The sequence below is a fragment of the Oreochromis aureus genome, linkage group 7 (assembly GCF_013358895.1).
Source record: "Oreochromis aureus strain Israel breed Guangdong linkage group 7, ZZ_aureus, whole genome shotgun sequence".
NCBI classification, from domain to species: Eukaryota; Metazoa; Chordata; class Actinopteri; order Cichliformes; family Cichlidae; genus Oreochromis; species Oreochromis aureus.
This window is the reverse complement of record NC_052948.1, coordinates 19,529,490-19,653,716: the sequence shown is the minus strand read 5'-3', so window position 1 is coordinate 19,653,716 and position 124,227 is coordinate 19,529,490. Positions and strand designations below refer to the sequence as shown.

The following is a 124,227-nucleotide window of genomic DNA, read 5'->3' as shown; positions in this document are numbered from 1 at the left end:
GTTAATAGTGCCCCCACCCCCCCAGTTGTGACACTCAAAAGTCCCCAATATGGAGCCAAAATAACCCCCAAACAAACAAAAGAAAACAAATGTCTTTAAATATACATGCAGGAATATGAAAGGAGGATCGTGTCGAATGAAGCATTAGTGAGAACTGTCTTCTTGTGCACAGGAAGTTGGGGAGATTGGATTTCGTTTAGTTCTCAGACATCGGAGTTGTATCACTGACCGTGATCAGTAAGACCATTTGTTCCTGACATCCTTTCACAGGCACTGCTGCGTAATGCTGTTTAACATGGATGTGGAATTTTGAGCAAGGTCCTGCAGCCATTTCATCCGGATCTTTACGATTTTTTGTTGTTATTTAAACTTGTTCTTTTTACATGTTCAATTTTTATTGGTAAAATTTGTACTTTATAGTTCCTCAGTTAATCTACAGTAAATAAACACCTAGGATTATGTTTATGGAGCTGTAATTGCTGCTATAACCAATGTTATCCTTCCAACATGTCAATATTAGGATATTGCATACTTGATCACCTTTATGAAAGCATTTGGAACGCGCTCAGAAGATTTTTAAAGCGCTGTTGTGGGAATCTCACACTCTTGGGTCCTCTGCAGGAGCTGGAGGGCCATCTGGTCCCCACAGGCCAGCACCGCATCCTCCTCCAGTCAGGCCAGCTCGGATCTGGCACTCCACTCCTACTCTCCACACGTGTGTGCGTGTGTGGTCCAGATTGGATGACGACAATGATGACACAGTCATTCCTGTGGGTGGCTTGTTTTTCCAAGGTCACAGCACTCCCACCCCACCCATGGACAGATCTGAGGGAGATGCTGAGTGGGCTCGGAGTGCGATACTCATCTGTTGTAATAGAAGGTGATGCGTTACCTCGCTGCAGTGCCGCATGGGACAGTCGAGGGCACGGCCTTGAAAAACTCCTTTCGGAGGAGGATAAAGGTAGTAAATAACAGTTTTATTTATTAACCCAGCCCTTAAAAAAAGAGAAAAAAGTGCTGCCTTCCAAAAACGGCTGCATGTAATCAGTTTTTGTCAATGAAAGGCAAAAGGAGAGAGTTTTTGCTAAATATCAGTGTTTATTACTTCAACATTATACATTAAACAATATATTTATTATTTAAAAATAATTTTTTTTCAAACATGCTTCACAATCCATCTAATAATCATGCGAGCCTCCTACACACCAACACAGACAAGCTTTCAGAAACTGTTGATTTCAGTTATTTTTGAACACGTCTGCAAAGGTGCCAAACACTGTCACCTTCTTAAACGTGACAAACTGCTGGTTTTCTCAGTCTTTAAGTCCCCCCCCCCCCATTTACAATCATGCAGAGGGATCTGATAACGCAAAGGACACGCAAGGGTTGACTGTCCTGTCGGTGCACAAAGGTGTACCGCTTCATCTGTGCAGCTGTGATACCCATCTGAGCTGGCAGACTTTCCACAAAGGGGACTGTAATTTACTGCTTTAGGGCTTCGGCTGCCTGAAGTATGATTTATCTGCAGCCCAGCTCAAATGAGAGCTTCAGCATAAGATGGATGAGAAGGACACACTGTAGGCTGCCTCTGTGTTGCTCAGTGATCCATAGACCGGCTCCCTTTACAGTCAGGATATGATAAATGGTGTTTGGTTTTGCCCTCCAGGCTGGATTACTTGCATTTCTTACATGGGGGAGTTATTTGAATATATGCAACGCAAGCCTGTAGGACCTCTGCTCCACGGGCCTGATAACTACACCTCTCCACTGTGCTCCATTTACCAGTCAGAGGCTTTTGCAAACACAAGGCGCTCCTACTTTACAACCTACGTGTGTGTACGGCGAGTAGCCGGCGTAGAATTTATTGTGTAATGTCAGCACAGATGCTAGTGGGCAGAACTGTGGCCCAGGAAGAACATAACTCTATCATAACACACGATCCAGCGTGAACTCATAAATATTTCATGGGGAGTCTTCTTGGAAGGTCAAAGCAGAATTCAATCTTCAAGTCAGACAGTCGACTGAATGAGTGGCTCGCTCTCATCTCAGGATGTGTAGGGAGGGTGGTGGGGTGGGGGTTAATCGACCCAGGCTCCAAGCCAATCAAAGCTCATTACCCATTCTGGTCCACACCCCAATCACGAGACCCCTGACGGCTCGTAGTGATGTGTTACAGAGCAGAGCCAGATGCTGCTGGGCAGCTGAGGGAGGATTTCAAAGGTTAACTCGCAAGGCATGGCTGACATCCGCGAGGACACCGCTGCTCAACTGACTGTGTGGGGGGGGGGGTGGGGGGTCCGGATCATGTGGTGTGACTGTATGTGGACACCACAGAGGTTCACCATTCAGATTTAGCACGATAGGCAGAATACATGGAGAACACAGTGCACGTTTATGCCCTGCTTTTATATAGGAGAGATGTTCATGTACAGGAGAAGCACACACAGCCTTGATGGTATGCATTCTTATTAACAAAGAAGTCTGGGGAGAGCAATAAAGCCAGCTTGTGTGCATCAGAGCAGATGTACTGTAGGACACCTCTGTGGGCAGCAGCAGCCACGTCACTGCTCTCCTCATAGCAACAGTACTGTTGACCTACATGCTTCCTACATAGCCCACTCCGCCCGAGGTGGCGGAAAACTCTGCAAATCTATAGCATACACACTTCCTCGTGCATCTTAAAAAAAAGGAAAGAAAGAAAAAAAGGTGCATTTCTTTTTTTAAACTTGCTAATTATATTACTACACATGCCAGCTTTCTCACCCATTCTCCAAAAAATAATTCAAATCTCACACAATAAAAATTAAAAATACATCGACAAAAGTGCTCCCCCCTCCCCACAGTCATTGACTATTTTATTAGAAGAAGAAAAAAAACATGATACAGTAATTAAACTGCTTCAGCTTAGAAATCAACGGTAAGCAGATGTCCTTGTTTAAATTACAGCTTCAAATACACCACGAGAGGCTAGCCTGCATAGCTAGGTGTGCATTACCTGGAAAAACCGTCTAACAGCGCTGGGAGCTGGGCTTTTTTCCTCTCCCTCTCTCTCCTTCGGCTGGAGTGGAGGCACCAGCACTAGCAAGGCAGTAGCTTGCGCAGTCATCTCCATAGCGGGCAGTGTCTCAACCCAACCAACAGCACAAACTACTACCTCAGCCAGTACGTGGTAATGAGACGAAAACGAGGACAGAAACAGTACAAAAAATACCGTAAAGGGACAGAAATGCCCCGCTTCGCCGACGAAAGCAACATTCCCACGCAGCCGAAGACGCTCCGTCCTCTCTCCCGCTTCGCTCTTCTTCTGAATCTGTGCAGACTTGAAATAAGAGGGAAACCCCGCCCAAGCAGACTTACTCCCCTTTGCTCTCCTCCTCCTCCTTCCTCCGCCTGTTCAGTGCAAACCACAAAAAGGTCCTTTCCCCTCATATGACCCACTGCATAATCCCAAGCTAGGGCTCGAGGACCCCCAGGAGCACGTTGAGAGACAGCAGTGCGGCCCATCTTTAATGTAATGGTGGTTTGATTTGTAAAATCGTGGGTGACTGAAACTGTTTTAATATTTTTGTGTCTAAGACGCCTCTGCAAAAAACTATAACCCCACCTGTTGTACAGAATACACACATCACGACTCTCAATGCTCAAAAAGAAAAAAACATCTATTTAAAGCATTTGTAACGATATGTAAAATAATAAGTACAATCACTGTAAAAGATGTTATAATGGGATGGTGTAAAGAATTATGTGTTAACAAAAGGTTAATAATAGATACTTAAATAAAGACGTGTTGACCATATTGCAATATGACAGTCAAACTGCTCATTATTTTTCTCCTAATTTTGTCTAATTGTCAGGTGATAGAGAAAAATAGTTCAGGGTCTCAGTTTCAAATGTGAGCTTTTCTCCTGAAACCAGTAATTTATTTAGTTAAACAAGCTTGTTCCCTACATGCCAGGCTGTTATTTGGCTATCATCAGATGAGTTCTATATACGTATAAGGTCGCCACAGACTGTATATAAAAGATGGATATAGTCACAGGTCTGAAAACTGTGGCTTATGGATTCTTTCTAATAGCCAGCAGAGGGCAACTCTACATTTAAAAGAAACCCAAATGCTTCTCTTATATTTGCTTAACTTGATTTATGAGTTATGAGTAAAGATTTTATCTTGTTATTCTGTGATATTCATTGCTAGCTTCACACAATTTATGCAAATTATGTTCCAATTTAAAACACACTGTAAAACAGAGCACCAATGCAGGTCATAGAGGTGTAGATGTAACTGGCAGGTCACCACCTCGTAAGCGCGCTGCATCACTGGTTTCAGTCAGATCCACGTCTCACCTGTCGTGTCTCATTTCAAAAAACTTCCAAATTTCACTTTGCAAACTACAGTGGCTGTCTTCTTTTATATACAGTCTTTGACAGAGGGCTACAAGACAACAACACAGCAGGCCTTTAGACATCAACACTATCCACTTACAGGCCAAAGGTCTCAAACAATGTCAAGCCAGGATGACTCAGAAATATCATTTGTGTACAAAGTGGGATATCTGGGCTTAAAATGCATTTCCATCACATGCACTGTAATTGAGCACACTCAGAGCTGCTTGTAGAATTGTCCCATTTATTTTATACAGACACATACATCCCTTCTCCGATGGCTGGCTAAAGATGACATGGAATGTTACAGTAAGATTTGTTTTCTTGCATAAAATCCTCACTGTTGAAAATGTTGCAAAAGATTAAATGTTCATTTCTTTTTAAGATCAGTAAAGCCCCAGTTTTTTGTTGTTGTTTTTTTTTTTTTTTTGCATTTTTCTCTTAATAACATCATTAACACTTTCACCACACACTGTACACTGATGCAGTCTCTTCAGGAGAACAAAAACTAAACCCAGAGGCAACACTGCTGTTGTTTTTTTGTTTTTGTTTTTAATTCTCTGTAGCTAACAGGCAAGTGCAGCCAGTCTATATGAGTGTGAAAGCGGGGGGTTGGGGGCTGGCCCATTATCAGCTCACATGAAAAGCATATGAAAATGTGCATGAAGTTCGGGGTCAATGGTGCGGTCTGAGGCAGCCTCGATATCGCTGTTCACCGTGGGTTGCTTCATGTCACCGTAGAGTTCACATCCGTGCACTTGTGAAGTGCATGAGTCGAGTCGAGAAGACACCTTCGAGATTTCTTCATTTAGAAAGAAGACCAAAAAAACTAAACAAAAAAATGCCGGGTTGCGAGCGCGCCTGGTCAGGACTCTCCGTTCTGGACTTTGGAGATGGGTGGCTGCATAAAGTCTTTAAAGGGCCCCAGGGCCTCCTTCAGGGCTGAGCTCACCTCAGACGATGAGCACGTAATGCACTCGACCAGTGTGGGGTACAGGGCGATCACCTGAGCCCACGTGTTGCCATCCACTGCAGGAAGTAAACAAGAGAATATCAGAAAAGGAGGAGGGAAGAAGGAAGGGAATATGAGTTGTGAAAAGAAAGCAATCAAAGAAGCAATTTGCTCGATAAAATTCCTACAGGCACAGGGAAACAAGTTTTGTTCTGAATAAAGGCCGATGTAATGCAAATATGTGGAAGGGCACTTCACAAACACCATTTCACCATGTCTTACTTCAATCTGCTGCAGTTATAATAAATTGTATTTTCCCTTCTAACTGACCTTGCCAGAAACACAACCAACACTACAAAGAATGGGCAGAAAATGCATCTGAAACAGTCCCGACTGTACTCTGATACATTTATCTCAAATGACTGAATGACAGATATGGTGGCATTTTTGCATTTTTTTCCTTTATTATCTTTCCAAGACTTATTTATCCATTTTTATTGTTTGATACTCACCATTCTCTGGCTGTGTTTTTTTCAGGGAGTCCATCAAAGTGCTGATAGCTTTCAAGACAAAGATAATCTCTGTCACTTGTTGCCTAAAATGAAAAACAACAAAGGCCTTGCTTAGCTACAAAGGCACAGGAGTGAAAGAGGCAAACGGCGAGGGCGAGAGTCAATAACATATAGATAACACTATTTATTACATATCTACTTTTTACAGTGGTTTGTATATTTGTGCATTTTATATATTTTTTGTCTGTTAATACTGTTCATATGTATAAAGTGCTGCAGAACTGTGATTGTTGGTCAGTGAGCGACAGTTCTCTGGGTGAAAATGCAAAGGGTGAGAGGAGAATGGCTACACTGCTTAAACCTGATAAGAAAGAACCAGTAACTCTAAACAAAAATATTTTTAATTTTAAAATATAATTATTGTTGTTCTCCATGAATCTTCAAACTTTAGTTTTACAGCAAAAGAAGAAAAACATGGTAAAGTACATCGTTATTTTTAATTAAGATGTCATATTACAATTATTTACTTACTTAGTGGCTGAATGTTACGCTTGATTAATTTCTGACTTTTCAAGGTTCGTCCAGCGTGCCGGCTCAAAATTGAAAAAAATTAATTCAGGAATTTTTGGTTTTAAATAAGTGTTAGACAGATTTCTGAGATATTTGTGTTTTGCTGTTTTAATAGATGCTCTAATAGATTTGTTAAGCTCTGCATGTACTGTTTTATTGCAGGCCCTTTTTATTTAACCAACGTTGTATTTATACAGTAGACATAAGAATATAGTTTACTTCTCCCCTCTCTCCCTTTGTTATTTTCTCTGCTTGTGGTGCAGTTTACCCATGGGCATCTTTAACTTCCACAGAGTCTTGGAGAAATGTGGTAGAAGTATGGCGGTTTTACATTGTTTAGAAAGGGAAATAAGAGATAAATGAAGCCAGGGCTGGTCTTGGTTTTGCATTTGCTAAATCTCCCAGTGGTTAAAGTGTAGCATTACAGTCATCAGAATTGATGGCCTCTTGGAAAACATATAAAACAACACACACTAACAAAAGCACACACAAATAGATGCCCATGGTGGCTGGGTACCTTGGTAATGGGCAGCGTCCACTCAACCTCTCGTCCTCTACGTATCGTCGGAGAACATCCTGGGACCTCTTGAGGAGCACGGAGAGTGCCATACGAGAGATGTAACCCTCCTGCGGGGTGGAAACCTTGTTGCTGAAGGAAAACTGCAGCAGTGTCTCAAAACACACTTTGGAAAACTCCTCTCTCATCCGCACATCTATCTCTGCCTCTGTTGGAGGAAATATTTTCGATTGACAGTGAGAGGACTGACAGAGTTTGGCTGTACTGCTCAACACATGCACAGTTGTTACTGATAAGCCGCAAGAAAGACTCTGGCAACAAAACAAGGACCTAAATTATGATTCCAACACTTGGCCAGCATGCTGTTGCGCTAGTTTCAGGAATACACAACTGCTAAAACCAAAGCAACTTAGCTGCCAGAGCCACATATTACCTGTGAATGAGGGGGACTGTGAGTGAATGGATCCTTTATTCAGCATGGCCATAATCTGGCCAACAAAGTCTTTGGGGATGAAATTGGCAAATGGTAAGATTTCTGTGCTGATCAGCTGGACCACCTAAAATGAAGAGGGAACGATGATGCAAACTTGGGGAAAACTCACAAACTATTTGGAGATATATTATCAGAGTCTAGAAACAAGCACGTACCTCTACATCGATGGCTTCATTCTTCTGAAATTCCTGGATAGACACGTTATCTGGAGGAGTACTGTAACAGAACAACAGTTTTCTGCTTAGAACCTCTGAAAGTTGCACAATAAGCATGTGGGTGGGGGAAATCTCTACCTTTTGGTAAAAAGAAAGTCTTCAAAGGCATTAGCCAACTCTGGCCACATAGTGTCAAACTTCCCGGATGAGGCATGCTGCCGTGCCACAGGTAGTCCAATGGACAGCACCTTGAGCAGAGACGACACAGCGAGCTTCCAGGTGCTCTCTGACGGACAGGCGTACTTCAGACTCAAGGGCATTCTTAAAGTCTTGATAGCAAAAAACAAAAAAAGAAAGCTCATGAGATTGAAACACAAAGGAACACTTAAAATTAATCTCTACAGCGGTGCACGAAAACCTTTCACCCCTCTTCCTTTTAGACAAAAACAGACAGAGTTTATATAAGTGGAGAATGTAAAGACGCCTCATCAACCTCCAGAGAAAGTCAGCCACCGTCATTTTAACAAAGTCATCTTTTTTCCAAGAGCAGCTTGGCGCTCCTTACAATGACATTTCACAAATACCAGTGCCTTGCTTCTTGAGCATCTCTCTGGTAAACTGACTCATTTCAGTTTTGGGTTTCTAATAAATTCACTGAGAAGAAAAGAGCAGTTAAACACAGGTGTCAGAAGTAGGGGGGAAAAGGAAGACTGGCAGATTTGAGATAAGTTGGGGCTTTTTGATAGCTTACACTGACAGTATCCTTCAGTGTTTGATGGACTGAATTTGGAAAATTTTGAAAATACTGGGAACACTTTGCATCTGCCTGCTGATGTACAGTATGAACCCAATATTATGATCAATACAGTGAGGTCAAAGGGCAATCGAGTAAAATCTGCCCAGAGGCTGGAGGTCTCTCAGAATTAACAAACGATTTCAAAACTGAAGAGGCGTATTGCATAGTACTAAAGTTATGTTCCTCCACCCATTTTTGTAAACTGAATTTTCCAAATTTTCACACCAACTTGTTTGCCAGTTTAAAATCCTAAAAAGGTTGAGCAGGTCTGTAGGTCTAATAAAGAAAACTGTTTCAGTTTCAGGTCCCAATCAGCCCAAATAGCAAAGAGAAATTTAAAATGCATGCCATGAAAGAGTTCGGGTCTTAGGAGGTTAAAATGAAAGAAGCATTCTCGTGATATTCCACACTGGATGAATATGCAGGGTTCAAACATAATTGGGTGGTCAGCAGAAAGCAGCTCAACAGTAAATTTCGCTGCACTAAACAGGAACAGTGATAAAACACATCAAACATTTACTCTCTCACCATCACCAACAGCGAGTACACCACCCAGGGATAAATACCTTAATGATATTCTGCAGAACTTTTTCATTGATGACAGCTTTGTGGCAGGCTGTTTTATGGTACAGGTCCACCACCACCTCCAAGGAGCGCTCAGCAAAGGGCACATAGTTTAAGGCAACCCATTCTGCCTGTAGGGGTAAAGAAGATTTAACAAAAGAAAACCAAACAAAACAGGAATGGGCATTATGCTCGCCTTCTGGCAGTGCCACGGTGAAAGCATTTGTTTCCCAAAAAAAAAAAAAAAGACACACTTTGCATAAGTACGCAAGTAACACGCCATTTTATTTTTAAACTGCAGTCGCTATTAGTTGGCTTCAAGCTTTGTTAGGTTTACAGTACCACAACTGAAACGTTACAGCCAAACTAAAGATTTTATTCTACAAAGTGTGTCTTTAGGAAATAGAAAACAGAGCCACAAGTATGCATATGAACAAAAAAACAAAACAAAAAAAAAAAAACATCAAAAGTCACAAAATCAACTGAAAATGAACTCCACAGAGGGAGGTGGGGCTGTGCACACAGAGGCAAAACCACCAGTTAGTGACAGGCAGAGAAAGAGGGGAGCATGGAGTGAGTGAGAGACGCAGATGAGACGCGAGAGCCTACCATGCGGAGTGATATCTCATCTACCGCAGAGGGTAGGTCATCACCATTCAGCACAGCTTAGTACAATTACAGAGAGGGGGAGGGGGGGTGAGAGAGATGATGAAACTCACCGGCGCAAACAGCTGGATCTAAAATGGTTATCCAGTGAGTAGTTCGAAGAAACAGAATGAGACAAGATTGAAATTAAACCGATGTTTTATAGTTGTATCAAATCTAAAGTGCGTCTCTCAGCTACGCGAGATCCCAAAATCTGGGCCGAGGGAAAAGAGGGGAAAACAAAACAAAACAACCTCCCAGCAGCACTGAGGACATTTGAGGCAATCTGACATCAGGACTGAATAAAAGCCAAGAAGGCAATAAAAAGACCACCCATAATGGTGTTTGGCTGGGTGAGAATTTTGTTTGACCATCTAACTTAAACAATTTAAACAGATTCAGATCAACACAAATGTCCAGTTTACTGTACCTCGAATGCAAGACGGACACACGGCCAAGATTTAAAACAGGCAGGGTCAGGATTTAGACCGACTCCATCAGTCGTTCAGTATTTGATCGAGATGCAGGAATAATACTTGACGAGCTACGCTTTTCCAGAACTTCCAGGTTTCCAGAACAGCAAGGATTAAGACGACTCTGACGTCAGACTCATTTAAAAATACTCTGTTTTTGTCACTTCAATAGTCTTGCTCAACATTACTGGGTGCCTTGGAAACACTTCCTTTTTTTCCTTTTTTAAATGACTATGAACTGTGCTGGACTGAAGCATTTCTCTGGCAACCTCCCAGCAAAATGAATCATGAGGGAAGGAATTTGAGGAAGGAATGGTTTGGGGCTTCTAATGGGGGTCTAGAACAATCTGTCAATCTCGTGAAGAGGCGTGACAGAAGCCTTATAAAGACAAGACTGACGGCAGAGGGAGTGGAAGGGGGACTTCACGAGCATCAAAGAATAGATATGATCTTATTTAGAATGGCTGAAGAGAGGCGGGTGAATAACAATGTGCGTCATCCAACAGTCTAATGAAACAAACTGTAAAAGCAAATAAACTGCAATGAAAACCAAATATTTAGGTGTCCGTTTTTCATTTCCTACCTGGTTGTATTTGGCATTGGCCACGTGTTTGGTTTCCATCCTGCCGTACTGAGGCGGCTTGCAGGAGAACTCCACAAAAAGGAGCAGCTGTTCGAAGATGGCCGGGTACATGACCTGCAGGTTCTCCGTGCCCACACAGATGGCCTGCAGCAGGGAGGGAAGGGAGGAACAAACACTGCTGACTTCCACCACAGGACTGCATATTGCACAATTTAGCAGACTGACACTTTCTTTTCTTTCCTGGGCTGAATAGAAACGAATTGGGAGGAATTAACTTTAAGCTGAAAGGGCCTATGTTTGGTAGGCACGCTGAAAAAATTAAAGTAATTAATAAGGAAAGAACGAGATGCAACATGGGACCTTCTGCTGGATTTTAACATAGGATGGTTACATGGCACACATTTTACACTACTATGTTAACATGACCCCGCTCTTATCTTGATGCTACACTGTAGCACAAACCACCTCACATCAAACTGCTAAAAGCTTCACCGGTGGCAATATTCCTTCTCCCACCTTCTGCAAAACATCCAGAGCGGTGAGCACGGCTTCCTGCAGGTTGGTGAGCACTGCCTCAGTATATGAGGGGAGGATAAAGGGTGAGGCATCGCTGCTGATAGGCACGGAAACAGCCCCATGAAGGATGACCCCTAGCTTTTTTAGATCCTCCATACTAAAGTTGGCTTTGATGTGCTGGTAGAGTGCTGGAAAAATCTGGATCAATGCTGTGAGGAAGGGCTGGCTGGGGATAAAAGAGAGCTTCTCTGTTGGGCCACTAGGTGGCCTCGTGCTGTCCGTTCCCATTCGATACCACGTGTTCCATGCAGACCACCACAGTGCCGAGTCCTCCAAGGCCGACTCCTCCCCTGGCGGGGGCGCCTGCAGCTCGGCTCCGTTGTACCGTGTCAACCGTTCCAGTAGTGAATCTGAACGGACCAGGGGTCTGCCAGGACCGGACGCTGACAGCGGGTCAATGAGCACTGGAGGGACGCCCATTGCAGCAAGTGCGTCGCCCGCTTTGTCCGAGTCTTTAACAGGTGTAACGATCTGAAGGATTTCCTGAAAGCTCTTCAGGGCAGCCAGGGAGACCTCGTTGTTTTTGCTGAGGGCAGCTGACTGAATATGGTTCAGCAGCACCTCCCAGGCCTCAAAAAAATCACCTGCAGATACACAGCAGAAGATGGCAGCATGGAAACATTAGCCCTCTGATATTTGACACCATTTTCAAAGACGTCCTGAGCATTAATGGCTCAGAACATATTGACAGGTGTTGAAGCAGAAATGCACCAACTGCAATCTGCTGAATGTCACAGAGCATCACGTGTGGGCTCACCTAGCTGCTGAAGGAGATACCGCCTTGTGTTGAAAATGCGCGCCACGCCCGCTAGCGTCAGCACCCACGTCTCCGCCCACTGTTTCTCGGCTGTGTCGCGCGAGTGATGGATAAGGATGTTCCCACCGCCTGACTCGATCTTCTCCTTGTCTGCTGTGGTGGAGGACGTTCTCACACAGTCGAGCAGCTGGAACAGGACCTGGAGGTGACGAGTGACAAAACAATCACGTACTGTCAATTTTACATTTTTTCGTGTTTTTCTTTTTCCATCTTATATGGAGACGTTTCTGGGATTGTACCTTCCACACCACAATGTGCCACGTTGGCTGCTGGAGCAGGGTTCCGTGGGCAGCAATAGTGGAGAACAACGTCTGGCCGGCGCTCTTACGCACAGCAGGCCGCGGGTCCACGCACAGCTCCCCAAGCTTGGCATACAGACACAGCCACAGGCAGTCAAAGGGAGGGGCAGGGTGGAACGGCCTGTTGAGGGTCTCTCCTTTCTCCTGGGCCTGTTTCTGCAGCGCTTCCTCCTCCCTCTCTAGCTCCTGTGTGATGGCTTCTCCCCTTTGGAAGAAGTAGTCTGAAATGTTCCACTGTGGGTAAGAAAAAAAGAAAAAAAAGAAAAAAAAAGAAGGAAGTGGGGGTATAAATTAGAGAGAGAAAGCAGTAAGATGCTTCTGATAGTTCTGCTATCCATTACCATAAAGTAATCTCACAGGAACTGGCACACTCCAAGAGAAATAATCCGGCAAACCACAGATCAATAACAGGTTTTGTATGTCCTGAATCCTGCATAAAGCATCTATCTAATGTTATTAGAAGACTGTTGAGTTAGAAGAAAATAATACGACAAAAAATAAATAAATAAATAAATAAGAAGGTGGGGAACTGCAATTGTTTGATCATATAAAAAAAAAAAAAAAAAAAGGGGTTTCTATTTGAAAACTAGTGTTTGAAGAGTAAAGCCGTGGGCCACCTGTCACTCCTTCGCAAGCAAGAGTCGTCCTGCTTCTCCTTCACAGTTACAATCGCACTTGCTAATTCACCAGTTACATCACATTACTCTGCTAGTGGACTCTCAAAAAGCTTACTTGATTGTTTAATTACAGGTGCCATCTGACAGCAAAGCATGAAAAAAAAGTCTTGACTGATAATCCTTTATAATAACTACCACAGCTGTACACATCTGTAATCGTACCAGTAAGCCGATGGACGTGAGGCTGATGTTGAGCTCTTGGTTCTGAAGGCCAAAGCTGCCAGCTACATCCACTACAATCTGGAGGCACGTGCAAGGCATGGTGGGAAGGAAGTCTGTCACCACCAACTGCAGGCACTGGAAGGCGGTTCGGATCAATGACTCACTAATGACGGAACAAGACATGCGGCACCCATTAGTTTCATTAACTATGCTCAGAGTAACTGTGGACATAAAATCACTTTAAAATTCTTTTTTAATGATTTATTTTCACCAAGGCAGCTTGCTCTCTGGGCATCATTTACTTTTCAGGGAATAGCACTGCATAATATGAATAGTATTATTCCTTTGCATAGAATTTTTTATATAGATAAAGATATACAGCATTTTGTCATAACAAAGACAGCAGAATCTTAAGCATAGCTTTAAAGATAAAAGACATTTTATGAAAGTTTGACCTTGGTGAGGTTAGAGGTCAAATGCAACATAATGTTTTCTATATGTGGATAATAAACATCACACTGTTAAAAAAAATCACAGTTTTTTAGTTTTAAGACTTTTGGTCAATTTTGGACCAATACATCATTAAGCTGACCATAAAGACCTTGGTGGAAGGAAGACAAATTTTAATGGACTGCTGACACGACCACGCTCTACATCCCAACACATTTTTATCAAAATGCATTCAAAACTTTTCGAGCTATTGGGTTTACATACAGAATCACATGCACACATGTACACGCTACCGCCTCCTTGGTGGAGACAACAATCTCCCCCTCTATTACGCTCTTACCCTTGATCATTGCGAATGGCTCCTATAACACCCAATACGAGGGGCCATCCAGGCCCCAGGCTGTCGCCCTGACTCTGCAGGATCTGCAGGACACACTCGAGCTGTTTCTGCCGGATGTCTGCGTGCAGCACGTTGGACAACTCCTTCAGGGGGTTCAGCAACAGAAGCTGCAGCCGCTTAGGAATCAAGAAAAAGGAGATAGTGATTGACTTACCTCTAAAGTTTTCTATTCATAAATCTGTATTTTAAAAATTTAAAAGAGCAGAATTGTAAAGCTACATATAACATTCATATTGGAAGGGTAAACTAAAGGGTGAAGTACAAACTGTTTAAAGAAAGATGTGTTTGGACATTTTTTTCCTAATTGGCATTAAACTTTTTAACTCTGCATGTTTGAAAATGAAAAGATTAAGACTTACTGAATTTCCAAACGCAGTGTTTTGATGATGAGTCATTATGGTTAGTAATTTGTTTGGCAATAACAACATGAAGTAGTAAAAGCTTGTCCACATGCAAGGAAATGCTTTAAAAATATTGTTTCATTGGCTGTCATTTTTATTATTCATATAACCTCCACACATCCTCTTTTAGATAAGGCTTGTTATCAGTCTCACCAAGGTTAAGGTCACAGATTGTGTTTATTAATGACAAGATAAAGTGACTGTGACCTTTCTATCTTTCTGTCGTGGCTTACAGGATGAACATCAGCATCATATACAGGCAAGTATTGTGTTATTCATACACATTCTGCAGTATGTCGATCAGGCATAACATTAAGACCATCCGCCCAAATATTGTGTTGGTCCCCCTTTTCCTGGCAAAACAGCCCTGACCATTGAGATATAGACTCCACTAGACCCCTGAAGGTGTGCTTTGGTATCTGGCACCAAGATGTTAGTAACATATCCCTTACACATAGTAGTGTAAAAAGTCCTGATTGGACTTGTTTGTCTAGGACATCCAACAAATGCTCGACTTGACTGAGATCGACAGAACTTGGAGGTCAAGTAAACACCTGAAACCTGTTCTTTTCAAACCATTCCTGAACCTTTTTTGCTTTGTGGCAGGGAAGATTATCCTCCTGAAAGAGGCCACAGCTATCAGGGAATACTGTTTCCTATGAAAGGATGTGCATGGTCTGCATGATTTTTTGGTAGGTTTTATATGTCAAAGTAACATCCACATGGATGGCAGGACCCAAGGTTTCCCAACAGAACATTGCCCAAAGCATCACACTGCCTCCGCAGGCTTGCCTTCTTCCATGGTGCCAGGAGTTCCCCAGGTAGGCGACGCTCAGACGCCCAGCCATCCATGTGATATAAAAGAAAACAGGATTCATCAGACCGGGCCACCTTCTTCCACTGCTCCATGGGCCAGTTCTGATGCTCATGTGCCCATTGTTGGTGCTTTCAGTGGTGGACGGGGTCCGCATGGGCACCCAGACTGGTCTGCAGCTATGCAACCCCACACACAAACTGTAATGCTCCTTGTATTCTGACACCTTTCTACCAGAACCAGCATTAACTTTTTTTGACCAATTTGAGCTACAGTAGCTCGTCTGTCAGATCTGACCTAATGGGCCAGCCTTCACTCCCCACAGTGAGTCTTGGCCGCCCGAGACCCTGGTGCTGGTTCACCACTATTCCTTCATTGAAACACTTTTGATAGATACTGACCACAGCAGACTGGGAACAGCCCACAGGAGCTCCATTTTTGCAGATGCTCTGACCCAGTCATCTAGCCATCACAGTTTGGCCCTTTTGAAACTCACTCACATTCTCATGCTTGCCCATTTTTCCTGCTTCTAATGAGTCAACTTTGAGGACAAAATGTTCATTTGCTCCTTGATACATCCCACCCACTAACAGGTGCCAGGCTGAAAAGATAATCAGCATTATTCACTTCTATCAATGGTTGTAATCTTATGTCTGATCCGTGCACATCTGCTGTCATCTTTGTTTTTTTTCTTCTAAATAATAACCCATCGTGTCGTTGCCTACCTGATTTTGGGCCAGTGGAGGATCATGTTTGTAGGCAAGCCCAGCTTTGATAAGTGCCGTCAGTGCCTCGGCTCCCCATTCTCTCATTCTGGAGTTTGGATGCTGGCAGACCTGCAGGACACAACATTTACGGACAAATGCAGACACAAACAGGCGCAATGACAGATCTGATGCACAGGCGGTTCAGAACAGCGTTTCCCAGCAGTTTTCACAGTGGGTGGGTGTGAAACAAGTCGGTGAAATAAACCACAGACTGTGTGATAGAGACTGGGATCCCCCTGTGACAACAGATTATGCTGTGCTAGACAGTGTAATCATGAAAGCATAGATACACATGGAGAGACCAGGCTGAGCAAAGAAAAGTACACTATGTGGTACAAAACCTGAAGAATCTGAGAGAAAACATTTCCGTGTTTTCTGTGTTCCAAATCAGTCATCTTTGTTTATCTTTGTCAAACAAATCTTCTACTTTTATGGCATCAGACTTCTCGATTCTCAAGATTTACTGCTTCAAAACCCAGATGATCCATGTGCACCCTTTTGTATACTGTGCGGCTTTAAGTATCTACTTGAAGCCGCACATTTTTCATTATTATCGTTATCTGTATGAATAGTAGACAAAGTCGCAAAGAAAGATATTCAGCATTTTATCTAAGCACGTTTTTGCCAGTTTGCAGCTTTGGATTCTACATTGAGACAAATCAGGACTTCACATTGAAAAAGCTTTGCAAAATAACGTAGGATCAAACACTGATAACAGCACAAACATGTTGTGGACACTGTGGCATAGCGGCCTCTCAACTCCAGCATGTTTATGTCTGATTGAGAGGAGCAAAAAAACCAAAAAAAAAACAGATTGGAACCAAGAGGCAGAGAGGGAAGGAGAGATGGAAAAGTCAATGTTTACTGAGGAGAGGAGCTGAGCTTACCTTCTGCAAAACAAACGGGTGTGCAAAAGAAAAAGGAGATAGATAGAGAAAATGTGAAGAAAACCTCAAAACACAGATGTTTACAGATACATAGCAGGGATTTTCTGATGACAGCTGAAGAAATTACTAAAAGAAATGCAGTTTATCGCTCATATCGGTCCCTATATTGCATTACTGCTTTTGAAATGATAGGTCAACTTGCTGGTTGATATGACTTATGTGCTGCATTATTTACTACAACATACAGGTTTTACTCTGGGTATATAACACTAAGGAATAGTAGGCAGTATAGTGGAAATTTGGTGGTATTAAGACAAATACGTACTGGAAAAACAAACCTAATACCACCATTCACTGCGATTAAATCCTGTATAGTTTATTTAACAAAAAAAAAAAAAAGCCATTTTTTGGTCTAAGCTACTACATGAACTCATGTCTATATAATTAATCTACATTTCCAAAGACAAAGACTTTACCTTGAGTACCAATTTAACAGGTAAATTTATTTATTAAGCTAAAATGATGCAATATTTGATCAAAGAGGTACAGAAAAAATAGACTGTACCTCATTTAATATGAAATGTACGTGTAGGCTTCTGTTCTAAGTAGTCATTACCTCCAATAAGTGGCCTGTCAGGGGTCTCCACAGGATCTCTATGCGATCCATGTTGACCAAGCCGGTTTCAAGCAGCTTGGCGACTGCAAACAGAGACGGCTCCTGAAAAAAATAACACAAAACAGAAGGTGTAAAAAACCCAAAATAAAACACTGGATACGTTTCACAGGAGCACAAGTTCCTTATAAGATTTGAATCAAACTCAAATCTCTTCTTAAACATCAGTCAACTAGAGAAACAGTTTACCTTGTTGTTTCCATAAGCCATTTCCATCGCTTCCAGGGAGAGGGAACAGAGAGCATTGATCAGGTGATGCAGGGACACATCGTCCAGGTACCTAGATGACAGAAAAATACTTATTTCAGATAACATGTGCCTATTCTGCTTAGCATTAATAACTTAAAATTCTGATTTTGCAACAGGCAACACTACCCTGTCTGGCTAAGAAAATACTGTGCTCCTTCCCAGTCATATTTACTAACAAATGTTTATTGTACATATCCATTTTAAGATCATCAGGTAAGTAAGTAAAGTGTCTACATATGCTTAGACACACTGATCCTTACTGAGAGCTCTCGAACAGTCTGGACAGGATGTTGGAGATGACAGGCAGGTCTGTCATCACTGCTGTGGTCAGCACCTGTTTAGGTTGGAGACATACAATTAGCATGTAAGCCCATCACCTTCAACAATGAACTGGGAAACATAATGTGTATTACAAGTTCAATACAAAGGTTATGAAAAAAAACCAAAAACAAAACACTGACCGTACTGGGGCCCTCCACTGCTCGACCGGGCTTCAAGGCACCACCCACGCCTGGCTTAAGCCCGAGGATCCATACTAAGTGCTGGGAGAAAAAAGAAGGTTAAGGAGAGTTGAAAAAAAGAAGTTTATATCAGGTCTTGAAAAAGTACACCAACATGCTGAAAGACATTTATTTTTATGTAAATGTGCTAAGAATGATTCCACTTTCTCTCTGAGAGGTGCATAAAGCAGCACAATGCAGACAGTGCAAGAACAGGTTTGTGCATTTCTACATGCAATGGCTTTGTATGTGACGTCTAATTAGATGAGTGTGCACATACGTGTGTGGTTGCAAGTAAGTAAGTAAGCGTGTGGCTGTAGGTGGTTGTAGTACCTGGAGGGTAGCCAGTACCAGCTGCCAGGAGGTGCCCAGCACGGCTCCGTGGCAGTGAGCCAGGTTGAGCAGCGTTCGCATACACTGGATGTTTTTGGCAGTCAGCTGAAAGAGGGAGAGAGTAACGTTACAGTCAATTCTAAAGCACACTGTATATTACCAAGTGAGTCGCCTCTATAGAACAAATTATTATGACAGTATTCCATCTTACCACAGGCGATGAGAAGTGTGTTAACAAAAAGAAGGCGGCGGAAACATAGTGTAAAAGCAAAGGAAATAAAAACAATATGCTAACATTACTATAGGGAAAACTTTAAACTCTGCATGATTATTCCAGGTCAGGATCGAGGTCACTGTGCAGGTACGTTCAAATCTTTTTGCCCTCAAGAAACATTTCAGCGCACAAACATCGATGTCCCGCATCTATTAAGAACTACCAACCTGAACGAGGCCCTGACAAAGAAAAGCATCTTATTTCACATAGTCAATATTGGTGGAATATAATCTACTATGCACATTGATACTGGCGAGAAATATAATTAAGCAGTATTACCTGTTTTTGAGCTTTTTTTAAAAATTGATTCTGAACATATAATTCATATTTACCGAAAGTAACAACAAATTAAAACCATTTACTTTTACTTCACTCATAGTTCAGTGTTAGATGTATCAAACTTTATTTTTTGATCTTGATTGTTTAGGGCCCATTTGGACTCATCAAACTGCTGCTATTTGTTTATTTATTTATTTATTGTGGAAAAGCGGTTTTCCTGCCTTATCTGGATTTAACCCGCCCAACAGCAAGAGCTCCACTGCTATTGTCTCCATTATGGAAGATTATTGTTAATCTAACCTGTTTTGATAAAGAACACTTGTGAGCTTTGTTTTGGGAAAACTCCTACACAAATTAAAATGTGCAAATCTGTTACATTTATCGAGTATGTAACCACCAAGTCTTCCAAATGTGTGTGTCCTTACCACGACAGTGCCCTGGGGCTGGGCAGTTAGTGGCTGCCCCACAGCCACCACCTGCTGATGAGATTCACTGGAGGGGCTGATAATCTGCACATTCTGGCCCTGGATTGAATAAGCTGTGGAGAAAACGCACACACACAAACATATTGATACACACGCGCACATGTACAGGAGTCAAGGTTTTTGAGGGGATTTTGTAGCAAGCTTACAACATGCAAGAAAAGCTCTCTTAATTAACTCCAAGACAAACATCCCATCGTTGAGTCAAGACCCAATTTGCCGGCTTTATCTCTACAAGCTGATATGCAAATAGTGAGAGTCTGAGCGGCTGGCTTGAGAGCAGCTGTGTGTGGACGCCTACGTTCCCCAGGCACATTCTCCTTGGTGTGTCTAATTAGAAGCCACAGTGAAAACTTATGGATTAATGCAACAAGAGCAGGAGAACAGGGACAGGCAGAGTGCCAACAGTTTACATGTTGAGCACATCTTACCCATGTGGGAGATTAGACCTGCTCATTAAACACATGTGACCAGAGGCCATCCCTCAGGGCTTTACATGGGGACTTTTAATGGTTTGCAGTATAAAACATGTATTTTCTCTTGCATTTCTTGGTGTGTACAAGTGAATAACTACATGCCTGACATACTTGTACAACAAAAATAGAGGTTATATGAAACTTGAGTTCCCTTGAAAATGTGTTTTGTATTTATCTTTAGATGGCATTCTCAGTCACCCACCTTTGCTGGAGAGGGTGGCAGCGTTGCTGCTGAGGACAGTTAGGGCGTAGTGTGGGGGCAGAGAGGCCTTGCAGATGGCCGTTATAAAGGCATCACGAGGTGTCACCAGGCCGAGACGACCACACAGCGAGGCCATGGTCAGCTCTGCTTTCAAGATGTTCTCAGTCGCCGTCTCATCAGTGCTGAACACGCAAGACGTGAGAAAAGGAAGAAAGAGGACAGAAAAGTGAAACATAACACACTGCAGATTGTATTCCTTATTGTCTAATTTAATATTTATATCCTAGGAAATGCTGCCAAGGCTATATCAGACCTTTATTCATTATTAGAAGATGATAGGATATACACAGATAAAGGCAAAATTATTAAACCCAGCAATGAAATTTGAATTTCTTTCGAAGTCCTTTTATGACCATGTGAAGAATTTTCAACATAGCATGTCTAAACAGATTAGTCTTCTTTACAAACCATCAATTATTTCTGTTTGCACACAATAATAAAAATGAGCAGAGTCGCTGTTATTAGCAGCTGAAAAGCTGACCTTTTTATTGAGCCAAAGCGCAAATTGCTGCTTTGCAATGATGCATTTTAACTTTGTAATGCTCAAAACTTGTAAACTCAAGTTAAAACTAAGGGTTTTCTTCCAACTGACACACTGTTTGAGCTGTCACTTGAGAAAGCATCATGTCAAAAACAAGAAATCTCTTTAGACTTGAGAAAAAGAATTGCTAATGCTCACAAAGCAGGAGGTGGATATAGAAAGCTATCACAGCATCTCCAAGTGTCAAGAACTGTAGTGAGAAGTATCATTAAGAAATTCAAAGAGACCCACAGAGCCTGACAGAGGCAGGAAGCAAAATATTTCAAAGGCTGGAAAGAAAACTAGTGACAAATGTGTCTAAAGTCACAACTGCTAGTTACTTATTGAATCACTAGAATCCTGCACAGGAATGGGCTGAGAGGTTGCAGACCAAGAAAAACACAGGAAGAACAGACAGTGAAGTATGCTGAGGACAACCTGGACTGGAAGTGCGTCCTTTGATCAGGTGAGATAAAACTAGAGCTCTTTGGCCACAGAGACGCTGCTTATGTTTGGAGAAAGAAGGGAGAAACCTACAACCACAAGAACTCCATCCCCACAGTGAAACACAGGGCTAGGAATATTATGCTGTGGGGACCAGCAAAAAATGATGTTGGCATCAGGGGGGCTAATAATTCTGGGGTGCAACGATTCACATAATTTGATTATTGAAAATTCTCAACACGAATGCTTCTATACTTTGTTTAATGCACGGCTGTGTAGCGGGCTGTTGTGTTAAAAGATGTACACCCACATTTGCAACTTAAAACAGACCTGCACTACAAACGTATTTAGGAGCAGCGTATGAATAAAAAAGTCTGACAACCCTAAGTCCAGGCAGCCTCCAGTTTTTCACCAAAAACCCTGATAACACAACAGAAGCAGTGATGGTGACGCTGGCAAAGTTTAATGTGGAGCCGGAGTCTACGGCGTTTACACGCTGTGAACAGTAAATAGGCAGAGCCATTACTGAGACGGCGAACTCAGAGTAAAAGAAAACATGTTTCTAGCATCCAAAACAGCAGCACCAAAACATCTGATCACCATTAAAACCTTAACTGGGAAAAAGTGAGCGGGAGTCCTGTATCAGACCACCTGATCAACAAACTCAACAAACTGTGAAGAAAAGCAAACTCTGTAGCTGCTCCATCCACCGCTGTTTGTTTTACACCGAGAAAAATGTGCACAAGTTGTATTAAAATATGCAGATGAACAGTTAACTTAGTCTGACACCAGATACCAGACTGTTTAAATTATACAGCTCCGTGAAGGCTGAGGGCAGCCGTCCTATTTAACACGGGAGCGATACCTGCAGCTAACAGAGAAGTCTAAAGGGGAACATGACCGCATTAGAGACCATAATATGGTCACGCCATATTAATTTCAAGGCTTCTGTACCATTTTCCAGACTGTAAGTGAAATCATATAAAATATTGTTTTAATTAAATTGCATGACTACTTAAAAATATAAAAACACAGGCCAATAAAAGTATACATGGGCCATTAAACTCCAAGCCACTGACCTGAGGGTTGCTATGCTGGACACAAAGCTATTATTAATATTAATTAATAACTACAACATCATAATGTCTGTATTCAGCAGCACAAAAACTCACCCCCTATTAATGTCAGAAAGCCTTCCAAGAAGACAGTTCCATTCAAAATGTAACACAGGAAACAGCTCAAGTGCTATTTAACAAACACTTGAGCGGGAAATAAAATGTGTATTCATCTGTTAAGCATACATCGTGCATTTAAAGTGATCTTTAATGCGGTGCAATTTACAAATGACTAAAGCTTTAAAACGTTCCTGTCTGAATCACTGCTGTAAATATATAACATGTCTGCTGACTCCAGAATCCGTACCTGGCATCCAGCAGCAGAGACAGTGCAGCCAAGAGACCGCACCAGCAGGCGTTGACCATCTCCTCCCACACCAGGTGAGCCCCTGAGACAAACAAAACATTACAGGGTTTATTCCTAAATGGTATCACATCAGTCTGGACAGTCTCATGTTGGGGAAAAAGAAAAGAAATTGATCATCTCTATTTTTTTTCCACTTCTTATTTGAAATTATAAAGAGGTTCAGTTATAATTGTGGCCACTAGAGTTTGTTCAAGTGCTACCACCCAGAATCATGACAGGCTAGACCATTATACACACCCCTCCTCCTGCTTCCCCATTTCCAAATGTCTGCTTTCATATATTTTCAACTGATTAATATCCTTCTTGTCAGGGTGCATCATGAGAATAAAACACTCCAAAGAACATTTTTTCCTTCTGTACATTCTCACCAGGTTGCGGCTTCCACTCCTGGTCAGGGTGAGCTTCTCTAAATTCAGCAGCTGCCGCCTCCTCCGCGGCCAGTTCTCTTTCAATCATGGTGGTGATGCCCCTCACCAGGTCGAGCAGAGCACTGAAGGCCACTGACATGGCGTAGCCCTCTGGGATGGATGGGGGCTCAACCTTGTCCAGCATCTCTAAGCTGGGAGAGAGAGGGAAAAAGCGAAATGAGGTGAAGTACGTGAACTGAAGTTTCTGTCTGCAAGTTTGACGTATAAGCGCTGCCTCCTTTTCCAACGATCATTAACATGTTAGGCAGCCATTTCTTTTCAGCAAATAACTTTTGATCTGCTGTATCATTAACGTCAGACACAACATCTTTCAGAGAGTTTAGGGGGAAAAATAAATAAAAAAAATTACAAGCTTGTCTATATTTATGCCACTTTGCAGCACAAAGCTAGCCAGTCCTGGAACTGTTTACTTTCTGCATCTGTGACTGGAATTACATCCTTATAAACACACGAAGGAAAATAAATAAGGGGAGATTATTCAGTATGTACAAAAGAAATTCTTACTAGGTGGCCTTGGCGCTTCCCTGGACACTAACAGTCATAAGGGGGATCCAGGTACCACGGTATTCAAATGCAGCCTGGGTAGTCAGGGCGCCGCTGACCCCTCCTGTGCCTGGACCGCCTTGTGCTGTGCCTTGAGCACCTGAACCTGACCCACCTACAACAAAAGCCGGAGAGGAATGAGGTAAGGGGGTATAAGTGCAGTAAATCTGAATTTCAGGCCCATTCGAACACATCTCCTGTACATCAATAGAAATTCTAAATAAGGACAACTCAGTCAACTTACCAGCTGGCACGCCGACAGCAGCCACGTTTCCCGCATTGGGAACGATGAAGAGGGACTGGATGAAGGATCCCAGGGCATTGACAATGTCTCTGAACACTTTAGTGGAGTGCTGCTTCATGTCATAAGACTGGCAGAACGAACTGAAAAAGAGGAGCAGAGTGAGATTACAGCAGTGTGGGGTTGTATTAGGAAAAAAAAAAGAAAAAAGGACGCTTTAGACTTTGCCAAGTTTCATTAGGCCAAACTGCACTCTGAGACACAGTTAAACAACCTTAGGCACAAAAGGGTTTAATGAATGTAATTGCACAGAATCAGCTATATTTTTTTAAACTAAAGTAGGAAAAAAAACTTTAGTTTTCAGACCCTGTAACTAAAAATCTGTGTTGTTTTTAAAAGCTGCTTACCGTAACAAATGAGGCTGCACACACAGTCTGTGGACTGATTCCACAGCCACTGCTCTGAGCCACTGAGGCTTCTCCCCATCCAGAAATTTCACCAACAGAGACAAGAAGATCTCACACTCAGTCACCTGCAAACCAAGCACACACATATCAGACTGAAAGTGATGCAAAACCTTTGAATACCTTCTGGCTTTGTGGAAGTGGAACGCCTTTTTGATCAATTTGAGCAAAAAGAAAAAAATTAATTCCATCTCAAAAATTGAATAAATGCCACTGAATAAAAACAGCTGGAATGCTGAGTTATTCGATTGTAGTTAAGCTCATTAAAGTGCTTGGAGGAGAACTAAGACAAAACTACTGCTTGGGTAAGCCAATGCTAATCTGACTGGATCAATTAAGTGCATCAGCTCTGTGCTTAAGAAAATCCCTTAGACATAAAAAACAACCATCAGGCAACTGTTTTGATCACCAAACCATCGCAACAAATCGGTTACTTACCAGTAAGCTGTAGAAGTGCTTGATGAGGACGGAGACCACACGCAGCAACCTCATGCAGATGGGGAAGTAAGGTTTCTCAACAGGAGCTGGTGAAGCAGCGCTGCTGCTGCCCTGCCGGAACTTGATGTTAGGGGAGAAGAGCTTGATGACGAGGGGACAAACTCTTTCTTTTAGCAGGAAACTGAACTCCTGATGCTGGGTAGGAAACAAAGGGAGACCAAAACATCCTGTGAATTAATTTATTTTATTGTAGAATGTTTCATTAAGAATTTTATTTAAAGGAAAAGATGGATCAGATGGATCTAAACCTTTTAAAATAAAAAAGTTGGAACCTAACAATGAGCAGACTTTTCTCTTTTTTGCCACTTCTGGTCTGACACCTTTTTTTTGGTCTAGATGTTCACAAACTCGCTCTTTTTTCTCTCTTTACCTGCAGGAATACACCAGGGAAATCATTAAGAACAGACTCCAGCAGCTCAAGGCCAAATGTCCGCGTCATCTCTGTCATCCCCACCAGCCAGTAGGGGGCGTCAGCATTCACCAGCTGGCACAAGTCCTGCAGGAAGGTGAACAACAGCCTTCAAAACAATGCAGTGTTGTCCTACCCACATCACAGTGGCTGAAACAGGGCTTTGACTGAGCTCTGCCTGAAGAACAATCATCGTCACATGAAAGTGTAATGTGGGTGAAAGACTTCAAGACAACCGAATCGCTCTAAAAAAAATTCCCTTCATTTCAGAGATGAAAAGAAATATTTCTGAATTAGTTTTACTGGACCTCAATTTGAGGTTATAAGAAAGATCTCAAAATCAGCGTCTAACCAACTCTGACAAGAGAGCAGGACGGTCGATAGAAGGCTACCGCCCCCTGGTGGACAAACCTGAAACAGCATGTATGCATCCTTTGCACTGGGTCTCAGAGTGCTAACAGACCGACGGTTGGTGTTTCCCTGGACAGGAGGGGGCTGCTCCACAATGCCTTGAGATTAAATACAAAATATATTACAGAGTAAATTAGCTTGCAATTAAAAAGCATTTTATCTATTTTCTATTAAAATAGCTTAAGGTGTAAAGATGTACTTTTCAGTTTTTCACACATCTCCATAATATTAAGCATCTCAGAATTTTACTGCATCATCTTCCTACTTTCAGAACCAATGAACTCTAACCTTTAAAGCGCTCGTCCTCGGCCACCATCCTCTCAAACACCACGGTGACAACCTGTCTGACGGTGGCAGCCGCTGTGTTGTTGGTGATGTTGTCCTTGGTAAAGTGTAGACGAAAACACAGCACAATAGCCTGGGCACAGGGCAAAAAAACAAACTACTGCTACTATACTGTTCATCCTTAGACACACACAGTTTGTATGTATTATATGTTTTTACCTTGGATAGCACTTCATCATGTACAACTGTGTTGGTGGTCAACAGGACGAGGACTGTCTGTAAAAGTTTCAGCTCTTCCAAACCATTTTCCATCAGCTGCCACAACATGTTGATGATGTTCCCTGCTGCTGCCTGTTACACACAAACACACACAAAACTAAACCACTGATCTTTGTGAGAAATTCGTGCATACGCCTGCATCTGTGCACAAACGTACACAGCTGTACACAGCCACACTCGTAGCTGAATTTAGAAGGCAGTATCAGAGTTCCTAGCTGATAACAGGCCTTTGGCTTGCCCAAGGTAACAGCCATAAATAACAGACATGCACAAAAACACACTCTTGTGGGAGCAGATGGTTGTGCCTGCTTGGGGTTACATCACCCAGTTCAATAACACCAGATCTCACTGTCAGTTTCTGCTGATGCTGATAGTAAGTGACACTGCACGTCCTTTCTCGGGTCAAGCTATCCAAAATAAATCTACATGCATCCCCCTAACAGCTGCTTTTATGTGTAACTGGCTCAATTCACAAGATAACAAACAAACTCAATTTTCAAATATGAACGCGTTTTATGCTCTGCCACAGCCCTGCCTGAAGGCACTGCTTTGGAGTCGTCTCCTCTCCTCAATGCAATATCTCAGCAATGCCTCAAGGAACTTCTGCAAATTTGGCACAAATGTCCAGGTGGATTCAAGAATGAAATGATATGAATTTATTGCTGAGATCACCGTGAAAAGACAAGACATGCTTTTGGCCATAGCTCCGGGCCTCTGGAACAGGAGGGGAGATAGATGGGAACTAAATCTCAGCTGGTTTGGAGATGCCTGTACTTCTTCACCATCCTGTCTTTCTCCTATGTCCCGCCTACTTGGTGTGGTTCACCTGTCCTCTGCTCCTGCCTGCTTTTGTTAGAGACCACCGTTTTAGGGGAGCTACTCCTGCATTGTTTTGTTGTTTTGGGCATGGAGGTCAAGAAGTTTAGGATTTCTTTTTCTTTCTTTTTATGAAACAAAACAGCACAGGTTAGAAGCTGCTTTCTATTTTATTGGATTGACCTGCATCAACCTGTTCTCCTTGCTGTGCTGTTTTTGTGTGCAACCTTTTTGGTATTTGTAAAATAAAATACTAAATGCTTAAACTCTCAGTCTGTTTAACTAACATTACTACCCGTCTACTACTGGTGAGTGGGGGAAGTAATAACAAGGAATCTCAATTATTAAAAATGTATGATTTTTTTTAATTCACAGTTAAAATTCGCAGCTATTGTCAAGGATACAGCTTTAAGAAACAGCCTTTTTTCCTCTAGTCAGCAACAAGGGTTTAAATTCAGTTAACTGCCTTCTTGGATGTCCTGGGATTCAGAACATTTCAGTGTTTGAGGTAAACTGCTGCTTGGAAAGAGAGAGACAGAGCGTGAGAGCGAGATCTGTGACAAAAATAGTTGATCAGAATTAGCGCTAAGTAACCCGGCGTGACCAGTTCTGACAAAGAATTTTCTCAGGGAATGCCGAGCCCATCTTTTCTCCCACCAAAGGAAAAAAAAGAAAACAAACAAAAACAAACAGAGCTTTGAAATCTATTTTAGTGTAATCCATCAAATGATGATTAAAATGAAGAAAGCATGCTTTGCAGTGTGCTAACAGCTCTGGGGTAACATCTTGGAAATCGCTCCCATCTCAGGTCTTCCTTAAGCTGCGTTATTTAAAAGGTCGAAAACCCCTTCACCCATCTCACAGGCTACCATTAAACGACGCTTTCAATTTGGAAGTTATTACAGCTTCCCATTTCTTGAGATCGGTACCTTATTCCACTCAGTTCTTCTGAGTTGTTTAACTGCCACTGCACATAAAGATGATGTTAAACTGTTAGAGTAATAGATTTTCTAGGCCAACGGGTTTCACGAAAATGAGCAGTGGAAGTGGTAAAAGTGGTCGGTGCCTTTCAGATGTAACCACCAGTGACAGGAACAAGGTCAAATTAAATTTACACTGCCTGATTGGGTATTGATGTGTAGCAGTGCTTGCAGTATTGACCCAACTGGATATCAATCAAACCTTAATTTGTCCATGCATACACACTGAAGCTGAGCATAAAACATTGAGGTTTAAAACAGTCTTCACTTACTTCCGGGTAATCAAACAAAAATCAACAGAAGGCTACAACCCGAAAGATCCAAATAATGCTAAAAAAGAAAAACCAGCATCTACTTTCCGTTGTTTTTAATGAGTCGTTCGATCACAAACTCGAAAGATGTGTTTTCCATGGCTGTGTTCTCTATAAAAGAGTTTTCTTCACTTGGGAACAACCTTCCGACAAGGACGCACGCACCGACTTGGCACTCTTTGAGATAACAATCACATTTTACCATTTGTGAAGCTCAATGTCACACAGCGAATCAGCAAAGGCCTCTTACTGAGTGCACCTGCCAAAAGCAACTCACCAATGAGTGCATTAGTCTCACAGCCTGATGATTATTATTGCATTTATTGTGATGTGTGTAAATTAACATGTATCAAAGTGTCCTCAATTCGGCACTGCTTGTTACCACGCTGTGGTTTTATTTGGCCTTCCACACACTAAATTCCCTTCTTGTGTACACATCTGCAGATCATACATATGCACATATAAATATCCTATTTTCAAATACAAGGCTAGCTTATAGCCCTCACCTCAGATACGACCTCATGGGACATGAGTCTCTGGATGGCAGCCAAACACAGCTGTGTGATCTTTGGCTCTTTGGTGCCACAGCCCATCAGGAAAGGCTGCACAACCTCTGAGCTGTTCTCCTTTAGGGCTGCAGGAAAAAGGGACACAAAGGGAAAAAAGTCCTGTAAGAGATTTTTTTTAAAGATGTCATCATGCAATTTACTTCTAACAAAACGCCTTAAAGTAAAAAAATATATATACATATGTGTTTGCTTTTGATTGGCTTCTGATTTCATGAAGTTTGGTACTGCAGAACAAAAATTTGGACAGTAAATGAAAAGAATAAATTCAGGTACCAATTTATAATAACAATTATTCTCGAGTGTGAATCATGCAACACTACTCTAACAATAAAAAAAAGGTTCCCATTTTGCACTGAGGTTTTTATCATCTCATTTTAAACAGCAGTTAAAAGTGAAAAGTGCATTATTTCCTTTTCCATTAAACTGAATTTAGGTTCACCAGTTATTTACACCTACACAACAGGTTTCACAGTTAATCCCCATAAAGTTGATGTGTCAAGTAAACTTATAGTTGAAACAGTGAATAGTGAGCTCTGTAGCTCTAGTTCACAGCTACAGAGGGGCAGCAGGTTGTGGACAGTCATCAGTGGAACTCAGGAAATGTCAACTATGTGTCAACTCTGCAAACGCTACCAAAAAGCTGGACTTGTTTACAGAGACAGCGCTAGAACCAATTTTCTATACGAGTGCTGACAGACCAGCCCCATTTGAAAATACTTCAATAATTCAGAGCAACAAGCTAGAAAGAGTCAGAAAAAGACTGCAAACAAAGCTCAGAGAGGAGGGTTAATAAAAGACTCATTTATCTTATAACCTAATACAACACAATGACTGTTTTTTGTTTGGTTTTTTTGGGGTGGAGTCAAAGACCGTTTGTACATGACTTGCCTTTGGCTGAATGCATGCATTATGAAAGGAAAATATATGAAAGCACAGTGAGTATTTCAGTCTGTCACTTGAATGCAGGATGCAGTTGTGTGTGAACAGAAAATCGTGAATACTGCCGTCTCCCTGTACATTTGAATATGAGCTTGTTGCAGTTTAAAGCACTAGCTCTGCACACATAGCCAATTGAAGAACAACAAAGTACTTCTATTACCACTCACCTGCTAGTATGTCTGTGTTCCTGGCTGCTATCGTCTTAATCTTCACTATACCAGACTCTGCAGCCTAGAGAGGAAAGAGGGCAGACATTTAGGTAACCGTTTGATGTGACATCAAATTGAAAGATGCTGACAATGCAGCATACATGCACCGCTGGTGGTAGACATGGCTACTTGTAATGGTGGGTGTAGCGGAAAATAGGAAGGCCCAGTTGTAGAAAAACATCTTCACCTTATGAGGAACACCCAGTGAGGTATTCCTCTAAGCTTGAGATATTCAGAACAGTTGTAAGGAGGACTGTCAAGAATGGGGAAGGGTAAAAGGAGAAGAATGGCGTGTGGGGACGGAGAGGCCGCTCTTATCTTTCTTCAACAACTGCATGCCACGGCAAGCCTGTCAAGATGTTTTCTTTCCCATCTTTGTTTCCCATCAATACTCCATTCACCATTCCTACGTGGTCTCAATTTTAACTGTAATCTCACTTCTTGCCCCAGTTGTTTCACATACAAAAACACCTGTTTAGACATGTTTTAAAAAACTGTTTAAAAGTTATTATGAGCAGTTCTTCTAAACCAAAGGCCATCTGCAGGGCCAGTACTGCCATCTGTCTTGCTTTTTTTTTTTTTTTTTTCTTAAATACTATTTAGTATTTGCCATTGTAGGTATTCTGCTGCAAAACAGGCTTTCATTACCGCAGTTTTTTAATTAATTCTCCTCACGAAAACAACATAATGCTTTAACCTTTGTGGCTACAGAAGTACAGTGTGTGCACTTCTTTCTTTAAAAGGCTGGTATAATTTTAATAGATGGTTAAAGAAAGACATTTTTAAAAAGGCACACCTCTTTGGATTAGGCACCACTGACAGGATAAATACTGTAACAACATGATTACACTACACCAACATGTCACAAAAGTCAAGACACTTTGGAGGTTCGCAATTCACAAATTACTAAACGGCTGGTAGCAACCCCTGGTTAATGGCTAAGCTTTTTCAGAAAATCTTTTACCATACAGCTCCCTTAAAGTTAATCTCTTAAAAAAAACAACAAAAAAAAACAAAAATGCTGCTCTCCCTCTTCTCCTTTTGTTTCAGAAACTGAGCCATAACGGCTTGCAGGAAAATGAGGGGAGTGCAGAGAGCTTTTTTTAGTCTGAAATAATTGCAACCTTCCTGTTGCTACTTTTGATATTTCCATCAGCAGAGACGAGTGAAGAGTCCAGCGTCAGAACAGTAAATTCTGGCTTTGCATTAGCTGTGACAGAAAGAGTTTAAAGACTGCAACAATTAGTTACGACATAGTTTATTCAATCATCAGAAAATTAATATTAAATAATTCTGATAATGAGTAACTGTTAGCAATGACAGACATTTGGCACAATTATACAGCATATCAAATATGAGCATTTGCTGTTAACTGCAGGCCAGGATGGATTGTGGCATCTTCGCAACTGTGAACCCCTTAAAACAATACAATATATACTGTTTAACTGCTCGTTAACATAAATATGTAATCAACCAATCACATGGCTGCAACATATTGCATTTAAGCATGTAGATATGATCAAGACCTACTGAAGTTCAAAGTGAGTATCAGAATGGAAAAGAAATGTGATTTAAGTGACTGTGAACATAGATGTTGGTGCGAGACAGGCAGGTATGAGGATTTGCAAAAAACTGATGATCTACAGGCATTTTCTGCACAGCCATCTCTAGACTTTACAGAGAACAGCGTCAGTTCTTTGGGTGAAAACGCCTCATTGATGTCAGAGGTCAGAGAAGCATGGCTACACTGCTTTGAGCTGACTGAAACATAACCACTTGTTACAACCAAGGTGTTTTTCAGGAGAGCATCTCTAAATCAAACACATTGAACCTTGAAGCAGATGGGCTTCAGCAGCAGAAGACCGCACCAGGTTCCACCAGGTTTAATACACTGCAACCTACAGAGTATTCATGCTGAACGTTTCCATCCCTTTATGGCCTCAGTTGAACCATTTTCTGAGGACTCCTTCCAACAGGATAACGCACCAAGTCACAAATCTCAAATTATCTCAAACTGGTTTCCTGACAGCGAGTTCAGTGCATCTAAATGACCTCCAGTCACCAGATCTCAATCCAATAGGGCACCTTTGAGATGTGGTGGAACGGGACACTGGTATAATGGAAATGCAGCTGAAAAATTTGCAGCAACGGCGTGATGCTGTCATGTCAATATGGACCAAAAAAAAATCTCTGATGAATGTTTCCAGCACCTTGTTGAATTTGCATCATGAAGATTAAAGCAGTTCTGAAGGGAAACGTGGGTCCAACCTGTTACTAGCAAGATGTAATAAATGAAGTGGCCAGTGAGTGTATTTGCAACCTGTGCAACAACAACTATCTATTCAACTCAAAAGAGTGCACTAAAAATATTGCAGCATGCAGACAAAGTCATGGGAAATATGTGCACACTTTGTTAAGTCAAAGTTTTTGACATTGTGATGAGAGAATGGATTGTACTGTTTAAAAGGCTTGCCTTTGCCGAAGTAGCCATATCTGTTAATAACCACAGTGACTACTCTATAAAAATAAAAGGAGAACTAAAGGCATATATGAACTGCCAATCTGTGTGTCAGTTGAACAGAGACAAGCAAGTTCTCTAATTAGAAACAGATTGTGTTTCCTTTATTCAGCCTCCAACTGAAACCTCCCATATGAAAAAAATGCCAGTGAGTTTTCACAAAACCATTAAAACTTTTCACAATAAAAATATTTTCACATTAGCCTACTAATTGTTGGAGTCTGTGGTTGACAGGAAGTTGCAACATTTCTCTCAAAGCAGACAAACTCATCTTCCTCTCTGCTTCCTTATAGAAAGTGCTGTTTAAGCTTTCTAGTGTAAAAACTATCCCCTCCACTTGTCTCTGGAAAACTGTCAGCATTAAAAAGCCCCCACACTGTTGAGGAAAATGCCACTGGCCTGATGATGCCATTGCAACAGAGAGAGGCACCAGAAACTGTCTATGTTAATGCACGAGTTCTTTTATTGGTGTATCTGAAAGTCTATTCAAAGGTAACTGCAGGTGTTACTCTAGTGAAAATTACCAGTTAAAAACCTTGACCTCTTATCCAAGTCATAAAGTCAACTATTCTGGTATCACTGAACAGATATATCATCAGTCACATTAAGCAGCATGCTGCAGAGAATCCCTGGCTGAGAATTAATTCTTTGACTTTGTATCCATCTTCAAAAACACTTGGTATGTGTTCACTTTAACAGCTTTCAAAGCAGATTATTTAGGCCATCACTAAACAAAATTTTGAATGTGCTCAACACAAGGAAAAAGTCAAAAGGATACTGCTTTTCAGAATAGACATCATTTATCTGGTAATCTGATACCAGCCACCAGTATATTATTTTCTGACGATCGTGGCTCAAGAGTTGGGAGTTCGCCTTGTAATCGGAAGGTTGCCGGTTCGAGCCCCGGCTCGGACAGTCTCGGTCGTTGTGTCCTTGGGCAAGACACTTCACCCGTTGCCTACTGGTGGTGGTCAGAGGGCCCGGTGGCGCCAGTGTCCGGCAGCCTCGCCTCTGTCAGTGCGCCCCAGGGTGGCTGTGGCTACAATGTAGCTTGCCATCACCAGTGTGTGTGAATGGGTGGATGACTGGATATGTAAAGCGCTTTGGGGTCCTTAGGGACTAGTAAAGCGCTATATAAATACAGGCCATTTACCATTTTATTATCAGTATCATGCAAAACACTGTGTAAACATGACCACATATGGGATTCGAGGACATTACATAAAGAAAGAGATGCTAAGTTTGAAATCTCAGGACTTGACTGGGAGTACACAAACAGAAAAACAAAAAAAGTCATTTAGTACTTCTTACTCTTGAGTTTCTTGAGACGTGGCCGAAGTCAAACTGACCCTGATCTACAAACCAGCTCGTGTCTTCTAAAAACAACATTAGCGAAACTCACAGATTTACTTCCTTAAACATGCTGTGCTGTGAGACTAAACTGAGTAACTTTCTGGAAGTCGCTTGCTGAAAGGCCTTTTTCAATGTAACAGTGAGAGTTGTGTCTGCCTGGTATTTTGTGTCTGTATAGTATATATGGCAGATCTAGCAAGTGAGTTGCTAACCATACAAGGGTTGCTGATAAGTCCCTTATTAACTCTGGAGGTTACCAAGACAAGCAGGTACTCTGAACTACATACTGTTGGGAGCACCTGACTAATCTACAGATAGCCAAAGGCTGGCTGGAAATAATTAGTTGACACTCTTATAGGATTGCTCACTTACATTCTCTAATTTTTAATTGTAATTTTATTTTAATTGATAGAGGGAGAAAATATCAACAAAAACCTACAAAATACACATTACATAAAAGTTATAAACAGTTTTCAATGTCATTGAGTGGAATAAGTATTTGAGCCCCAGTGAAAACATGGCTTAGTATTTGGAGAAACCCTAGTTGGCAAGCACAGTAGGAAGACATTTCTTGTAGTTGGTCACCAGGTTTGAAACATCTGAGGAGGGAATTTAGCCCACTCCTCTTTACAGAAACTCTAAATCCTTTAGGTTTCTTGGGTGTCACTTGGCGACTGAAACTTCAGCTCACTCCACAGATTTTCTATAGGAATGAGGTCTGGAGACTTGCTATGGTCACTTCATTACCTTAATGTGCTGCTTCTTTGTTGCCTTAGTGATATGTTTTGGGTAATTGTCATGCTGAAAGACTCATCCAAGACCCATCTTGTTTTCTAGTCAAGGGAGAGGAGGCTGTTGATATATGGCCCAATCCATTAGCCCTTTAGTTTGGTGAAGTCCTGTACCATGCAGCAAGCTCTTGTCTCCAGACAGAGGGTGACTGATGGTCATTTCCAAATAACCACATTGACAGTTTTCACCTTCTCACCAAGCTTCTTGCTGATGGCTGTGTGCAGCTCTACAGCCTTGTCCTTGACATTTTTTGGCACCTGTTTGGTCTCACACATGGTGGTGGAAAGGTTGGATTGGAAGAAACTGATTCTGTGGACAGGTATGCTTTAGACACATAATGAGTTGAGGTCAGAAGTATCTGTAATCTAATCAATCAATCAATCAATCAATCAATCAATCAATCAATCAATCAATGGGTTAGGGGTAGGCTTAGGCCAGATTCTTTCTGAATTGTAGCTTAACCTTTTTTTTTTTTTTTTTTCACCCAATGACAATTAATTTGTAACTTTTATACAGTGGATTTTTTCTAAATCTTTGGTTGATATAATGTTTCTCTCCATTAAAATTATATACCATAAAAATTAGAGACTGTTCATTTGTTTGGAAGTGAACACAAAAATTCAAGTGATCAAATAGTTATTTCCATTTCATTCATTATTTAATTAAAATGTATATAATAATTTGGTTGTAGAATAAAAGGCTATTCTATTCTATTACATGCGTCGTGCTGTTTTTGTAAGACAGGCTATGAGTGATTGGGGGAGAAGAAAAAAGAAAAAAAAAATCAATGTGATTCGTTCTCTTCCATGTAGTGTCACTGTGGGAGATGGACTGAGAAACAGGAGAGGAAATGGAGTGAAGACTGCCTGGGAAAAAGCACATTTTGTTCTTCGGTAGTAAAGCTGCAAGGATCTGAGATTTTAGTTCTACAATTAAATTACAGACATAAGTCCCTTAGGAGTCCCTAGAAAAGTTCTCTAAAACTTAGACGCTAAGGAAGAGAAGGAAAAAAAATGGCCACATTAGCATGGTGAAAAAGCTGCACAAATCAATTCAAAGAGCAACCACAGAACCCTGATTGTTTCTCGCATGACAACATCGCCGCAAATTTAACCATGACAGTTTTGATTGGAAAACGTTGTTTCAATCACAACACCATTGATCAGAGCAGGAGGTAGCTCAGGTTGTGAGGAACATCAAAAGGGATCTCTTCACTACTCTGATTCCTCGGGGAAAAAAGGCTGATAAGGATGGGAAAACCTCACTGATGATAAATCAATATTTGAAGCAACTTCATAAGACCCCTTAGGCAAGGGCCAGAAATCAGTTCAACACGTAAGATCAGTCGCATGCCATGTCTTTTGATGGCCATACCACTCATTTTGAAACATCAACCACTGAAGTCAATGGACTAAATCTGTAGTGAGTGAAACATAAAGGAAATGGAAGCCCTTGCTGAGCTATTTCCCCTTTTTTTTCTCCATGTGAATGTTGCTTCTATCCAAGGTGAACCCTGAGGGGAAACAAACTAAGCTGCCATGGCGTGATATGAATTGCTCTGCTGAGCTGGCTGACGAGTACTGCTGTGGTCACAAAAGCCTCACATAAAGACGTCAGCCTCGACTACCAGCGGTTGTTCCAATATGAATACTGATGAGTTACAAGTGTTGCCGACATTGTTGTCTATGCCCCCACATATGCCTGCTGCACAGTTAAACTCGACATTTTATCATGCTACTACTGCTTACATTTCTAAGTGAAACGTTCAAGTGTACTTCTTTTGTATGCGGCCTTGTATTGTTTTTCCAGTCATTGAGTAATCAGAAATGTCACCAACAGAACAGTGCCACGCAACAAAGCCAGTGTGAAGGCCTTAATAATACAGTAAGTCATTCAAACAACAATATGTGTGTGAAATCACTTGGCTGTGTCAGTACTAGCAAGCCTGTTGAAACCAACTCTCAGTGTCAGGACAGGTTAACAGAGGCCGAGTATCACCAAAGCCCCTAAAAACAAAGACTTTTTACTTTAAAAAATAAAGATAAATTGGAATAAAGGTTTTAAAGGCCTGTTCCCTTATATCATGAGAATAACTCCCTGTCAAATGATATCTGTGGCATCCATGCTCATATCGCATCTGGTTTTAAAAATGACTACGTTTCCCATATATCTTTGATTTCTACAGCCACCCACCTGCATGGACTCTGAGTCTGAGTTAATACAGTTTTGTATTTTCTGATTACTTTTTATTTCATTTTTAATTTTTCTTTTTCATTCAGTTAAGTTTCAGTGAGTAGCTGGTTGACTGGCTTAACTTTAGTTTTTATTCATTTCAGTGTTGGTTTTAGATTTTAGAAAAATCTGTAGATATTAAAAAATAAACAGAACCTTTTGAAATCAGCTGACTCAGTCTTGAAGACATCAAAAGCCTCAAAAAAACATGATTATAAAAGCCTCATCAGGCAGTTTGTGATAGCAAATTTTAACAAATTAACCGATAAGAAACTAAGTATATTTCATCTATAATACATTTTATTTTAGTTTGTTTTTCCCATTCACAAAATTGCTTCTGGTTCTAGGTGGTCTAGTTTTTATTTTTATTTTAGCTAACTAAAAAGTTTTCTCATCTTTTAGTTTTACTTATAACTTTGATGTGAACCCCATGCAAGGTGGGTGACAGTGGTCCAACCACTCTTGCCCAAAGATGCGAGCATCAAATAAAATAATATAAAATAAAATACATTTACATTGCTTGGCTTTTATAGTAAGTTCACCCCATCCCCAAAATACACGTTTTCTCACTTTTAGTTGCCTTTTCATAGCCACTCAAAATTTTACTTCAGTGTTTACGCCTTTGACATAAGTTACAGCTAACAAAGATACTTAAAGTGTAGCTACGTAAACAAGTTTAGCTCAGTGTTTTTGTGAATCTGCTTCTGTTTAAACACATTACACCAAACATATTAAGGGTAGGGAGGCCCAGCAGCTGATACAACTTATGAGAAGTACAGTATGGGAACAAATCAAAGGCCCCACGGTTGCTGTGACAGAACGAGCTCATACATTTTTTAATGTAAAACCTAATAAAAACATTAAACCAGCTTCACAAACGGGGGCAAACTGCTAAAGACCGGGGCTCGGTGAAGCTAACTAGCAGGCTAACCTCTTTGACAGGGGGGAATTTCTTCTTGCACTCCATGGAGAGAGACCGCAGATCCGTCTGCATGTTCTCCAGTAATTTCTTCACCGCCTCGGGACTGCTGGTCGACATCTTTGACGGCGCCTTTCGATAGAAAACCTCAGAAATACTTTAAACGTTGAAAGGAATGTGGGAGCGCGGTCGCCCCCCCACCACCCATCCACCGTGGGGGGATATAATCCGTCACTACTTTATTCGCCTCCCTCGGAAAAGAAAATAAAAACGCTGCGGTCCATTGACACAGGATCCCACTTCTGTGCTTCGAGCGCCCGTGCGCAGGTGAGCAGCGATGACACCGACATACGTCCGCCCTCCTCACAGCCAGCTGACATTAGCTTCGAGGAGTCGCATCGTTAGCGTAAATTTCTGCTTGTTACGGCTGCTTACTAGTCGAAGATATCTGCTAAATTGAACAGTCTGCCATCAGCGGCCGTGTCAGCTCCACTTTCTTTCCCACAATGCTTCGCTGGACACTGACACGTCACTCGGACTTCCGTAAACAGTGGCGTATGCAGGTGACTGCAGCGACCCCTGCAGGAAGAGGTCGGCACAGACAGATAGCCACGAAGCACACAGGAGTCCGATCTGGACCACGGTCTCAGCGCTTCTGCTCGGTTACCTGTCCACAGACACCACCTATTGGCCCGGAAAGAGGCTGCAGGAGGCTGTCTAGAAATGTCTTTGCAGTGCTTACAAAAACAAGTAAAAAAAACGATTATTGGCAATATCAACAATTTTATTATTTTATGAAATACGTTTAACTGACTAATTAAGCTTCAATTTAACTGAATATAACGTAAAATGTTTCACTTGTTTGTGCATTAATTCAGCAATTAAATAGACATGCATTTCTGAGTAGTTTGTCTTGACATCAATATAGTCACTGCATTTACTTAAATAAAGAAGCCATCGGTTCACGAATGGCACTTTTTAAACATAAATGTGCCTCCCAGTTAATTGTTATCATAAGATATGATGCATGAAAATGAATTATGAGCATTATTCAGCGTGTCTATTGTTTGTGAGATTGAAAAATATATCTACAGTCTACAGTCACCCAGAACAGATTGTAATTTTCCACTTAAAGCAGCACCAAGTTTCTGATTTTCTTTTCATCCAGGTTCAGATTTTTTTTTTTTCAAAATAAATATGTTAATTTTGGTCTTTGTTCTGCATCTCACATGGATCCCTTCACCGGCTGCTTTCAGTGCTGCCTTGCTAAGGAATGAGCTTTTGTCTTTAGGGAGGTGGAGTGCAAACTTTCACACCTTAGACTCTTTTAACTGCCATGAAAAGAGTGGAAAAACAACCCCGATATTATCAGCGGCACAGCAACAATCCTTTTACAGTTGGAGTGGAATTATTACTTTTGAACATGTTGGTTCTGTTAAACCAGTCATCAACCAGATTAATTCAATGTTTTCTGTATCAAAACAGCTATAGAACACATTTACCTGGTGTTACACTAAGTAATTGACACCAAATAGCTTGGTGCTGCACTCTAGCCAGTACCTCACCTTTTGTAGTAACTTACACTTCTGACACTAAATGTCAAATTGTGACATTTTACTTCAGGACCACATGCTGAATCCTGTCAAAACACTAGAAGAGAATACCCCAAGCAATTCCCTAATATTTCTGAGGATTTTCAACACTTTGAAGAAACGACAGAGGAAGTGTTTGTGTTAGTCATACCATCTCCTCGGGGTCACTGCCTATAAATACTTTATTGTACAAGAGATTCTGATGTTTTGTTTTTGAATTTGTTAAATGCCTGTCATACTTTATACTGATGTAAGACAATGTCTGCTACTTTGAAGATCCAAGGGCTTGGGGAAGTAAATTCACAAACCTCTACATTTTTATGCATGTAATATAAGACAGAAAATGATTAGAAACTAAAACCGGGAGTGCATATGCATCTGCCTGGAATACCTGGTATGATGGCTGATACTGCCTAACATTTCGGTGTTGTACATATATACATCAATTTCTCATGCTGATGATGTGTAGCGGCATATGACATCTACAGTCATGGTAAAGAGAAAGTGCGCCCTTTTCAGTTCTAAGGTTCAAATACCAGGAGATTTAAAAATAAAATATCGTCAGACCTCTCCAGCCTTAAAATGAGGTAAATACCACCTGACATCAACAAAACATGATATATCACATGGTGTCATTATTTATTGATGAAAAACTAAGCCAAAATACAGACACACAGTCATGTGAAAATTTAAGCACGCCTTAATGGCTTCCATAGGAATTAAGAGGCCATGCCAATCAAACCTGTAGAAGTATGAATATGTCCAGAAGACAGGGCAGTGGAGTTTTTGACTAGATAGTTTAACACAGTGTTGGAGAGTGAGCGGATGTCTAGGGAAAGGATAAGCATGGTCAAATTTTCAAAAAGAAGGGTGATGTGCAGTGCTGAGATAAAGCTGATGAGTCACACCATTACAATATGGGAAAGAATTGTTAAATCTAGGTTTAGAAGAGAGGCGACGATCAGTTAGGAGCATATGTATATGAGGGTGGCACTGTATGAGAATAGTGAGACAGTGGTGAGGTGTGTGGTAGGAGTGACAGATCGGTTCATGGGTTAGTGAAGGGAGGTGAGCTAAATGACTTCCAAAGCAAAACACAGTGCACAAGAGAGGTGAAGAAGAGAGTGCAGGCAAGGTGGAGTGGGCATAGATAGGTGTCAGGGGTGATTTTTAGAAGCAGAAGTAGTGTCATATGTGTCATATGTAAATAATAATATTAATAATACAGAAATACAGTTTATACTGAGACTCACTTCACACAGCAGTCATAGAGACATTCTGATATGACAAATAGCATAAAGTTATAAAAATCTAATGAGGTAAAAATAAATAAAATGAGTAAATAAAAAAAAATGTCCAAGAAATTCACAGAGAAAGTACAAGTAATAAATGTGCAAACAGTGAAATGAGTCAGAGACCTGAGGCTTTTTTTTAAACAAAAGCCTGATTTTTGTTTATGATTGTGCGAGTTTGCAAAGAGATCTGTACTGATTAGTGTGATAGCAGACAATAATAAATACAACATAATAATACAGTTGCAGTCTATAGTTGTGATGAGGCAAGAGAGGGACTGTGTAAATTGTTTTATTCAGGAGTCTAATGACCTGTGGGAGGAAGCTGTTTGAGTCTTTTAGTCCTCGATTTCAGACTCCTGTAGCATTTGCCCGAGGGCAGAGGTGTGAACAAGTGATGTTGTGGGTGTTTACTGACCTTCATGTTGTTTTGTAAGTACGATTAAGTACACTTTAAGTGGTCAAAACATAAAATACAGCATTTATTTTTTACCTATAGCGTAGACGTTCTGGTTGGGTTGTGTGATTTGAATGTAAAATTCTACATAAATGTTGATAACTGGAAATGAGGCATCACATACACAGTTGCTAAAATGTAAAACATTTATTTGTAATCAAGGCCAACACAAATTCACTGAAGATGTCCCACAAAATATACACATGTAGTAGAAATATATGTTCCAAATGAAGGTATTTTTATTCATTCATTTAAAAAAAGTGTTTTAGCGTATAAAATTTTATAACAAAAAGTGTTCTTGCTCCATAATCAGTGATCATATATTCATTTCAACATGTAAAGAAAAAGAAACACAGGCTGAAGTTCATTGTGATACAGCAGAAAGAGATAACAAGCTTCTTCTTCTTCTTCTTCTTCTTTTTTTTGGAATGAATCTCCTGCATTGGAACTCACTTCTGATATAATCTAAGTGGATCAACTGTCCCTTTGCTTTGGGTACATTCTATCTTAGTTTCATACATTCCCAGAATTAGACATAAGGCACATTAAAACAAGACTAAATTAAATCCATGTCAAGAATCTGAACATTTAACATAAACATTTAATACAAAACATCAATACAAATCTGCAGCGCCCAAAGCAGACCAAAATTATACAGAGAAGCCTTTAAAATGGTACAAACAGTATTAAGATAAAAAATAAACAAACATTAGAGTTTAAGTGGGTTGATTTGTAGAAATTTAACCAGTCTTTGTATCCTGAAGCATTGGTTACTAAAACACCTTGTGTAGTAATGTTTTTTATGACTTTTTTTAACCACTCCTGAGAGAACATCTCAACTCTTGGTGGATAAACAATGTGGTTCTCCTCTGTATACATTAAGCAGATTAATTTAAGCCCAGAGGGGTTTGTGAGCTGTGCGATCATGTGACACTTTCCTGCACTCAGTCTGCAGCAGACCGCTGTTAAATTTAATGAAGCAGCCAGAATGAGATTTACTGAACATTAGAGATGTCCACAACAGAAGAAAATGCTTCCTTAGAAAGCAGACGCAGTCAAATGTAAATTCTTTGCCACTGTGTAACAGCAGTGTTTACATTGTCACGTTACTCTGCCACAGGCAAATGAGATGTCAACCAACTTTCAAATAAAGGAAGTAAATCTTTGCGTAATGTTGCTGTTGCCATCATACGGTACAGTACTGTGCAAAAGTCTTGAGTCACCCCATCATTTCTTTAGAGTGTTGATTGTTTAAGCGGTTGATCTCCAGGCTTTCTGAAGATGGTTTGCTTTTTCATTCATTCATCCAAATTCTTATACCTGACTATTTTGAAGGAATGTTTTTTTTTATATATGACTTGTTTAACACTGACCTGTGAATTATTTGCAAAAACCTAAGTAGCCCAACTCCAGGCATTAACCAGTGTTGTGTCTACACACAACAGACAACTTAGCAAAAAACTCACTTTAAATTGTATCTTTAGGCACTTTACTAGCTGCCTGTTGCAAAAACAGTATTGTCATAGAAAGAGTATTTTTGCACCAACAAGGTGATTTCTACAAAACCTATTACACGAAAACTTGGCATAGCTTAGAATGGTGTGCAATGTGTAGTTAAAAAATTTGAGGAAACAGAACAAGTGGCCAAAAAAGAAAGAGCATGGTATGGGTCTGTATTTCAACCATCGGTACTGGGAATCTTGTCAAAAATGATGGAATTATGAAAGCAAAAAAGTACCATCAAATTTTCACCCACCATGTAATACAATCTAGAAAATGTCTGATTGGTAGTAATCCCAAACACACTGTCAATACAGTGAAAATGCACCTGGACAGAAAAACACACAGTGGAACACTAATAGTCAAGGACTGGCCTCCCCATAGCCAACATTACTGAGGCAGTGTGGGATCATCTTAACAGAGAATGGAACAAAAGACAATATCCAATATCCAAAGAACATCTAAATGTCCTTCAGGAAGCCTGGAGAACTATTCCCAAAGGTTACTTGTTGCCTCACATACTCTATTACCATGTATGGTTGCATGTTTCAGTAGATTACTGCACCTATTTCACATTTTGCTAGCAAAATATAAAGAAATGAGGGGCAGCTCAGGATTTTTGCACAACACTGTATACTGAAGGCATCATGCAAAGAAGAAGGTTCCAGCAGCCAATAGCAGGTGAGCAGACTGTTAAAGTCTCCAAACATGTCTGTTTTCACCAGCTTATCTTGTGAGGTAATACAGAGAGAACAGTGATGGGGCCAGTCACTGAGAGCCTCACAGTGACATCTGACCTCTAAATAGACTCCGATTCCAACCCTCAAACTTCTAGCAATGAGACTCCTTTTCGCCAACAGGGAAGTAGCCATCTCGAGAAGGAGGTGCTTTCTGATGGAGGCTTTCACCATCTGCTGCAAAGATGGTATGGAGTGCCTCCTGCTCCTGCTTTGTCTTTGGTAAATCAGTGGAAGGAGTGCTTAGAAGAACAAAACGCTGTGAACAGAAAATTGATTAAAAAACAAAGCATGTCAGTGATATGATGTCTGACAAACTGATAAATTGTTCTTCAATTTCTAATAAACATTTTTTTAACTTAAAGACTTTCATTATGATTTTGAAACTCCGCGTGTCTTGTTTCTCTCCCTCTCTCTCTGTGCCATCATTTCATTTCACCCAGTTATTTGGATTTTCCGTATTATCACCTCTTTGGATTCATCTTGTTGCCTACTGGAATGATCTCAGTTGGATTTGCGATGGATTCATATTATCTCTGCCTTGCAGGACTATCTGTCATTTATCTGGAAACTCATTAAAAGGTACTCTTGCTCATTTACCTGCTTGCTTGTGTCTGCATTTCGGACACGTTTTTTAACTAAACCTAAAAATGGCATTAAAACAGGGAGGTGGGGGCATGGTAAGCTACAGTGTTTTTCTGCTGAAAACCTGGAACAATATTCTTATTTGGTGAATAACTTAAAGAACAGAAGATAGAAGTTCCCTTTATTCACTCAAGATAATGGTGTATATGAATAAATATATTCATGTGATGAATTCTATGGCAGCTGGCAATTTCAGGCTCTTGAAATAGTGAATGGATGATCCAGAACTTTTTCAAAGTAAAGCAAAAAGGAAATGCTGATTCTTGAGATATGTATACATACTTCTATAACAAATTATTTCAGCAAAAAAAGAACTATTGTTCATTCAAAAATACTGAATTATGAAGAATCTGACTGGTTTTGTTTCTGTGGTTCAATCTTTAAGGTGCCAGTTTTTTCATTTGCACAGAAAAATCCACACAGTTTTAGACTTACTTCTCTCAGTGTTCCTGGGGTATTGTACAGTTTGAATGCCATACAGAGGGGTATGCAAAGCATGGAGGACAGAGCCAGGATCCAGCCGATCCCATCCGCCCACCATGGGTACACATAATCATTGTTGTACTTCAAAGGTGAGTACTTGATTAAGGCAAAGGCAAAGGTTCCCTGTGAGAAAGTATGATAACATGATAAATAACTGACATTCAATACACCAGTGAATACTTTGACTCTATAATTTTGGTATCATCTTATGATATTAGCTCAGTTTTATTGAAATGTATTTCTAATTTTGGCCAGCAGGGGTTGCTCTACTTTCAGAAGAGAACTGTAAAAGTATGTGCACAATAAAGCAAAACTCACAAAGCATGTTGCAGGAGTGAAGAAAAGCCAGCAGTATTTAATGGCAGGGCTGGGGCGATAGCCAATCATATCCTCAATGTTATCATAGAAGCGATCTGCACCTGTGGTCAGAGGAAAGTTCGATCAGTGTCAAGATTCACCCTGACCAGTAGAGAGGTTAAAAAAACCCATCACATTATTATTGTAATAAAACAAGTTGCAGTTATTTTCAACTAGTAATGATCATTTCTTTAATTCCTTTGAACTCAAACTATCAATCTATGCCTTTAATTTTGTGTATGGTCTCTATTAGCAAATTAAGCAGTGAGCATTTTTAAGTTCCAACAGCCTTAAATAACAAACTCACCATAAACCCAACCGATGCAAACTGTTTGAAAAATGGCTACGAAGAGCAGGCACATCCCACTGGCTGCATAGTAGTCAAAGAGTTGGAAGACATACATGCCTCCCTGTGGTAGAGACAGACAGATGGACATGAGTTGACAAGTGTAAGGTAAAACAAATGAAAGACAACCTGCATGATGCAAAATATTGCTTTCAGGTCATTTATCCATTATGTGCTTGGATTTTACTAAAGTGGAAACAGTTTGCCAACAACAAAAGTTATTCACAGTTGGCTGTGTCACAGCATGATTTGTGCCAAGTGACTGGATATGAAGGAATTTTAATAGGTTGCTAAAGAGAAGCTACAGTAGGTGAATTCAGGCACTTTAAATGAGTTTGGCAGACTGCTTGGCGACAGTCTGACTTAGAAAAAAAAAATCATAAAAATCCCCCAAACAAAATGCCTGAGTAAGTACTTCACTTAAATTCACAAGGCCATGGATTGGTAATATTTATGCTCAGTTTCACTTTGAAATCAAAGTTATTGAATCAAATGTGATAAAATGCTTATTATGTATGTATTAAAATTGAAAAAATTGCACAAACTAACCTCTGTCAGCATGATGAGGCCCAGGAAGAAGGATACTATTGCTACTGCCAGGATGAAGAGTTCCCTGCGGTTTTTACGGCGGAAGACGGAAGGATACATATCCACCACGGCTGTGACCAGGCTCTCCACACATACAAACTAATCAGGAAAAAAGCCAGAGTTATGAGATGTGTGTACTTTTTGATGTTGTGTACTGCATTTGTGTATGCATGTGCACAGACCAGCTTTTAATAAAGAGGCACTGAGCAACTAAAGAAAAAAAACAGAGCTGTACAAAAGCTATTAGTTGGGATTATGTTCATATGACTATTATTTGAATTTTCTTTTTGTATGTGTTCTTGTGTGGGTTATTTGGCTACATGCTGGCCTCACCTGGCTGTCCAGTCCTAGAAATACAATCATAATGAAGAAGAAGCAGGCCCACAGAGGGGAAAAAGGCATCATGGTCACAGCTCGAGGATAGGCAATGAAGGCTAAACCTGGACCTGTTGTACACAGAAATCCCACTGAAGTTAGAATTTGTGTTTTTCTTCTCAATCAAGCACATATTTTGATATAATACTGACATGTTCAGTTCAACTGTCTGCGCTTTAGAAAATGGTATTCTGCCATGCATTGATTCACACCCAATAAACATCCTGCAGTACAGATCAATGCACCATATCTTTATATATACATCTATATAGATACATGAAAGTTCCCTTTCAGCCCAGTGGGTGGTATCTGTGTGTTCTTCAAACTCAGGCCCTCTACAAACGGCCTGGGAGTTGGAGGTTCTGCACAGTATCTAAGCTTTTCCTAGGACTTTGCTCTTCTGGACAGAGACCCTCTGATGTTGAGCCTGTTGATTACCACTATATCTGGTTGGTTGCCAGCAGCTGGAACTCAAAGGCTGGAACGCAGGACCTTTTATCTTTGGTAGTGTCTCCTATCGGGACTTGGGGACATCTAGTCTATATGCAGCACAGATGTTCCTGTACACTATCCCAGCTGGGATATACTGCATCAACTTGCATCTTACATCCTGCTATTATATGTTGGATAGTCTTCACGACACCTTTGTACAGTCTGCAACTTGGGTCCTGTTGTCTATGGTGGACTCCTGCCTCTTTGGATCTGATGGTATCTGTCAAAGGTACAGGCCAAATTGGGGCTTGGTGCTCCATGACGGTTCCTCTTCCTGTACCAATTACTGTCTGTCTTCAGCTGCCTCAGGCATTCTTGGAGACGCTCATCTCGACAGAGGCGGGGGATGGGGCATGTTCATCTTGATCCTGCACTGTGACTCTGACACAGTGCAGGATGAAGCGCCCCTTCCTCTATTCACTGCCAGACCTCAGTGCATTGTGAGCAGTTTTTGTGTCTTGACATCAGAGGCATTTATCTCCTCCTGTGGCCAACTTATTATTCGAGAATTGAAATCAATTATGTCAATAATGCTCAATACACCTCCCACTGTGCTATAGGCTCTGGATCTTAACCTTTAACTGCTACAAATGCTATTGCACTCTCATGTGTTGCATATGACCTCTCTCAGTTGGACTAGTAGCTATCTATCTACCTACCTATCTATCTACCTACCTATCTATCTATCTACCTATACAATATAAGAACTACAAACCAGATTCAGCCACTTCTGAGATGGGAACGTTTTGCTCGTAGGACATGAAGCCCAGGATGGAAAAGATGGCAAAGCCCGCAACAAAACTGGTACCACTGTTAAGGAAACAGAGGGCCACACAATCCCTGCAAACAGCACAACAAGAATATAATCACTGCAAATAAATTGGTGAAAATTACCAACCTTACATGGAACAAAATTACTTGATATGCTCACTATATAGATATATATATATATATATATGAGTGTAAAGCATCTTTTGTCACTGGACAAAAGACAAAAGAGGGAGGGAGAGAGAGAGAATCATTACCTGTAGCAGTTGTTGTTATATTTGTTGTAGCTTCCTAGGGCAGTGAGGCAGCCAAGACAGATGGCAAATGAGAAAAAGATCTGAGTTCCAGCATCCATCCATACCTTTGAACAGAAATGAAACCAGATGAGGAAAGAAATACATTTTTGAAAACTCTTTAAAAAAATTAATGATAAACTCAGACAGAAAAAGAAAAAACTGTTTATCAGCTTTCTACAGTGTTGTGAAAAATATTTTTCCCCTTCATGATTGCTTTCCTGTTTTTGATTTTAATATTTGTCATATTTTCATGTTTCAGACGATCAAATACAGTTTAATATTACAAAACGCAGTTTTCAAATGATGATTTAATTTATTAAGGAAAAAACCTAACCAAACCTACCCTGTATGAAAAAAAATGGCATGACCTTAAGAGAATATATTTGCAACAGAATCATCAGATGTCCTTGACAACCAAAGAAAATACAGACAAGTTTACACATTATTTTGGTTTGCATATTTTTATGTTCCCGAAAGACTCAGTCCAGTTTGAATATTTGGAAACAGACTTCAATCCATAACATTAAGCAAGAACTACATTTGCTGTTAAGTTGTTTCTTTCTACTGCTTTGAGTTAAAAGAAACCTATCTTTAACACCCACCCATAAAATTTTCTTTACCCTCCAGTTTGCCGGAGCAGTTGACACTGGACAAAAGGCCAGATACAGCCCCACCAGATTACTGTGTGTAAGAGAACAAGATTGTTTTGCACCACGGCAGCACCACACCCACAAATGCAAATAGTGAACTCAGTCTTCAAAACCTCCCATGTGGCTTTTAACTTTTGAAAAAAGTCTACAAAAGTACTACTACTGTCTATCTCCAAACTTCTCACCCCACAACCCTGACATGAGCTTCCTAGTAAAGCCATTTCCACATCTAAGGCACAAAGCAGAGCACTCTTGGAACACTCACTCACACTTCAAAATGTAAATGAGATTTCTCTTTCTTCATGCGTTTCTGGTAAAATGCTCCCACTGCACTGGGGCATTTGTCAAGGTAGCTGTCAGCCAGGACTGAAGATCTGACTGACAGTATGTTCAACTAACTGCTCAACTCTGGACACAGCATTACAACCACAGGCAGGTATTTTGAACTCTTAAACGTTTAACACTCAGCCTTGTCTAGGACTGCATACATGTGGCTTGTGTTCATTCCCTAAAGGTCAATGAAAGAGGGGTGGGGCGAGTGTTTGGAATTGTATCCAAAAGCAAGCACAAAAGAAACTGCAAGTGTTCTTGTTACCACCCCTATTCCCAACCCGCTCTCATGTGATTGTTAAAACTGTTTAAAGCAACCAGTTTTTTAGTTAGTTTAAAGGCAGAAAGTAAGAGACAGGATTCAGTTCCTCATCATAAACCTACAATAACTGGCTGGTTTTCTTGTTTGGAGGCAAAAGAACTTTATCTTTTAGCTGTTCAATGCTCCTCCAGCTAATCCTTAAGTGTGTCAGTCTTCTGCGTGAAGCTAAAAAGGGAAACTTTTAACAATTTGGTAATGTCTCAATGCCAAGAGAAACATATTTTCAATCTCTTTTTTCAGATAAACAGGATGATGGATGGAGTAATTGTGTTAGCATTAGGTGGATGGATGAGTACATAAAGCCAAATTATAAAAATAGAATACAAATTTGCCGATTCAGTAACACCATCAAAGCTTTATTGTTTTAATTGTGTTGTTCAATACTGAGCTTGTTGCAATGTTCCTTTTTGCTTTTTTTGAGCAACCACCCCAATGTGGTTAGTGACTTTATGAGGCCATAAAAGTGAACAACACAAAGTAACAGCGCACTCAATTCAAAATCTTAAGTGCTGTATCCGGTGTTTGCTTTTGACAAATATGAAAAGTAACAGGAAACCAGCACTCACTGGTTTAGTAAGAATTCGTCCCTTGTGCAGATCAAGTCAGCAAATATGACATGCTACATACAGTGCTGATTTACTGTTGCTTTTCTTAAGAGCAAAAAAGTAAAGCAGTAAAAATCTATCGGAACCTCAAATCACATCTTTGCCTATGGGATGGATCAAGCAGTCATGCTGACAATTTCTCATAAACAGTGGTGACTTTCCAAGAAATTACAAATGTACAATACAACAAAAATGTTTAAAGACGATTCAATACATATGTTTAGAAATTTTTTGTGCTAAAAGCTGCCAGTCTTACAGTGAACCATTAAGTACATGATCAGGCCAACCCACTACGAAAGGTCTGGGAGTTGGAGGTTCTGCACAATATCTTAGCTCTTCCTAGGACTTTGCTCTTCTAGACAGAGACCCTCTGATGTTGAGCCTGGAATCTGTTGAAGCTGTTCTTCCAGTTTTGGGGTTACAGCTCTTAATGTTCCTGTTACTACTGGAAATGCTTTGGGCTTATATTCTATATCTGTTCCAGTTGTTCCTTCAGGCTCTGGTACTTCTCTGTTTTCTCATGTTTGTTCTTCCTGATGTTGCTGTACGCTGGAATTGTCACGTCTATCACAACTACATTTTATGCTTCTTGTTAACCATCTCTATATCTGGTTGGTTGCCAGCAGCTGGAACTCAAAGTCTCACAGGACCTTTTAGCCCTGTTGTTCCCAACCACCTTTGGTAGTGGTTCCCATCAGGACTTGGGGATGACTTCTAGTCTATATGCAGCACAGGTGTTCCTGTACACTATACCAATTACTTATGCAGTAGCTGGAATACACTGGATCAATTTGCATCTTACATCCTGCTATTATATGTTGGATAGTCTTCACCACATCTTTACACAGTCTGCAACTTGGATCTTGTTGTCTGTGGTGGACTCCTGCGTCTTTGGATCTGATGCTTAAGGCCTGTTGTGCTGCCATAATCAGAGCCTCTAAGCTGCCCTTTAGGCTGGCCTTTTTTTAGCAATTGGTGGGATTTCTTGATGTCAGCCACTTTGTTTATCTGTCAGCGGTACAGGCCATGTTGGGACTTGGTCGTCCATGAAGGTTCCTCTTCCTGTTACAGTCACTTTCTGTCTTCAGGTGCCTGAGGCATTCTTGGAGCACCTCATCTCAGCGGGGGCGGGGGGTGGGGCATCTTCTTAATACATTCGCAGATACTCTGTTGCTTTATCCTGCATTGTGGCTCTGATACTCACTAATCCTCGCCCTACCTCTTTTTGTTTTTCATAGAGTCTTAGGATGCTGGACTTTGATTCGGGACCTCTGCATTGTGAGCAGTTTTTAAGCCTGTTTATATCAAGTTTCTCTCCTCGACCCAAATTTTATGAGCTTGTATCTCAGATGCCAAAATTAACCGATGGATCAGTCAGTACTTGTCTAGTGGAATAGATGAAAGGCTGTGTTCCCCAGATTTGATCTGCATGCCTGGACATATGTTTTTCTGACAATGTGAACCACTGTTCACCACCTCAGCACAAGTGTATTGGTTTTTAACTTACTTGGGGGTCAGACAGTCGATTGATGTCGGGGTAAAGGTAGAAGTGTATTCCAATGGAGGCACCTGGCAGTGTTACTCCTCTGATCAGGAGAACCAGGAGCATTACATACGGAAAAGTAGCTGTGAAGTAAACTACCTGGAAGGAAACAACATTTTCTTGTGATTCTAACATCTTTTACAACAATTTCTACCATTCAAGGAGCTTTTGAGTTCAATTAAATGCATTATTTTCTCTTTTTTTTTTTCTAAAATGTAACTTCTTTCGTCCGCAAAAATTTCAAATATAAAAAAAAGTAGAATATCTTTGGTAGCACTAAGCAGTGCAGATTTTCATTATATGAATTAGGTGAAAGGCAAATCTTTGTTTTTAATTTATTACAAACAACAAAAGACTGCCGAAAGATTGGTATTTAATGGTGTACATCAATAACAAAACACAGATCCTGTTCTAACCGTGAATGTTTAGTGCGGGAGGGATTATTATTATTTATTTTATTTTTTTTACCTTGCCCGTGGATTTCACTCCCTTCCATACACAGAAGTAACAGATTACCCATGCAAAGGCAAGACACAGAGCCAGATCCCAGTTCAGAGAACCAATGTGGTCAATACCTGAAGATATTCTCAGTACTCTGCGCCTGAAGCGAACACATACGCACAGGAGAAAAACAAATTATTATACCTAATGTACTGATACAAACCCTTAGGAACCAGAAGCTAAGAGTTAAAAAGCGGAGAGAAACAAAAATAAGACAACTTTGAACAAGTAGTATGAGCTAATTTAATCCAAACCTCTAGAAGAATTTTTTTGTTTAGTAAATCTGTTGGTATGTAAGGTCATTGGAGGACATGGTCAAACAAAAGGACACTTACTCCCAGAACTCAATGACAGGCGAGGTGGTGTTCTCATGGTGATTGATGGAGCTATTCCCCTTCTGAAATGGCATACAGGAATCTTGAATGAAGGACAGACAAAAAGACATTCAATCCTGTGAAGAAATCCAAGTGTTCTCCGAGGTTTCCAAGTTACACACAGGCAAGACAAACAAGTGCTGAAACTGAGACAGACAGAAACAGTTTTCCTGCAGCATTCACTCCCTTTATTCAAAAATATACAAAGAAAAAATCATAAAAGGACGTTTTATCTGCATGCCTAAAAAAATAGTCTTTAGAGACCTTTAGAGATGCTGACCTAGGTATCCTTGATTAAAGATTATACCAATAGTATGTGCAGCACCGTGCAAAGGTTTTCGGCACTTCACATGTTAAAATTCTTAAACATCATAATCCACTTGGCAGTGACTCCAAACATACAGCTATAGATGTCAAAGAACTGTCAGTGACAAGAAAAACAAGGAGTCTGCCCCTTCCACTCCTCCTATGGTTTACATGGATATTAACTGTTGTGAAATGTTGCATATTATGTATGACATGTTGCACCTCTAAAGCTGCTCTGTTAAATCCTGCACCGGGGCAACCCTGCATGTTTGATTTTTATTGATTTTTCTGCTTTTATTGATTTTTTTTATTCACATCTTTTTGCACACAAACTCTGATCTAATTAGTGGGATTGCTGCAAAGCAGGAATCTCAGTATATGTTATTGTCTTCAGCCATTATTTTTCTTCGCCTGCTAACTGGTCTCACACTTTTCGTCGTAGACAGACCTTTCATGCCCCAAAATTCCTGCTTCTATTTAGTTTTTCAAAATTTCGTACTGTTTATGAAATATTCCACTTGTTCTGGTGGACTTTGAGTGGAGAGCAGTAGTAGAGTTACCACTTCTTCATCTCTCCCTTGTATGTTGAAGGTCATGAGTTGTACAACACAGGACTTTATTATTTTTGGTCCATATTTTTTATCCACACACTTTTCAGAATTTTTTTTCACCTTATAATCTTATACAGAAAGCCTTAAACCCTTTCCTGTATACAAAATTATTCCATATTGCAGACAAACAGATTTACTACAACAAGGTAAATGTCCCTGAACAGTGAGGGTGTCTACACTTTGAATACAAAAACTTGTATGACAGAAATTATGACCAATCACAGAAATTCCATGAGGTATTATGATTGGCTGTTTTCTATGGACTTAACCAACTTAAAAAAGATCAGCATCCCTTTTTCTCAGTTTATTGTATCACAATTGTGTTCATTTACATATGTATTTATAGACAGCCTACAGAGAGGGAATTTCAACTGATCCAAACTGCCCCACATGGATGACACTGTGTGTAGGTCGCGTGCTGATTGGCTGATACCCAGGCTGGAAGAGGACAGGGAATGCCAGAGTTCAGCAGGAATGGGAGAAGCGCAAAACACAGTAGACACTATTTGGTTTCACTTCAGCTCTATGCAGGTTATAACTTGGCTTGTCTGTACAGTTGGCTGATGAACCAACAATAGCACAAGCAAGAGTAGCCCACAGACCGGGAGTCCTGTATTTACTTAACAATGCCCCCATCCTACAATGGACCCTCTCTGCAGACAGACAGTCGGTAGCTGCCAACACACTGTCACTGAACCATAATATCCCCATAACCTGCTTCCGTCATATCAAAGGTCTGGTCTCCTTAAGTATTTCAGTAATGGATACATATGGTCACATTTTCTGCTATTGTCTATTTAAAAAAAATGAAGAAGATGCTTTTCCATTATTGTTCATAGTGACAGTGTAAGATACTTGAATATTGTATTTAAGTATTGTGTTGGAATATGGCCCTCAAAGAAATTTACCCCATGCGGACAGCAAAGTTGTACACACCAATAAGAATTTTCTTAGTAATATATGATAAACAGAGGGACAAAATCTTTATGTCTTACTTGTGTTCCAGCTGTTGTTGCAGGATGCCCAGGGCAGATCCCAGGTGAAGGAGTTGAACAGAAAGAAGACGGCCCAGGCTAACACAATAATGTAGTAGATGTTCAGCAGAGCAACAATTACCTGGCTGCCATAACCCAGGCCTGAAACAGAAAACACGCTTTTGGTGATAAGCAATTAAATACCACTATTACCAATCCAGGTCATTATTTTCCCACAGTACCTTTCACTGAACCAACATACAGTCAGGTAACTGTGCAATGTAAGTATTATTTATTTAGTTCCACAGAGGCGTACTTTTAATATTGTTAGTCTTTTTCATTCTTGTGACATGTACTAGTCGAAGCACAGCTGGAGATGTACTGAATCTGTTTTTGTCACTTGTTAACAGCAGCCTGTAAACACTAAAGCTCCACTGAAGCTAATTGTGCTGTGTCTGATGTGATCCACCCAAAGTTTTCAGTTCATGTAAGGGGAGAGTTTCAGTTACATGACTCGACCCTGCACAGCTTCCTGTGTCTTGTTATCATGGCTATATCCATTTACTTTGTACTGTATCTTTTTTCAGTGTTGTTCTACATGTTTGTTAGGAATACTCTGTAGTTCACAAGCAGTTGCTACAGACAATCACTTATTTACATTTAACACATAAATCAGACAAATGTATCCATGTATGGTACTGTTAAACCATAAAATATCCATAAAATGATTTCTTGGGAAAACAAGTTGATTACCTTCAAACAAGGGGCAGATTTTCCTCCAGCAGGTAATGCCTCCCTCACTGGTGTACTGACCCAAAGCTGTCTCCAGGAAGAAGACAGGGATCCCACAAGCAAACAGGAAGATGAGGTATGGTATAAAAAAGGCACCTGAACACAGAGATTGAATGAAAAGTTGACTAAGTTGTTTTCAACATGTCCTTGAGCAATGTAGTGCGTTAGGAATGCTGGATCTTGAAGTTATTGTACAAATAGTGCAAGGTAAGGTTGCAAAAAAGTTTCTAGTTAAAACATCCTGCTCCAGAGGTATTTTGCTAGAAGTTAAGCATGAGTTGGTTAATTCATATTTTTAAAGGATCTAACAAGCCTGGCCTACTCATTCACTATTTTATTGATTATTAGTTGTTTGTCTTGGAATTTCTCGCATGTTAGCTCATGTATTTTTTTTTTCAAAGCTAATGCTAACGATAGTAATTATAATAATTAAAACATTTTAATTAATCCAACTTTCAAGCAAAGCACTTGCAGTTTATCGGTTTAAATTGCAATTTAGGTAGACTACTGTTTCCAAAGGAAAGGAAATGATGCATAAAAAGTCTACTACATCTACTAATCTGAAGTATCTCATGGCTGTAATCTTGCCACCAGACCCCGATGCAGTGCATGACTGTGTAAATGCAAAAATAAACAAAAGATATCTCAAGATAACAAGGTAACAAGCAAAAAACATTCATTGGCGGCACTCACCTCCTCCATTCTTATAACAAAGGTAAGGAAAACGCCAGACATTCCCAAGGCCAATAATTTCTCCTGCCACAGACAGAATAAACTCAACCTTGTTGCCCCATTGTCCCCTTTCTGTCATCTTCTCCTCTGTACTCGGTACAATGTCCAGCGGCCTGCTGTGCCCATTAGAAGCTTCCACCTTGGACGTGTTTTCCATATCGTTTGATTGACCTAAAAGATTGAACATAACATAGTGTCAGGATTTGTTTTAAAGGCAAACCCAAATGTGGACCAGAACACAGAGTTGAACAGAGCATAAAAAACAAACAAACAACCCCCCCACCCCCAAAAATGACCAAAACTAGCACAAAGTCCAAGGATCACAATGAAAAGTCACACAAGGGACAAAGTAGAGACGCTGAAAGATAAAGGGAAATGCTTTAGTTTGGTTTAGCTTAGTTTACTTTAGTAAGATCTCCCTTAAGCTGCAGAAAAGCAGCAGCTATTATTCCTGGTATCGCACACCATGGAACAAAAACTTCAATGAAAAACTTACAAATACTAAACAGTAACAGAATCCTAAATATAATGGGGTTTTTTTATGTTTATGATTGGGTTTGGATGTAAATGGTGAATTTTGGATTCAAACATACCACTGTTTTTTTTTTTCCATCCAAAATGAAATAAATAGATACAGTTGTGGTCCACACGGGGTCATAATTATATCCCCGCCCTAATATTGGTTATATATTTGGTTAAATGTCCCTTACTAAGTTGCACCTTGGCCAGACAAGCTAAACAAGCTTCTGCGATATGGACCCAGCTTTTAATCCACAAAGAGTAAATAGGGTTGAGATCAGGGCTTTGGAAAGGCCACTTCAGAACGTAATGTTGGCCTGCTTTATCCATTCCAAAACCAGTTCTGAAGTGTGTTCGGGATCATTATCTTGTTGGAACAGCCAGTTGTGTCCAATGTTCAACCACTGAGCTGCTGATTTTAGGCAAAGATGAAGAATTTGGAAGTCGTCCACCTCCTTCATGTTTCCACTTTGTGCAGTGTACCTGCATCGCTGGCAGCAAAACAGACCCAGAACATGATGCTACCACCACCATGCTTGAAAGCATGAAAACTGGTAGTCTTAAGACTAAAAGCCTCATGTTTACTCCTCGAAGCTCATCACTGAGGCCAAATTGCTCAATCATTGTTTTGCGTGACAATAAAGCTTTCATTCAGAAGGCATTTATGGCTTGTCCAATTTCTTAAAGGTGTCCATTTTGGAGCACGGACTTCTATCTTGGTTGGCACCAACTTCAAACTTGTGCATCCAGTTCTTGTTTTTAAAATCATCACTCCACCGTGTAAAAAGAAATCATTAAAAGCCCCAAATTTCCATAGAATTCATGCCTATGATGATTGCATGTAAACTTCTGAACACCGCTGTAGATTGCTGCAAATCTTCACACATTATTTGTCCCAATCACTCTCATTTCACTTCAACAATGACAGCAGTTTGTACAGACAGAACTTTTTTGTCTATAAAATTAACACGTTTGATTGCTTCATAAAAAGTGTTTCCATACATTTGTGATGATATGCAGCTGCAACAATTCTGACTGAGATTTGCTTCTGCATTTTTATCCATGAAAATGTTTGCATTCAGGATAATGCACCAACAACCTCAACAGGAGATTAAGCAATTTCAGGACCTTGGGTAGTTCTTGGTGAACATTTATATGACGTGCCATCTATTATTGTATTTATTTACAAAAGCCAAAATGTATGCCATCTTTTTGTGTGTTGAATGAGGTCAGCAATTACTTGAGGTTATGTGACCACATTAGAAGTTGGTCAGGACCTCTGCCAAACCCTGTTTTGGGGCCAGCACTACTGAAAGAATTTCTCTCTGTGGAGGAAACAGACAGCTCACTGACTGTGCTCACTCCTGTCAGGTTGCATTAACAGGCTTCTCACAGTCCATCTGTTACCCGTTTTTCCTCACTCTGGAACACATTATGGTCACTGCTGCAGTCCAAATTAAAGCAAATTTAGTCATCCTTCTGCAGGAAACACGCTCACACTAATCCGATTACAAAAATGTACCAATTCTTTTCCCCTTCCTTTTTTCCCCCCAAACATCCACACAAACACAAGTTACATGTAGTGTGACCTAGTTTAACAGGAATAGTTTCTCCATGTTTTCTATGTTTACTTGTGAAAACAGCACAGGGGATAGAAGGTTCATTTATCACAAAGCCTCGTGTGAAGCCATCTTCAGGAATTCGCTCCTGCTGATAAAGGGCAGAGGTGGAGCACAAAAGTGACTTTGTATGTGATGTGTACATAGGGATGGAGGTTAGAACCACTTCAGGAGCCAAAATCTCAGCGGCAGAGCCAAATTGTGGCCGAGGTAAAAAATAGAGCTCTTGTTTTCGGAAGCTACTTGGTGGGAATGAAGGCTCAGTTCAACAAAAGTGGAGTGGCCTTGCAGCCAGATCACAGTTTACCTCCCTTTTTCACAGTTTCTTTGTGGGCCAAGTGCCTCACTTCAAAAAGCATAATTTTAATAGGCTCTAAAAGATCGAACTTACAATAGCCTTTCCTTGCTGAAATAGTAGGTATTCACACACATTCAATACAGGACATCAGAGAAGAGGCACACTGTGAGAAAATGTGCCAAAACTGGGAACAAGCTCATGGAGGCAAAACGGACCTTCTTCCTAGGAAACGGAGCCAACATTTCCTCTTTCTGAAACATAATGGGCTGACTGAACCACTGAGTGACTGACAAACTGAGCTACTGAATGACTGGCCGACTGACTGAAGGTTAGGCTGACTTTGTGGTCCAGTACTGTATTGTAAATACATCAAAGTGGGTAAATAATTCTTGTAAACTAAAATTTTAGTATTCAAAATGTTGCCTGATAAGTAGAGCTATATTATAAGATCTGGGTTTTGTGTCCTTATAATAGGATCCTGAACTGAGTCAAAAATATTCACATATAGGTGAATTCACAGGGCTATTATTTTAAAATCCAAAATCAGACTGACTTAATTTTGAGTGGGTAAAACTGCAAACGTAAATACTGTAAATCTATAATGAAATTAGCCTGTGGAAAGAAGTAAAAGAGTTTACTTGTAATGGTTGTGCACAACTTGATCATTAATGTGCAAATTGTCATGACCACTGATCAACAACTATTGATCAAAGACCATTGATCAGTGGCCTAGTTTCAGTCATTGTGCAAATGTACTGTTTATAAGGTTGTGAAAACCTGCAGTCAGCTGAGACTGAAGAAGTCACTTGGATGAGTGACGAAACGTTTCTCCCACTGAAAACACTACGTTCAGATGAACAGAATCAGCCTTTTGGGACTTTGATCTTAAGTGGGCTCAAAGAGTGAAACTCCACTTTCCACATTTAATCCCTGAGATTTCTTAATATAAGATAAAGACATTTTTACAATTTACAATTACAGTTTTAGCAGCACACCTCAGATTCTCTACATGATAAATGTGCAAAAAAGGTTCCAGTAGCTCACTGCCCAGACTGTCCCATATTTATAAAACTGAGGTTTCTATAGTAGACAGTGAAATATAGCAATTTTTCTGTCATTTAATTGTTTATCTATTACTGAACTGAACTTTGGTGCATAATGAATGGCTTTAGGCTAGGTCTTTATCAGCAGTGAAAACTGTAAAAACTTTTTTTAAAAGTTAAAAGTCCAATATTTATACCTTCTTTAATATTTTGTAAAGCCGTTCAGCAGGCAGGATTGGAGTCTTGCCGATCGATTCTGGCTCCCGGGCATTATGTTTGACACCCCCTGCTCTAAGTTCAGTGGGTACTGTAAACAGTAATGTATTTAAAAAAATCTGTTATCAGATGGGCTGGAAGAAAACTCAACAACTTGGTCTACGGCAAAGTTATTTCACAATCCACGGCTTAGTACATTTTTCCTCCCTCTAAAGCTTAGTTAGGTTGTGTTTTACAAGACTAAAACAGTTCAGTGATGTACTCAGAAAGGTGTAGTTTTGGTTCCAGCACTTCCGTCGATGTCCAACAATCAGACTAAGTTTACACAGTCGCGATTATCCTGTAGTTAGGCAACACGTCCTCGGGTTGATGAAATAATCAATTTCAACACCACGTGAGCACACAGAATGTATCGTTTTCTGCTGCAACCCACAAACTGAACGGTTATGTAACCACACTCATCTTTCACTTTTTCACTAAACTAAAGCATATCTGTTTCCACGCCTGCTTGGTTGGAATGGTAGAAGAGTCAATTGGATCCGCGCTCCCTGCCCAGTGCGCGCTCCCGACGCATTGGAAACAAACTGAGTCGGGGATAACTACTTTGGCACGACACCTGCCATAACCTGTTCTCAGAAGAGATCCTTTACGAAATAACCACACACTGCTGTTAGCTAACGGTCGGAGCCTCATTATGTGCAACTTGCTCTGAGTGCACGTGTTACGAAGAGGAGCCCCGGTCATTATTTGACTGTAATATGCCAAAAAACAACAGCACGGAGATTTCTCTAGGCTATTTTCCATCCTCACACTTTGGTTTCATAGTCACGTTTTAATACTGAACACCACGCTGTCGGTCAGCTGTGTATATTTCCCATCGTCACTATATCAAATCCTCTCACGCCATCTACTCTAAAATCACACGTTGTAAGCTGCATTGCTTGTATGTGGACACTGGATTTATCGGCCCGGATAAACAACACAGTATGTTCAGTTAAATACTGCACGAGAAGTCGTCTCAGAGATAAATGAATAAGCTTAACTTTTGAGCTAATCAATCTCTTTTTCTGACATTTTGTAATGTTTGGTGTTACATCTAAGACAAAAAAATGAATGCTTTATAGACACAATGCAATGAAAAGCACAGCTAATTAATAAGAACTGCATTTTAATCAAAAGCTCTTGCTTTAGATGAGAAGTGCATTTAATCAGGTTTTGCAGGCTTTCTTTTTACTGAACAGAAATAATAACTGCAGACAATGAAGGAAACAGCTTGCTGAGAAAATGTTAGTATGGTTTTTTTGTTGTTGTTTTTTTACACAGCAGCACTTCATGGACAAATAAGGAAGCATTGCAGATCCATTGCAGAGATCAGGTTAATAAACTAAGTGTCCCAGGAGCTTTCACTAAGCTTCTGTGCCACATAAGTTTGAAGCTTTCTGGAGCAATGACTTCACTTATTTTTTTCATCTGTGACCCCAGAACAATATAATGTGTTTAATAATCAAAGCTACTCACCTTTCATAGTGTTAAAGTGTGACAGTTTCCAGGAGAGAGCAGACCATATGGAGCTCTGCTGCCGCTTCAGGTTTCACTATATAACACCCTTGTTATATAGTGAAGGGGGCGGAGAACTGAGAAATTGGAAACTTTGGTGAAGCTGAGTGATTTTCCCTCTGCTTTGCCCCATAAGCGCGCGTGCGCACACACACACACACGCGCGCACACACATTCTCTGCCATCCATTTCTATTCAGACACCCCCACACTGAAATGCACACACACCAACTCCCCACTGCACACTAGAGGTCTGTGCTGTCTCACCGTGGTGGGATAATTACGTAACCTTTTGACACGCACATTCTCCCAGGGTCTGTTCTGAGAGCAACTACAAAGTACGGTGGAGACACTGGTTGGACTATCTGGACCATCAGCACACATGTTCAGTCATGTTTGTTACTGGGGCTGGTATGCAGAAATGCATCATGCTTAGAATGTGCAACTTTGAATCACCTGCTCACACGTATCGTTCTAATTGTTTCTGCTGTCTCTCTTCAGTATTTTCCTACTCCTGGGAATTAAAATATCCATCCTGCTTCATGAAGTCCCGGCTCCAAAAACGCCATTAATTCAGACCACGAAAAAGGAGGCTTTATTCCCTCAATCCTTCTTCACAGTCCCAGAAGCCCATTCAGATTTTTTTTTTCCCACCACAGGGGTCCAGATGGGTCTAGTTCAAGGCATTTGTTATAAGGTCACAATGCAGAGGATCTGTGTGGAGGTGGGGACAGATTTAAGGACAGAGTTAAGATGTTCTTAACTCCACCCCCCCACCAACTCACTCAACTCCATCTCCTTTGTTCCCCCCACTGTTCCATCGTTTTAAAACGTATGCATTATCCATACAAATGAAGCCATCCGTGATTCCCTTCAGTTTCCTCTAGTGTAACAAACTGAACACACAGGGGATCTGAAAAGTTCCAGATATGAGCATGGCAATGTAAGTAAAGTTTTTTCAAAGTTACATCGAAAAAGACAAATACAGAGTATGTAAAGTAGTCAGACAAACAGAGGAAAATACAGAAGAGAAACTTAGAATGAAGTGCAAAAACTAGTCTAAAAAACCCCACTATAACCGCTGTTAACACATGTACAAACAGGTATCAGTGGTCTCTAAGCTTTTTTCGCCCCCACAGGGCCCCTTTTCATAGATAAAAATGCAACTCTGACCTTCACCAAGGTGGAACCACTGCTTTAAATTATTACAGCTACTTCATACACTTCTGTAGCAACATCTGTAGACAAACAAAACCAGGTAAAAGACACTGGAGAGCTCAGCAATGGGCTGCGTTTCCTTGTCTTTTTCTGCTGCTCCCTTAAGTGTGCAGCCACTCTGTGCCAGAGTTCTTACAGCTTGGAATTCTATAATTAGGCTTTATTTTTATTTCATTTTAAAAAATAAAGAAAAACAAATAATCAACAAATGAAATATCCTCTGTATATTTTAAATTTAATTTTAGTTTTGTTCATTTTTCATATCACAAAGTCATTTCAGTTAGTTTTCTTTTTTCAAAAGTGTAACTTTAATATATATTTTCATTAATTGAAAATGTTTTTTTATACAAAGTTTTAGTTTTTAGTTTAGTTTTAGTTACCTGCAACAAGCTTGCTCTGTGCATTCTCCAGGGTCCATCTGGTCTCCATAGATCAAACAGAAGTGTGCTGGTTAAACCATATGTGTAAACACATCTTGTTTAATGCTTGTTGAGACTAGAGGTTAAAATCTAATCCACAGCAGTTTGACTGGATTGGGTGACCTTAAAATGTGTCATTTAAGGTTACAAAAAAGATGTTATATAGCTATTTACAAAAACTTTTTTTTCCAAGAAGCATTAGGCCAGTGATAAAATACCCACAACTGTAATTCTGATTGATCCAAATGAACTCATTTCCCCTCTCTAAAGCAACAAGACAGACATTATTAGGCAATTCACATCAATGTTTGACAGACAACTCTTGCCTCATCCATGATTTTAATGGTGAATAAAGGTGAAAGCGAAGATAAAAGTGGCTGCAGCGGAGCATCATAAGGGAGCAAACATAGCAGTTGGTGACTTCCATGTGTTTTAAAATAATGATTTTTATCAAAGTATAAAAAAAACAACAACAAAATACCTCATCATATATTGAAATTATATTATTTTGTCCCACTAGTTTTAAACCTTAAATGAGTGAATAGGTTTAAAATGGTTTTAAGTTTTTTGGATAACCCATTTATCATTGTCCAAAACACTACATCAGAACCTTCAACATGAACATGTGTTAGTTTGTTAACTTGCAGAGGAGGAACTGCAACAAGAAAATTATAATCTTATAGACAACAGTGTTCTTTCCTCAGGAGCTGTACAGTTCCCCCCATTCATGGATAAAAATGATCTTGGTCTTTGTATCACACTTACTTGATATCTTTTTAGTTAAATTAAAATACTGCTATATTTTGGTTTTTCTGGAGTATGATAAGGACACAAGTAACACAACAACTGAAAACATCAAATTTAGGAAAACATGTTGGCATAGTGGCCTGACATGTTATTCCCTAATTTCCTTCGGGATTAATAAAGTATTCTGATTCTGATTCTGAACACAAAGGATTTTACTGAGTAAAAACGTGACGCGATAAAAACCTGTGCAGACATGGCCTGAAATATGCCTCAGGTTCTTTTGTATATTCTTTAATTGTAAATAACCGTTGAAGGGAAAATACCCACAAGTGGGAAAAGCCCCGCCCAAGCATAATTTCTGATGTAAGTTATTTTTTTTAATCAGGCCTCCTTGAGTCGCATACACCCTACAAGAAGGCCTGCCTAAGAAGAATTGAGCTACTCCTCAGCCTATCCATCTTCAATCTGTTGTATAAAGTGTACTAGTGTACTGTGAAAATGTCTTGAGCCACCCCTTTTCTTAAAATACTTTCCTGCAAAATTGTTGCAGAGACTTGTTGAAACTTGCAAACATACATGCAAAAGCAGTACATAAGGTCACGGAACTTAACAGACTTTGTACAATTCTAACAAGCTTGAAAGTCAATATTGGGAATGATCACCTTTAGGCACACTTTCCTGCAAAAGTAGTCTGCAGGAATACTTCTTTAGGCATCTTGAGGGGCATTAAAAGATCTTCTTTGGTTGTGGGCTTATTCTGTTCTCTGTCAATATCTCATGATCTCATGCTGTTTCAATAATTCAACAAATTTCCCACGTGTGGGACTAATAAAGGTTATCTTATCTTATCTTATCTTAATTGAGGGCTTTGGGGAGGCCAATCTATGTATGTACTATTTCTTAAGATGTCATAGTGTGTGTTTTTCTATCCAAATATACTTTTAGTGCACTGACACTCATTTTGACAAGCTCCCTAACACCAGTTCTGAAATGCACCTCAAAACCATGACAGAACGTCCACGATGTAATACAGATGACTGCACACGCTCACTGTTGTATCTCTCTAATGACCTCCTGTGTACATGTTTACAATGATTTAAATAGTACTGACAGGGACTAGAAAGAGAGAACAGATTTCTCCTATATTGGCTTTTCTTCATTGGCTCCCTGGTAAATCCAGAATAGAATTCAAAATCCTGCTCCTCGCATACAAGGTCTTAAATAATCAGGCCCCATCTTATCTTAATGACCTTATAGTACCATATCACCCTATTAGAGCACTTCGCTCTCGCACTGCAGGCTTACTTGTTGTTCCTAGAGTATTTTAAAGTAGAATGGGAGGGAGAGCCTTCAGTTTTTTTCTGTGGAACCAGCTTCCAGTTCGGATTCGGGAGACAGACACTATCTCTACTTTTAAGATTAGGCTTAAAACTTTCCTTTTTGCTAAAGCATATAGTTAGAGCTGGATCGGGTGACCCTGAATCCTCCCTTAGTTATGCTGCAATAGGTGTAGGCTGCTGGGGGATTCCCATGATGCATTGAGTATTTCTTCTTCAGTCACCTTTCTCACTCGCTATGTGTTAATAGACCTCTCTGCATTGAATCATACTTGTTATTAATCTCTGGCTCTCTTCCACAGCATGTCTTTATCCTGTCTTCCTTCTCTCTCCCCAACTGGTCACGGCAGACAGCCGCCCCTCCTTGAGCCAAAGTACTCGTTCAAAGGGGGTCGTATGATTGTTGGGTTTTTCTCTCTATGTGTTATTTAGGTTCTACCTTACAATATAAAGTGTATTCTTCACTGTATAGTAAATGTTGCCACTGATTTTCAGTTAATGGTCATTGGATTGGTTCTTATAGTGCTTTTCTACTTGAACACTCAAAGCACTTTATACAGCATGGCTCACTCACACAACCACCACAATCATATAGTTGGTTCTGTTTCATTTATAATCACCTCTGTCAATTCTTGATATTTATTATGTAAAATATTGTATTGTTACATAGTCTAGTCTAGTCTAGTCTAGTTTCTGTTACTGTACTGGAGCAACTGTAACCCACATAATTTCCTTAGGGATTAATAAAGTATGCTAATTCTGATTCTGATTAATAAGAATGGCTTCTTGACAGCCACTCTTCCACTGAGAACATTTTTGATCAGACTTGATAAAAACTGAAGGGCCAGATGTATCTCTCAGGTCTATATTTTCCTAATCATGAAGATATGACTTTTAGACAGATTTTTGCTGTCAATAGTTTTTTTAGGCCTTGTTTTTCTTTTGTCCTCTCCTCACCCAGTTTCCTCAGATTTTCTAAGGACACAGCACACGGCATGCTGAGGTATGCCAAATGTTTTGCCAATAGCTCTTTGGCTATCATTGTATTGGTGCAAAATAGTATTTCATCTTTTGTCGTTAGTACTATTGTATCGTGCTATCACTGGACACAAACAAATCATGAATTTTTGTGACAGGCTACTAGTAACAAAGTGCCGAAAGATACATTCCTGTGAAAATGGTACTGGACTAAAAATGATTTTAAATTATCCAATGTCTAAAGAAAAACTTTGAAAGACCTGCAGAAAGTTTGGAGAACTATTGCTCGAGACCACTTTAAAAAATTTGAAAAAAAAGTCTGGCTCCTTGATTGCAAATCTAAAGAAATAAAGGGTGGCTCAAGGTGTTAGTCTTAAATGTTCATTTGATTTAGTGTCAGCTTCTGTTTATGCTGGTGGAATTAACAATGAATTATGGGCCTGTTAGACTTCTTTTAATCCACTGTGAGCTAGAGACCTCTAGTGTTTAGAGTGGAAAATGTACCAAACTGGTAGCAAACTAAACTAAGCTGATGTCAACAAAAGTGTCAACTTTTATTTCTCTGTTATTTATTCCATCTTTCTTAAAAATCAAGTACATCACGTAAAAGTTACAAAGGTCAGTATTCATCATGAAAGGGGTACTCTGGATGATCACTCCACCTGAGTTAAAAAAAAAGAGTTTACTACCATTAATATATAGGATTTGGTTCATGCATTATACAACAAATCTTTTTTTAGATATTTGTCCGTCAAAGCTTGTACTTACATCAGCAACTCAACAAACCGAATATTTTTGTTCAGTGCTTCAATGGCTTTCATTTCTTCCTCAGTCAGTGAAAAATCAAATATCTGAAAAAAAAATTTGCTTCTGTTTAAATTCATCCATTCATTCATTCAACTGTTTAACCACACACAACTATTATGCACAATCTCCTGCCCTGATTTACTTTAGACATGAAAATAATAGCAATAACGATTTCATGAGATTTTATGAAAGGTGAAAATGGCAAAACCATTCTGGAACTGGTTGGATTTATTGTATAACCATGTATAATCACTACAAACATTAAATGCTGTCCTCATGTCTTTGTGAATTCAATATTATTTTACCTCTCCGTGAATCGCTACCTTATCGTGGTGGAGGGGTTTGTGTGTCACAGGGATCCCAGGGGCTATGTTGTCTGGGGGCTTTTGCTCCCTGGTAGGGTCTCCCATGGCAAATTGGTCCTGGGTGAGGGACCAGACAAAGAGCGATTCAGAAGACCCGTATGAAAAGAACATCGAGGGAACAGTTTACCCTGCCCGGGATAGGGTTACGGGCCCCGCCCTGGAGCCAGGCCCGGGAGGGTGCCCGAGGGCGTCCTGGTGGCCGGGCCTTAGTCCATGGGGCCCGGCCGGGCACAGCCCGAAGAGGAGACATGGGCCCATCCTCCCGCAGGCCCACCACCCGCAGGAGGCGCCATAGGGGTCGGGTGCAATGTGTGTCGGGCGGCGGCCAGGAGGCGGAGGCCCTGGCGGACCGATCCCGGCTGCCAAGACTGGCAATAGGGACATGGAATGTCACCTCTCTGGTGGGGAAGGAGCCTGAGTTAGTGCGTGAGGTTGAGAAGTACCGGCTAGATATAGTCGGGCTCACCTCACGCATGGCTTGGGCTCTGGAACTAGTCTCCTGGAGAGGGGCTGGACTCTGTCTCAGTCTGGAGTTGCCCCTGGTGAGGCGCGGCGGGCTGGGGTGGGTATTCTAATATCCCCGGCTTGCTGCCGGCACGCGTTGGGGTTTTTCCCAGTGGATGAGAGGGTTTGTTCCCTGCGCCTCAGGGTCGGGGAACGGGTCCTGACTGTCATCTGCGCTTATGCGCCGAGTAGCAGTTCAGAGTACCCAGCCTTCTTAGAGTCCCTGGGGGGCTGCTGGAAGGTGCCCCACCTGGAGACTCTGTTGTCCTACTGGGAGACTTCAATGCTCACGTGGTAACGACAGCGAGACCTGGAGGGGCGTGATTGGGAGGAACGGCCTCCTGATCTGAACCCGAGTGGTGTTTTGTTATTGGACTTCTGTACAAATCACAGTTTGGCCATAACGAACACCTTGTTCGAACATAAGAGTGTCCATAAGTGCACGTGGCACCAGGATGCTCTAGGGCCGCAGGTCGATGATCGATTTTGTAATCGTATCACCAGACTTGCGACCATATGTTCTGGACACTCGGGTAAAGAGAGGGGCTGAGCTGTCAACTGATCACCACCTGGTGGTGAGTTGGATCAGGTGGCGGGGAGGACGCTGGACAGACCCGGTGCACCTAAACGCGTGAGTGAGGGTGTGCTGGGAACGTCTAGCAGAGGCCCCAGTCCGCGAGATCTTCAACGCACACCTCCGGCAGAGCTTCAACAACATTCCGAGGGAGACGGGGACATTGAGTCCGAATGGACCATGTTCAGCGTCTCCATTGCCGAAGCTGCTGCATTGAGCTGCGGCCGCAGGGTGGTTGGTGCCTGCCGTGGTGGTAATCCCCAACCAAATGGTGGACACCAGAGGTGAAGGGAGCCACCAGGCTGAAGAAGGAGTCCTATCGGGCTTGGTTAGCCTGTGGGACTCCAGAGGCAGCTGACAGGTATCGACAGGCCAAGCGGAATGCGGCTCGGGCAGTGGCTGAAGCAAAAACTTCGGGTGTGGGAGGAGTTCGGAGGCCATGGAAAGACTTTCGGACTGCCTCGAAGAGATTCTGGCAAACCGTCAGGCGTCTCAGGAGGGGAAAGCGGTGCTCTACCTGCACTGTGTATAGTGCTGGCGGTGCGCTGCTGACGTCGACTGAGAAAATTGTCAGGCGGTGGAAGGAATACTGAGGACCTCCTTAATCCCACTGACACGTCTTCCGAGGAGGAAGCAGAGTCTGGGGATGAGGGAATGACCCGCCAATTTCTGGGGTCGAGGTCACTGAGGCAGTTAAACAACTCCTCGGTGGCAGAGCCCCTGGTGTTGATGAGGTCCGCCCGAGTTCCTGAAGGCTCTGGACGTTGTAGGGCTGTCCTGGTTGACACGCCTCTACAATGTTGCGTGGAGATCAGGGCAGTACCCTGGACTGGCAGACCGGGGTGGTGGTCCCCATCTTTAAGAGGGGAGACCGGAGGGTGTGTTCCAACTACAGGGATCACACTCCTCAGCCTCCTGGGAAAGTCTATGCCAGGGTGCTGGAAAGGAGAGTTCGTCCGTTAGTCGAACCTCGGATACAGGAGGAACAATGCGGTTTTCGTCCCTGGTCGCGGAACACTGGACCAGCTCTTTATCCTCTCGAGGATACTTGAGGGTGCATGGGAGTTTGCCCAACCAGTCTACATGTGTTTTGTGGACTTGGAGAAGGCATTCGACCGTGTCCTCGGGGTGTCCTGTGGGAGGTGTTGCGGGAGTATGGGGTGTCTGGCCCACTGCTACGGGCCATTCGATCCCTATACAACCGTTGTAAGAGTTTGGTTCGCATTGCCGGCAATAAGTCGGACTTGTTTCCGGTGAGTGATGGGCTCCGCCAGGGCTGCCCTTTATCACCGATTCTGTTCATAATTTTATGGACAGGATTTCTAGGCGCAGCCAAGTGGCGGAGGGCTTCCACTGGTGGCCTCAGAATCTCATCTCTGCTTTTTGCGGATGATGTGGTTCTGATGGCTTCATCGGTGGGGGCCTCCAGCTCACTGACTGAACGGTTCGCAGCCGAGTGTGAAGCAGCAGGAATGAGGATCAGCACCTCCAAATCTGAGGCCATGGTTCTCAGCCGGAAAAGGGTGGAGTGCCCACTCCGGGTCGGGATGAGTTCCTGCCCCAAGTGGAGGAGTTCAAGTATCTCGGGGTCTTGTTCGCGAGTGATGGGAGAAGGGCGGAGATCGACAGGCGGATTGGTGCTGCGGCTGCAGTGATGCGGACGCTGCACCGGTCCGTCGTGGTGAAGAGGGAGCTGAGTGTAAAAGCGAAGCTCTCAATTTACCGGTCGATCTACGTCCCGACCCTCACCTATGGCCACGAGCTGTGGGTAGTGACCGAAAGAACGAGATCGCGGATACAAGCGGCAGAAATGAGCTTCCTCCTCGGGTGGCTGGCCTCTCCCTTAGAGATAGGGTGAGAAGTTCGGCCATCCGGGAGGGGCTCAGAGTAGAGCCGCTGCTCCTCCACATCGAAAGGAGCCAGTTGAGGTGGTTCGGGCATCTGACAAGGATGCCCCTGGGCGCCTCCTGGGTGAGGTGTTCGGACATGTCCCACGGGAGGAGGCCCAGGGCAGACCCAGGGCGCGCTGGAGAGATTATATCTCTCGGCTGGCCTGGGAACGCCTTGGTGTTCCCCGGATGAGCTGGAGGAGGTGGCTGGGGAGAGGGAGGTCTGGGCTTCTCTGCTTAGGCTGCTGCCCCATGACCCGACTTCGGATAAAGCGGATGAGGATGGATGGATGGATGGAATATTATTTTAAACTTAGAGTAAAAAAGTTATTGCAAAATAGTCTGAGCATTCAAAGCATTGCCTGTGCAGCATTTCAGCGTTTCTTATATTCACTGAAATGGCAGATCAGGTGACTTTATAATCTTATGACCTCTGATCCCTCTTTTGATCCCTGTTTCAATCTCTTTTTAATTTCACTTAGCTCAGACTACATGGGTCCTAATTAGTTTATTGTTAGATTCTTTTCTTACATAAAGCTTACTTTTGTTTACAGGTGCGAAGCACAAGCACCAGTCATGTAGGCTAATAATGTAATTGCACTTATAACTAAACTTGTTGCAAAACCTACGGATATTTGTGTTTGGTGGATTATTTGTTTGTTGTAACAATGCTTCTTGGCAATAAATCTCACACTGTTGTAAGGCCTGTTTATTTCCCCTTGAATGTGCCACATGTGTAAGGAAAATGCATTTGGGAGTTAAACAGCAGAGTTTAGGATGTGGGTTGCGCATCAGCCTACAAAAATTTGTAGCACCTGTTCAAAAGTATAACATTTTAAAATAGTTTAAATTTTTGTATATTTTGGATCATTTTAGGGAACATCATCAAATTTCAGGCCAGAAAGGTGGCATTTTTGGGTATATTTACTGTTCTCCAATGTCAAAATGGTCAAATTTAACCAAAAATGCATGTAAGAGTTAAAACCTGGCAGCAATGGTACCATAACTTTGACTTTACGTGCACATAGAGTTGAAAATGTTGGTACAGTACCTGGAAGTTATGTTTGATCCGCTCAGGGTTGAAGCTCTTTGGGATCACTACAACTCCTCTCTGTATGTTGAAGCGCAGGGCCACCTGGGCACTACTTTTGTTGTATTTTTTCCCAATGGATACAAGCACCTCATCGTCCAGCAGAGGAGGACATTTCAAATTCACCCTAAAAAAGAGACACAGCTAAATACGCACCATGTCATTTACCAAATGAATTCTGCTTAGGGTCATGTTAAGGGTTTGGTAACAACAATAATTTGTTTTTATTGTTGCAGTCTCACATTAATACAGTAATAGGGGTGATAAAATTACAATAACCTCACACCAGCCTACATAAGTGTATATATTTTCAAACCTACCAAGATGCATCTCTGGAGGAGCCAATTGGGCAATAGCCAACAATCACGATGTCATGCTGACGACAGTACTCTAGAAGTTTTGGTTGTGTGAAATATGGGTGGCATTCGACCTAAAGGTAAATAAGAAGAAGGTAAAAAATGACAGGGCTCAGTCTTACAAGTAGGAAGGAAACTGGATGGGAATCAAAAGTAAAATCTATTCCATTTAATCTAGATTAATGAAAGAAAATGTATTTCAGCACAGTGTTTGACTATTTTTTGGCAGAGAGTCTACTTTAGAAATGCCTTCTTATTAAAAACCCAGAATACTAATGTATACTGTACAGTACTATTTTACTTTGTAGACTACCCTCATTGTGATGTCATTAGGGGTCAGGAAACAAACTGGGATCACCTGGTTGGATACAGGTTTGTGTTTGAGACCCGGTTTATTCAGAAGCAGCTCCAGCTGCCTGCGATTGAAGTTGGAGACTCCCAGGGACTTAACCAGTCCAGCATCTTTGCAAGCCTCTAAAGCCTGAAAGAAGAATATTAATACCTTATCAAAGACTGATAGCAGTAACCTTTACAGGCTAACTGAGATAGCCAAGACAAGCTAAGACACAAGGAAAATAAACTGTTTATGACACAGTCCTTGAGAGTAATGTGCTGCAGAAAAAAATACTCTGACCAGTATTAACATGTAAGAACACTTGAATAAGATAAAACAATGCCTACCTAATATTTTATTGGATGCATACAGTACAAATGCAAGTGCAAAAGTCGTGAGCCATCTCCCTTTTTAAAAAATATTTTGCAAAATGGGAAATAGGTGCAGACTAACCAAAATATAAAATTATACATATAACAAAACAGAGTTTTTAGAATTTTAACAAGCTTGAAAGTTTATTAGACATGCTCAATTTTATTCTTTAACACAGCCTGCAATGTCTTTAAGTAGTCTTCAAGAATAGTTCTCCAGGCTGCTAGAAGGATATTCAAAGCTCTTCTTTCAGTGTTGACTGCCTTTTGTTCCATTCTGTCAAGATGATCCAACACTGCTTCAATAACATTGTGATCTGGGGTCACGGAAGTTCCAATCAATGAGTGATAGCCATTCGGTTCTACATTCCACTTTTTGACAGAATCACCAACAAACAGAGCTCACCTCCCATGTTGCACAGAGATCTGTGTGGTGGTAGATGTAGTTTCCATCTTGGTCCTTTGGATAAAAGGCATTTCCAGGCTAAAATATATGCATAATTAAATACTTTGCATTAAAAGTGGTTATTTAAGCATGTGATTTATGGTGACCAAAGGTGGCACAATGCAGTCATGGTCAAAACGCTTAATAAAGAAACATCCTGATTCCAGGTACCCAATCTTAACCAAACACCTGTCTACATAATCTTATCTGATTCTAATGTGTGTAATGTGGCAAGGGCCAGTATTTGCTATGCAGCTCCTGTGTTTTAACCCCTATTATCTAATTCTGTATTTAATAGTTAAAAATACTTAATTGTAAAAATTTGTAAGAAGATTTTTTAGAAACCTTGAAGGCCATTGGAAGCTCAATGATGTAGAGATCCACATAGTCAAGTTTTAAGGCTTTCAATGTCCTCTCTAAGGCTGGTCTCACCAACTCTGGTGGATGGAAGGTATTCCAGAGCTGAGAAAAAAAACATTGCTAAATTTAAAAAAGAATTGAAACAACCTGAACATTCAAATATCCGGGCAGCAGACCATTGCAATAACATGATTAGTTCTTAAAGGTTTGTAGGAATGAAAGTTGATTAAACAAAAGCTAAAAAATATTACCTTTCCGCAGTAAAAGATGTCCTCTCTTCTAACGGTTCCATCAGCTATCTTCTCCCTAATGGCCTGACCCACTTCATGCTCATTGAAATATACCAATGCCCCATCAAAGTGCCTGTAGCCCACATCTATGGCCAACTTGACACAGTCATGTGCAGTGCCTTTGGGTGTCTTTAAAAAATTCACAGAAAATATACATTTTTTTTTTTAATTTTTTTAAGCTACACCCACAGTGTGTACTTCTCAGTGATCCTGTTTAACTGATGAAAATCAAATCACTAAAGGTAAATAAGCCTCACATAAAATGTGAATTAAACACAGCAATCTAAATCTAGAAACACAGAGACTACATGATATTTTTCTCACCGTTCGAGGGTCCCCATAGGTGCCCAGTCCCAGGAGTGGAATACTGTTACCATCACTCAAAGGGATTCTGTGGCTTTCTGCTGTTAGATTCATGTTTGTGTCCAAAATGTGCACAATTGAACTGCAGCGCACTTCTCTCAAGGCTAACCCATAGGTTGGCCATGAACCTTGAACCATGAAGACATTATCTTCCACTCAATTGCGCAAGTGCCTTTAATCTGAACCAGAGTAGTTTGTCCAGTTTTAAAACAATTCTTCACCAGCTTTTCAGAATACCATTTAACTTGAAAACAAAAACACTCTTATAATCATAATCATATGTGAATATGACACCAGCACTTTGAGTATCTTTTCAGCAAACAGTGTTACAACGTTACAAAAAAAAATGTCCATATGCCTTGCTGAAGCCTGAAGCCAACAAAACCTAATACATTTGAATTTCACACAGCCTATCATAAAGGTCTTGTAGTGCCATAAATAAATAAAGTAACACGGTACTATTGTACTGAATTGAACCCTGTGCAAACTTTCACAGTAACAAGAATCAGACAAACATTCTCTCCTGCTGCTCGGTGGAGTTTGTCCTCCTGACAGCACAGAGGACACAGCAGCCAGCGGCTCTGGTATCAAGATTTTGACCCCGCCCCACCCTTACCTCAACGAGCGCGTGCGCTCTAATTTGACCAACAACATCTGGGGCACGCGAGCATGCGACACAGGTGCTTTTTTTTCTTTCGTGCTTCCTGTTTGTTGCAACAGTCCAAAAATTCTTTTCCCCCAAATATCACACGTAGACAGTAATACACTCGACGCTTACAAATGCTGAGCTGGTAGAGAGCGCGCGGAGGACAACGCAGGTAGGAAGAAGGCGCTCTCTTCGGCTACAGAGCAATGAGATATAGCCTACGCTTCAGACTACCCTCCCTGTACGTGTCGTTGAATCAGAGTAAACTAGACTTGAAGAACAGAAACTGTTTCCGATGGATGCGATGGAAAAACTGGAGTCGGGACATACTGCTGTCCTGTCAGGCGAGAACGAAGCAGAGAGCACGCGAGAGGACCGGTCCGGTGCACTCGACCAACATGACCTGGACACGTGCCCCGTTTGTCATCTAAGCTTCCACAGCAAGGAGCCCAAACTTCTGCCGTGCCTGCACACTTTCTGCGAGAGGTGCTTGCCTTTACCCTCGAGGAATCTGGACGTGACGGAACCGTCCGTCTCCCAGAGCGACAACGGCGCGACCAAACCACGTGAGTCACTTTGTTTACAAACACAGATCAAGGACCGATTAATGCCTGTCAACCTTTTCTACAACCAGAGCAGCTGCACGTACAACTGCATACATTTTACGAATGCTTGTAGCTACCTCTAACCATAATCACCAAATGTCTAAATGTCATAAAAAAAATACAATCTGATGGTAAATAATACCAGAAATGTACAGTTTTACTGATTTACACCAACACCTATGCTCCTGCTTGATTCCAGTAAACGTGATCCGCTGTCCGGTGTGCAGGCAGGAATGTATGGCGGCAGATGTGTTGGATAATATGTTCGTGAAGGAGTCATTCGAGGCTCCCAGCAGCACAGTGGAGAGAGCAGTCCAGGTTGGTAACAAATTAATTAATATCAATATGGGGACAGGCTGGGTTTTTGAGGGTAATTATCAAAATATAACTACATAAGTTTTACTTGTATTCTTTATTTCATTGGCCATGCAGAAAAAAACATTGCTCTTGTAAGAACCAGAATAAGGCACTAGATTATTTCCATTTGCAGTGATTTACTGGGCAGGTGCACACTGTATTAAAGGGGATATCTGTATAAAAACAAAGCTACCTTGTCTTCTGTTGGTTTGTAGCTCTGAAATCTGGGCAGCAGAAGCAATACTTTTCAGTAGAAACAGCACACTTGGATACTTCACTGATATCAACTTAGCAGATAAGGTTCATCATTGCATTCCCTTGATTGAACAAGAAATGGTAAAACCTGTCATCTCCACATCATGTTTCCAAATATTTAATAACTTTTGATGCTTGACTCCTCTTTCTATAGCTCTGTATGACCTGCGATGACAACACCGAAGCTGCTGGGTTTTGTGTTGAGTGTGTGGAGTACTTGTGTACTACCTGTGTGGAGGCCCACCAAAGAGTCAAATTCACCAAAGACCATATGATCAGACAGAAGTCGGAAGTATCACAAGGTACTCAAACCTACTGCTCATTTAGCTGTTTTAAAAAAATTAAATGCCTGTGCTGACGTATCATGTGATTCTTGCTACTGCAATATTTTAATGGGCAAAATGATAACTATACATCAGTATGCACTGCATGCTTTTTATACTGTAAGAATTTGTTTAAAAATAACTATGGTGAGCCTTTTGCTGTTTTCCAGACGTTTGTGTTGTGTCGAATCAGAGGCCGATGTTCTGTCATATCCACAAACAAGAGCCACTGAAACTCTTTTGTGAGACATGTGACCTGCTTACCTGTCGGGACTGCCAACTCACCAAGCATAAAGACCACAGGTACCTCATTGTTTCAGTAATATTGACTGACAGAGGTGGGAATCACCAGGCACCCCTCGAAATGATATCACAATGATATCACATTACATTATTATTGCAATTTTTTTTCACCACTGTTCATTGATTGATTTGATTGATACTGTGGCCTCTCCATGTGATGCATTTGAGGTGGAGAAAAAAATTTCACTGAGAGATTAAGTTAACACCCCCCCCCCCAGTTCATTATGCATATTTCAGACCTCTTTTTTTGTTAACCTGTCTGTATTAACTCACTAATGTTTTTGAATTAGTTATCAGTTCCTTGAAGATGCTTATAAAAACCACAAAGAGCACATGGAGCGTATGACTCATCAGCTACAGGAGAAAAAGAAACTGATAGAAGAGGTATCAGACTCCATAAATAGTGGGTATGTATTTCATTTTTCCTTAAAGATGTCTAGTTAAAAAAAAAAGTCACTTCTTCCATATTAATAAATGCATATTTTGTTCCTAGTCACACTTTAAATGTATGTTTTTCAGACTTCTTCTGGTGGAACAGAACCATACTTCTGTTCGTGATGAAATAAAGAAATCTGTCAGCAATTTAATCCTCGAGATAAACAAAAAGGGCAAAATTCTACTTGATCAACTTGAGGTATGACAAAGACGATTACAAGCAGCAAAACAATATTGTGCAGTAAAACTACCATGCAGTAGTTTAGTTTTTTTTTTTGCCTGTCCTGTTTGGTTCTTTTGCAATCAGAATTTTTTTCTGAAGGCCAAGAAAGTTGTAGTGCAGTAGTTTTACTCTGTAGTCCTGTAGCTTGCTGTGGTGTTGTTTCTAGAAGAATATTACTTGTATGGTGAGTTTCGTGTGGCCTTGAGGCTCAGAGTGCCGCCGTTCAAGCTGCTTTACACTGCACTCCTCTTTTTCTTTTTCTTTTTTTCAGGCTGTTACAAAAGATCATGAGAGTCTCTTGCGTAAACAACAGAAAGACATTGGCTATCTGTCCCAACACCTGGATCATGTCATCGACTTCATCAAATGGGCCACAGCCAAAAATGGGGGCACAGCCCTATTGTACTGTAAACGTTTGGTGAGGCCTCTGTAATCAATTAGCCATAAAGCAGTATCTCGTCACAGTCTTGTTTTCCTGATCTCAGCTCGTCTCTAAGCCTTGTATGTCTCGGATGTGATGAAGCACAAGCATATGGCTTTTGTAGCATGCATGTTCCTCCTCTGAAAATGACTGATAACATTCCTTCTGTTTGCAGATTCTGTTTCAGATCGAAAACCTCCTTCAGGCAAAATGCAGTGCTTCATTCGTACCGCAGAGCACCATACGCTTCCAGTGCCGAGCCTCTTACTGGGCCTCAAATGTTGATTTGGGTAAGAGATTAACAAATGATGTGATCCACAGCCCTGAGAATGAATGGATTATTTGTTTTCTGGTCCAGTAAAGTTGTATACCTTGAAACTTTATTTAAATTTTAATTAATAATTTTAGGGGCATTCTTCTTCCATAAGATTGTATCCGTGGTGGTGGTCTAAATGAGACTTGCACAGTATTAATAAACAGGCATGAGGAGAGTCAGATGGTCACGGGGAGTTAGCTGGGGGCCAGTAAAACTTGGATGATGAATCCTATTATTTATTAATGCCTTTGCACTTCTCTCTCACACAATGTCAGTTTTACTCTGACTGTTTTGAACTACCTTCATTTTTACTGTTATTTGGGTTTTTTTATCACTGTTGTAAATATATATATGAATTCCTGGATTATCTCATACTATATGCCCCTTACTAGGCACCTGTGGCATTTTATTTAATTGTGTTGTTTATATGTTGTGTATTGTAGACTGTACTGTTTTTACTCTTTATCATGCTGCTGTAACACAAAGATTACCCTTGTAGGATCAATAACGTATCTATCTATCTATCTATCCATCTATCCATCTATCTATCTATCTATCTATCTATCTATCTATCTATCTATCTATCTATCTATCTATCTAACTATCTGATTGGGAGCAGAGCTCAACATTGAATGAAAATCATTGTCTAGCTGTTTATATTCATCTGAGCCTGACAATCATAATGAAATGCAACATTAGTCTAATTTAGTCAACAGATTGGCCCCAAAATTGACGGGTTTGCTCATTAAGTGTCTGAGGAAAGCAGAATTGCTTTATCTGGTATTGTTTTTTGGTTTCCATAATTGTAAACTGGATACTTAGCATTCTGACATATAAAAACAAGCGAACTAATGCCATCACATTTGGATTTTTCACAGTTTAAATAGTAACTGATTAAATGGAACAAATTAATTGAATTTGTTATCTTTTGTTGCTTATATCCAATTATAACCCAAGTTAGCAGAGTTTTACTTACTACCTGCCTCGAGTTTTACATATATCTCCCTACAGTTCTCTGGAATTTTCTTTCTGTACTGTATATATTTCATCACTCCTTGTTATGCTCATCCTGTCTCTGTGTGTATGTCCTCTCAGGCACTTTAATGGTGGAGAGTGTACCAGGCCACCAGCTGGGTGGTTTTCATCATGAGCACACCCACAGTGGGCAGAGTTCCTCAGGCTCACCCCACAGCTTTGCCCTGGGAGCTCCCCATAGCACTCTGGCTCAGCTCCAGATGCAGGTGGACAAGCTAAACCCCCAAGCTCACTGGCAGCCCCAACCACCTCCTCCACCCTGCACATGGTTCCAACTACAGCAAACAGTACCGGGGCCCCTACAGAGAGGCTCTCCCTCCCACAGTTTGCCTCCTCAACCAGACCACAGGTTTACGAGGCCTCTGCCCAACCATGTTAGCTCAACTAGGAGCATACTGAGCCCTGGATTTTCTCCCCAGGTTACTGTGCGTTTCTTTGTGTGAGTGTGGATGTGTGCTTGCCTAAGTTTGACTGACAAGCCTTCTTAACAAGCACAGACAGCAGATGGCATTGTCCTAAATAGAGCTGACAGCTTTCACATCCTGAGCAATTTATGTCTTTCCTTGTCAGGAAGGATTTTAGTCTTGGATGAACTTATAGCTCAAAAATAAAGTAAATCAAATAAATCTGCATGACAAACAGCGAGCCAGCATGTGACAGAGGACAAAGGGGAAACTTCTTGAGTAAGGCTTGATAATATCTTTTATTCAAGTTGTTTAGTCTGCTTCACTGGATGTTTGGGTTTCAGTTCTGAAGTAGGACAATACTGGCATGTAAAGTGCAGACATTTGTTTTCTACTGATGTGAACAAGTTGTTAAAGCTGCACACCAAACTAGTAGTAAAGAAACAGCAGTCTTTTGCATACAAATCTGGTAAACTGATTGAGACTTTTCAGAGCGTACTGTGGTCACATTGCATTGGGTTTTTAGATTGCGGTGTAATGGTGGGGCCTTTTTTATCACATGCAGTAAAATGATTGTGGCATGCTCTCCCTTTTTCTGTATCGTCTCCATTCATCATAGTATCAGCAGAGAAGGACAGGAAGTGGCTCCACCTACCAAACCAAGCCCATTGATGGATTTTTCTCTACACCCTTCTATGCACAAATAACTCCGCCACCCCTCAGTGGTAGTGTCAGTTTACCTCATTCACAACAGAGGGTAAGCAACTTCCTCTACTGACTGAAGGCATTATCATGGTATAATATCTGCTTTTAAGTAATTGATTTGCAATGGTGTGTTTAGACTGAGCCCACATACATGAACAGGGGAAATGATTCAGCAGGTCCAGTTTATACAGTGAAACCAAACTATCCTCAGGGAGCAGAAACTTCCTTGTCAAGCAGAAACGGTATGTTTGCAATTATTTTTGCATATTGTTTTTTTCCAGTTTTTTGTAGCATAGAGAATATGTGTAATGTTGTATTTTTTATAATGGACAAATGCATTGTAAACTTTTCTGAAGCACCAGGACATCACACTCCAGTATCCCAGAAAAAAACAAGGTAGGGGGGAGCAGTATGCACACTTTTGCAAGTATACAAGCACAGATTATCTCTTTGTTCTGTTATGGCACTATTATCTCTGTGCTATGGGTCTCTTGAGTGAATTTATCTTTGATTGACTTTTGCTTTGTTCCCAAGCAGCGTTTTTTGGAAAGCCCCAGAAATACACCAGGCTAGTGGAGCAGTGGGATCTGCTGCAAAGAAGAGACAACGATCATCTCCAAGGCCTATAATTATCATCAAAGATGAACCAGATGATGAAAGTAGTTATGTAAGAAGGGAATGATTTATTTCAAATACTGTATAGATTTTTTTATTGTTGCTAGTTGCTTTTATCCATAACTTATTTCTGTAGTAAGCATTCGACTGGCACAAAGTTTGATAGGAGATTGTTACTTGAACCTAGCAACAGGGGGGTCACAAGTCAGTGTACTCCTACTGCTGTTCCCAAGCCCGGATAAGCAGTGAGGGTTTTATAAAGAAGGGTTAATCTTGGCCAGTTCAACAGGCATACTGTAAAGAATGAGATTTCCATATTAGATCGGCATTAACAACAACTGCCTCTGGTCCTGTTGGCTAATAGGGTCCCTTTGGAAACTGTGCTACTGTTGGCTGAAGACAATGAAAGAAAAATGGGGAAAGGCGTGTTAGGAGGCAGTGAGAAAGAAGGAAAGACAAGAGTTTGAGAGGTGAGAGTACGGACTTTAAATGTAGGTACTATGACTGACATAGGGAGCAGACTGGATGCCGTGATGGAGAGAAGTAGGGTAGATATATTTTTTGGGCAGGAAACCTGGTGGAAGGCAAGCAAGGCCCAAGACCATTGGAGGTGGATTCTACCATGGTGTCGAAGAGAAATGGAGTAATCTTGAAGGAAAAGATTAGTATGGGTATGAAGCTGGAAAAGGGGTCCTCTTGAATGTTATCAGCGCGTATGTCTCACAGGTTGGATGTCAGAACAGAAAGGGGAATTCTGGAGTGAGGTGGATGAAGTGTTTAGACTGTGCCCCCAGGAGGGAGAGAGTAGTGATTGAAGCACACTTCAGTGGACAGGTACAGTACTGGTGCTTACTGATCGTCACCTCTCTTTCCCATAACTTCATGGTATGTCTCATCAGCTTTATCCCTCTATAATTACTACAGATCTACACATCATGCTTATTCTTGAACAGCAATATCAGTACACCTCTCCATTCCTCAGGCATCCTCCCACTTACCAAGATTGTGTTAAACAATCTGGCTAAAAGTCCACTGCCCTCTCTACCAGACACCTCCATACCTCCACAGGTATGTCATCATGATCAGTTGACTTTCCACTACCCTTAGCTGGTTTTTCATCCTCTGCATAACTGCCCTTCAGTTGTCCTCCATCTGTCCTTTGTCATTTTCTACATTCATGAGCTCTTGAAAGTTCTTCCATCTTCTCATTGCTCACTTCACTCGTTACATTTCCAATTCTATTATTAACCACACTAACCTGCTGCAGATCATTTCCAGTCTCTATACACAGCCAATTGATACAAGACCTTTTCTCCTTCCTCAAGTGTCCAGTATCACATAGAACTCCCTAATGAACTTTGATATTTGCCGACAAAAAAGAAAGGAAGGAAAAGAGGAATATCACTGAGAAGACGCGTGGGTGTAGTGAAGGAGGACATAGAGAGAGTTGGTGTGGGATGTTCATTCCTGGGAAGATTGGCCACATTGTTTTCCACTAGGGAGTCATTTTTTCTCACTGTACAATAATGGACTTCAAATTGTTTGGAAATGGCTTCATAGCACTTCTCAGATTGATGTGCAGCAAAAGGTGGTTCTCTAATATTAGTGCTGAAGACTTTCCTCCTTGGCCTTGTGCTAACACACACCTGAATGCTCCAGAGTTACAAACTGCCAAAACCTCTGCTTTTATAAAAGTGTATTTGTTTAGCAGCACCTGCCTGTTACTCTTAATTCCTGGTGTGCTTAGTTTTTCACACAATGCTTCTGTATTTTGGATTAGTTTTTGTTAAATAAATAAGAATACTTTGCAATTTGTATTTTTCTTTGTTCATCTGAGGTTGTATCTACCTAACTGTAAGACCTACCAAGAACTACTAATCCATTGGAAAGTTTGATACTTAAACAGGTATTTTAGCTCATACTCTAATTTAGTTTGCTGCAATGTTTTAAACTTCAAAGTAAGTTTCCAAATTCAAACAGTAATTAGTTATTGTGACTGTTTAGCATCTTAAGGTGGCTGTTGTTATGATTTGGAGTTACATAAATGAATTGAATATTATGAATGACTGGCAAATGAAAACCAAAGTTTCCCTTTAAACATCCATATTTGATCAATACATCAACAAATCAGGTGTAAAATGGGCTTATTCAGTGTTTCTCAAAGAGGAACACAGGATTATATATATGTACACAGGGGACTAATTAACTCAGCAAGCAGCAGGAAGTAGAAGAACACAGGTAATCATGAATACGTGAAAACAGTTAGGGCAAGAATAGCAATCACAGAGGGAGGAAAAACAGAAAGTTGAAGGAAGTGCAACAGATAGCTGACCTTCAGAGTAAAACAGGAAATAACCAAGACAAGAAGACTCAAACTAAACCTGATATCAAAGACTGGAAAAGGCAGCGATGCATAAATTGCATTTAATAATACATGCATAAATAATTGTATAGTATTGTATTGTGTTGTACATAAGACTTTTATTTTATTATTTTTTCCCCCTTTTTTGTCTTTATATTTTTAGTGTACACTGAGGGCCATGTGAGCATTGCAATTTCAAATTCCTGTATATAACTGAATATATGGTCTTTGACAGTAAAGCTGACTTTGACAAATACAAGGAATAGACAGGGAAATGCTGTGTGAACTAAAACTACTACTACTAATAATAATAATGATAATAATTTAGTAATAACCAATCATGAAAAATTCTCGCACCATGATAAATCTGTGAAATGTTGGTTCTGTTATTTTCAGATCTTGTTTTCTTGTTTTCAGGTACATCCCAAACAAAGAGCCAGCCTCCCCGACAGCACAGATGACCAACCCCAAATAAATTCCCAAGGTGAAGATGTCCAAACTTGTGTTCATAGCACAGACGACAAACCCTGTTGCCCCTCACACTCTCCAAGTGAGCCACTGGGCCAGAGTAAGACTAGACCTCCAAATCATGTCAGTTCAGTGGGAGAACAGCAGCAGGTAGAGCAAAATAAAGCCCAACTGGAAGACTCTAATGAGACCTCGTGCGCTGTGTGTCAGACTACAGGAGAGCTGTTGTGCTGCCAAAAATGTCATAAAGCTTTTCATCTTACGTGCCATGTTCCAGCTCTCCTCAGATCTCCAAGGTCAGCTCCATCAAACTTTATTTATTACTGGTCTTGGATGAAAATGCCACAGCTCATATATTTTCATTTTAATAGCAAATCAATGGCTTGTTTTCTTTGTGGAATGAAAAGCACGTCAGAACAAATCCACTTTTGACAAGTCGATTTTTACATCTTGGAGGTGTGAGATTTTCATCTGACTGCAGCATTATGCACTTGTTGACGTGAGTTACTGCTTACTGGCTGTTGTGTTGAGTGTGTAAATGGTCTCTTTTTCAGCAGGGAATGGTTTTGCACTTTCTGTTGTGACCTGTTATTGCCTGAGATGGAGTATGTCTGCAAACCTGAAGCCAAAACAATAAAGAAGGAGATGGATTTTGAAGGAGCATTTTCCCCTGTGGACAAACAAGTCAGTGCTTGTTTTTAAAAATGATTTACTGTTATGTAATTATAATAATGATAATACTATAATAACAAAATGACTTCAATGCCAAGTAATTCAAATTAAGTTCAGAATTCAGCATAATCTGATAAGTCATGTATTTTTCAAATTTATAGCCGTTTTGTAAAACACCAGTGAGCAGCATCTTTTTAAAAAAATTCAACTCAGTTAAATACCATTGAAGTTGGGTAACATCAGATTAATTCCATCCGTCACAGGTAAAAATATTCATTAACAGAGCATCACCTATTATCATTATGACTACATTATATAAGATATAAACCATAAATACAGCTGCGTTCTCTGCAGTAAGATAGATCATCCCACCTTACCTCAGTTTGATCTGCCAGCTATGTTGTCTTAATATAGGCCGAATGTCTGAATGTTCAAATTTTGTCTTTTCATTCTCACATTCAGCACGTTTCAGATAACTTTACATTTATAGAAATGCTGGTATCGGTTTATGTGGGGATGTTACTTGATTATACTGTGTAGGAGGCAGAAAACTTGTTAGTTTATACGACATTACTTTAATTTGTAACCAGCGCTTATGTTCCTAAATGTAAGATATGTAAATCAAATTACATATCAAATTACAAACATATTACAAATGTTTGTACCCATGTAAATCATGGGTACAAAAACCAATAAAAAATAGTAATTGTAAATAGTAAAATAGTGGAGCTCATCTGCTTTTCCCTGACCAGGAGTGTCACTCAATTGGGAAATGAACCATCAAGTTGAAGTACAGAGTCTGCCAAGTGGCTTTCTTCCACAGCACGTTTTTTTTTTCATGTCTTTCTTCTCTTGCCCCAGCCTGGTTCTGCCGGGGTTTCTTCCTGTTAAAAGGGAGTTTTTCCTTCCCACTGTCGTCAAAGTACTTGCCCACAGGGGTCATAGGATTGTTGGGATTTTCTATTATTGTAGGGTCTACCTTACAATATAAAGCACCTTGAGGCATGTTGTGATATGTGCTGTATAAATAAAATTGAAATTTAAATAGCTTGGGTTAGAAGGGAGTTCCTTGTCTCATTTTGTGTGTGTTGTCTTGACAAGAAAAGTTCTGTTTATATATACATATTTATATCTATCTATCTATCTATCTATCTATCTATCTATCTATCTATCTATCTATCTATCTATCTATCTATCTATCTATCTATCTATCTATCTATCTATCTATCTATCTATCTATCTATCTATCTATCTATCTATATATATATGGAAAAAGTAAATGTGTAGTCGACCCGTACGTGATAGCTGTTAGGTTAGCTAATATTCTCATTTGCTTCTGCAGTGCACTGCCTTCTCCTATGTGCAACCAAGACTTGTGCTGTCACACTAGGGTCTTGTCTGCTGGCTCAGTCTTCAGCTACACAGTTCATTTTCCCAGGAGATTTCACCTGCTCTTCCAAGTAGCATACTGCCAGAACAGGCGTTGGAGGCAGGGAGTAGAAATAAAGACGTCATTCACCCTTTTACAAATCAGTGTACCATCAAAAGGATTTCAAGGCTGTTATTTTTATAGTAAAACATTTACGTTGCTTTAAAACAGTGGTTTGTTAAACTGAGGCTACGTCCACACTAGACCGGATAGATTTGAAAACGGCGTTTTCGTCTGAAAACGATCCGCGTCCACACTTTTCAGTCGTTTTCACAGAGTTGTGCGTCCACATTGAAATGACCGAAAACGCTTACGTTCCAGTCCTGCGCATGCGCAAAAACAAGTGAGAAAAGCTATCTAGACCATGTACAAACTGATATTAATGCTTTTTAGGGCTGTCAAAAAACAATCAAAACAACTGCTGTATAATGCACTCCGCTATCTTTGTTTGATTGGTCACATGACTGCATCACATGACTAAAATGCGTCATCGTTTTAGAAAGTCTGCGTTTTCGAGCGTCCACACTGCGACGGGACAGCTCCGTTTTGAAATGTATGCGTTTTCGAGAGCGTTTTCTAAACGCTGCATTTTTCCTTGGGCAAAACGCCGTTTCAGTGTGGACGGGAGGCCAAAACGGAGAGAAAATGATGCATTTTCAAACGAAAACGCATTAGTGTGGACGTAGCCTTAGTATCTGAAGGGCTAGATGCCTGACATTGCATCATGCATTTAATAACTGATAAGAACTGGTAAGAGTGCAAGGGCTGACACAAAGCAGAAAGGTGTCAAGAGAGATCCTGAGAGACGACTCTTACCAGTTTAATATTCTGCTTGACAAACCACAGATGGGAGAAATGTATTTGGTTGTTCTGATATGTATTAATTCAGGCTTATTTTTTGTGTTGCAGAAGTGTGAGAGGCTGTTGCTGTACTTGTTTTGCAGTGAGCTCAACTCAGTCTTTCACAAGTCTGCATCTCTCTCGGTGAGTCTGAAAGTATGACTGACTATAGTGGAAAAATTAACAGGATTACTGTCAGATGGAGTTACTGTAACTGTAATTTTAATTGTATGTAATACACCACATATATCAGTGATGACAGAAATTAGAAATCAGAGGCAGAGCAGCTTTACTGTAAATAAACCGTAAGTTCATTGCAGGCCCAGAACTTGAAGTGTTTCGTAATTGGACTTAAGGGGTCGGTGTGATTCTGGTGGTTTGGCTTGAAATAGCTGTTTATTTTACCCTTTACATGGCAAAACAGGGTAAAATTCCATAGTCCCATGTGCGCGCTGTTTACATGTAGATGGACACCACAGATTTGAAAAAACTAAAATGCCAACAATGTGTTATTGTTCTGTTATCATTTCCTTTCTAAATACTACAGGTACATGCTGATAACAGTCTGACTATAAAGGGACCAGTGAGTTTTTCCACAGTGAAAAACCGTCTAGAGGCTGAGCAGAGTATGTGCTATCAAAGCCCCGCAGAGTTTGTATTAGACATCAGGCTCATCTTTGGAAACTGTGTGGCCTGCAGTGAGGTACCATAGACAAATATTCTGCAACAATAACTATTATTCAGTTCTTGACATCTGTTATTAAACTGTTCATCCTTTTCGTTTTATCTTCCTTCAGTGCCGGAGTAACACTGAACTTGCCGTGACATGTAGGAGATTTAAAGAACTCTTTGAAGATTATCTGAAGCTCATCTACCCTGATCAGACCTTTCCAGAAATCAAACCAGAGATGATTCAGACTGCTTCACCCACGTGTCAAGATTCTCAACTCAAATCTCTTGACAATATAGTCCCACTTGCAAAACGCCAACGCACATTTTCAGATTCCCAGGATGCACCAAGCTATCTCAGTGGAGAAGAGGGTATTGGATTAAAGCTCCAATTTTCCTAACCAATTGGATATGTGCCGGACGGCACAAAGAATGTGTGGTGTGTAGCGTTTTATTAAAAAATGTTGCCTTCAAGTTACCAAATACATTTTATTTTTAATGATTAAATGGTATTGCATGACAAGAATTGTGAATTCAGAAGTCAAATGATACTTTTTTGTGTTCTAATCAGAATTAAAGCTCGTAGGTTTTGCAGTATTTCTACTTCTGACTGAAACCTGAAGAGGACATTTTAGTTGTTCTTTTGTTACTACTGCTGTAATCAAATGATAGTAATCACAAACTCTCAGGTTTCTGATGTTAAATTGTGTTTCAAGGCCCCTCACAGTCAGATCATTAATAGCAAATTAAAATAATCTAATAAAATTCAAGACAAATACATTGCATACTTTCACACAGTGCAGAATATTTCTGTTTGCCCTGGTTTGTTAGGCTCTATTTACACAGTCCAAATCTATAGTTTTCACAACGTGAAGGAAAATGCAATTTTATTTAGCATTTTTTATGTATATTCTGGCTTCTTTATATTATATATTCTGGTGATACTGCCCATGTAACAATGTGTGTGATTATATCCGTCAGGGTCATAATGTTGACTTAAAAAGCTTTCTTATAAATGTAAGACATAAAGACTGGTTTTCTCATCACCAGAGGTCAGAACATTTACGCATTCAGGTCAACTTGCATAAATGAACAAGTATAGTAACTATTATTCCTTATATATTGAGTAACAGCTCCAGCTAAGGTTTAATGTTCTACACCTTTTTTTGCTCGATAGCTGCATGTTAATTGAGTTTCATGTTGTTCTACAAACTCGTTTGGGTCCCACAGGGCAGATTTCAGTCTGCCTTTGATGTGTTAGTGACCCTCTGCAGATTGACATAGACGTGGCAAGACCAGCTATAAGGAGCTTCAAAGGAGCTGCGCTACACCCCCAACAACAAGATTAACACTGTTTGAATGCGACCTTGGCCACTCCAATTTCCTTCACCTATTAGCTTGCAAGTCAGCTCATGCTGCGTTTACTTGTTAAAGCCCAAATGTAGATTTGAGGTGGAGCGAAGGAATGAGGCTTAGTTGTTTCTGGTGGACTGAAAGGCATGGGAAGTTGCCCTCTGACTGTTCTCCAGCCAGCTGGACTGGAAGCATGGCAGGGTTCTGGCTTTCATGCTGGACATTCTTCATTCCTTATATGGCATATTATCTCTTATTAGATAAGATTAGGACAGGTCAGCACTAAAGGCTTGCCCTTTGTTGTTGTGATAACTCTAAGAAGGAGTTGCTACATCTTTGGCTGATAGAGGACTCCAGGACCTACATATGCTTTACTATAGTAGTACTACAGTCTTAACCCAAAGGTACAGCAGACAGTAATATATTAAAGAGCACAAAAATTATTTATTTTTGACAATCGTGTGAGGAAGTACTTGCCCCCTCCCTTTTTCCCGCATATTTGTTACATGTTTCAGATCATCAAACACATTTTAACAATAGATCAAAATAACTGGAGTAAAAACCAAATCCTTATCAGGGTTGCTGGGGGGACCTGGAGCCTTTCCCAACTGCCACAGGGCAAGAGATGGGGTACACCCTGGACAGGTCAACAGTCTGACACAGGACTAACACACAGAGACAAAACCATTCATACTCACATTCACACCTATGGGCAATTTGAAATCACCAATTAACCCAACCCCACTAACTGCATGTCTTTGGTGAGTAGGAGGAAGGCGGAGCACCCAGAGACAACCCACGCAAACCTGGGGAGAATGTGCAAACTCCACACAGAAGGGCCAGATGGTGGAGTTAAACTCATGACCTTCTTGAGTGAAGCAACAGTGCTAACTATGAGAGAGAGAAAAAAAATGCAACTTTTAAATAATAAGTAACTTTATTAAAGTAAATAAATCTATCCAAACATAACGGACTGTGTGAAAAAGTAATTGCCTTTGTTATTGTGATAATCCCCCCTAGATTCTTGGCTGATGGAGGACTCCATTAACTACATATGCACTGCTAGTAGAGGCTTAACCCACAGGTTGAGAACACAATAAAGTCCCGCGTTGTGGACGTTTATAATTCTGTGAGAAAGTAACACCAAGAAATCAGGAAGGGGCCGAATACTTTTTGATGTCACTGTTTAGGATTTATAGCAACTTTTAAGGTATTTTCCTGTCTTGCTGATACTAGACTTTGCTTATTTTTCCAAATGATTTGGTAATCCATTACAAAAGCCACCCCACCATGTCTGCTTTTACTTGTGGCAGGGTCTAATTGCTGTGCTGTAGTGTCCAAGTGCAGGTTGATTCGAAAATATTTCCCATTTTCCATGCAGGTGCAGTGAAAAGGAGGAAATAAAAAAGAGACAGAACCTTTCTGTGATGGATTACCTGCTCAAACAATTTCCCCAGAAGCTTGTTTATAATATAAAGCCCATTTTCAAAAATATTATATTAGAAATATTGCAATTTGATACATATACTGAGAAAGGAAGCTGTGGATTTTTCATCCTAACAACTTACCCCAGTTACCCACCTCTGTAAAACTGGTGTGGTATAGTGAAATGAAAGAGAACTGCCAAGAATTTGCAATTTATTTATGCAATTAAATGGGCTACAACATTCAAAACACCACTGTGCTGTATTAAAATGTACTTTTACAGAGAGATTGTCAGAGTACCAGCAGAAAATACACACTGTAGTGGACGGAAGCACAAAGAGATCAAGACACGGCTCATCAAGCACTACACATTTAAAAGGGCAATTATCCTTTTATGACAGCCATATACCTGTGGCCTTTCTTATACGCCTGTGGTGTCCTTATATCAAGCCCTTGGTGATGTTTCTTGTTGGTTAGACTGGTGTGGTGGAACCATATGGCTTTGATTAGAAAATCATTTAATCTCTCTCTGTCGCCATGCCCAGAGCCAGTAGACTGATTGAATTTGCAGAGGGTCTTAGTTGGTACAAAATGTTTATAAAGCACTATATCAATTATTTCTCCACTCCTTGCCAGTTCTGGTAGACGTGTGTGAGTGCATGCGTCTGTGGCTTGTTTATATGTAGCCACTTTTCACAGCTCGTGATCACTTTGACTGATGTTGAGTGCACAGATGTGGCACACTCAGGGAAGATTGAATTCATTCACATTACTATAGAAATTTAAGCTTTATAGCAGAACTGCAGGGACCCGTGACACCGCTGTGAAGATACAATGTTAAGGGTGGGATGGGTTGGAGGGGGTGTCACAGAGCCAGGTCTTTGTCTCTTTAAGTGCACCAAACTCATATATAATTGTGAATAACAGCAGTTAGTGGTAGTGAAAATATTTATTTATTCTTTATTTCCCTTATTTCGTCAGAGAAATCCAAAAGGTTTCCAGGCTTACAGTCTGGATATAGCCACAACACATTTTTAAAATACCCCCAAACCAGCTCCAGATGTTGGGTAATCACTACAGTCATTAGTCACAGGCAGAAATACTCTGCTCTGCCATTGATGGAAGTGCAGTTTCCATGTGTGCGCGCACACTTCACGGTACAGTAGCCCGAAGATGACTGCGAGTCCCATCTCCCGAGGCAGTTTTTCAGATGTTGTTCAGGACACTCAAAAAAAAAAAAAAAAAAAAAAAAAAAGGATCTGCAATAGGAGATATTTTAAAACGACAGCTCTTTTGTACACTTGCTAAAATATACTACCTGTAAATTATATATTGTAATCATAAACTTTAACTGCGATGTGGCTTGAAATAAGCCGAAAAAAAAAAAAAAAAAAAAAGATAAGCAGTAAGTGTGCGCCTGTGGCCCTCAGCCCGCCCCTCGCGGTGCCGTAATTAGACGCTCATTCCTTCAGTCAAGCTGCAACTGCGACTCTCAGCTCCATCAAATCCACTTCTTTTCCCAGTCTAGCTTCTTCTTCTTCATCTTTTTTTTTAAAGGAGCACTGCAGTTTCTTCACACATCCCCGCGGAACAACCAGCATCGGAAAGTCCACCTCGTCCACGTCTGTTTCTCTCCAGTTTTTGATACTTTGAGTCTCACCTTTTTCAATGGGTCTGCGCGTAGCGCTGCTCTGCTCTCTGTTCGGAGTTCTTCTTGGCCAAGGTAAGCGTGAGAAGCTGGGTATCACTGCTGCGAGGTGAGCCAAGCAGTGGGACTGTGTATGTGATAGTGATTTGGATCAATAGCGCATATTGCATGGCAGCTTCACTTTAAAGTACTCAAAGTAAGAAGTAGACAGATAACAGGCTAAAGGGTGATACTTGGGGAAGTGATGCATTTGTCTGGAGGCTAGTTGGGGCATGTGATGAAAGCAAAGTTTACAAAGGTGGGTGCTTCAAAGTGTTGCAGGTCTTTATTAAAATTGCTAAGGCTTGAACATCTCAAATTAAAAGATTGAAACTATTGTTTAGAATCATTGTTTTCCCTCTGTTTCTTTTTTATTACCACTTACAATGTACAATAAGTAGCACTGTGACGATATAAAGTGCCACCTAAACCATTTTCCAACTTTTTGTGCACTGCATCAACAAAACCCACAGCAACTTTCCAGTTAACCTTTTCTACCTTTAACGCTCTCACTACTGTGTTTTATTTATTTACACCGTGGACTGGAATCACTCTGTTCCATGAAGTGATGATATGTCACCCCCCAGAGTGTTAAAATGTAGTTTCACACCAGTTGTCAGGCAAGAGTCCACCCTGCCTGAGGTCTCTGCCTGCAAGTCAAAGGCTGAGTGCCTTGGTATGCTGTGATGCTCTGTAAGAGCAACCAGTATCTCACCAGGGCAGGGTGGTCCTAGACAGAAAGGTGAGATTTATACTTGAGCCTCACAGCAGGGTCACCAAGTCATAAGACTAGCTGTGTCTTAAAAAGCCCACTGGGGCAATTTCACAGTCAGCAGGGGGAACTTTCTCTCAGCTGCCTTCTCTGTAGGGGGTTGTGTTGCAGGTCTTTCTGCAGATCTGCTGGGTATCAGCTCAACCAACTGCATAACCATATGCGTTCCAGATAGATAAGCTCGACCTCTGTTTCAGCCTTTTGTATATATCAGTAAGATTGGAAGAAGCTTCCACATGTAAGCTTTGAGTGGTGCCTATGAAAGAGATGCACACTTCTACGTTGTGATGTCTGTCTGAGGCCAGCTCCTCTGTCTAGGCGGGGCTCCACGAGTAGGCTCATTAAGCCTTGTTTACATGAGGCGTCTAGACGCAGACAAGACATGTGCTGCTCTGCCAAGACAGAATGGCCCTCACAGCTAGCAACATCATCCAAAATGGAAATTAGCCCTCTCCAGACAGACAATGCACCGAGGAGACTGAGAATTATGGCAGGCTGTATCTAAACCAGAGCACAGCTGTGCCTGGTTTGCTTCTTCTTCTTCTTTTTTTTTTTTTTGATAAAAGACAAGAAGCCATGCAGTTTTAAAGCACTTCTGGTCTTTCAATTTTAGGTTTTCGAGTCAGCAGACAGCGGTGGCAAAGGAATGAGTCAGTGATGCCTAGTGGGTTAGAGTTAGTTATCAGCAGAATGCTACTGTGAGGGGAAAAGTCCAGAACAGATCGCTGGGGGAAGTTTAGAATAAGTGACCAACTGTTCCTGGCGTTTAAAATGCACTGACTAAGCTCCCGAAGAGAAAGAGTTTAGGATTAGTTCATTTTGTTGGACTCTGGAAGTGTACCTCTTGGATGCCTTTCCAGTTCTAATACAAATCATGTGTTTTGACAAGATGGTGTCAGTTACTGGAAGTGGTCAAAAAACCAAAACATTACACATATACACAGCGGTACACACATTTAAATAGGATCCATTAATGTTAATAAACATCCATATTTTCAGCCTCTTGTGGGCACAGTTTTTTTTTCTAGCTATTTTGGAACACCCTGGTGTTACTTACACATTCAGAAAACAAATTAAGTCAGTGAGCGAGAGACAGAGACAGAGAAAGAGAGAGGCTGGGGGAGCCTACTTGGTAGGCCCATGTGAAAAGCTTTTAAAATGTCATCTCATTTCATCCAGCTGCTACAAGGTTTATTGGCCAGAGGATACTGGGATGTGCCAGACTTCCAGAAGTCAGTAGTGAGTCAGCTAATATGCCTGTCTACCAATAAATCCTATATCCATATTCACTCCTTTCTGCCAGGTTAAACCTCCTTTCTGTAGTAGGAATGGCCACAGTTTTTTTCCCTGTAACCTTGCTTACTTTCTTAAAGAAACAGACAACAATCAAAACGTGTCATTTTTTAAAGAACTCTTTCTTGTGTCATTGTTATGCTTCTCCTCATATTAGTTCTAGATTTCAAGTGGGACTTATAGAAACTCGTGATGAACCTGAGAAATTAAGTTTTACAGCAACTCTTGCGTTGTGTTTCCACGAGGTTTACCAGTGTGCAGACTGTTTGTGATAATAACTATTCCCGCTTTCGCCTCAGCTTGACTAGTTTGATTTAATGGTCATAATAAAACATTCCTCCTGCACCTCTGGGAGAGGGCAGCAAATCTATAAAACTGTGGACTGCAATTCCAGACACTTGTCCTCCCTCCCTACCTGCCTAATCTAACTTATTATCTGATCTTGCTTACTCCTGCTAGACGCAGATGGTTCTGTTTGAGGTATTTCACAATCACTATTCTGGATAATTCAATATTTGTTTTCTCTTTTTCCTCTCGGGGGGGAAATAACGATGATTAATGTCAATTTTGTAGACTGATCTTGGTTTGAGACACAGGCAACAAAAAAACTGAAAAAAAGCCCAAGACGTGGATCTGCCAAAGCTATTTCACGTTTGGCATATCACACGCTAACCACAGGCAAACGAACGTGCTTGATGTAATTGTTACGGCTGATTGTTTAGAGAGTCGAAGCATTCCAAACTCTCTAATCCACGTGAATAAACAGCCAGATTACCACAGAGTTGGTCGCGCTCCAGTCAAAAGGCCTCATGTGGTTCTGCAAAAACATATCCATCATTCATTGTCTTTGGCAAAAAACAAACAAAAAAATCTCTCAAGGCTTTTCTCATATCGTCAAACAGACTCTGAATTTTGTTTATTTGCTATACAATTTGTCTTGGGTCACAATAGCAGGATTGTCTTTTGTTTAGGAAAGAGAGACAAAAAAACAGATCATCATAGCTCAATTAATAAAAACTGTTTGGTCTCGCTGAAAGACAAATGCTTATCGGATAAATGTTGCTCATTTCCCTCAAATGATGCTTAGAAGTTTGCCATCTGATATATATTTGAGGCACAGTGTGTTAAGGCACTTGGTGTGTGTGTGTGTGTGTGTGTGTGTGTGTGTGTGTGTGTGTGTGTAGGCAGGCAGGTGGCCGGCACTATATTGTGGGGCCTGCAGTTATTATGACAATGCCACATGTGAAAATGGAGTGTTGTGATTCACCTGTTTGCACATGCAAAGGTAAAAACAGTGTTGTTTTTATTAGGAGCAGAACAAATCTCAATGGAGGACTGCTGTAAAAACGGGCAAAAGCATGGCACCGATCATGAAGACTGTGCATCCCTGCCCCTTATTTCTGAGTCAACCACATGCAGGTAAGCCGGTGCTGTCTGCTACTTTGCTCTGTTAGGTTTAAGTGGGGTAGTTTATAGACTTCCAAGCTATTAAATGCTGCATTTCTTTGTCAAAATCATATTTTTTATCCACTGTATTGGGCCCAAGTGATTTGGCATGTGCTGGATATTAAGGAAATGTCTAAATGCCCTTAATATGAGATCGCTTTACCTTACTCCCATAAATCTCTAGGCACATTATTCACTTCACGTGAGAGCAGGAAGCGCTAATAGTGATGGGATAATAACACGTCTGCTGGTAACCATAGAAGGTGTGCTGCCACAGGTTCAGGGCCTATAAGCCAAACTGATGGCAAACACATTTGCCACTGTAAGTGATCCCAAATTTGTCTAAATTATAGTGTGAGGAGTGGAGAGGAAAAGGGGCAGGGATTTGTGGGGGTAGCAGGGTAATATTTAGGGGTGGAAAAAGGTGAGGGGGGTCAGAAGAGGGGCTGTTTCAAAACCCAGGAAATACCTTAGAGGTGAAATCCAACATAGAGGGAGGGAATAACAGGAAATCTGAGCGATTACTTCAGACACCAACGTAAGAAGAAAGAAAAAAAAAACAGGAGAAAAACAGTAAAAGGAAAACAGGAGCACACGACTGTGCCCTTAAAAGGTTCTGCAGAGGAGGCGTGTACCTTGTTGTGACTTTCAGATCTCGAGTGGTTTATGTGGAAAGAGGTTTCTGGTAAGAGTTGATAAAAAAAACTTGGTTTGTTATGTTTTTTTGTCTTGTAAAACTGCAGGGAGACAGAGATCCAGACCAGGGAGGAACAGTCAACCTCCCCTCCGCTCCCTTAACTGATTGGGCAGACAGTTAGACAATACAACGAAATCTGATCTGAACAGAAACATTTAGTAAAACATATTTTTATGATAACGCTCTTTTGTCAGATTGGGCTGGCTTCTTCCCGGTACTGCTTTTCACAATTAAACAGCTATTGTCATTTTTTAAATGATCCTTGCAGAAGATTCGTGTTTTGCTAATCCCTAGGGGAATCTCAGAGGTGAAGGTCAATTGCAATACATCCTGTCTCAAGATGTTACTCATTTTATGGTTATAGCTATTTCTCAAATCCTAACTGTGTCACCAAATTCTTAAGAAATGGTGGACTGATTCTGTCCCGGTGATGTCATTGTGGCTGCAAATAAACTACAGATACTGGCAAATGTTAGTCAGCCAGTTAGGGCCCCTGCTGTTCTGCTTTTTTTTTGTTGTTTTTGTAGGGTGTGAATGTAGGATGAGGTTTGTTTTAGTGATTTAGATATTTTTGGACAAATGTGCAGCTTGGGACTGAAATCTTTGGTTTAACTTGGGTCTTAAACAATCTGAACAGAGTCCTCAGAGAGCTGTCAGCATTGCAAACACAATACATTCGGAGTATCCTCCGCTGAGCTCATTCTAGACTTACTCAGCCCAGTCATTCATCAGTTTTCAGTGTGACATGAGATCCCCGTCAGGCTCGCCTCGGGCCGATTTTAATGAGCTGCACTTTTAAGACAGATTTGCTTTGCCATGAGCCAGTTATCGATGGAGCAGAGAGTAAATGCACCACCTGTGTTTTGTGTTTTTTCTTGCTGACAGGATAGTGCAGGAGCAGTGTTGTGTAACAGTGCTCGAGGATAAAATGTGCACCAATGGTATCAACACTGCCAAAGACCAGGGGGCCTGCGATTCTTTATTCACCAACACCTGCGACACCAAGACTACAAAGGTGCGTTTGTATGAGTGTATATGAGAGTTTTGTTAGTAGAAATTACAAAACAGAAAAGTAAATCACCAAAAAACGTCTTTAACCACTTTGTTGGACGATGATTATGGCAAGTGATTGATGAGAGCAGTGTTGTATATCTCTCTATGTGTGTGTGTGTGTGTGTGTGTGTGTGTGTTGTGCAGCAGGATGAGGCATGTCACTGTAGGGAGGAATGAAACTTGTTGCTAGATTATAAATTAAACTGTGACTGTGGAATATTTCACCAGCGCATATCCAAGCACCTTTTAGATTTGAAATGCTTCTCAACCAAACTCAGGCAAACTCTTGCCTTTATTTTCCATTCTATATGTACTATATACACAGTATATACAGTGTTTTTGGCAAGAATCTTGAATCACCCTTGGTTTCCTTATGTTCTGCTTCCAAGAAGCCAGACTTTCTTGTAATTTTAAGCCCCTTTTCCATTAGTAGCTACTCAGGTCGGCTCGCCACGGTTTGCAGGGTTTTCCGTTAGATGGAAGTACCTGGTACCAGGACTTTTTTAGTATCTATTCCTCTGGAATAGGTAGCCATCTGAGCAATCCAAAAATATGACATCAACAGACTGTATGTCACCGATTGGCTGGTCAGTGGCGTAACTCGATGAGTTGATGAGGGTGTCTCCTTAAGGAAAATCAAAACCACCACTAAAGTCAACCTTTAAAAACAAAAGGACCAAAACAGTAAAAATGATTAGGCATAGCTATTGCACCAAACATCAACATTATAGAGAAATGTTCCCATTTGTTTTAAATTAATTGAAATAAATAGTAATTTTAATGGGGTTACAATCCAATATAAACTCATTATTAGTGAGCTTTATAACTAGCATGAAAATCTTTACTTTTACACAAATCTAGGCTCGTGTAAGATCTGCTTCCATCTTTGATTACAGATTTAAATGCTTTCTTTTTCTAACCTTCATTAGTTCCCTTTAACTGGTTTTATGTCTTTCAGAAGTATTTTGATAAATTATTTAATAAAGAATTTGGTCTAGAATTTCTATCCATTAACAGTTTAGTTGTGATCTACTATATACTGCTTAGAAGCTTTTAAAGGTGTAGCCCCACACAGCCCCACTGCATGCTACAACCGTACTAAAGCTTTGACCTACTCAAAAGTGCTGTATAAAATGGAACAGTGGAATTGCAGATACGTGTGATGAGTATTTTATGTTTAATTTCAGTTGAGATACATATTCTTTGTGGTTGGACATCCATAAAGAGACAGAGATGGCCTGATCTCAGGCACATTTTAAAGGAATATAAAGCCTTCTGTGTTCTGCATAGGAGTACCTATTTACATGATGTTTTTATTTTAAAATAAAATTAGCAGTGTAGCTCTGATGAGGGAAAACAAGCCAACCTTAACACATAACCAAAGCTGATTGCTTCCCATATTTACCAGAACCTCTTCTATGCTGACAAACATCAGCTGCTCTGTGTTCCTCTCTCTGCTGCTGCTGGCATGGCTGGCAGCATGCTATGATGATGCATTTACAAAATAATTTTCTCTACAGTGCTTTCAAGTTATTTTACAAAGTTTCTCCTGCCACACCCTTTTTGTGAAATTAAAATGCTTAAAATCTGGAGCATCTTTAGTAGCATGAAAACAATATGGGAATAACACCACCACGGGGTTGCAACACATAACAACAATGCTCAGTGGCTAGTGGAGCTAAGAGAAGACCGCAGCAACTTCCCTGAACAGGATCCAGTAACCATCACAGAGGCAGACATCCAAGAAAGAGTCTCAAGCATGAAGCATTAGACAGTACCAGGCCCTGACATGAGTCACACTTACGGGCTAAAGAAAGTAAGTGTAACTCTATGAGCATCTGGCAGCACATATGAACCAAGTGGCTGGCATAGTATACAGGAACATCTGTGCCGATTATGTCCTGGAAGTCCCGAGGTCAAAATAGGACACGTCCCCAAGGATGGTTGAGAAATGCATTGACAAACTGGTGATGACTAACCAACCGGACATAGTAGCGGTGGACACGAAGAGAAAAATGGCTGTAGACCTTCCCAACATCGGGAAGAAGGAACGTGAGAAGCTTGAGAAAAATATGCACATTTTCAAATATGCTTAAAATGTGTTGGTGCTTACATAGTTCCTGTGTGAAAATATGTCTCAAATGTGCAAAACTCCACAGACACTGGCTACAGTGGTGGATATAAAATCATTTACTTGATATTGAGGACGTCAGATTGACAAGAAAGAAATCAGGACTGTGGGTGGCTTATTCCATAACTCTGAGCTTCTTCAAATAATCTGTGTTCTCAAGGAAAAAGACAGCATGCTGATGCAAGATGGACAGAACAAAATGTACGTTTAAATGATAAATAATGACAATATCTGTGAAAATAATGTTGTACTTTCTCTAGTCAGTCAGAGAGAAGAAAAGGGGATTTGCTTCAATGTGCTGTCTGGATAAGGTTTTATGTTTTCAATTTAGAAACTGCATTATTGTGTTTTGTAAGATTTGCAGTGATGATAGTAGAATGCCGTATTGATGTTTCACATATGAAACTAATAAAAAGGCCACTTACTCTAAGCGAGCATGGGAGAAGCAAGAAAAAGCTGGACAAAGATAAGATATAAAGCAGTTGTTTGTGCGAACTGTTCAGGAGTGTGTCTGTGTGCTTGTTGTGGGTGGTTTACACTAAAAGAGTCCTAAGAACAAAAATTTTTCTAGCAGTCAAGGCCACACAGGCATATACCCACACATAAACAAGCACACACAAACAAACACAGAGAGTAGCAGTCAGCCACTACTGGTACACAACTCTTACAATTGCTCTCCTTTGCCTGTGTTCAGTCTTGCAGTCACTACAAACGCTGCACGTGTGCACCACCACGCTCACAGTCAGATTCCAGCTGCATAACCAAATTGCCAAAACATGCCCATCTGTCACACTCCCCACCTTTCTTGTCCATAACTGACATTACCGGGCTGTCATAATGATTGACTGAGCATGCATTAGGGAGAGGGGGGATGATGTCATCTCATCACTGTCTCCCTCTGTGTTCTCTTTTTCTAACTGACTGACTGCCTTTCTGGTCCCGTCTGAAGCCTGCCAGTTGGCGTATCGTCTCAAAAAAGCTCTTTTTCTGTCTGTCTGGTTGATTGAGAGCTTGGCTGTCTGTCTAAAGCAGCTTATTCTCAGCTGTCAGTTTAAAAGGCTGTCTCACTTCTTTAACCAACACTCTGTCTGCTCTTCTTCATTTTTGTTTTACCTCTGCTGGTACACAATATCCTGAAAAGATCTCTGTTTTGTTTTCTTTCAATTATTTGCAAATTTTTCATGTCTATGCTGAAAGTTCTCTAATACTGTGTTGTATGCTGTTTTCGATAGATGTGCTGTGACTGTTGTACTCTGGGGAAAACAGCCCATGAGCTTGGCCTACCCTGTGACCACAACCTATCTGTTGGCCATCAGTGCAATCTGGTGTCCCGGGCCTGCTGTGTGGAAGGAGCCACAGCGCATCAAAGAGAACGTGGGTAAAAAATGCAATCCTGCAGGAGGCTATTTCTTTTATTGTTTTTTTTTTTTTAATAAAACAAACAAAATATGTAATTTAAAGTAGAGTGGGCATAAAAAAGTGGATTAAAGTAAGTGAAAACCTCTGCAAATCAACATGAAAATCATTAGAAGTAAAAATAGGAGGACTGCTGGTTTTAAACATACGACTACACCGCCCCCTAGTGGACGCTTATGGTTATTACATGTTCATTTTCTTAGCTCATTATATAGCAGCTTAGGTTCAGCTACTGAACATTAATGTGGAAATCGGACAAATTTAGCATGCTGATTATGAGCTTTTGGACTCGATAAAATAAGGAATTTAATGACCATCAAAAATAAGTCAGAACTTCACTAGTAACACAATGTTTTGCCAAAAGATTTCATGCATAAGGTGTTAAGAGTGCATAAATAAGCATGCTTTTTTCTCTCTCTTGCAGTGCCTAACAAGGACGAGACAACTGAAAATGGAGATTCAGCGTTAAATAATCAGTGCAATGGTAAAGCATAATAAAAGCTAACAATTGTGATTTCTGCACTTGTGTTAAAAAGTGTGGATCAGATATCAATGTGTCTGTGGTGCCTTTTAGGGAAGTGTGCTCATCGCTGTGTGGGGAATGACACTTGTGCCTGTTTCAAAGGCTATAAACTCAAACCAGATGGAAAGAGCTGTGAGGGTAAGCCGCCTTTGTATTATTATATATATGTAATGATTTCAGTCTTATATTTTCATATCAGGACTGTTTTTGGTGATAAAGAAAAGACTTTTTTACTGGAAAAGACTCACACAACAGAGCCTCAGCAGGAGACGTGTGATGTATTCCTTTACTGTCTATCCTGTTTTTTCTCAGATATCAACGAATGTTTGGTGGGAGCCAGCAATTGTCGGGGAGGAGAGCGTTGCATCAACACGGAGGGTTCGTTCCGTTGCCAGAGAGAAGTCAGCTGTGGAACAGGATATGAGCTCACTGACAGCAACAACTGCAAAGGTCTCTGCTGTTTGTAGGGAGACATTGATCTGCTGTTTTTTTTGGCTGCCGTTCATAGCGTGTTGACAGGAAATTCTTCTGTGATGTCTTCATCCAGATATTGATGAGTGTGAGACCGGTATCCATAACTGTGGACCACAGTTTCAATGCCAGAACACCCAGGGGTCGTTCCGTTGTCTGCCCAAAGTTCAGTGTGGATCTGGCTTTATCCAGGATGCTCTTGGAAACTGTATTGGTAAGCATTAGCACCAAAAGATTTATTGTGGCTAAGTGTCCCATACAGAGCTCTGCTGTCATTTATGATCTCTACTTGAGCACTTGTAAGGATATTGAGATTCTTAAATTGCTTCCCTCAAAATGTCCTCATAATAATGTAAATTTCAAAATATTTAACAATATGATGACTGACATATGCTCTTTAATAAATTAACATCATTAAGACCTCTGTTCTTGAAGCCTTAAGTCAGTTACATTTCCAGATATGTAATAAGACTTAGGTCTTTTTGGGGCTCACTATTACACTCAAACCTGTCCTCATCGTTATGGTCAAATTTGATTTATTATTTATTTATTTTATTGACTTAAATTCAAAAAATATTTTAGGGTGGATTGTAGCTCATCATGCAATAAATTACCTGGTGTAAGGTTAATCACTGCCATCGTTACATCGATTGAGAGGAGCCAAATTATAGACAGAGGACTAATTAGGAAACAAGACCAGGTTAAATCAAAGCAATCAGGGCCTCATTACATGAGAAGACAAACAGCTGAAATGATTGACACACACAAGGAATAGAAATGATCCAATTAAAATAGGAACTGAAAACTGAAAAAAAAAAGAAGTCAAGGAAACTAAGACAGATAAACGGGGTCACAAAAAGAAGCATTGAATAAATAGGAAACATGAGGGATTTGATCAAACCTAGGAACATCATGACATTTTTAAAATTTAGAGTAACATCTGTGTCGTCTGTGCTCCTGTTTTCAGATATAAATGAATGTGTTAGCCAGACAGGTCCATGCAACAGGGGGCAGATCTGTGTCAACACAGTGGGCTCGTACACCTGCCAGAGGAACTCGGTTAACTGCGGTCGAGGATACCACCTCAATGAAGAGGGCACACGCTGCGTTGGTACGGAAGAGCTCATCATGCCTACATGCAAAGTGTCTTACTAGCCTACATACGGTGGATCTCATGGTGTTCTCTGTCGCTTGTACCCCTGCTTACAGATATCGATGAGTGTAAGACCACTGAAAATGTCTGTGGAGGTCATGCGTGCCTCAACATGTTGGGGTCTTACCGATGTGAGTGTGAAGCTGGCTACATGTTCAATAGCATCACTCGGCTTTGTGAAGGTAAACTGGGTTTTTTTTGCTTTGCGTTCTTACATTGGTAGCTAAATCCAAGTGTATCCTGAGCATGTAAATGCCTACAGCATGTATGTGTGTGTGCTACTTCTAGTTAAAATATGCATTGAAGTAACAATTTCAACTTCTTACTTTGTCAGTTTTGGACTTTTTGTCTTAGATGTCAATGAATGCAGGCATTACCCTGGTCGTCTGTGTGCTCATAAGTGTGAGAACACTTTGGGATCCTACAAATGTAGCTGCACTACAGGCTTCGCGTTAGCTGCCGACGGCAGAAATTGTGATGGTAAGACAATCGTGTAATTTATAGAGCCTAGATTCTGTAGGCTAGACAGTGAGTTTATGTGGGCGGATGTTGATCATCTGGTAATCAGAATCTTTGTGGATCAATCTCATACTCCCCATGCATTACTAAATGCGTTTTTGCCCCCGATGCATCCATCAGAGTGTTGGTGTGAATGTTCGATTTTTTTTAAAAGAAGAAAGGTGCCATACAGTATAAGGGACAGTCAATAACATGTCTCCCCTCTGACTTACACAGTAGAAATCTTGCATGATCTGACATCCCAGTGTTGGTGTTTTTCTTATATCATAATAATACTGATCCAGGATCAGGGAAGCATTCAGTTGCAATGTTGATCCTGGACCATCATTATTATGGTAATGCTGGAACAAGACCAACAAAGAGATAACAGATACACCTAGATACCCCTGTCTACACGGGGGTACACTTTTTCTTTTGATTAAAGCTACAGCTGAGAGAAGATGGTAACATTTTTCCATCTGTTGTCATAGTTCTCCAGCTTATGCCAAAATGAACGCCAACATGTAATCAAGTCTAACTTAAGAAATATGTTGCTGTATATCTTCATATGTTGCTGTAGCATTTTACCAGTCATCAATCTAGGAGTCATATTTTTAGGTAGCTTTCATAGTTATTTGTTCTTTATCCATAAATAGGTAAATATTGCATTACCGACACACACACGCAAACGTTTTGATGCTAACTTTGATACTTTCTCTGTGCAGATTTGAACGAGTGTGAGAGCACCCCATGTAGTCAAGAGTGCGCCAATGTGTACGGTTCCTACCAGTGTTACTGCCGCCGTGGCTACCAGCTCAGTGACATAGATGGCACTACTTGTGAAGGTAAAGTTGAAGCATGTGAACTGCAACTGATATTCAGTTTAATTCAGTTGACATTGTATTGTATAGCACCAAATCACAACCTCAAGGCGCATTGTAAGGTAAAGCCCCTACATTAAAAGAAGGATAGCAATACAAAACAAAAAAACCCCTTAGAATCAGATGACTTCCTATTAGCGAGCACTTGGCGATGGTGAGAAGGAAAAACTCCCTTTTAACAGGAAGAAACCTCTGCCAGAACCCAGGGCGGCCATCTGCTGTGACGAGTTGGGGGTATTAGCCGAATTTCCACAAATAGGAACATTCAAACATGCAGATCAGCCTTGAATTTTTCTAGACATGACCTGACAAAGACGTATGTGAGAACGCTAATGTGTGGCTCCTATGAATCAGACATTAATGGTGGTTGGCCACCCTTATTATGTGTATATAAATAAAATGAATGTGTTACAAATTCACCTTTTTCTTTGACGTTTCCAGATATAGATGAATGTGCCCTGCCCACCGGAGGTCACATTTGCTCCTACCGCTGTCACAACACGCCTGGCAGTTTCCACTGTTCCTGCCCCGTCAATGGCTACACCTTGGCGGTAAACGGGCGCAGCTGCCAGGGTGAGCTCTCTGTAATGTCACGGTGCAGTCATGTGGCGTTTGTTGGAGACCCTTTTTCCCCAGCTTTGGACAAAATCATGTTAGTGACTTTTAAAACCCTTTTTGTCTTTCAGATATTGATGAATGTGTGACAGGAAGCCATACGTGCACAGAGAATCAAAGCTGCTTCAATGTACAGGGAGGATTCAGATGCCTGTCTTTCGAGTGTCCGAACAATTACAGACGGGTCGGAGAGACGTGAGTATTTGAACTGTGTCCCTGGTGCAGATTATTTGCTGAGCAGGGACATGTTTATGAACAGCCATAACTATGATTGTGCTCTCTGTGTTACAACAGAATTAAATTGAATGAGTTTACCATCATTATACATTAAAACAAATTTGTAAAAATACAGTAAATTTCACTTTTTTTTCATGTATTTTTTTAACCACATATTGAATTTTAGCATTTAGCATTTATCAGTTACTAGTTTCATGCAACACTCAAAGAGCACGGTCTGTGCTCCTTATAGCTAACTTTGAAACAGTCACCATCTAAAGAGCTTTAAGTTTACATACAGTAATGTCAGGCTTTTTAAAGCACTCCTGGTTTGTATATGGATCAGAGTCCCTGCATGTCCAGTATGCTAAATGCTGGAATGATTTCAGTATGAATCTGGCTGTAGCATGTTTTGTTGTTTCCGAGTGATGACATGCATATGGACGTTTTTCAGTTTAATTTTGGCGCACATGATGATGAGAATGTGCACACCCACACCCTGTTTGGAGGCACCCAGTGAGAGAACGTTTTGCATGATCCTAAAGAGGGCACCGTAACTGAAAGTGATAATTCCTTTCTCTGCATGCCATGCACGGCAAATGACATTTTCACCTGATCTCCCTTTCTCTTTCTCTCTTTGCCCGTTTTGTTCCGTCTTGTCCCGCCCTGCCTCCGATCTCTTTTTTCTTTTGCAGTCGATGCGAACGCTTGCTTTGCAATGAGTCTGTCGAGTGCCTGACCATGCCCCTGAGAATAACCTACTACTACCTCACCTTCCCCACCAACATCCCCATCTTCACCACCATCTTCCGCATGGGCCCCTCCCACACCGTGCCTGGCGATGACATCCAGATTGCTATCACAGCTGGCAACGAGGGCGGCTTCTTCAGAACTGAGCAGATGCCCACTGGTGGTGTGATGTCAGTGGCAAAGCTCATCAACGAGCCGGAGGACTTTGAGCTGTCTCTGGAACTGAGGCTGCGCCGCTATGGCGCAATCACTACATACCTGGCTAAAGTGCTGGTGTTTGTTACTCAGGAGGAGCCCAGAGTACCCTATAATCCCCTACTAGATTAAACAAAAGGGATTCATAGGTTTGTTGTTACCCCCTTAAAATAGATGTGGCATATTAACTTAATCTCACGCAGAAATCAGAAAAATTGCGAAATGCATGCAAGAGTAAAGAATGGTGATGCAATATAGCCTGCTATATATTAATGATTACACAAGTTAAGTATAGTTAGAGCATGTACAGGTAAAAATATAATTATGATTTCCATGAGTTTCTAGCAAGTGCAGGCCTTTCAGGGCTACTGCTGGTCCAAAACTATGGTGCCGCTGTCCCCTTTATCTTGTCTGCTATTGAGGCTTTTTTCTACTACATTTTTTTAAATGAATGAACTCAAATACTACTCTGTCTCCCAATAAATGCACATTAAACATGGCACATTATTTTTTAATGACACTGTAAAATACATTAATCAGAAGAAAAACAATCACAATTTGTAGTTGCATAGCATTGTACACAATAAACCTTTTGTTTTAAACAAACAAACAAAAAAAAACCCATATGGGTTATTATTCAGGAGTTTATATTAGGACCAACTGAATGCATCTTTTTAGGTGAGGCATTGTCAAAGATGCCACTGTAGGTGGCGTTCTAGGTCAGTGTAACTCTGAAAATGGTAACAACCCAAGTCTGCCGACAACTGAGTGTAATTTGATGATGGTTGCATGATAAAGTCTGACATTTTGCAGTATTTTATGGTTTATGTGCTGGATGAACAGTTTTCTATTAAAACTGAAATAGAAATAACACATGTTCAAGTTAAAACCAGTGTTTGATAATGGTGCTTTGTGGGGTTTAATCAAATACAGCAAAGGGAGCAGTTGGAATGTGAGGCTAAGTCACAGATGGAGGCATGAAGATTTCCCCTCACAAAGTTTCATATTACTATTACTCCAGTAGTTTCAGAACATTGCGTATATTCTGTTTTGTCATTAAAAAAATGTCCTTCAATTACAAGAAAGTGTTTTAGTATTTTAAACATTTTAGTACTAAACAACATTTATTAATGTTATTAGATGCCATTAAAGTTAATTTTCTTGGTTTTTTTAAAGGGTTTCCTGCATTATATCTGCAAACATATGTGCAAACCAGGCTGTATTTTTTTCTTTAACACTGGCTTAAAAAACTGTTAAAAACCACAAACAGCAAAACCTTCAGTCACTGACTACACGTAATATATAAAGTACTTAGAGTGATTCCATTCCTTCAAATTCCAGTAAGCCAGAGTGACACCAGACTTTGCATTGTTACTCCTCCTTCCCAAATGTCACTTACCATCCACTGCGACAACATCTTTCTGTGGCAGTGATTTTTCGTGCACATCTCTTTAGCTCCCGTTGCACAGATTTCCACTGCATACTGCGGGTGCAAACCCCAACACAGACAGACAATTCCAAATGAAGGCTGAGTAAGTGACACGAGAAGAGATGCAGTGGCAAAGGAGAGGGGAAATGTGCACCAGCGGAGATTATAAATAGCTTGACATGCTGCGAGGGTGCTGCCTGAGGGGCTGTGGCTTTTAATAACTGTAAATTCAGATTTCTCAGGTTCCTCCTGTCCTGAACTTTTGGGCTAGTAAGGATGCACTTGGTCCCTGTTGGGGATAGCCTTAAAATAAGAGTCTAGTGGCGTACAGGAGTTTTTTCCTCCCCTTTTGACGTTGAGTTATGGGGCTCTGGGCTCTGGCCGGTGGTCTGAACAATTTGCGGTACAGCAACATCACCGCGCACAAAATGAATGATGCCCTGCAGTGTTTGTGTTGGGGCGTTATCAATGTGCTGACTATAAATAATAATTACCAAAAAAATAAAAGGCCCTACACTTGACCAGAAGACTTTCATCCAAAAAAGTCTGTTTTTCTTTCTGGTCTGAGAATATTGGGGTTTTTTCTCCTGGGCTGGGCCACGTGAGGCATGGGGAGATGGAGAAGGCGCGCATACGTTCATGTGTTTCCAAGCGTGTGTGCATGACATAAATGCACACATATTCACAAATGAACGCGTAGAAGTTTTTTTTTTTACACTGAACTGTAATTACCTTGAACTGATGCCTCTGCTTTGAGGAGCCCATCTGAGTGTAAAAGGGTTAGGGGTGGATGGGTGGGGGGGGGGGCAGTTCACTCTAGGTCATTATCTTCTCATAAATTTACTCTCTACCCCAACAGCTTTCACCTCATCCTCTAGAGCCCCACTTGGGTCTTTCTGCAGCTCAGGCCGTGGTATTATAAACTAGGAGAACATTTTGTGGGTTTGGCCCAGAGCAGAGCAAAACCTGGACCCGCCCGCTAATTGCTAATTACAAGCCCCTACCCAGTGGTGGCTTGACTTTTTGTCAGGGGCTTCTCTCCTCGCTCTCCATGAAAGGAGCCCTGCAACCCAAGCTTGGGCTTGAGCTTTAAGCTGCAGCAGATAGGTCCCCCGAGGAGCGCCAGAGATCCACGGGCATGACTCACAGTGTGGCTATATGGCTGCCATGCACATTAACTGGACTTATACATGACAACATGGATGTTTTCATAACCCAGTGTAACCGTGTACTGACTTGCCTCCTTTGTTAAACTCAAGCAAGGCTCAGCTTGAGTTTAACATCTTGAATGTCATAATCAAGGCTTTTATTTTGTTCCAAAAGTTCCCAAATGATCACAAGTTTTCAAACTCTTGATTTATGTGGTTGCTAATGCCTTAGAAACCTCTCTAAAAAAAAAAGCTGTCTTATGTAGCAGACAGGTAGTTAATAGTGATGTTTCAGGTGGCGTTAACTTTAGGAGCCAGTAGAGGCACTCCAATCCCTCCGACCTGTCACTGATTAGTCTGTGGAATAAACAAAGCCCTAAATAATAGGATGAGAGCTGCCCTGGGGAGAGGCTGGGGAGTTGTCTAGTCATGTGGCTTACAATTTAGGAGTCTTTTAGAACACTCCCTTTCCCCATAAATCCTCCTCAAGAGATTATCTGATGTGAAGCCGGGGATGCTCTGCAAATCCAAATATTTTCCTGAGCAGGTTGTGGATCATTCTCTGTGAGTGTAGTAATTCATTTCCCACACAACTTGAAATAGTGCATCAGAAAGACATCAATGACAGCACAAGTCTCCACAAGCTACAAAGTTTGACTGCGGCATGAGCCTTAGCCATTGTTGGTTTATTATTCTTCCAAACCACATAGAATTTGAAGAATTTGATTGTTTTCTTGTGCCGAGCGCTACATTCAGTGCCCCTTCTGCCTCATTCAAATAGTGTTTGTGCAACAGCATCGCGCTGCCCTGATTTGTTCTAAGGTGGTTAGCTTTAAGCAAGCAGAACCTAAAAGGTCAGAGGCCGTGCGTGTTTTCTTTTCCAATTATTTTTTTGTTTTGTTTTTGGTGGGTAAGTATGTTTGTTCACTTCTTCAGAGCGGCGAGGCTTGAACGGTCTGAAGTTGTTCGCTGTATAAAGTCCTGTCAGCCCAATAACATCGCCTGCGTTCTGGACCCCACGCACTCAGTGTCACACACCTTCATTTCCCTGCCCACTTTCAGAGAACTCCCAAGGCCCGAGGGTAGGTACACAAAAAGGTGCACAGCTTTTTTCTTTTTCTTTGAATAGTCACACAAAACATACATAATCCAGTATATTAAGCACTAAACACAAGAGGGGTTTTTTCTATTTAAAGAAAAAGGTTTTCAATCTACTTGTGGTCTCTGAAACTAAGCGGTTGGCTGCTGTTTTATATACATATCTTCTTCTTATTTTCATTCTGCACGTGTCCAAACCATCTCAGCCTTGCTTCTTAACTGTCTCCAAACTGCTCAACTCGAGCTGTCTCTCTGATGTACTCATTTCTAATTCTGTCCTCTCTGCTCACTACCAACGCATTAGCATTTACAGTTCTGCCACCTCCAGTTTGGCCTCCTGTCTTTTTGTTAAAGTCACCATCACCAAAATATACATCATTTTGTAAATCATTCCTTTCATCTTTGCTGCTATTCTTCTGTCACAAAATTACCCCTGACACTTGTCTCCACCATGCCTTCCCGCTTCTCTTCATCTCTCATCTGCGCTGTGCATTGGGTTGGACTGTGCATTTAAACTCCACCTAAAATCTACCTTCACCATCTCACTATCTCCACTCCTTGCCTGTTCCCTTTTACACCTGTCTCCCTCTCATTCACACACATGTACTCTACTTCTACTGACTTTCATTTCCTCCTCCTCTCCTGTTTCATATATGTCACACAGATATACAGTTGCCTCGGTCATAATAATAATAAAAAAGACCTTAGCAGGTCTTTCAATCCAACCTCAGATGAACAACAGCACATACAGTACATTTGATTTACCAGCATGTGGCTGATACTTACATGTATACCCTCTTAATTCCTTAATTTTTCACTGCTTCTGAATTTTGGATTAATTTTTATGAAATACAATGATTAATATGTCAAGTGTTTTTGTTCATATCAGGTTGTACTTGAATAATTTTAACACCTATTTTAAACCAGATGATTTAAAAAAAAATTTATATTATGTCTTGATACATGAAACTGTCAGAATGTGCGTTTCCTTTTTACCATGACTATAAAATTTATTCTGGACAGGAAAAATTCTTTAGCATCACCAAGTTTAAAAAATGTTTACCTTTCCTTCCAAATCTAAAGACTTTTTTTTCAGTGTTATTATTATTATTATTATTATTGTTGTTATTATTATTATTATTATTATTTTGCTTCATTTTATCTGGTTTAATCTCTGAGCTCCCATCAACTGCTTTCTGTATGGTTGTCAGAATCCGTACGGCTACGTCTGACACCCAAATGAGCTTTTCCATGAAGTCCTCAGTGGAAGTCAAGTTTAGCTGGCTTTCCCCAGAGAACTGCTGCCACATATGTAAGAACTGTAATCATTTGCAGGTTGTGACAGCTGACAAGCATCTATTGGCTGTCATGCAGTGTGTGTTTCACACAACCGTGCTCAGTGTCACTTCTTGTCATTTCTCATATGTCCTGAATTGGAGTGTAAAGAACTAGTGCTAAAAATCCTTAAGGTTTCTCTGACTATCACGAACACAAACACTGTCATCACACACTTTACTGTCTTTCTTTTAAAAAATAAAACTCAGAAAAAACAACAATTGGGACGGGCTTTGCACAGCAATCCCACTGTCTTAACTTCTCCTTCCTAAATAATTCATCAGAGATCGTCTTCCTGAGAACAACAGTGCCAGCCTACGGGTCCTATAACTTCGGGAGTTACGACGTCAAGTTTGACATCCTGGAGGGCAACGTGGACAACGCCTTCGACATCATCAAGCGAGTGGAGAATGGGCTGTATGTGGGTGAGTACAGGTTATTTTTTGCTTGTCGTGAAGTCTGGGCGAACCAATAGCACAGTCAGACAAGAGCGACTTTAACGTGTAACACATACCACCCGACGGCCTCTGTGACTGGAAATTGCATTTTCTTTTTGACAAAGGAGGTGGTTTTTCTGACCTCATCTCATTTTGAAATATATATATTTATTTTACAACAAATCAAACGCACATGTGTGCATTTAAAAAGTGCAAGAACAAAACAGCGCAAAAACATATCCACGATGAATGTATTGACATAAGTACATCTGACGCAGCTTGTTATGGTCTTTGCAGCGTGGTGGAATCATGTAGCTGTCATCGTCTTCACGGGGGCTCCTCGTGTCTCTGTGCTCGGCGAGCTGTCCTCTGAGTGGCTCTCTGAGACAGACAAAGGCCTGTTTCTGCCTGACCAAATATTTGGCATCGGTTTTCACAGTCTTGTGGTTGAGCAAAGTACCATTTAATTCACTTATCCATGGCTATGCTTATCCCAAAGATCATTATTTTCCACAATAAGTTATGGTGGCCTGAACGTGCAAGAATAGAGGGCATAAATCTACATTTGTGTGTTCGTATGCATGTGTGCATGATTAATTGCTGTTGACAGGCAATTCATCATAACTACCTGGTCAGTGGCTGCCACTATGCACACAAAAAAAGGATTTGCACTGTTTCAAGTAGGGGCAGCAGATACCATCTCCAGCGGTGTGTAACAACAACACATGTTTGGGTAGAAGCCATTGCTATACTTTAGTGTGGTGGTGACCCAAGGCTACTGGTGGTGTCTGTAGAGAAGCAGAACTGAGCCTTGGCTGAGGGAGGATGAGGGCGTTCTCAGCCCTGAGATGACACATTGTTGGACCTGCTTAGGTGTTTCTGTTTAGGTGGTGTGTTGAGATGCAGGCAGGGTTGGTAGAGGAAGTATAGTTTCTTCCTTTTCTCCTTCTTCTTCTTCTCCGAGTGATGGATGAAGGGATGGCTTGTCAGTATGCACATCTGTCTTTACAGAATTAAAGGGAGGGAAGGAGGAGGAGAGAGTGTGTGGCTGTCACTGGTTAAGGCCAGACTGGTGCGAGCACGCAAGTGTTCCTCTTTCATGCACTTGCAGAAACAGATGTGTACTTATCAAATACACCCAAAGACATGGGAGAGAAAAAAAAAACAGTTTATCACCAGCAATAATTCACATAAATTGCTGTAAAACCAATTATAATTATATTGCACTGTCTTGCGAGTGGTGTATTTTTCTTGGAATGCACAACGGTGTAATTCTACATGAACGATAAGCTCTGTTTTGTAATGTGTCATCCACTGTGCGCGTCTGTGTGCGTGTGTATAAAGAGGGTTTAGGAGAAATTCCCTGTTTATAGCGGTGCTCATTTGCAGGGGCAGCGCGTGTTTGCGCGAGGGAGAGCAAAGAGAGCAAAAGCGTATGGAGAGAAAGACAAAGCGAGAGACTGCAGTTCAGTCAAAGAGGCCGGGAGAGAGAAAATATGTGCAGAAGTAATCCTGGGCGCTGTGCTTCATGTGGTTAAATGTATTGTTCCATTTCCCTGCACTAGGCCTCAGTGTCTCGCCGAGCATTAGAGCACTTAAACTGACGACCACATGAAAGGCCTGTTTGTGAGGAGCCACTTCTCTCCCAAACCCATTGGATGCTTATTGGATGCAGCTCTTGCATGTTAGCACCAGTTGCCCATCACGTATCCAAATTGAGGCCCTGTGCACTGGAGCCTTTGGTCACTGACTACTTGCTGTGAAGTGTGGCGTCCATGGTGTGATGAAGGCCCTCTTGGTTTTATTTAGTGGGTTGTGCTGCTGGTGCTTTGGCTCGCAGATGCAGCTGTTGCGTAACCATTGTGAGGCTAGCTGACGTGTCACTTAAGGAAGCTTAGTTTCCAGTATCTTCAGTGTGTCTCCAACAGTGGTATTACAGCTTGGTGGGATGTGAAGAGTAGCAGACATTGAGGCTCCACTAATGAACAAGTGTGTGAACTCAAACTGACTTCGGTCATTATTTTTGGCCACTTTTTGTGTTATTGAACGGGACAAAAGAGGCAATTAGCAGTCCACAGAATCTGTTGCTAACTCGAAAAAAAGCGATTCTTAAAAAGGTCTGATTGGCTGTTGCTCTTTTCCCTTCACTCCCTATTTTAAAACCCATCAACTTTAAACGCGCGCACATGCATGCGGTGTAGCCGTAGACATATGCACGGACGCATACATGCACAAACACACACACGCACACGTACAGCACTGGCTGAGAACACACCACAATGTAAGAACCACACCGCTCTTTCATAGTTCCCGGTCATCCATCACTGGCTTCAACAGCTCTGTCACATCTGGATAACAACCCTGATGCATCTGTGCAAACAAAGACATCCCTCAGCACTTGGAAAACATAATCAGAACCAATCAGACGTGGACAGATTCCCAGGATGACCACAGCAGTAGCGCGACAGCGACCACACAAAAAAACATCCCTTCAGGTAGACAAACAGCAGATTCTCCAAAGTGTTTTATTTGTCACCCATCAAAAAGTGTTGGAAGCAGTCATTGATTTTGATTAGGGGCAGGTTGTTTGAGTCGGGTTGATGATGGGGTGATTGACTCTGGCAGTCAACGGGAGGGTAGATGAATCCTGCTTTTAAAAACACTGGCTCGGTGGCTTCAGCTGGAAGCACGACCGTGGTTTGAGGTGTTAATAAAATGCTGGTAGTTCCCTTGTTTGATTATCTACCAGTGAACTACCATCCAAGAATGGTCATGCTTTTTCTATCACCACGTATCAAGGCCAGCTCGGAGAGCATGGAAGCGTTCTTTTGGCTTTAACTGTTACTGAGAAGGCTTTTCATCGTGTGTGCGCTTTAACTGTAAGTAACTATACATTCAGCCACAGCTCTTATGCTATGCAACCCGTGCTTTCAGTTGACATAGCCAAACCCCTGACCAGTATCCCTGTGTGTAAATCCAATGTACAATACAATCAGTAGCCAACCATGGAATGAACCAGTCACCACACATTTAGTCATGCCTTGGATTTGTTCAAATGACTCCTCTTCATGAGTAATTATTTGTCATGGAAGGATTTTAATGTGCCATTAATCATAGCTGTCTGCATTTCTTCTTCTTTTAAGTTGGAAAAACAGATTTTATTGTGTAGTATTGATGTTTATCTTGCTGGATGGCAACAGATAACATAGTGACTTTGTTTATGAATCACAGCCATCCTGTAGAGAATCTGTGAGTTTGAGACGCCGGGGCTAAATTCCATTCCAGTTTGAAAGGCAGGTGGAAATATGCCTTTGCGGTTTATATGATGTCCAGAGATAAATATCTTTCGCACTCCCATTGGCACAATGTTGGCAGCAAGTGAGGTAGCCGTGGACAGAGAGCCTCTGTGCAGGTAGTCGTGGTCTTCGATGCTGCCATCCACAGTGACTGGTGGAATGTGAACCTTCTGTGTGAGACATGACCGCCTCTGAGCCAGTGAAGGCTGCAGCTCTGGCTTGTGGCTATTGCTGGTGAGAAGCTGAGGACAGCTGTGGAGATAAGCAGACAACACGCCGCTCTGCTTTGAGCGTGGCTGTCATTTGGCTGGGTCTTTACACGGCAGCGAGCGGCCCACCAGAGTGCGCCAAGCCCACGAGGAATCCCTGTTGGGAGATTACAGTATGGCTAATCAAAACACGTTCTCCTCCACACAGTAATCCCACAATCAAACACACAGCGCTCTGCTCGGGTGGTCCACCGCATTCAAATGTACTGATGAAGAGATAGCGATGCAGCAATGTCATGCTCGCAGAGACATTCCACGTACCCAGTCAATAAGTCAAGTTACCAAGACACTGGTGTGAACACATTTAGTACACATTGCTCGCAATAAAACTGTCGCAATAATTCATCATGATACACTTATCTCCCCTGCTTTGGTGATCCATTTAATTTACACTCATCATTACTCTTTGCTTTCAAGCACTGTGTTTTTAAGAAAAACCAACTGTGTTTAGTTAACCACTCAATTCCCAAAATTAATGCCTGTTTTTAATCCACGCTCATGATGTGACTTGCCCAGATAGATAGCAAAGTGCGCTAAAAGCTCATGAACACGCTGTATACTTGAGTTCTAATGCATAATAAAGTGCAATGATTTAAAATGCAAACAGGGCAGTTTTTCCTCACATACGCTTTTATCCATTTAGTCTACATTCAAGTCTATTTTATGCCCCTGAGCTATGGTTTTTCGCTTTGAAAGGTCAGTTGTAATGTAGTGCAAAGGTTGTGGTAAAGATAATGGTGCATGTTATGTCATCTCAGCTGCTCTGGCCCGCAACTGCTAAAACAGAAAGTCCAAGAAAAGAACCAACCAGTTCCCTAAGGCCACTTCAGTGATGTCACAACCCATGCGTGCCACTGTCCAACAGTGAATCACTGTTAATTGGCCTTAAAATACCAAGCCACACAGACATGGATGGGGTATACATGGGTCCCACTCCCTCTTTGGAGTGGTCAGAGTTGTGTTTGGGCAGCCTGACCTGAGTGGCCATCAGTGCACCAGTCAGAAGATAAATACAAAAGTCAGACCCTGAGGGGTCTGTACACTGTCTTCGTACAGTTGATTATCCTGCCGCGCCGGGCCATTTGAATGTATTATATTTCAGCCAAACTGAAGGGTTATCAAAACTGAAATTGCTTGTTTTACTAATGGGGTAACAAGGGAGCTAGTTAGCAATTTCTTTGGCTTGCCTTCGAGTTTTTATGGAGAAAACCTTTCAGGCAGTAAAAAAGAGTTATTGAAAAAGAAACCACTCTTTGCTCTGTTTATACAAATGCCAGCAGCTGTGAATCAGTAAGAGATGCACTTGGTACATCAGTGAGAGATCCGGATGATCTCACAGTTACTACAGTGATGGTGCTCAAGAATGTCCTCCAGTACCCTCTTTGTATACTGGAACTTTGTACAGCACCTGGATGCTCTCCAGGGGTTTCACTGCAGTGAGCATGCATAGCGCCACAACCAGCATGTCATTATACAATACTGCGGTGAAGCCAATGCATACTTTTCATTTGTCTCTGGTGTTAAACCCGTTCATTTTGGATTTTGTCATACACTTCCTTGCTGAGTTGTAGAAACCAGAAAACCCCGAAATTGTACTGTTTACATGTAACCCTTCAATATTGCAGACCTCGTGGCCATGAAGGATGACAAATGCCTCCTGGCATTTGCTTCACTTTGTTTTGGGGGCAGCGTCTCTGCTACTACTATGCGTTTATTTAGGACTGTTTTCTTCATGAGAGGCTACTTTATTGTGTGGTGGGATGCTTCTGGAGAGTGGACAAACTGTACAGCTGTTAGGGTTTAGTGTGATGGTGGCTGTTAAAAACCAGTGGGGTCACCTTTGCACTCTGCGGCAGATACTTCAGTGAATTGGAAAGACAATTCACTACAATCAAATTCAAAACTTTTCCGGCACTACAACTGGAACTTCTGCTTGGGAACACCATGCCTCAGATGACTTTGCAACCCAGTCACAGGGCATGCTGTCAGCTGTAGAGGTTTGAAAACCTTCCCGTATTTATTTATATGAATCTCAGGTGGCATTGCAGCAAATCAAAGTCAACCTGTTATGTGGATGTTGGCCTTTTGCCTTATAGCTTGGAAGAAATGTTAAAGATGCATATGTGGTTGTGGTTTCACCTCAGGTTCGCTGTGAGTGCGTTGAGGCCCAGCTGTTAGCTGATGCTTTGCCTTCACTGAGGATACCACTGTGCTTTTGATGGGAAGCTCACGGAAACACAAAGTCATCATGTTGGGATTTCGCAGAGGCTTCCGAGAGGTCATGTAAAATGACTATGGTATCACGCTACTTCGTGCAGAGTTGGGCGCTTAAGCCCACAGTGTAATGACATAATGACCCTTTCTTGTCCTCAAGGTTCACAAAAAAAAAAAAGTTCACATGAGGTGTGCAAGATAACTGTGGCACATCTTATATAGATAAACATATATAGGATAAAAAAAAAATCCAAAATCTGAAGTGAGGAACCCTGAACCATGGTTCATGTTTCTTTTCAAATGCTCTGAGAAAACTGAAGGATTTGGACGAGCCATTGCAAAAATTCCTTTCCGGACAGCACACTTTTGCACTCTGCATGTGCTAATTAGACCACAAACAAATTTACAAAACTCTAATGGGGCCGACACACATACCACATTTCCTTGTTTAGATGCCCTAAATAAATTTTAGTTTAGTCTCTGTGTTTTTGTTATTTATTTATGTGGTAAGATTTTTTTTTTTTTTTTACTTTTCACAGAAACCATCCTCTGGAGTTTTAATAGAAAACCCAGCTGACCCTGATTATAAGTGTTTAGCCCTAATTAGATATAGGCCACACTTAATGCAATAATAACATTTTTTAAAAATGCCCTTAATGTGGACTTAAACCCATCTGTCCTTGCGGTGGTCCATATTGTGCTCATAACAACTTACTCATCTTCATTGCATGATTGCTCATCCCAGGACGGAAGCTTTTGATCAGATCTCGTTTGATTTAAGCACACGAGCAAAGAATGAACCTTTGCACTGATTAACTCCGTTGGCGTTGCATGCCATCTCAGCTGGCTTATGTCTGAAAATAATTTTCCAACTCAAAAACCAATCTCTTTTTCCATGTCAGTTATTTTCTTAATATTGCAGCTGTTGTTAGGTTTAAGAAAAGGTTAGTTCTCTCTGACAACGCTAATGGTTTGGAAACAATAAAATCTCAGACCCGGGCCCCTTTAGTGTCACTACGCAACAGAATCCCAAAACACCAAAACAAGGGGGCAACCCTGGTAGAAGTGGGCCTCATTCCACACTTCTCCAAGCGCTTATCACCAGAATCTGCTGGAATCTGTTGTGTGCCCACAGTCCTGGCTCGGAGAAGGACAAGAGAGCAAAATAAAGTGACAGAGAGAAGGAGAGACGCCAGTCTAAGTTCCTATAGCTTGCCCCTCCCAGAGTTAAAGATCGATTCCTGGAGAAATGCCTCCATGGCTGTATCGCGTGACTGCAACTGCTCCCCTCCATCAAACACATGGGACTCATTTAGCCTTGTGGGCCACAGTGATGGTGCCACAAACGCCAGCCCCCCTCAGGAAGGGAAGAGACGGGAGGGAAAAAAAGGCGAATATGTGAGTGGGGGGCCATCATACAATGCCAGTGTCCCAGAGGACCCAGTGCATGGCTCATAATGGATCATCATTTGCCCTGTAGTGAATGACAACCAAATGGATTTTACTGCCTTATTTTTTTACAAGCACCACAGGAAAGAGCCTCATAATTCATAGTGATCTAGGCAGTGATCTGTCATTTTGATCCCTGCTGAGTTAAACTCTTGAGTCATCCTACTAAAGGCTTTAACATGTTACTGACTCAGATGAATATGAGAAGTAAATGGGGAAAAAGAAAGAGGGCGGCTGAAGGTGTGATACGAGGACTGTGTGGTGATTGTGCTGCCTGACTACACCAGCGATAGCTGTTCAAACAGGCCAGAGCTGAAATGTCGCCAGCCCTCTGCAGAGAAAAGTCTGTTGACAGCCTGTGTAAACACTGGCATTTTTCCCCCCCTCTAATCGCATGTTCACTTAAAAAGAGCACCCAATGAATTCCATGGGAATTCAGTAATGCTCTATTGCAGTATGTTTATTCTTCCATCTGTTTTACCATGATATTACTGTGTCTCTTGTTTATGGGTTTGTTCATTGGCAGACCTTTGGCTTATTAACAGCGCAGGGTATGTGAAACTCATCTAAATTGATCAGCTGATGCCAAAAAAGTAGGGATGTGCATTTCAAGCAATAAATACTATTCAATATTCATTGACAACTACTTCACTGTTCTTTAAAGATCGACCCAACTTCCAGCCTCCACTCTATTCTCAATGACATAGTTTTGATAGAGTTGTGATATGTTAGCTTTGCGTGCGGTGGTTTGCACTGTGCCTCATTTTACTTTGTTGTTCAGAACTTTTCATTTGCTGTAGTGATCTTTAACTAGACATATTTGTTTCTACTGTAGCATCTACTACCATCCTGGTGTCTGGTGGTTAACATGTTCTGTTTTTAATAGGTTTTCTGGTCAATATCTAGGCCAAAATCTCCAGACAGAAAACACATATACACTTGCAAACAATTTAGAATAATTTATTAATCTTTGCATTGTGATAGAAAAGGGAAGGGGAGAACATAAAATCTCTGCATATTCAGGTTGACTTTTTGTTTTGAGTTGACAGGCCTGATTGCACAGACAGTGAAGAATGGGAACTAAAAAACTCCCAAATCTGTTGCTCAAAAGCCTGATTAATGAACAGTTGAATATTTCCTACTGAAGAAATATCTATCGATTCATTGCTTTTTTGTGGATGGATCAATAGATCTTAGTCAGTAGATGATAAGAGATAAGGTATATCCCTAGACAAGTTAACAATCTAACACACTGTGGGAAGAAAATTTTTACTACATTTTACTACAGAGAATAGTGTACACCATTAGTATTAAAGAAAATGCACTGCCTGGTTTGAATTGTATTTATCCGATAGATTCCCATTTTTTTTTGTATAAACAAGAAGTCTTCTTCACAAATGAAATCTAGTCATGGAGTTCCACAGGGTTCTGTGCTGGGTCCATTAGTTTTCATTCAATACACGATACCTTTAGCAGATATTAAAAAAATACAACAAAGTTTATGTCGTTCAAATGATAGTCATCTTTGTTAATGAAGCCAAATGGCACAAAACAATTATTTAAACCGCAGACATGTCTTAATCACACAGGAAGTGAATTGCAGTGATGGGGTGAGCCCTAGATTGTAGATACTTAATAATATTCTCTTACTGCGAGTCCCAACAAAAAATTAACCACTGACAATGCAAACTGAGTGGGTCCTGAATTAAAACTTTCTCAACTTGAAGGGAAGGAGTTGAACCTACTACCTGTGAGAGGAAATAATATCATTGATTAACACATGACAGTTGATTGACTTATACATTAGAGGGTTATATAACCAGGGAACCACAAAATTGCTTCCTCTGTACATGTCCCTTTAAAAAACATAAAAACCTGTATTTTTTTAAAGTTATAAATTCAGACAAATTAAGAAAGTTTTATACCACTGTGAGGAATCTTGGAGTCATTTTTTGTATAGGATATGACACATTAATCAAGTATCTAGGTCTGCCTTCTTTCATCTACACAATTTTGCTAAAATTTGGAAAATCCTGCTGTAATACTCTTTCTAGGCCGGACTATTGTAATTCCTTATTATCAGGATATTTTAAAGCGCCCTGAAAAGCTTGCAGTTGATCCAAAGTACCCCAGTGAGAGCACTTAGGGGAACTAGAAGGAAAGATTATACATCACTCATATTAGCTTCTCTTCACTGACTTCATGTTAAATCCTTTTTCTTACATAAAGTCCTGAATGATCCTACCTTAAAGACCTCATAGTATTATAGTATCCCTATAGACCACTTCACTTTCAGACTCCTGGCTTACTCATGTTTCCTAGAGTTTCCAAGAGTAGAATGGGACGCAGTTTTCAACTATTCGCCCTGTGTCCCATGGAATCAGCTCCCAGTTTGCATTTGGGAGAGAGACACAGGTCAAGTCAAGTGGCTTTATTGTCATTCCAACCATGTGCAGTGGTACAGTACACAGTGAAACGAGACAATGGTAAATGGTAAATGGCCTGTATTTGTATAGCGCTTTACTAGTCCCTAAGGACCCCAAAGCGCTTTACACAACCAGTCATCCACCCATTCACACACAGATTCACACACTGGTGATGGCAAGCTACATTGTAGCCACAGCCACCCTGGGGTGCACTGACAGAGGCGAGACAACGTTCCTCCAAGACCATGGTGCTACATATAACATATAACAGACAATAAACACAGGACTACATAAAGTGCAATGTGCAAAAATTGCAAACAAAACAAAACAAAGACAGTGCAACACCAGACAGAACAGAACGATATAGACAAGACACAGTGTAAACACAACAGTGCAACAGAAATGTGCAAAAGACTGAGCAGTATGCAAAAAGTAACTTGATGTATGAAGGTGTGCATGTGTGTGTGTGTATGAGATTGTGCAGATAAGTGCTTGGTAGTGACATTTATGAAAGTATGTGTGTGTGTCAGTCCAGCCACTGAGTGCTCAGGAGTCTGACTGCTTGGGGGAAGAAACTGTTTTGCAGTCTGGCAGTGAGGGCCTGAATGCTCCGGTACCTCTTGCCAGAAGGCAGCAGGGTGAAGAGTGTGTGTGAGGGGTGCGTGGGGTCCTCCACAATGCTGGTGGCTTTGTGGATGCAGCGGGTGCAATAGGTGTCTGTGATGGAGCAAAGACAGGCTCCAATGATCTTCTCAGCTCTTCTCACTATCCGTTGTAGGGTATTGCAATCCGATATGGTGCAGTTACCATACCAGACAATGATGCAGCTGCTCAGGACGCTCTCTATAGTCCTCTGTAGAAGGTGGTGAGAATGGATGGTGGGAGATGGGCTTTTCTCAGCTTCTTCTGGAAGTAGAGACACTGTTGGGCCTTCTTAGTCATGGAGCTGGTGTTGAGGGGCCAGGAGAGGTTCTCCACCAGGTGGACACCAAGGAATTTGGTGGTCTTGACAACCTTCACAGAGGATCCATCAATGTTAAGTGGACAGTGATCTCTCCGTGCTCTCCTGAGGTCAACAATCATCTCTTTTGTTTTGTCCACGTTCAGAGACAGGTTGTTGACTCTACACCAGTCCATTAGCTGTTGCACCTCCTCTCTGTATGCTGACTCGTTGTTCTTGCTGATGAGACCCACCACAGTCGTGTCGTTGGCGAACTTGATGATGTTGTTTGAATTGTGCACAGTCGTGAGTAACCAGAGTTAACTGTACTTTGAAATTAGGCTTAAGACTTTGATTTTTGAGAAAACCTATAGGTTAGAAACTTAAAGGTTTAGTCTGCTAATGGACTTCCCTCAGCTTTTTTTTCTCCAATCACCTCCAGTGTTTTCACCCTTGATATGTTTTTACACTATGTTCTACCCTCACCCCTGAACAAGTCATGACAGATGGCTGGCCCTCCTTGAGCATGGTTGCACCACATGTTTCTTTCTGTTTAAAGGGAGTTCCTCCTTCCTACACTTGCCAAGTACTTGCTCATAGGGGATTGTCTGATTGTTGGGTTTTCTCTAAAATAATATTATAGGGTCTTTATCTTACAATATAAAGCACCTTGAGTCAATTGTTTTTGTAAATTAGTAGTTTATAAATACAATTTTGACTAAACTTCATGTCTTAACCTAAGACTCTAGATGTATATAACCATAGTATGCTGCAAATTCAGTTATTGAAGTTGGAAGAAAATAAGCTTGAAACTCAAAAATATGTTCTAAGCTATTATGCAACCTGTCTAGACAGATAATTTAAGGATATGCAAGACTGACAGAGCTATCAGACATGTGAAATTAACAACTGAAGAATGGCTAGTTAAAGCAAGCTGTGACTAGCTTGTGACTACATGTTACTGTCTTTTCACCTTTGCTGGTAAATTACAAATGCAATCACAAACTGTCCTTAGTTGTAGTGAGGTAAGAGCAAACACTTTCATCCTCAGTGCTATAAACCCAAACTATCCAGAGCTAGATATCACTAGGGTGAACAAAGAAACTATATTTAAACCACACAGAACTACATAAATAATGGCAAAAAGACTCCACAATGACAACAGTTTCTTTGAGGAAAATTATACTGACTGATTGTAGCTCCTTAAGCTAACCAACTCTCAAGCTTCTGAACAAAAAGAATTCTTTTTTGATTATTGAGATTATTGAGACAAGTCATGATACAACAAGTAGTCTTGCTTAGCACAGATCTACACATTTAGCCATACTACTTTTTCTCATTCATCTTTGTCTTTTCCAGGTATTGTTCGCCAGGTGAAGCCTCTGATTGGTCCAGCGATGACAGTACTCAAGCTATCTATGCGCAACCTGACAACTCAGGGCGACTCTGGCCTTAACATTGTCAACGTCCATGTGTTTGTCTCAGAGTTTTGGTTCTGAACGGCAAATGTCAAGATTTTACCAACAATCACAATATAAGACATCCATTGTCAACACTGTCCACATTGGTTTTGTTATATCAATGTACATATCAGTGTTGAGGTTTTAATGTTATGTATTGACTATGGTATTGCTTTTGACTGTTGCTGAGATGAAATGCTCCTAGCTGCTTCTGAAAAGAGCAATACACTTTGTTTTGATGACAAGCTCAGCATTATGTGCACAAATATGAAGAAACTTTATATTTTAAAAAGACTTTTTTTAATTGAAAGTGCATGCATTTGGAGAGGCCGTTAAAGGATATGGTGGTTAGATTCAGCCATACTCTTTTCATGATGTTTAAGCCTCTGTTTTTCAAACACCTACCTTTCCTTTCCTACTGTGCACAGACTTTTTTTTAAAGGAATAAACATTATTTTTTTGTTACAGTATTTGTTATATATGTTGTTTTTTCCTGATAACATTTGAAGACCAAAATTTATTGTTATTTTGTTATTTTTACAGCTTTGGTTCAGTCCTTTTTCCTATCCTTCATCATGTTTGGCATTGACATACCCAACACAGTTTTAATGTAAAACAAGGTATGCAATGCAAAGTAATTCAAAATTGCTTTACGACCCTAACATAGTATACCAACAGTAGTATAAATATCATTTGGGCTCATGTCATTCAAAGGCTCATTACTGTCTGTCTTAATACAGATAATCCATAAATGTTAAGATCTCAGAAACAGATGTAAAGACTGAAATAAAATATATTATAAGGCAGAATTCACTTTAGTACAGGTTACATTTTTTAGCATAGCTTTCCACGGGTTCTTCTTATTTCTTGTTGGAATTTGTATGACAATCCTATAAAGTAGTGCCTTGCATTTGATGAATATGAAAACACCTCTATACACATCAGCCCCTTAAAAAAAGACGTATCAATTCATGACCGATGTCAGGTTATTGCTTTCTAGAAAGGAAAATACAGAGTGAAACAGCTTCATACAGGATAGAGGGAAATACAAATCAGGTGACAAAGTGCCCAGACTGAAGTACGCAATCAAAATCTTTGATTCAAGATCAGAGTCGTTCTTAGATTATCAGTTAGCAAAGTGAACAATTCTGGCAAAATCTAAACACAAGGAAAACATGCAAGGAAAATCTGACTGAAGAACAGAAACCACAAAGAAAATTTAAGAAAGGCTTAATTTAATTTACGAAAGGCTTGATGAAAGGGAAGGGACACAAACAAGTATTTAACAGGTGGTGCAGAAAATACGAAAATCTAAAAACACAAGGAGATGAAATTGACAACCGTATAAAGATGTCAGGATTTACAAGCTAAAACTGGAAATAACCAAAACCAAAAATTCAAACCTGGTATACTGATGGCTCAGAATAGTGAAGAAATATTTTAAATGTAAGCATATGTGAAATGTGTTTATTAGTGATCCTTTATAATTTTGCCTAGAGTATCATCATCATTACAAGTGCTAAAGTTGATTTTGACCATTCAGAAATATCAGTACTTGTGATGTTTTTGCAGTTTAGAAGTTGGGAAAGGTAAGATTTTCCTACATGGCGAAGTAACAATAGGAAACAAGGTGGTAGCA

At 40.8% G+C, this 124,227-nt stretch overlaps 5 protein-coding genes across 22 annotated transcripts; 2 read left to right on the top strand and 3 right to left on the bottom strand.

Annotated features, from left to right (window-relative positions):
* Nucleotides 1-4,607: 4,607 nt before the first annotated feature.
* On the bottom strand, nucleotides 4,608-38,709 carry mon2 (MON2 homolog, regulator of endosome-to-Golgi trafficking). Of its 4 annotated transcripts, XM_039614836.1 has the most exons (36): nucleotides 38,076-38,709; nucleotides 30,208-30,271; nucleotides 29,039-29,166; nucleotides 26,366-26,497; nucleotides 26,150-26,279; nucleotides 25,862-25,959; nucleotides 25,412-25,537; nucleotides 24,982-25,176; nucleotides 24,487-24,611; nucleotides 24,083-24,222; nucleotides 23,800-23,953; nucleotides 23,236-23,426; nucleotides 22,808-22,889; nucleotides 20,362-20,543; nucleotides 19,627-19,739; nucleotides 18,649-18,753; nucleotides 18,277-18,357; nucleotides 18,076-18,149; nucleotides 17,756-17,846; nucleotides 17,510-17,611; nucleotides 16,894-16,896; nucleotides 15,965-16,075; nucleotides 13,965-14,140; nucleotides 13,175-13,337; nucleotides 12,276-12,569; nucleotides 11,977-12,175; nucleotides 11,160-11,803; nucleotides 10,644-10,787; nucleotides 9,662-9,679; nucleotides 8,945-9,073; nucleotides 7,721-7,911; nucleotides 7,583-7,643; nucleotides 7,368-7,491; nucleotides 6,935-7,142; nucleotides 5,848-5,930; nucleotides 4,608-5,412 (listed from the first exon to the last, which is right to left on the bottom strand). In XM_039614836.1, exons 1-36 carry the CDS (start codon nucleotides 38,181-38,183, stop codon nucleotides 5,249-5,251), a joined length of 5,133 nt encoding a protein of 1,710 aa, XP_039470770.1. In that variant the 5' UTR covers nucleotides 38,184-38,709; the 3' UTR covers nucleotides 4,608-5,248. The 4 variants fall into 4 exon arrangements, with proteins under 4 accessions (XP_039470770.1, XP_031584523.1, XP_039470771.1 ...); XM_031728663.2 differs by lacking the exon at nucleotides 16,894-16,896; XM_039614837.1 differs by lacking the exon at nucleotides 9,662-9,679 and having other exon boundaries at nucleotides 38,076-38,707.
* A 2,827-nt stretch (nucleotides 38,710-41,536) lies between these two features.
* slc6a13 (solute carrier family 6 member 13) lies at nucleotides 41,537-61,120 on the bottom strand. Its single transcript, XM_031728551.2, has 15 exons — nucleotides 60,945-61,120; nucleotides 55,693-55,902; nucleotides 54,961-55,095; nucleotides 54,229-54,369; nucleotides 52,278-52,359; nucleotides 51,910-52,042; nucleotides 51,406-51,540; nucleotides 47,953-48,056; nucleotides 47,643-47,767; nucleotides 46,394-46,506; nucleotides 46,022-46,159; nucleotides 45,434-45,536; nucleotides 45,088-45,188; nucleotides 44,722-44,892; nucleotides 41,537-43,900 (listed from the first exon to the last, which is right to left on the bottom strand). The coding sequence occupies exons 1-15, from the start codon at nucleotides 60,949-60,951 to the stop codon at nucleotides 43,736-43,738; spliced, it is 1,863 nt and encodes a 620-aa protein (XP_031584411.1). The 5' UTR covers nucleotides 60,952-61,120; the 3' UTR covers nucleotides 41,537-43,735.
* A 5,096-nt stretch (nucleotides 61,121-66,216) lies between these two features.
* On the bottom strand, nucleotides 66,217-73,690 carry LOC116311272 (aldo-keto reductase family 1 member D1-like). 2 transcript variants are annotated; one of them, XM_031728368.2, is made up of 9 exons: nucleotides 73,391-73,690; nucleotides 73,028-73,195; nucleotides 72,762-72,878; nucleotides 72,378-72,455; nucleotides 71,625-71,747; nucleotides 71,231-71,340; nucleotides 70,872-71,037; nucleotides 66,450-66,532; nucleotides 66,217-66,343 (listed from the first exon to the last, which is right to left on the bottom strand). In XM_031728368.2, the coding sequence occupies exons 1-9, from the start codon at nucleotides 73,565-73,567 to the stop codon at nucleotides 66,301-66,303; spliced, it is 1,065 nt and encodes a 354-aa protein (XP_031584228.1). In that variant the 5' UTR covers nucleotides 73,568-73,690; the 3' UTR covers nucleotides 66,217-66,300. The 2 variants fall into 2 exon arrangements, with proteins under 2 accessions (XP_031584228.1, XP_031584301.1); XM_031728441.2 differs by having other exon boundaries at nucleotides 72,378-72,431.
* Nucleotides 73,691-73,871: 181 nt separating this feature from the next.
* LOC116311069 (transcription intermediary factor 1-alpha-like) lies at nucleotides 73,872-88,824 on the top strand. Of its 13 annotated transcripts, none has more exons than XM_039615078.1 (21): nucleotides 73,872-74,641; nucleotides 74,880-74,998; nucleotides 75,447-75,594; nucleotides 75,786-75,918; nucleotides 76,209-76,325; nucleotides 76,438-76,552; nucleotides 76,848-76,994; nucleotides 77,173-77,287; nucleotides 78,409-78,773; nucleotides 79,372-79,509; nucleotides 79,594-79,699; nucleotides 79,814-79,853; nucleotides 79,992-80,124; nucleotides 80,799-80,906; nucleotides 80,997-81,140; nucleotides 82,852-83,198; nucleotides 83,457-83,586; nucleotides 85,913-85,987; nucleotides 86,391-86,546; nucleotides 86,641-86,951; nucleotides 88,635-88,824. In XM_039615078.1, exons 1-20 carry the CDS (start codon nucleotides 74,371-74,373, stop codon nucleotides 86,911-86,913), a joined length of 3,180 nt encoding a protein of 1,059 aa, XP_039471012.1. In that variant the 5' UTR covers nucleotides 73,872-74,370; the 3' UTR covers nucleotides 86,914-86,951; nucleotides 88,635-88,824. The 13 variants fall into 13 exon arrangements, 11 of the variants coding, with proteins under 11 accessions (XP_039471012.1, XP_039471020.1, XP_039471019.1 ...); XM_039615086.1 differs by lacking the exon at nucleotides 88,635-88,824 and having other exon boundaries at nucleotides 82,852-83,025; nucleotides 83,113-83,198; nucleotides 83,460-83,586; nucleotides 86,641-86,986; XM_039615085.1 differs by lacking the exon at nucleotides 88,635-88,824 and having other exon boundaries at nucleotides 82,852-83,025; nucleotides 83,113-83,198; nucleotides 86,641-86,986.
* A 1,912-nt stretch (nucleotides 88,825-90,736) lies between these two features.
* fbln1 (fibulin 1) lies at nucleotides 90,737-123,058 on the top strand. 2 transcript variants are annotated; one of them, XM_031727922.2, is made up of 17 exons: nucleotides 90,738-91,013; nucleotides 94,353-94,461; nucleotides 96,071-96,200; nucleotides 99,602-99,743; nucleotides 100,210-100,269; nucleotides 100,360-100,446; nucleotides 100,621-100,758; nucleotides 100,856-100,993; nucleotides 101,747-101,890; nucleotides 101,989-102,114; nucleotides 102,287-102,412; nucleotides 103,156-103,275; nucleotides 103,753-103,884; nucleotides 103,998-104,121; nucleotides 108,601-108,746; nucleotides 110,382-110,522; nucleotides 122,488-123,058. In XM_031727922.2, exons 1-17 carry the CDS (start codon nucleotides 90,959-90,961, stop codon nucleotides 122,625-122,627), a joined length of 2,058 nt encoding a protein of 685 aa, XP_031583782.1. In that variant the 5' UTR covers nucleotides 90,738-90,958; the 3' UTR covers nucleotides 122,628-123,058. The 2 variants fall into 2 exon arrangements, with proteins under 2 accessions (XP_031583864.1, XP_031583782.1); XM_031728004.2 differs by lacking the exons at nucleotides 108,601-108,746; nucleotides 110,382-110,522; nucleotides 122,488-123,058 and adding an exon at nucleotides 104,838-106,172 and having other exon boundaries at nucleotides 90,737-91,013.
* The last annotated feature ends 1,169 nt before the right edge of the window (nucleotides 123,059-124,227 follow it).

Coding starts and splice junctions, on each gene's coding strand:
- fbln1 (XM_031727922.2), top strand. CDS start 90,959: ATGGGTCTGCGCGTAGCGCTGCTCTGCTCTCTGTTCGGAGTTCTTCTT. Junction 100,270..100,359: donor GTTAAATAATCAGTGCAATG/GTAAAGCATAAT, acceptor GGTGCCTTTTAG/GGAAGTGTGCTCATCGCTGT. Junction 100,994..101,746: donor TGCTCTTGGAAACTGTATTG/GTAAGCATTAGC, acceptor TCCTGTTTTCAG/ATATAAATGAATGTGTTAGC.
- LOC116311069 (XM_039615078.1), top strand. CDS start 74,371: ATGGATGCGATGGAAAAACTGGAGTCGGGACATACTGCTGTCCTGTCA. Junction 78,774..79,371: donor GATTTTCTCCCCAGGTTACT/GTGCGTTTCTTT, acceptor CATTCATCATAG/TATCAGCAGAGAAGGACAGG. Junction 80,125..80,798: donor CAGATGATGAAAGTAGTTAT/GTAAGAAGGGAA, acceptor TATGTCTCACAG/GTTGGATGTCAGAACAGAAA.
- mon2 (XM_039614836.1), bottom strand. CDS start 38,183: ATGTCGACCAGCAGTCCCGAGGCGGTGAAGAAATTACTGGAGAACATG. Junction 26,498..29,038: donor CCCATGAGGTCGTATCTGAG/GTGAGGGCTATA, acceptor TGTGTGTAACAG/GCAGCAGCAGGGAACATCAT. Junction 13,338..13,964: donor GCCATTCGCAATGATCAAGG/GTAAGAGCGTAA, acceptor TTCCGTCATTAG/TGAGTCATTGATCCGAACCG.
- LOC116311272 (XM_031728368.2), bottom strand. CDS start 73,567: ATGGTTCAAGGTTCATGGCCAACCTATGGGTTAGCCTTGAGAGAAGTG. Junction 71,748..72,377: donor ATCTCTGTGCAACATGGGAG/GTGAGCTCTGTT, acceptor TTCTTCTTTCAG/GCTTTAGAGGCTTGCAAAGA. Junction 71,341..71,624: donor ACAAACCTGTATCCAACCAG/GTGATCCCAGTT, acceptor ATTTACCTTTAG/GTCGAATGCCACCCATATTT.
- slc6a13 (XM_031728551.2), bottom strand. Junction 46,160..46,393: donor TTCTAGGACTGGACAGCCAG/GTGAGGCCAGCA, acceptor TTTCCTGATTAG/TTTGTATGTGTGGAGAGCCT. Junction 45,537..46,021: donor GCCTCATCATGCTGACAGAG/GTTAGTTTGTGC, acceptor TCTCTACCACAG/GGAGGCATGTATGTCTTCCA.